Genomic DNA, 144179 nt, shown 5'->3' on the forward strand with positions numbered 1-144179 from the left:
CTCGCTACCGCAGCGCTCCGGGCAGCTCCACTGACCCGGTGCGCTGCGATACCGTCTCCAGCCGGGATGCGATTCGCGATGCGGGTAGCGCCCGCTCGCGATGCGCATCCCGGCTCCCGTACCTGACTCGCTCTCCATCTGTCCTGTCCCGGCGCGCGCGGCCCCGCTCCCTAGGGCGCGCGCGCGCCGGGTCTCTGCGATTTAAAGGGCCACTGCGCCGCTGATTGGCGCAGTGGTTCCAATTAGTGTGTTCACCTGTGCACTCCCTATTTATACCTCACTTCCCCTTCACTCCCTCGCCGGATCTTGTTGCCATTGTGCCAGTGAAAGCGTTTCCTTGTGTGTTCCTAGCCTGTGTTCCAGACCTCCTGCCGTTGCCCCTGACTACGATCCTTGCTGCCTGCCCCGACCTTCTGCTACGTCCGACCTTGCTTCTGTCTACTCCCTTGTACCGCGCCTATCTTCAGCAGTCAGAGAGGTTGAGCCGTTGCTAGTGGATACGACCTGGTCACTACCGCCGCAGCAAGACCATCCCGCTTTGCGGCGGGCTCTGGTGAAAACCAGTAGTGACTTAGAACCGATCCACTAGCACGGTCCACGCCAATCCCTCTCTGGCACAGAGGATCCACTACCTGCCAGCCGGCATCGTGACAGTAGATCCGGCCATGGATCCCGCTGAAGTTCCTCTGCCAGTTGTCGCCGACCTCACCACGGTGGTCGCCCAGCAGTCACAACAGATAGCGCAACAAGGCCAACAGCTGTCTCAACTGACCGTGATGCTACAGCAGCTACTACCACAGCTTCAGCAATCATCTCCTCCGCCAGCTCCTGCACCTCCTCCGCAGCGAGTGGCCGCTTCTGGTCTACGACTATCCTTGCCGGATAAATTTGATGGGGACTCTAAATTCTGCCGTGGCTTTCTTTCCCAATGTTCCCTGCACTTGGAGATGATGTCGGACCAGTTTCCTACTGAAAGGTCTAAGGTGGCTTTCGTAGTCAGCCTTTTGTCTGGAAAAGCTCTGTCATGGGCCACACCGCTCTGGGACCGCAATGACCCCGTCACTGCCTCTATACACTCCTTCTTCTCGGAAATTCGAAGTGTCTTTGAGGAACCTGCCCGAGCCTCTTCTGCTGAGACTGCCCTGTTGAACCTGGTCCAGGGTAATTCTTCCGTTGGCGAGTACGCCGTACAATTCCGTACTCTTGCTTCAGAATTATCCTGGAATAATGAGGCCCTCTGCGCGACCTTTAAAAAAGGCCTATCCAGCAACATTAAAGATGTTCTGGCCGCACGAGAAATCCCTGCTAACCTACATGAACTCATCCATCTTGCCACTCGCATTGACATGCGTTTTTCCGAAAGGCGTCAGGAGCTCCGCCAGGATATGGACTTTGTTCGCACAAGGCGTTTTTTCTCCCCGGCTCCTCTCTCCTCTGGTCCCCTGCAATCCGTTCCTGTGCCTCCCGCCGTGGAGGCTATGCAGGTCGACCGGTCTCGCCTGACACCTCAAGAGAGGACACGACGCCGCATGGAGAATCTCTGCCTGTACTGTGCCAGTACCGAACACTTCCTGAAGGATTGTCCTATCCGTCCTCCCCGCCTGGAAAGACGTACGCTGACTCCGCACAAAGGTGAGACAGTCCTTGATGTCTACTCTGCTTCTCCACGTCTTACTGTGCCTGTGCGGATATCTGCCTCTGCCTTCTCCTTCTCTACTATGGCCTTCTTGGATTCCGGATCTGCAGGAAATTTTATTTTGGCCTCTCTCGTCAACAGGTTCAACATCCCAGTGACCAGTCTCGCCAGACCCCTCTACATCAATTGTGTAAACAATGAAAGATTGGACTGTACCATACGTCTCCGCACGGAGCCCCTTCTAATGTGCATCGGACCTCATCACGAGAAGATTGAATTTTTGGTCCTCCCCAATTGCACTTCCGAAATCCTCCTTGGACTACCCTGGCTTCAACTCCATTCCCCAACCCTGGATTGGTCCACTGGGGAGATCAAGAGTTGGGGGCCCTCTTGTTTCAAGGACTGCCTAAAACCGGTTCCCAGTATCTCTTGCCGTGACTCTGTGGTTCCCCCTGTAACCGGTCTCCCTAAGGCCTATATGGACTTTGCGGATGTTTTTTGCAAAAAACAAGCTGAGACTCTACCTCCTCACAGGCCTTATGATTGTCCTATTGACCTCCTCCCGGGCACTACTCCACCCCGGGGCAGAATCTATCCTCTGTCCGCCCCAGAGACTCTTGCTATGTCGGAGTACATCCAGGAAAATTTAAAAAAAGGCTTTATCCGTAAATCCTCCTCTCCTGCCGGAGCCGGATTTTTCTTTGTGTCCAAAAAAGATGGCTCTCTACGTCCTTGCATTGACTACCGCGGTCTTAATAAAATCACGGTAAAGAACCGCTACCCCCTACCCCTCATCTCTGAACTCTTTGATCGCCTCCAAGGTGCCCACATCTTTACCAAACTGGACTTAAGAGGTGCTTATAATCTCATCCGCATCAGAGAGGGGGATGAATGGAAAACGGCATTTAACACTAGAGATGGACACTTTGAGTATCTGGTCATGCCCTTTGGCCTGTGCAACGCCCCTGCCGTCTTCCAAGACTTTGTTAATGAAATTTTTCGTGATCTCTTATACTCCTGTGTTGTTGTATATCTGGACGATATCCTGATTTTTTCTGCCAATCTAGAAGAACACCGCCAGCATGTCCGTATGGTTCTTCAGAGACTTCGTGACAATCAACTTTATGCCAAGATAGAGAAATGTCTGTTTGAATGCCAATCTCTTCCTTTCCTAGGATACTTGGTCTCTGGCCAAGGACTACAAATGGATCCAGACAAACTCTCTGCCGTCTTAGATTGGCCACGCCCCTCCGGACTCCGTGCTATCCAACGTTTTTTGGGGTTCGCCAATTATTACAGGCAATTTATTCCACATTTTTCTACCGTTGTGGCCCCTATCGTGGCTTTAACCAAAAAAAAATGCCAATCCCAAGTCTTGGCCTCCTCAAGCGGAAGACGCCTTTAAACGGCTCAAGTCGGCCTTTTCTTCGGCTCCTGTGCTATCCAGACCTGACCCATCTAAACCCTTCCTATTGGAGGTTGATGCCTCCTCTGTAGGAGCTGGAGCGGTCCTTCTACAAAAAAATTCTTCCGGGCATGCTGTTACTTGTGGGTTTTTTTCTAGGACCTTCTCTCCGGCGGAGAGGAACTACTCCATCGGGGATCGAGAGCTTCTAGCCATTAAATTAGCACTTGAGGAATGGAGGCATCTGCTGGAGGGATCAAGATTTCCAGTTATTATTTCCACCGATCACAAGAACCTCTCCTATCTCCAGTCTGCCCAACGGCTGAATCCTCGCCAGGCCAGGTGGTCTCTGTTCTTTGCCCGATTTAATTTTGAAATTCACTTTCGGCCTGCCGATAAGAACATTAGGGCCGATGCTCTCTCTCGTTCCTCGGATGCCTCGGAAGTTGAACTCTCTCCGCAACACATCATTCCTCCTGACTGCCTGATTTCCACTTCTCCAGCCTCCATCAGGCAAACTCCTCCAGGGAAGACCTTCGTCACTCCACGCCAACGCCTCGGAATCCTCAAATGGGGTCACTCCTCCCATCTCGCAGGCCATGCGGGCATCAAGAAATCTGTGCAACTCATCTCTCGCTTCTATTGGTGGCCGACTCTGGAGACGGATGTCGTGGACTTTGTGTGAGCCTGCACTGTCTGTGCCCGGGATAAGACTCCTCGCCAGAAGCCCGCTGGTTTTCTTCATCCTCTGCCTGTCCCCGAACAGCCTTGGTCTCTGATTGGTATGGATTTTATTACAGACCTACCCCCATCCCGTGGCAACACTGTTGTTTGGGTGGTCGTTGATCGATTCTCCAAGATGGCACATTTCATCCCTCTTCCTGGTCTTCCTTCAGCGCCTCAGTTGGCTAAACAATTTTTTGTACACATTTTTCGTCTTCACGGGTTGCCCACACAGATAGTCTCGGATAGAGGCGTCCAATTCGTGTCAAAATTCTGGAGGGCTCTCTGTAAACAACTCAAGATTAAATTAAACTTTTCTTCTGCATATCATCCTCAATCCAATGGACAAGTAGAAAGAATTAACCAGGTCTTGGGTGATTATTTACGACATTTTGTTTCCTCCCGCCAGGATGATTGGGCAGATCTTCTACCATGGGCCGAATTCTCGTATAACTTTAGAGTCTCTGAATCTTCCTCCAAATCCCCATTTTTCGTGGTGTACGGCCGTCACCCTCTTCCCCCCCTCCCTACTCCCTTGCCCTCTGGTTTGCCCGCTGTAGATGAAGTGACTCGTGATCTTTCCACCATATGGAAAGAGACCCAAGATTCTCTTTTACAGGCTTCATCTCGCATGAAAAAGTTTGCCGATAAGAAAAGAAGAGCTCCCCCCATTTTTGCTCCCGGAGACAAGGTATGGCTCTCCACTAAATATGTCCGCTTTCGTGTCCCCAGTTACAAACTGGGTCCACGCTATCTTGGTCCTTTCAAAGTCTTGTGCCAAATTAATCCTGTCTCTTACAAACTTCTTCTTCCTCCTTCTCTCCGTATTCCTAATGCCTTTCATGTCTCTCTTCTTAAACCACTCATCATCAACCGTTTCTCTCCCAAATTAGTTTCTCCCACTCCTGTCTCCGGTTCTTCTGACGTCTTCTCAGTGAAAGAGATACTGGCCTCCAAGACGGTCAGAGGAAAAAGGTTCTTTTTAGTGGATTGGGAGGGCTGTGGACCTGAAGAGAGATCCTGGGAACCTGAGGACAACATCCTAGACAAAAGTCTGCTCCTCAGGTTCTCAGGCTCTAAGAAGAGGGGGAGACCCAAGGGGGGGGGGTACTGTTACGCCGAGCGCTCCGGGTCCCCGCTCCTCCCCGGAGCGCTCGCTTCTCTCTCGCTACCGCAGCGCTCCGGGCAGCTCCACTGACCCGGTGCGCTGCGATACCGTCTCCAGCCGGGATGCGATTCGCGATGCGGGTAGCGCCCGCTCGCGATGCGCATCCCGGCTCCCGTACCTGACTCGCTCTCCGTCTGTCCTGTCCCGGCGCGCGCGGCCCCGCTCCCTAGGGCGCGCGCGCGCCGGGTCTCTGCGATTTAAAGGGCCACTGCGCCGCTGATTGGCGCAGTGGTTCCAATTAGTGTGTTCACCTGTGCACTCCCTATTTATACCTCACTTCCCCTTCACTCCCTCGCCGGATCTTGTTGCCATTGTGCCAGTGAAAGCGTTTCCTTGTGTGTTCCTAGCCTGTGTTCCAGACCTCCTGCCGTTGCCCCTGACTACGATCCTTGCTGCCTGCCCCGACCTTCTGCTACGTCCGACCTTGCTTCTGTCTACTCCCTTGTACCGCGCCTATCTTCAGCAGTCAGAGAGGTTGAGCCGTTGCTAGTGGATACGACCTGGTCACTACCGCCGCAGCAAGACCATCCCGCTTTGCGGCGGGCTCTGGTGAAAACCAGTAGTGACTTAGAACCGATCCACTAGCACGGTCCACGCCAATCCCTCTCTGGCACAGAGGATCCACTACCTGCCAGCCGGCATCGTGACAACTACAACCCCCCCAGGAGACTTCTGAGAGACAGTAGAGGTGTTAGTGAACTACAACCCCCAGGAGAATACAAAGGCAGCTGCTGGTGTTATACCACAGACTGAAGACTCCCGAATAACACATGCCGGGAGTTGTAGTCCCTGTTATGTGTGTGTATGCTAATGTTTCCCAACCAGGGTGCCTCCAGGCAACATTAGCATACACACACATAACAGGGACTACAACTCCCAGCATTTGTCATTCAGGAGTCCCCCCCTCCCCCCCTTTCACACATAGAAATCATCCCCAGTCCGAGATTTATTCCCCTGCAGTCTATACATCCCCAGCCCATGCACTTTGTCATCCTGCTGTTCAGTGAACACAGGCAGAGCTCAGTGAGGAGATGAGGGGGCATGTACGTCCTCTCTCCACTGCTCTGTGTCCTTTCTCCCATGCAGACCTGCGTGCAGGGGTAGGGGAGATGAGGAGCCCTGTATGTCCTTTCTCCCCTGCTCTTTCTTCTTTCTCCCGTGCAGACCTGTTTCCCCCGAAGGCAGAGCAGGAGGAGGGGAGATGAGTGGGATGTGTACCTGCTCTCTCCCCCTGCTCTGCCTTCGCTCTACCCTCCCCCAGCTCTAGCTTTAGAAATCTTCGGAGAGCTGAGGGGAGGAGCGGAGGCAAGTCTGCATGGGGCACAAATTTCCACCTCATACCAGGAGCACAGAGCCTTCTAAAGCCCGCCCTCACTTCCTGTATTCCGACAGGCCAGGACTGTTGCCACCGTCGGTTTTCACATAGTGACAGCCAGAGGTCAGCGTGGGCCTCTTTTTTGAGGACCCCTAGTGGTCACTTTTAAGTAGACATAGTTCCCCCCTTAAGTAGACATAATTCCCCCCTTAAGTAGATAGTACCCCCTTTAGGTAGAAATAGTACCCCACTTTAGGTAGAAATAGAAACCCCCTTCAGGTAAAAATAGTAGCATAGTAGCCCCCTTTAGGTTTAGGTAATATTAGAATCCCCCTTTACTTTTAGGTAATATTAGAATCCCCTTTTAGGTTGCCAAGATTAAAAAAAGCAAAAAACACATATGCACCTGGCTTTCACGCAGCGTATCATCTCTTCTCCTCCAGTCTGTGCTCCAGCGCATGATGATGATGCCACTCATGCACCGGTGCATAGAGCGCAGAGGAAGGATGTTCGGAACTCTTGTGGCTGCCTGCAGAATGTGTGCATCCACAAAAGTGATTGAAAGTGCGAGAAGCTAATGGCTCTTCGCTCTGTTAATCAGCCGAGCGCTGCAATTAACTATAGGCATGTCTGTAAGATGTGCCTATAGTTAAATGAGTCCTGGTTCGGCCAGCCCTGCAGATGGCCTGGCCCACCGGGCAAATGCCTAATGTGCCCAATGGTCAGTCCAGCCCTGATGTCATGTGACTAGTTAGTGTTACATGTTGACTGGAAAGAAAGCTGTAAGAACCTGAAACCTTGAAAGATTGCCAAAACCCTGTCAGCTGTAGCCCGGTGGATAAGACTAAATAGCAGTTTCATAGGACAGGTTCCACTCAGAACAGCCCTTTCCATGGTCCAATGTGAGCAAGATAGACTTATGTGGTTCAGATTGTGTCAAGCGTGTGTGGCAGCAGTCAGGTGAGTAGTACAAGGTTGTCAGATCACTGGGACCTACTTTTAGAGTGCATTTCGTACCCAGCACATCAGCTGGTTGAAACATGCCCCCACCATTTATCTCTATGGAAGAGGCGGTGACACGCATACGCTTTCTTATAGAGATAAATAGAGGGGGTGTGTTTGGACTGGCTGACGTGCTGTGTGCAAAACATCATACACAGGAGCTCAGCCAGGGCCCCGTACTGGAGATCATGGGGGTCCCAGTGTTCGAATTCCCCTTGATCAGACACCTATCCCCTATCCATGGGGTACGTTTATTACTGCTGCACATCTTTGTTATCTTCCAATAAAAGTTTTTTCACTGACAGAACAGCTACAGAACACTCTGCATTGCTGCTTTACTACAATTAGTATAAATGTGTGGTCTATTGTGAAGTACAGGTTTGGACAGAACTAGTTTGGTGGCTTTGGTCAGAACCAGAACATTTTGCCAGAGTTCAGCGGACCAGCAGAATTGAACATTTAAAAAGTTTGCTCATTTCTAGCTGATTTTCCTACCCCTTGACTTCAATAGATAAGAAAATCAGCAGCAGAAAAGCTGCAGCAAAATACACACATGTGAACATACCCTTTCGAAACGTTTGTTACGCTTATTGCCAATGTAAGTTTTTCCCGTGTTAGGAAATTGTCAGAAGATTTGCATCTGTTTTCAATGAGTAGCTGTGGGATTTTCCAGCTGTTGTTGGCTGGAGGGGGAAGGTTAGGTAAGATTAACAATTACCAGAAATAGGGAGGGCGAGATATCCAAAGTGGTGTCTGTAGGAGAAAAACCGCCGGGCATTGTCCTGCTGATGGAGCATGCCACACACTGTCCTGGCTCTGCGCAGGAAGCCGGGGCTATTTGATATGCTAATGACATATGGAGTTGTGGAATGTTACAGATGTCCCTAAAAAGAGTCACCATGTGAAGTGAAAACAAAGGATAAGGGGATATACTATGCATGCAACCTTTAACAATGGTATCCAGCACTATACAAGCTAGTCTGGTTCATATAAGGAGAGTTTGAGCTTTACTGGAAAAAGAAAATGTGTTGTCTCTGACATAATAGTGGATAATACCAGGAAACCCCAAAAGTTTGTACCTTTATAAATAAAAAAAGCAATATAGCAATAATTCACATTTTCACTGATTCTCTAAAATCAGGGCAGCATACAGGACTACTTATGTCAAAGTGACAAAAAAAAACCCAACAGATCCTACAGTATTATCAATCAATTAGGTCTGTTGGAATCTGTTGTACAATGGATCTGGCACAGCATTGTGTTCTGAATGGAAGCCACAACACATGTGAACAGAGCTTTAGTACTATGAAAACAAGCCCAAAAATTCAGGCAGCCATGTTGGCCACTGTGACGTACACTGTGGGGGGATGACAGATGGACAAGCACACCAGGGAGACATAGCGGCAGTGCCAGTGGAAGTGCCAATGCCCCAAAACAAAATACATATAGCAACGTGGCAGTATGTGTACTAATGTAGGCACCTGTAATTCTAATAAATCATGAACAATGAGAGACTGTGTGTATGTGTGTGTGGTGTCCCGGTACTGTATTGCATACCGTACCTTGGTTAGGGGTCCCTAAAGTCAGAGTTCCTAGTAACTGTGTGGGTTTCCGCTTCTTTAGTCATCCCCTAGTCACCCCTCATATAGTTAATATATTGCTAAAATAAATGTAAATACTGTATAGAAAGTGTATACTTACCTTGCATAGCGTCGCAGGGCCTGCGGGTCATGTGATTTAGTCTCTATGGTAGGTAAAAGGACCTTTGGAGGTTCTGGGTCATGTGATACCCACAATACCTTGTAAAGCTGATTGACAGATGGCCTGGACCAATCCTAAAACGGCCAGCCCCTCCCATATAAGGGAGCTGCAGCCAATAGTCGCTCTCTTGGGTTGCTGACACTTCATGAGGAAAGACCTCCACAACTTACAACGACTGCTACTAGGCCACAGCCTGTCGAATCAAACAGTGAGTTCTTACAAACTTCCCCGCTATTTCTAGCAAGGACCCTGGACCTAAACATAACCCTAAATCCAGCGGATCTGCGCATACTAAATCCTACTAAGCTAAGCTGTACATAGACTTTGTTATAAAGACTGTTCCTGTATTTGCATGTTACAGAAAATCTTCAGTAAAGTTTACGCAAGTTTTCAGCAAAGCTCTGGTTGTGGAGAATACTTTATTTTGCATCTACCTATCGCTCTTGGCGATAAGCCAAGCCATACAGCATTTAACCCTTACCCTGGCATCACAACTGACAAGAGTTAATTATAACCGTGATATACCTCACAGCAACACCCCAACTGCCATACAACCCCCCCCCCCAAGGCACCACATGTGTCTCCGTGTAGTAATGGATGTATGATAATGAAATCGGCAAGAGTTATAATGAATGTCTAAAAACGGAATATAATTATGACAATGTGAACAGTGTCTGATTTAGCATGGGGATAAAGATGATAGGGTGCCCTGTAATAGAAGTGGTATAAGTAAATATTGCATGTGGACCAGTGATGGAATAAGACCAGGGCATAGGCTGATACTACAGTGGGACGAGGGAGAAGCCATTAATAGTCAATACATAGTTGGGCCAAATAATTGCATTGCATAATGCAGTATAGTTAATGTAGATTTGGACAAAATAATAACATTAAACATACCATAAAGTACCTTGGAGTCCACTGACCAGCACCCAGTGTGTGAAACCAGCAAACATTTTGAAACATGGTCACATCTATGAAGTACCAATTAAACATTGTTTAAATGTGAAAGCCTACCTAAGTATGGCTGCTGACTATCTCCATCCCTTTATGAACACAGTGTCCACCAGTCTACACATTCTCCAAGATATGGAGGCCAAAGCCTCATCATAGACATCTAGAAATCTCTAGAAACTTCTCACTGGTCTGACTTTCACAGGACCATAATGGCTTCCAAAGCCCGTCATTCTCTTTACTAGCTCATCTCTGAGCAGTTACATAGAGGCCTAGCGGTTCAGCACTTCTCAGGCTTCCCTGCCTTTTCATCTCATAGTGGTTACACAGCACTAGTTGCACTGCTACATTCTGGCTCTCCATGTCTTCGTATCTATCTAAAGCCCATCAATGCATTTACGAGGGATGCCCTCAGGCTTAGCACATTCTTAGCAGTCCTCTTCTGTCCCACCCCAGGGCGCACAAACCGACCTAACAAAGTTCAAGAGATTGTCTCACACTGTGTAGCCTGATGTCCTCTCGGGTACTGCCCTCAATACCATAGTCTCTCAACATCTAAATTGTGTTGACTGGGTTAAAACCATGTCACTAATAGCTGGTCCTCTGAACTGGACTTGCAGCCTAAGCTACACTACTGTCACTTCCAGGTGTAACCTCATCCCTGATGGTATCTTTCATTGTGGGTACATTTTATTTTCTGGGGCCTTATGATATCCTAGGCCAGGACAAGGCTCCCATGGCACCAGCAATTATTTACATGGCCCAGCTGAACGATTGCTCAAGCCTTGTCTGCAGCTCATAAGCCATGTAAAAGGGCCTTATGGTTCCATTCACATCTGGTTTGGGCTGTACATCCCTGGTTTACTCTGGAATGTCGGCAAACAGGTATGCTGTTGTATATCCTACAACATACTCATTCACTTTAATGTACTGAAAGTAGTCTATGTGACTATGTTTGGGATATTTTCTGATTGTATTGTGGTAGCCCAGTATGGGAGGCGTTACTCTGTACTACTGCTGTCCTGCCAGGCAGCCTCCTTCTGTGTCCCCAAGGCCCCCTGCACTTGCTTCCCCATTGTAAATATGTTCCACTGTATAATGTGTGTTTATGACTTTAAGAGCTATGTCATGTGATTGTTACCCAGGAGATACCAGTGACTAGGTGATCCCAAGAGTGACCTATGGGCTCCCTGATAGTCTCCCCCATAAAAGACCTGGGTGGAGCTAGCTCTTTCTCTTTTGCACCAAATCTGCTGCGTCGTGCATAGTGTGTGAGTCCAGAGGATTGGAGGCCTCAACTCAAGTCCTGCAGCCACAGTCAAGTGCAAGTAAGCTAAACCTGCTGCTTTGTCCGTCATCAGTCAAGTCAAGTCAGTCTCTGTCAAATTGTCAAGCAACGTGGCCTGCACTAAATTGCCTAGTCCTACTACAAGTCCCAGCAAGCCCTTAAGGTCTCTGAGTCACTGGCGACCTTCTTGGGCCCTGGCTGAGCTGTATAGACTTTACCAACTGTCTACCCTCAGTAAAGCTACCGTTGTCTGTAACTTGGCATTGGAGACTTTATTGCCTCTGCCTAGCCCAGGATCCAGTGGTATACCTTTTAGTGGTTATAGGCTAAACCACGCCCTGGCATCACGAATACAAGGGGTTAATGTCATCTGAGCCTAGGGTAACAACATCTGCCCTGCACCTCACACCCCGCCACCACAACTTTTGGAATCACAAGCAGGATACGGGTGTGTGCCTTATAACACAAGTCCTTCCTAAATCTGAACTGTGTCCAGTATTGTCTTAGAATCGCATGGAAATAAAGTTTGCGTCAGAAAGTGTACGGGATTTTGTTTATGAAAAGTGTTTTATTCGCGGTGCTTGTGAAATAGAGGGGGAGGTGAAGAAAAGACTGTTATTTGCCATCGTGGATTGTAGAGTCAATATATGAAAGGGTTAATTGGGTCCAGTGTTTTCCGTGCGCGTGAGCGGTCGCAGCTCCACCCAGTCAGTCCCCAGTGGGGACGTCTCTCCAGCACAGCGAGGAGGAACCAAAGAGCCGCCCTGTGTTGCACAAGGGAAGACTTTGCCGACCGGACCAAAACAGGAAGTTCCCTTTTGCGTGATCATATTGGAGGTTCCGGCGGCTGCGGCTGGCTCCGCTGTCTTCTATCCAAGCACCCGCTGCAGCGCAGACTCTGCAAACACCAACGATCACCAGTATCAAATCTCCAGTGCCGGTGGTCATCAGCATTTACCCATTAGTGTCCGCAAGTCGGGTTGCAAGACAAATTACTGCCGGGTACCTGCAAAATAGAGGGGGAACATTCATCACAGTACTCCCACTTCAGCAATTATCTTAAAGGGGAAAGCACCTTATTCTCCTTAAAGCGACAGTGCACTCAAAATTCAGCAAAATGTCAGAACCCAGCTCTCCAGATCAACCGGGCAACAGAGCCACTCCATCTCCAGCAGCGGGATCATCACATGCCCCAGCGGCCGGAATGTTGCCAGTCCTGCCTGCAGTCCACATCAACAACCCTGGTGTTCCAGTGTCTGCGCCGGTATTCATGGGGAACCCTTTACTTCCTACAATGGAGACCCCTTCACCCTGAGGGATGTCAAAGAAAGGATCCAGAGTTTGATTGTCTTTTACTCTTTCCCTCCTAATCAACAGGGGCAATTTCTCACAGGACAACTACAGGGACCAGCGATAGAGGAAGTCCGCACCTGGCCAGCATCTGAGAAGGCGACTGTAGAGCAGATCTTTGAAGGACTATACCAGATATTTGAATTCCATTCTCCATCCGTGGTACATCTCCGGCTGTATGAAAGGCAACAGAAGCCAGGAGAGACCTTGAGAGCGTATGCTGTACCCTTACAGAATGCACTAGAGACTGTCCAAAAACTAGATGGAATAACTCCCGAGAAGGACAACAAGGTGTTAATGGAGAGATTTATTGATGGGGCTCATAATAAGTGGGACAAGGCCCAGCTGAGAATGTTAGCAGTCCAAACACCCCAACTTGTCATTCAAGAGACTGGCTATCCAAGTGATTGAGTCAAGGACTGAGTTAGGCTGCGTTCACATGGCCATCTAGAACCGTCTTCTCCCGTCAAAAATAAAAACAGACTTTAAATGAAAACGGACAATAACTGATGCAAACTGATGTTATTGTTCAGTGAATAAACCCCCCAAAAATGTTTCTGTTCTGAGCATGCTCAGAAGTAAAAAACGATCAAAAAACAGATTGAAAAAACGGATGCAAACGGATGACATTAAAGGCTCATCCGTTTTCCATAGACTTCAATGTTAAATTTACTGTATCCATTTTTTCTTCCATTTTTTTACTGCATGTACCGTTTTTTTCTGCCGGCAAAAAAACGGAAATGAGTGCAGACAGTACAAACGGATGTAAACAAATTGTTAAAAAATCCCATTGACATGAATGGGATTAAAAAAAAAAAAAAACGTTTTTAATCCGTGTACAACCTGTAAGAATGGAACCGAAATGGGGACAAAAAACAAAACAAAAACAGGAACAGACGGCCATATGAACGCAGCCTTAGAGGGAGTTTGACCACCTGTCCAAGAACCACTAGGGGCGGGGGGCAGACTTATACCACCACCATCACCAGCCCCAGTGTCACTTGCTTTGCCAGTCACCACAGCCTCAGATTTACAGAGTTTTAGACAGGACATTGAACAACAGACTAAGGTGGTGAAGGATCTTGCCACCTGGTCCGCTCCACCTGACTGTGAACCGCCCCTACCTAGAAAACCTATCCCTGCTCCTACCCCCCGCAATTTCAGCCTCCGCAACCCTCCGCCTAGTAGACCCCCAGGGACTCAAAGACCCTTTTGTACCTATTGTAATAATCCAGGACATTGGAAAACACAGTGTTGGGATTTAACCCCTTAGGGACTCAGCCCATTGTCACCTTAAGGACTCAGCCCTTTTTTGCAATTCTGACCACTATCAATTTATGCATTAATAACTCAGGGATGCTTTTACCTTATATTCTGATTCCGAGATAGTTTTTTCGTGACATATTCTACTTTAACATAGTGGTAAATTTTTGTCGTTACTTGCATCCTTTCTTGGTGAAAAATCCCCAAATTTAATGAAAATTTAGAAGATTTAGCATTTTTCGAACTTTGAAACTCTCTGCTTGTAAGAAAAATGGATATTCCAAATAAATAATATATTGATTCACAAATACAACGGCCACATTTATAATTGTCTTTAGACTGTTTTTTGTGTCTACAAGAGGTGCAAAAAGGCGCATGCAGGGTTTATTTGCGCCTTTTTTGCACCTTTTTGTTTACACATTTCTGCTGATTTTGAGTTGTGATCCACTGATTTTGGCAATACACATGATATAGAAGGAATTTATGAACTGCGCCTTTTGTAAAAAGGTGCAAAAAAGGCGCAAAGCCACTGAAAAGTGTCTAAAACTACACCATCCCAGACCTGGCGTAGCTTTTTAGTATATGTGAGAGAAATTTTAGAAAATGTGACCTGCACAAAATGTATCAAATGCTCGGTGAACATTTAATAATTTTGGTGATCCTACACATTATCAGCACACAAAAAAAGGTGTAAAAAATGTTTCACTTACACCTACAATGATAAATGTGGGCCAATATGTCTACTTTATGTAGGCATTATAAAGTTGACATGTTTTTCTTTTTGAAGACATTAGAGGGCTTCAAAGTATAGCAGCAATTTTCAAAATTTTCACCAACAATTTATAATCTAAAATTTTAAATTTAATTTCAGAAACTACACCCCTCACGGAATGTAATAAGGGGTGCTACATATTTTTTTTTTCTCCTATTACCTCTTGTGAAAATAACAAATTTGGGGTAACACCAGCATTTTTGTGAAAAAAATCTAATTTTTCATTTTCACATCCAACTTTAATGAAAATTAGTAAAACACCTGTGGGGTGTTAAGGCTCACTATACCCCTCTGTGACTAAGCGCGAAAGCGTGAAACGTGTCTGTCAGGCCCAAGGCCTGATTATTGAATCCAAGACATGGGTGAGGGGTCATTCAGACGGTGTATCCTTTGTTTTTGTGCATTGCATTTTATTGAGGGTCTGGCTGTTTGGATCTCCTTTGAAGTCATGCACTCTGGTCCCATCATATAATCAAACAAATAAGGGGTCAGGAAGAGAGATGCCCCACCTGGTGGGATCAGAGGGGAGGGGGGGAATGGAGTTTCCCTCCAAAGAAGCAGATAATACTTAAAATGCTGGACTCAGCTGTTGTTCAATGCTGTGCCAAAAGCTGACAAGAGCTGGACTCTCACTGACAAGGACGGCTATACCATCATACTGTAAGAACTTCATCTTTTGTTTTCTGAACTTGCCTTGCTAAACTCTTTTATATATTTTTATACCGGTATGTCATTTGTTTCTGTATTTTTATATAGTCAGCACTGTGATACCTTTTATCAGATTAAATGTCTAATTAATCAGCTCTGGTCTTTGATCTCTAAATATATGAACTCACCTTTCTGAAGGCAGCTCTGGTGGAAACACGTTTATCTAAGGGTTAATTTTGTGACTTGCTGGGACTAGTAGTGTATACCCAGAGGTCTGGTGGCCTTTACCCTTGCACCATCACACTCTTTCTAGCGTCTTAGCTGGACCGATATGGTGTGATCGTGACAGCGTCAGAGTGTTTTTAAACGTGTATATGCAAGTTTCTTAATAAAGATATACCCTGTTGGATTTCACATGGATGCTGGACATTTTTCTTCGTTGGAACCATACCCCTTGTTACTTTCCATGAGGGGTGTAGTTTCCAAAATGGGGTCACATGTGGGTGTTTCATTTTTTTGCGTGTATGTCAGAACCATTGCATCAGCCACCTCTGTGCAAATCACCAATTTAGGCCTCAAATGTACATGGTGCATGAGCCCTGTTGTGCGTCCGCAGATCACTTTTCACCCACAAATGGGGTATTTCTGTATTCAGGAGAAATTGTGTTACAAATTTTGGGGGTCGTTTTTTCCTTTTACCTCTTGTGAAAATGAAAAGTATGGGACAACACCAGCATGTTAGTGTAACATTTTTTATCACTAACATACTGGTGTAGACCCCAACTTTTCCATTTCATAAGGGGTAAAAAGAGATAATGTCCCCCAAAATTTGTAACACAATTTCTCCCGAGTACGGAGATACCCCATATGTGGCCCTAATCTGTTGCGTTGAAATACGACAGGGTTCTGAAGTGAGAGAGCGCCATGCGCATTTGAGGCCAAATTAGGGATTTGCACCAGGGGCGGACCCGGATGCAAGCGTTACAATTGCCTCTGCCACCACAAATACCCTACAGCAGTGTTTCCCAAACAGGGTGTCTCCAGCTGTTGCAAAACTCCCAGCATGCCTGGACAGTCAATGGGTTTTTAATTTTTAGGGGGGGGGGGGGGACGGGGGACTGTGTAGGGGTATGTGTATTTGTAGTGTTTTACCCTTTATTTTGTGTAGTGTAGTGTTTTTAGGGTACATTAACACGGGAGGGGGTTCACAGCAGGTTTCCCACTGGGAATTTGAGTTGCGTTGGAAAATTTGCCGCAGCTCAAACTTGCAGCGGAAAACTCACTGTAAACTCCCTGTACATTCACATGGGGCAGTGGGTGGGTGCACAAACCTCTCCAGCTGTTGCAAAACTAAATCTCTCAGCTTGGACTGACAAACCATGCATGCTGGGAGTTGTAGTTTTGCCACAGCTAGAGGCATACTGGTGAGGAAACACAGAGTTAGGTAACAGACAAACCCAGTGCTTCCCCCCCAGTGTGCCTCCAGCTGTTACAAAACTACAACTCCCAGCATGCACGGTCTGTCAGCCGTTGGCTCCAGTTTATACACCCGTTTCCAGAGCTTCAACTCAATCACCAGTCTCTCCAGCACCACAGTAATCGACTCCGAGTCCTGCCAGTCCTGACCCTATACCAACTCTCGAACTCGCTGAAGAAGACCCAGGCACAGTTCCAGCAGTACCAAGAGCTACAGAAAACACTGGTGTTCCAGACTAGGTACAAAGATTAATTCACACTAAAACATGTAAAAGTTATGTACCACACAAAGTCCATTCACATATAGCAAAAGTGGTTAACACATGTAAATAACTAAGATAGGACTGTAACATTTTTTGTCGTCCCAGTCCACAAGTTCTAAATATATACAGTTATGTGTCTAATGTTTTTGGTAACACTGTTGTATGGTGTAAAAAATGTGTAGAGTTCTGGGGAGAAGAGTTTTAATACCGAGAGGCCCCAGCAGCCAAGGCATTGGGCAGATAGCCTCAGGCAACCCAATCCGCAACTTGTAAATAATATTGTCTTTAGAACGTGTTGTTAAAGCAGTTACAATGTCCGTTATCCTCACATGTTGGCTACCACATCGGAGCCTGTATGGACATTTGCAAATACTACATGAACTACTCCTTTGAAGTTAACAGACCTGTAAAGGACATTTTACTAAGATGCCCCAGGCCCCAGTGGCCCCTTCAGTCCTCTGCCCTCCAGGACGACTATATTTAAGAGGGGGAGTTTGTGGTGGCCCAGTACAGGAGATGTTACCCCGTACTCCTGCTGCCCTGTCAGGCAGCCTCCTTCAGTGTTGCCAAGGCCACCTGCACTTGCCTCCCCATTGTGAATATGTTCCACTGTATAATGTGTGTTTATCACTTTGAGAGTTACGTCATGTGATTGTTACCCAGGAGGTACCAGTGACCAGGTGATCCCAAGAGTGATCTATGGACTCCCTGCTAGTCTCCCCCATATAAGCTCTGGGTGGAGCTAGCTCTTTCTCTTTTGTACCAAGTCTTTGCTGAGGTCAGTCGTGCATAGTGTGTGTGTCCATACTATTGGAGGCATCAACTGAAGTCCTGCAGCCACAGTCAAGTGCAAGTAAGCTAAACCTGCAGCTTTGTCCGTCATCATCAGTCAAGTCAGTCTCTGTCAAATTGTCAAGCAATGTGGCCTGCACTAAATTGCCTAGTCCTACTACAAGTCCCAGCAAGCCCTGAAGGTCTCTCCGTCACTGGTCACCTCCTTGGGCCCTGGCTGAGCTGTATAGACTTTACCAACTGTCTATCCTCAGTAAAGCTACCATTGTCCGTAACTTGGCGTTGGAGTCTTTATTGCCCCCATGTCTAGCCCAGGATCCAGCAGTATACCTTCGGGTGGTTTTAGGCTAAACCACGCCCTGGCGTCACAAATACATGGGGTTAATGCCATCTGCCCCTAGGGTAACAACATCTTCCCTGCACCTCACACCCTGCCACCACAGTATATTAAGTGCATAGTGTCTATCCTTGCATATACATATCCCATAAGTTTGAACCTTTTTTTTTTTTATAAAAACAGCTGTCACAAAGCAGAATGTGGAAAAAAATCTATCCATATATTGCAGACTGTAGATGCCATTATCTGTTTGTAATCTATTTTTAACTGCATATATGGAAAGTATGTTGCTGATGAGATCCCCAACCCTGTTCTAACCATGACGTAATGTCTTTATTGTAACTGCCCTGTGTAATTTGTTTTCTGACAGCAGGTAAGGTCAGTGCTTTCCTGTAATAGTCTGACCCCTGGAGATTAGTATCTTGCTGACAACTGCCTAAGGAGATAAGTAACAGGTACTATTGTGTTATAGTCTGTCCTGCTGGCAGCATTGAGTGCACCTTTATGTGTAGGGGGAAGGGTGCTGATGAGTTCACCTCCTCCAATGCAAATACCTTTTGTCTAGTGTTCCCAACTCTATTTCTGTTTTCTTTGACATTGGTGGCAGTGTGTGTGCATTGGGGCTGTGGGTCTGGCAGCCACATGCTGTGAGAGATTTCCTTCTTGGTATTCCTTTTGCTAAGTGTCAGGCATGGCAGTGACACAGTGGTTCTTCACTGAATCTCAGATTTTGGGAAAACACAACTAGGTAGAATGCGTACTGCTTGGGAATATCTAAATTCAGAGAAACCTCACCAAAGATCACCTCTTTGAGAAGACCACATCCTTATCCATTCAGATTTCATGTGACGGATTCTCAGTCCACAATACATTATCCGTAGTGGCCATTTTCTTTGAGAAGGCCAACCATAGACCACTTTTCAGTGCAATTTTAGGTGGTCTTTTTTCAAGAGGTTTTACCGTACAGATATAATAGATTTCCCTTTAGTATCATATTGACCAAGGACCCACTTCTTGAACCCCCATTAAGGCCCAACTTTTTCTATCATAGTGCTGCTTAAAGAAAGATTAGCTTTGCTCCTTGTTTCTGTTACATTGTTTCTTCCATGTCGTGACATATTGGCCCTCATTTACTAACAGGATTCTGACTCTTTTTGTCAGGTTCTGTGACTAAATTCTGTAGCACGGAACGTGTGACAGAATGTGTGACAGAAAAAACCCGACAGAATCTGAATCACTCTGAGTGAAAAAAAAAAAAACTACAAATGAGCGTTGTTTTCACGTAAAGGGGTGTGTTCCCTACATTTTATCCAAAATCACTCTTTTCTGAAAACCACTCTGAAAATGTGAATTTTCTGGGAAGAAAACCCTACATTTTAAAGCATGTTTAAAGTTTCAGAAAGCAGAGTAAATTCTCTGGCTGCTTGCTCCTTTGCCTGCTTCATCTTTTTCAAGCGATTTCTACTTGTCATTTTTCATTTTTTTTGCACAATTAAATTTCTAAGCAACGTTTTAGCTTTATTTTCGCTTTTCTTTTCAACACGTTTTTTTCCCCTATTGTTTCAGTTATAATGGTGAATCCAAATATATATATATATATATATATATATAATAACACTGATCCAAAGGATATAGGTCTCCCAAATGGTACAAAAATATCAAAAATAGAAAAGTAGGAAACCTTTTAAAATGTCAATATTTTATTTCATTATATTTTAAAAATAAAAAAATAGAAAAATCACACCACGTGAAAAAACTGTATCAAAACTGTTATATTGCCACCGCCATATGCTAATATCTTTTAGAGCGCTCACCTCTCCGCACTGTTCACTGCAGATGAGCGCCTTGACATTTAAGCCAGAGTCTTTAAATATTCACCGTTATATGTCACAGTTCACACCTTGTATTTGGCTAATCAAAGCCGCAACAAAAAAAATTTCAAACACAGCAATTTTTACCAATGTGGCTGATAATTGTTCACTGCATACGGTGCTATTGTATTGCTGTTATTTTAATTAGTAGTGCGCTACATCAGATGTTCCCTTTGGTGAAACAAGTCTGTGTGAACATACTTTAGCGTTTTTTATATATATGTGTGTCCACGTTTTTTAAGGTGCTGGATGTGCCTCATCACTTGGTATATTGCACATAATCCATAGGTATTGCACCAGGTTTAGTTATCCATATAACATCTCAGTGTAAACACGGTGAAGCATTTTATTTCTATACAGCTTTAAAGTGCCAAGAATGGCTTGTGATCTATTGTATTGTGTCCATTAGTATCGCACAAAGTCCAATAGGCCTATTGTCTGCATGTACATCAGTACCTTATTGGTTATTGCACAACTCCCATTGATATATTTCACATAATCCCAAATATGCATTAATAGGTGTTCAACATTTTTGCTTGCTCTGCCACTGAAAAGCTGCGCTCAGCCTGGGCAGCAGATTTCTCAGTCGGCAGAGGTAATGTGAATGTTGTCAGATGGTAAAATACTAACTGAATATAAACATAAACTTAATATAGTCCACATTTATTCCTTAGATGTCTAATTCTGGGAGAAAAAGATCCAGGAAATCCAGACACAGGGCTTGCACAAAGTGCCAACTTAAACTTAATATAGTCCACATTTATTCCATAGATGTCTAATTCTGGGAGAAAAAGATCCAGGAAATCCAGACACAGGGCTTGCACTAATTGGCAACAGCCCAATGGTAGCAAGGGTCCTGCGGATTTGGCTGTCAGACCTATCCAGAGATATCAATGAGGGGGTGTCTCGGAAGGATCTATTGAAGAGCCTTTCCCTTATGAAATCGGCCTCTGAATTTTTAAGTGATGCTCCTCTAGATACCATGAAGTTATCATCAAGAGCCTTAGCATTGTCAAACGCAACAAGAAGAGCCTTATGGATAAAAAATTGGAGCGGAGATATTTATTCCAAGAATCACTTTATCAACTTACCATTTCATCCCTCTTCAATGTTCGGACCTCAATTGAAAGGCATCCTGAAATCCTTACACAAGGATAAAGGTGAACATTTTCCTTATGAGTGGAAGAAACAGGGAGGAAGATACGGAGGAACTAGAAAGAGGGGAAGGTACTCCAGTCCCTTCAGAAGACGGGGAATTTTTGCCAGTCATGTCCAAGATGCCAATATTCAAAGACACAGGACTCCTCCACCTCAAAGAAAAAAACATTCACCCGCAATAAGGAGCTATGATGCCAAAACCCAGGAGCATCCGGTGGGAGGCAGGTTCCAAGCCTTTGCAGATACTTGGTCCCAAACCTCCTTGGATGCCTGGGTATTAGACACAATAAACAATGGTTATTCCCTAGAATTACGGAGGATTCCTCCAAACAGATTTATGGTCAACCGAGCCTCCACAGTAGTCGCTAATTTGGTTCAACAGTTCCTGCACAAAAGAGCGCTGGAGGAAGTACCAAGAGAAGAAAGAGGAACAGGGTTTTACTCTCCAATCCTTACAGTACCGAAGTCAGGCAGAGACTGGAGACTAGTCATAGATTTGTCTCTGCTAAACAAATATTTAGTGAAAAAGAGATTCAAGATGGAGTCCATAAAGTCAGCGGTCCTAGACATCCAGCAGGGCGATTACATGGCGTCACTGGATCTTCAGGATGCATATCTACACATACCGGTCCGACCTTCTCACCGGAAATTTCTTCGAATAGCAGTGAAGTCTCAAGGTCAAGTTCGTCATCTTCAATTCACTTGCATTCCTTTCGGCTTAACATCAGCCCCGAGAGTCTTCAACAAGGTGGCAGTGGTATTGGCTGCTCATCTCAGATTACTGGGCATCCACGTGACACTGTACTTAGATAACTGGCTCTTCAAGGCAGGATCGAGACATCTAGCAAATCACCTTCCGACGGCAATGGAAGTTCTGAGGAACCATGGATTCCACATAAACCTAAAAAAATCACATGCAGATGAAGATCTTCCTTTCAGAAGATGGACGGCCAAGATCTGTCAGAATCTTCAGTCTACGGTTGTGCACTATATACGTTTCGCCATGAAAAGCCTGGTTCTATTAACATCCTCAATAGAAGCAGTCCCATGGGCGAAATCACACATCAGTAAGCTCCAGTCTCACATCCTTTCTCTGTGGGGCAAGTCACAGAACGATCTGGAGTCAGTTGTTCCCCTTCCAAGGAACATGAAAAAGAATTTGACATGGGGGTTGGAGCCGACTCGTTTTCTTCAAGGCACGAGTCTTCTCTTTCCCCAACCGGTAATCCTCACTATGGATGCCTCAGGCCCCGGTTGGGTGCACATGTGGAGGGCTTATGGGTCCAAAAGGTCCTGGCCAAAGAGGATCACAGCCAAATCATCCAACTTCAGGGAGTTGAAGGCGATCAGCCTTGCATTGAAGCATTTCAAGAAAACTCTCCGAGGACGTCATGTTCAAGTTCAATCCGACAATCTTCCATCAGTTTACTATGTAAACAAACAGGGAAGGATGAGGAGCAAGAACCTTCAGGACTTGTGTGTCAACATAATGAGAGGGGCAGAGAAGAGCCATCTCTCAATTTCAGCGATAAATATACGGGGCTCTCTGAATACCATGGCAGATCTATTGAGCAGACAAAAAGATATGGGACCTCAACCCAAGGATCTTCAACATGATTGTGGACAGGTGGGGTCTGCCGACTCTGGATGCATTCGCAACTCAGGAGAACAAAAAGCTACCTGTGTTCTGCTCTCTGTATCGGACAGGATATCCTCTGGTAGTGGATGGGCTGTCGATTTTGTGGAAGGGGATGTTAATCTATGCCTTTCCTCCTCTTCCATTGATTCCCCGAATGCTCAGGAAGATCATGGGCGAGCGAGTTTGAGCAATAGTAGTTCTCCCATTTTGGCCACGACGGGCATGGTTTCAGCTCTTGTGGGAAATATCGAGAGGAGACTACTTCAAGCTTCCAGTGGTCAAAGATCTTCTCCTACAAAGGGGCCTCCTTCATCCAGATCCTGGCAGTCTGAGCCTGGCTGCATGGAACTTGAACGGCAACACTTAAATGATCAAGGATTTGCTGACAAAGTCATCAACACTCTTTTGGCCTCCAGGAAACCAGCAACCATGAAGGTATATGCAAGGGTCTGGCACCTTTATTCAGGTTGGGGCTCGAGAAAAAACTTGAACCCATCAGAGACTGCTATGCTCTTACTTTTACTTCAGGAGTGGTTCGACAAGGGTCTCAAACCCAACACACTGAAAGTTCAGGTGACAGCCATTAATGCCGAGCTAAAGGGCCTTTTTTCAGGTTCAGCAATTGTTTCCAGGTTCTTTAGAGCTCTGAAGAAGCTTCGTCCACCTTACTGTCATCCTTTGCCGTCATTGGACCTTCCGCTGGTATTAAGAAAATTGTGCGGAGAACCTTTTGAACCTATGGAATCAATATCATTGAAGTTGCTTTCTCTCCAAACCGTTTTTCTAATAGCTATTACATCAGCCAGGCGCATTAGTGAATTACAAGCATTGTCCTGCAGGGAACCTATCTTAGATTATTACCCAATGTTGTAATTTTCAGGACAATGCCACGGTTTCTCCCCAAGGTTCCATCGTCTCAGAACATGAATCAAGAATTGATCTTACCAGTACTTTAGGAAGGACAAGAAAGGGATCTTCATCTCTTAGATGTCAGAAGAGCCGTACTAACATATCTAGAGAGGAGGGCATCCCTCAGAATATCAGAAGCCTTCTGCTATGAAGTAGAAGTTTCAACTTCTCCGCTAGGCCTCAGAGCTCATTCTACACACACAACAACAGCTTCATGGGCAGAGAAATGCTACATGGCAATAGATCAGATTTGCCAAGCAGCAACCTGGGCCTCGCCTAAAACATTCATAAAGCATTATCGGTTAGACATCTCTGCCTCTGAGGGATCGGCCTTTGGTACGAGTATAATTAGTGGAACTGGTGACCAATAGTTCCCTCTCTTCTTCCTTCTTTTTGGAATCGCTTTGCAAATCCCATTGTGTGCCACCGTAGGACGATCAGGAAGTGGGAAATTTGTCCTTACCTGAAATTACAATTTCTTGGAGTCCGTAGGCGGCACAACTTATATCCCACCCTAATAAATTCCTTATTGCTGCATACAATACAAGTGTACTCTATTTTATGGGAATTATATATCATAGGGTACAGCTGGGGCCGATCAGTTGATTGTTTAATTATTTAATTGATAACCTTGCTCTCTGCATTATATACACTTCTAGGTGGGTTCTTCTAATTCCGGGTCAGAAGAATCTTCAACCCATTGTGTGCCGCCTATGGACTCCAGGAAATGGAAATTTCAGGTAAGGACAAATTACATATGCATACTCATTTTAATACATCTATCTATATGTATGCATGTATATCCATATACGTGTGTGTATATATTTATATATATGAATATATATGTATATATGAATATATATATATATATATATATAGACTATTTTATTAAATTTATTAACATCGAGATATTTCTCTCTATCTATCTAGTTATATATTTCTATACATATATATTTTCACAAATTATAATTTTTTTTCTTTTCCTAGTTTTTATTTTAAAAATATGTTGCATTGCGACAAAATTAAATGTAATCTCTCAACTAGTCATCCTGCAAGGATTACTCGCAAGGAGGAAATTCATGCCTCTGCGGAAAGGTCTTCAGTACCTTGACAGGACCCTAGCTACCAGGATTCAATCTTCCGTCTCACAAGTCAGTATTAATCTGTTTGGTGTAAGCACCACAAGTCCCAGCAAGGCAACAGGGCTTCCAAGGGGTTACACTGCACTCTCTTACCTAAAGCTAGCTGTATGTGTATTACAATCTGCACCCAGCTCAGTAAAGACAGTTATCCGTAACCTGACGTCGGTGTGTTCATTTATTCCCCGTGTCTGGCCCAGGAGAAGCTGTCCCCAACCTCAGACCGTGTATAGGATAACGGTGCCATGGCGTCACAAAGTGATCAGATATTCTTACTAACACATCGTGGACACCACAGTAGAAAAACTTCCAATGCAGATCCGCATTCCACACAAAATAAGCACCAATTTCCAGGGATGTGGATTTGCTGAGTAAATTTATTGAGGAAATTCCTCGCTGAATTTTTTTCAGTGTGCATGGGCCCTCAGTGTGGTGAACAAGATCGCCAATCATCATTGCAGTGTAAATGTTGAAATAATAAATTATTCAATTGTTTCAGTAAAGTGGAGAATAGCCATTTGCATTTAAATTTTAATCCCTCCAAAATTCAATAACCCATTATATGGCCTGTATAGATAGGACTGAGAATAAAATGAAATAAAAAAAAAAAAACTAAAGCATGGAGGAATTCTGTACATTGTCCTTTTATTGAAAAACATTTGGAAGATTCGTAAAGTGCATACAGCTCTTTGTACACTAGTGGCACAATATGCAGAAAAGATGAGGGCTCTTTCACATTATATTATACTTTATAAACAGGAATCTTAGCACTTTCCCAGTCCTTCATCACGACTCAAGGGTCACCATATCCCTTGAGATTTTGACCTCATAAGAGATATTTCTTGAGACAGAAAACATATTCAAAATCATATACATCATGGATTTTATATAAACTGGTACAAGTTAAAGCAGATTTTCTACCATAGAAGGTGATGCCAAATTACTAGGACATGCCATTTTAGAGCAGTATTTTAAACATTGAAGACCCACTTTCTGAGATCCCAACTTCTCCTTAGAAAGAAAGGGCCAAACCGTAAGGTAGGCACTTTGGCTTCCTTATAGATGTATCTGGCATACCATCTCTCCCAGCCACCTACTATATATGGAACTAAAACAGAGACCCAGTCACGTCAACAGGGTGTTGATGCACTTTATTGCACAGAGGGTGACGGGGAGTGGTGCCATGCAGGGGATAAGCTAAAGAGACCTAGGTCCCTTTGTACTTCAGATCCAGGGAATCCCATAAACATCTGAAGCCCACTGATCAGACAATTATGGCATATCCTAGTGATATGGTATAACAATATGTAATGAGAATTCTCTGACAATGGTGTCAATAGTATATACAGCTGCCATTTTACTAAGACACATTGAAAAAATAAAAACAGCAACAATCTTTTCCAATACATTTTCAGAGGCATGTGAATTGTACAATAAAGAGATAAAACCATATATGTAGATGTCTCATACAGCACTTGACAAAAAAGTGAGACATGTCACCACGAAGGATTATCTTTATTTATTTCCTGATATAAATGGAGATTGGGTCAGTTTGTAGATGCCGTGTAAAATGACAATGCCATTATTTGTTAGGAGAATCTGTCATTGAATATGATATTTTCATCTCTATATCTGTCTATGGACAGGTTGCTCTTGCAATGATATTAGTATTGTTTGTTAAGAGTTGTATATAGATAAAGAAAACAATGAGGAACTACCCATTATGCCGCTTCCATCCTTCCACTTCTTATTTAAGTGACCATTTCCAGTAGACAAGTATAGTCGGTACATTCTGAGAACACTGTTAGACATTCACAGTAGACAGGCAATGTCCTGTATCCAGAGCACAGTCCTATTTCTTAGTACAGTTAATATTGATTTTTAGGTGTTCATCTCTCAAAATCCAGATTCACTTGCTTTGACCATTAAGGGTAGACATTTCCATGCCACAACTTGCGTCACTTGACTGTAATATGATAAGTTGATGGTTCAATGACTGTAGTTTAACAAAATGAAGTCTTTCTATATATATATATATATATATATATATATATATATATATATATATATATATATATATATCTTTTACATTTAGGCCAGTTCTAATGTGAGAACTGATTTTATACATCCAGAGGAATTAACATGACACCGAATCCACTTCTCATCCTGCCAGCCCAGTGTTTATTATTTCCTTTATCCATCTCTGTACTGTACTTTTACTCTGATAAGACACATGCATTTGACCAATGGCTTCATGTTCACCAGAACGATTCTCCATACGGAAGATAATTGTGCTTTAGGATTTCTTCATTTCCCACTCCTGAGATAGACAAAAAAGAACATTAGGATAACACTATATAGTTCAGTGAACAGTGATTTTAGTATATTGGTCCTTTTGATCACCAGACAATGCATTCAGAAAGTCTTTAGACCCTTTAACCTTTTTCACATTTTGTTATGTTGAGGCCGTGTGCTTATATAACAAAACAAAACAAAAAAAGCTTTTGCCACCGTTCTGCAATCAATACCTCATAATTACAAAGTAAAAACAACATTTTAGACATTTAAATGTTAAAAAAGAAAAAACTTAAATTTCATGGACAAGAGTGTTAAGACCCTTTGCTATGACACTTGAAATTCATCTCTGGCTCCTCCCATTTCCGCTGATCATCTCTGATATGTTTCTTTACCTTGATTGGAGTCACTTATGGTAAATTCAGCAGACATGAGTGGACATGATTTGGAAAGACACAGCCCTGTATATATAGGGTCTCACAGCTGACAATGTATATCAGAACAAAAACCAAAGAACCGCCTAGAGAGCTTAGAGGTAATGAGAAGGGTACAAAAAATTTCTGCTGCACTGAAAGTTCCCAAGAGCACAGTGGCCTCAGTAATCCTTAAATAGAAGAAGTTTGGAACAACCAAGTGTCTACCTTGCGCTGGCTGTCCCACCAAACTAATTAAAGAAGGGAGAAGGGCCTTGGTAAATTGTGACAAATTGTGACAAAGAACCCAATGGTGACTAAACGCTCCGACTATAATTAAACTCAAGATGACTTTTCTAGCCTCAATTTTAAGTGTCAAGTCTGGAAGAAACTTGTCATCAGCTGACCAATACCATCCCTACAGTGAAGCATGGTGGTGGCAGCATCATGCTGTGGGGTAATATTCAGTGCTTGGGACAGGGAGACTGGTTAGGCTTGAGGGAAAGCTAAATGGAGCAAAGTACAGATATATTCTTAATGAAAACCTGATCCAGAGTGCTGTGACCCTCAGACTGGGCCGAAGGTTAACTTTCAGACATTGACCTAAACCAGGGGTCAAGCCCTGGGGAAAAAAAGTGAGGGAACTCGCTCAATTTCCACTCAAGGGCTAGTTCTATAGGACTCCTGCTAATGGGAATGGTGTTCCTGTTGTGTAAAAAGTGCCGGAACTCAGTTCCCATGCATTCCTGCAGGACTTGAGCCCTGACCTAAACACACAGAAAAGACAACACAGTAGTGGCTTAGGGACAACTTTGAGTGGCCTAGCCAGAGCCCAGGAGCTAGAAAATGGCTGTCAGTCTACAGTCCACATCAAACCTGACAGAACTTGAGAGGATCTGCAGATAATAATGGCCGAAAATCCTCAATTCCATATGTGTAAACCTTGTGGCATCATACCCAGGAAGACTGAAGGCTGTCAAAGGTGCTTTAACTAAGTACTGAGTAAAGGGTCTGAATACTTATGTCAATAGAATATTTTAGTTTTTCCTTTTCAATAAATTAGGCAAAATTTGGAACATTCTAAATCATTGTCATTATGTGGTATTGTGTGCAGAATGATGGGGGAAAACCTTTTTTTATTTATTTATTTTAGCACAAGGGGCAACATAAAATGTGATAAAAGGGGAAAGGGTCTGAAAACAAAATTCACTCTACATTCTATAGTAAAACAATACTATCTCAATGAGTTCAGAACGTTACAGGAAAATCAAGTCAGGTGCATTGGTTTCTTTTTTCCATGACTTATATGCTTGGCTGCACTTACGTCCATTTGGTGCTAAGGGACATTCCAGGTTTTTTAGGGAACACTTCCTTATGTACCTCATAACTACATTGAAGGTTAAACATAACTTACCTTGGCCTTTTGGAGCACCTTCCCTTTGCTGGTTGTCACTATGGATGGGGACCTATGTTTCAACTCAGCCGCACTGTTGACAGGCACAGGACGATCACTTTCTTGTTGGGTTTTTGGTGGCTGCAGAAGTAAAAAAGTAAATGTTCATCACGTTGTCAGAATTCAGAAGTTGAGGTTTAGAATAGGAATGGGTTATTTATAGCAATAGTCGAAACAACTTACACTGTGGAGAACCTCTTAAGACCTATATTTTAGTAACTTATTTCAAAATATGCTGCATTGCTTCTAAACTTTCACTGTAGTGTGCTTTAGGCACTGTGAAATAGGAGTCTGGCATATTCATGTGCTGTGTGATCCCCCCCAAACACCCTATACAAACCAATGGCTTCTCCCTATACAAACCAATGGCTTTCCAACTATAGCTCTCCAGTAATTCATCCTAAAGCATCCCCTTATGTATTTGTGACTGTCTACCATTGTGATCCATGAAATCATATTGAATACAATATAATAGACAGTAGCAAATAATTTTTATGGTGGTACCTACTGTTGCATGTATGCTACGTCTTCCCCTTTTGGTTATCCTTTATGAAGTGTAACACTAAAAATACTTACTGTATTTTCTGCTTTTCCTGTCACTGACAACCCCAGTGATGGACCTCCAGCTAGTGACTTCTTCAGATTTTCCTTCACTTCTGTAAGTTGCAGCTCCAAATCTACACGGCCCTTTTCGTTGTCCTTACACTGTTCTTCTAATAAGGTCAACCTTTTTTCTAGGTCCTGCTGCTGCTTCCCTGAACACAAAGAGTGAATGTAAGTAAAATATATGTCTTTACAGAGAAGACAAATGGTAACGCAAGGCAATTCGAGACACGAGTCAACGTACAGCATGTCTAGGGAAGGGGTACCCAGTGAGAGGATGGACCTCTCGAGGAGGGAGACACGGATACAACAGAATAGCTGAACACTGGCCAGATGTGGCAGTATTATATTTAGGGGCACAGTGTCTGAAAATATGCAGGTCATACTGGGGACTGTAGATTTATATACTCCACACTGCTCATTTTACCATTTGACATAATATAAGGGTAATAATAATGTTCTGTATCAAGCAGTGTCGTGTTCTAGTATGGAAGTGCAGCCACTAGGTGTGAACCAGGCCTTGGCATTTAACTCGGACCTTCCCCTAATGACAGATCTGGACGAGTGAATCCTTACTAAAACTAGTTGAGTACTCTTGGTCTAGACCTTTAGAATGGTTTTATAAAGGTCACTAACTGTATGGTTTTATAAAGGTCACTAATATTATCCTTCTGTAGTGTGCTTCTATTGCGAATACGACATGTTTACACTATAGCAATGCCCATGTGGAGTTTAAATAGAACCAATGGCAGAAGTGCACAGCTGAGACTATCAGGTCAGCACACCGATTAGCCTTATTCTCCTCAGCATGTGACCTGAATATAAAATAATCCATTCACGTGCACTGCCAATAGAACAATACATTTTTAGCACTAGTATGGGTTCCTTTGACTCAAGAAATAAAAGCAGAGGAAAGTTATGCATATTTTAACATACTGTGGATCTTTTGTAACAAATACAATTGGGATATATACAAATAAAGCCTCGTGTCACATTTTACTTATTTTACCTGTGCTATTTTTTAACAATTCCTTCAGCTCTCTTCTTTCTTTCCTCAGTGCTACCAGCTTGTTTCTGATCACTTCTTTCTCCTTTTCCAGACGTTCTTTCTCTTTCACGAACTTACGTGCGTCCTCCTCTGCTCTGGTTTTACCATATTTATACTGGTTGGCATCTATAAAAGAGATAACTTATATAGGGCTGCATTTACCATAGAGGCAAGCAATGACACATTGATGGTTATTCTTTTATCATGAAGTATTTTTGTTACTTGCTCTTTATGCTGCCTTTTCTCCCCATAGCAATTATGGTGGAGATGGTTGTGGGTAATGAAGCCAGGAGTGTGTTGAGTAAGGGCCTGTTCACATTGGAATCTCTGCTTTAAGTTATTTTAGCGGAATTGTGCTTGTAAAATCAACACTACCTGGAATCTGTGCATATTTTACATGGAATTTAAATGAGGATTGTCAGTTTCAAAAACTTTTTATATATTGTACATCCTGGCAAAACATTAATCTTTCTAATATACTTCATAAGAAACTTTTATTTCCCTTATATGGAAATCATGGCTTATAAAATCATGGCTTTGTCCAAGCTGAAGCACAGGCACAGACAAAGTCCAGTAAGTGAGGGTGGGCTAGCACTCCTCTGTGCTCTCTCCTGTCTGATAGTACTCCTCTGTGCTCTCTCCTGTCTGATAGCACTCCTCTGTGCTCTCTCCTTTCTGATAGTACTCCTCTCTGCTCTCTCCTGTCTGATAGGACTCCTCTGCTTTCTCCTGTCCTTATCATACAGGAGAGAGCACAGAGGAATACTATCAGACAGGAGAGAGCACAGAGAAGTCTTATCAGACAGGAGAGAGCACAGTGGAATACTATCAGACAGGAGAGGGTGCAGATGAGCACTATCAGACATAATACTAACAGTGATACATATACAATATCTCCTATCTATGCATTACCTGAAAGTTAATGTATGGTGGTCTAACTGTTTCATTAATTTATGCTTAGTTAATATTACTATTAATTATCTAATTATTATTTAATTATTTAGTTAATTCCTATATACATTTCCTGTCAGAATATATATTAATTTATATTAATTCATTATTAACTTATTGTGTGGTGATTAATTATAATTAATTTATTTCAGTTTTATTAATATTTATTAATTTATATTTCATAGATATTTATTTGACATTATTTACATATACATATATATACATATATATATATATATATATATATATATATATATATATACATATATATATATATATATATATATATATATATATATATATATATATATATATATATTTTTTAAGCAAAAACACAAAAAAAGACACAAATACCTGTTACGCCTAGCGCTCCGGGTCCCCGCTCCTCCCCGGAGCGCGTACGGCGTCTCTCTCTCCGCAGCGCCCCGGTCGGTCCCGCTGAGCGGGAGCGCTGCACTGTCATGGCAGTCGGGGATGCGATTCGCACAGCGGGACGCGCCCGCTCGCGAATCGCATCCCAGGTCACTTACCCGTTCCCGTCCCCTGCTGTCATGTGCTGGCGCGCGCGGCTCCGCTCTCTAGGGCGCGCGCGCGCCAGCTCCCTGAGACTTAAAGGGCCAGTGCACCAATGATTGGTGCCTGGCCCAATTAGCTTAATTGGCTTCCATCTGCTCCCTGCCTTTATCTGACCTCCTCCCATGCACTTCCTTGCCGGATCTTGTTGCCTTGTGCCAGTGAAAGCATTTTGTGTGTCCAAAGCCTGTGTACCAGTACTACTGCTATCCACCCTGACTACGAACCTTGCCGCCTGCCCCCGACCTTCTGCTACGTCCGACCTTGCTTCTGTCTACTCCCTTGTACCGCGCCTATCTTCAGCAGCCAGAGAGGTTGAGCCGTTGCTAGTGGATACGACCTGGTCACTACCGCCGCAGCAAGTCCATCCCGCTTTGCGGCGGGCTCTGGTGAAAACCAGTAGTGACTTAGAACCGGTCCACTAGCACGGTCCACGCCAATCCCTCTCTGGCACAGAGGATCCACCTCCTGCCAGCCGGCATCGTGACAGTAGATCCGGCCATGGATCCCGCTGAAGTTCCTCTGCCTGTTGTTGCCGACCTCCCCACACTGGTCGCCCAGCAAGCCCGACAGATTGCCCAACAAGATCACCAGCTGTCGTACTTGACCACCATGACTCAGCAACTCCAGTCGCAGCTACAGCAGATTCAGTCTCAGCTACAGCAGCAGCAACCATCTCCTCCGCCAGCTCCTGCACCTCTTCCGCAGCGAGTGGCCACTCCTAGCCTCCGCCTGTCCTTGCCGGACAAATTTAATGGGGACTCTAAGTTTTGCCGTGGCTTTCTTTCGCAATGTTCCCTGCATTTGGAGATGATGTCGGATCAGTTTCCTACTGAAAGGTCTAAGGTGGCTTTCGTAGTCAGCCTTCTGTCTGGAAAAGCCCTGTCATGGGCCACACCGCTCTGGGACCGCAATGACCCCGTCACTGCCTCTGTACACTCTTTCTTCTCGGAAATTCGAAGTGTCTTTGAGGAACCTGCCCGAGCCTCTTCTGCTGAGACTGCCCTGTTGAACCTGGTCCAGGGTAATTCTTCCGTTGGCGAGTACGCCATACAATTCCGTACTCTTGCTTCTGAACTTTCCTGGAATAATGAGGCCCTCTGCGCGACCTTTAAAAAAGGCCTATCCAGCAACATTAAAGATGTTCTGGCCGCACGAGATACTCCTACCAACCTGCATGAACTCATTCATCTAGCCACTCGCATTGACATGCGTTTTTCTGAGAGGCATCAAGAGCTCCGCCAGGAAAAAGACTTAGATCTCTGGACACCTCTCCCACAGTCTCCATTGCAATCTGCGCCTAGGCCTCCCGCCGAGGAGGCCATGCAAGTGGATCGGTCTCGCCTGACCCTGGAAGAGAGGAATCACCGTAAGGAAGAGAATCTTTGTCTGTACTGTGCCAGTACCGAGCATTTCTTGGTGGATTGCCCTATCCGTCCTCCACGCCTGGGAAACGTACGCACGCACCCAGCTCACGTGGGTGTGGCGTCTCTTGGCTCTAAGTCTGCTTCTCCACGTCTCACGGTGCCTGTACGGATTTCTTCTTCAGCCAGCTCTTCCCTCTCAGCCGTGGCCTGCCTGGACTCTGGTGCCTCTGGGAATTTTATTCGGGAGTCCTTGGTGAATAAATTCCGCATCCCGGTGACCCGTCTTGTCAAGCCACTCCACATTTCCGCGGTCAACGGAGCCAGGTTGGATTGCACCGTGCGTTTCCGCACGAAGCCCCTCCTAATGTGCATCGGACCTCATCATGAGAAAATTGAGTTTTTGGTCCTCCCCAATTGCACTTCTGAAGTTCTCCTTGGACTACCCTGGCTTCTACACCATTCCCCAACCCTGGATTGGTCCACAGGGGAGATCAAGAGCTGGGGTACCTCTTGCTTCAAGGACTGCCTTAAACCGGTTACCAGTACTCCCTGCCGTGACCCTGTGGTTCCTCCTGTATCCGGTCTCCCTAAGGTCGTTATGGACTCTGCCCGCCTTAAGAAGTGCCTCTCCCCCCCTCCCAGTCCAGTCAGGCAAGCCTCGGTGCCTCCTCATGGCCCTCGTCCTGGTGTCACACTGCCCCGTGCCAGGCCTCGCCCTCTGCCCTCCCTCCCCATTCCCACTCCTGCTGTACTGCCTGCCGTTGAGGAATCCCTCCATCCTTTCCCGGTGTCCTCATCCCAGGGGAGGCAGTTACCGGACAAAGAGAAGGGGAGACCTAAGGGGGGGGGTACTGTTACGCCTAGCGCTCCGGGTCCCCGCTCCTCCCCGGAGCGCGTACGGCGTCTCTCTCCGCAGCGCCCCGGTCGGTCCCGCTGACCGGGAGCGCTGCACTGTCATGGCCGTCGGGGATGCGATTCGCACAGCGGGACGCGCCCGCTCGCGAATCGCATCCCAGGTCACTTACCCGTTCCCGTCCCCTGCTGTCATGTGCTGGCGCGCGCGGCTCCTCTCTCTAGGGCGCGCGCGCGCCAGCTCCCTGAGACTTAAAGGGCCAGTGCACCAATGATTGGTGCCTGGCCCAATTAGCTTAATTGGCTTCCATCTGCTCCCTGCCTTTATCTGACCTCCTCCCATGCACTTCCTTGCCGGATCTTGTTGCCTTGTGCCAGTGAAAGCGTTTTGTGTGTCCAAAGCCTGTGTACCAGTACTACTGCTATCCACCCTGACTACGAACCTTGCCGCCTGCCCCCGACCTTCTGCTACGTCCGACCTTGCTTCTGTCTACTCCCTTGTACCGCGCCTATCTTCAGCAGCCAGAGAGGTTGAGCCGTTGCTAGTGGATACGACCTGGTCACTACCGCCGCAGCAAGTCCATCCCGCTTTGCGGCGGGCTCTGGTGAAAACCAGTAGTGACTTAGAACCGGTCCACTAGCACGGTCCACGCCAATCCCTCTCTGGCACAGAGGTTCCACCTCCTGCCAGCCGGCATCGTGACAATACCTAATACACGGCTGCACACTGCTGTGGCAAATACAAAGTATACAAAAAGGAAGGTTGGAGCAGCACTCTTGGTCAAAAAATGGAGGCACTTAGCGCACTTTTTGATCAAAACGTGTCCCCCATCCACCACGCAGAGGTTGTCTCTTGTCGGATGGGACCCTAACATGCTTAATCCACTCACCTCTGCTGGGCATATGGCCTCTGACTGGGTGACATGCAGGATCCACTATCAATTTAAAAACCTCCTGTCAAACAGGGAGTGGTGCGGGGCTACAGAGGGTGCCACTCCCCCTAACTTGCAAAGCAAAAGCACAAAAAAGAAAAATGGCCTGCACAACTACTTAATACACGGGTGCACACTGCTGTGGCAAATACAAAGTATACAAAAAGGAATCATGTTGGGGGGTCCCATCCGATAAGAGGCCACCTCCGCGTGGTAGATCGGGGACATGTTTTGATCAAAAAGTGCGCTAAACGCATACATTTTTTGATCACGAGTGCTGCTTCAACCTTCCTTTTTGTATGCATATTTTTACATTTATTTCATTTATCTACATTAATTTTCCTATACTATCTTCATATATATATTTTCATTATGGCTAGTGAAAAAGCCAACAAGATGGCAGATCCTCAGTCTTATGAACTTGTGGAAGAGGGTCTCCTACAGTCAATGGTTGACCAGTTTATCAGCAAGTCTGTCCAGATGGCGGTTCGGTCCGCCATGTCCTCCATACAAGACACTATCACCGAATCTATAGCTTTGGCTATGTCTCAATCTAACCCCCATGTTTCTCCTAATAAAGGTCCATCTACACCGTCTGACCTATTCTGGCCAGCCGAGGATTCAACCTCTCACATGGCGCAAGGTTTGAAGTTGTAAAAATCATCCCAAAAAAGACACTTCAATATTACCGATCCTGATAGATTAAAAATTCACAAAATTTTTTAACATATTGAGGATCATTTTGGACAGCGCAGGAACCCTTTATCTTGATTCGGGTAACATCAAACACCAGAGATTGGGTGAGTTGGTTCCTCACCCTCAAGTAGCTAAATACGAGAATCTATGGGGTCAAAAAGCCTCTTGCTAAAGTGGCCAGGAGCAAGATAAAATCCGAATGCCCTAGACCTATGCCACTCTGTGCATGGAACGTAAAAGGTTAATCTTAATGAAGCTGGACCCGCAACTTGTTCATTTAGCCTCCACTGTCTCTCCTTCTTCAATGGAAGTATTTCTCTTTGGTGACTCCTTTATCAATGAGATAAATAAATATGTAGGGCTTTTCTCCTCACCTGATAAAGCCCAAACATCACTAAAAAAGGTTTTTCATAGTCGTGTTTTTTCCAGGGCCAACAATCCCATGACTCTCAATCCTTTAGAGCCCCTCCTCCATTCAGACCAATTAGGTCCTCTCTACCCACCACCTCCAATCCATCAACCCCCTTTTTCCCCACAAGAGGACATCCATGGAAAGCCAGAGGTCACAGACCCTCTGCAGGTAAGCAATATTCTTACATTTTCTTCTCAAATACCATTTTATCCCCGTTTGGGCTACGATCACTTCAGACTCATGGATTCTGAACACTGTGATGGGATACCAAATAGAATTTCTATCCCCTCTGGTACAGATACAAAGTCCACATCCAATATTTTTTTCTCAAAAAGATCGAGGTCTCATTCAAAAAGAAATTACGGAACTATGTTCCAAAGGCGCAATAGTACAAGTCCCATTAAATTCACCAGGTTTTCAAAGCAACCTATTTTTGGTGAAAAGAAGGACGGTGGTCACAGACCAGTTATACATTTGAGAAACCTCAACAATTTTATACTCTACCGCCATTTCAAGATGGAAGGTATACACTTATTGAAAGATCTGTTGTTACAAGGCAATTGGTTAGCCAAGATAGACCTCAAAGAGGCCTACCTCACGGTGTCTATGCACCCCATGTCACAACCATACCTCCAATTTTTATGGAAGGATCAAAAATGGCAATTTACCAGCCTTCGACCTATCTTCAACCCCATGGTATTTTACAAAACTAATAAAACAAGCAGTAGCAATCTTGAGGACTTGAGGAGTGTGTCTCATAATTTATCAAGACAACATCCTTATTATGGCCCAATCTTACCATATAATACAACTCCACATACATTGGACTCTAACCCTTCTCTCGAATCTAGGGTTCCTGATCAATTATGAAAAATCTATCCTAACACCTTCAAAGGAATTAGAGTTCTTAGTCTTTCTGGTCAACACTCAGTCATCCATTCTAAGTCTACCTCCCCAAAAAGGGAGGTTAATTCGGAAGGAGATGCGTTTTGAACAAACAATTAATATCTCTAAGGACGATTGCCCACATAGTGGGCCTACTCTCAGCCTCTATTCAGGCCATTTTCCAGCTCCTCTCCACTACAGAGCTCTTCAGCGTCTAAAAGCACAAAACCTCAGGAACAGATTAACCTTCTTAGACAAGATCACTTTTACTCCGGAAACAAGAGAGGAAGTTTTATGGTGGTTACACCATATTCATGCTTGGAATGGAAAAACTATTTTTCATACCATTTCGGATCTCATAACAGAATAAGATGCCGTCTCGGTTGGGGTGCTTGTTGTGGTCCACTTTCCTCAGGCAAGAAGTGGTCCGCAGAAGAATCCACTCTCCATATCAACTGTCTGGAGCTCTTAGCATGGTCTTTCGCTCTGAAGAGTTTTGCGAAGGATAGATTTCATTGTTGTATCCTCCTTTGCATGGACAATATTTCCACGGTTCAATATGTGAATCAATTAGGAGGTACCAAATCAGAAATATTAGCCAATATAGCCAACATTTTTTGGCCTTTCTGCTTGGACAAGAACATCATTCTGAAGTTAGAATACTTACCAGGACTCTCCAACTCAGTAGCAGACTGGAACTCCCACTTCTTAGCAGATTCCAGCGATTGGAGACTAGATCCTTAGATTTTTTTCTCAAATCAATCAACTTTGGGGCCCTCTTCAATTAGATATTTTTGAATCACCTCTCAACCGCCAGCTTCCTCTTTATTTCAGCTGGTGTCCCGATCCGGAGTCTCAAAGAGTGGATGCCCTCCTACAATTTTGGCCTCCGGGACCACTTTATGCATTTCCCCCATTCGCATTGATTCTGAGAGTCTTACTCCTTACCAAGTTACAGAAATCAACCATAGTTCTGATAACCCCATTATGGCCAACTCAGACATGGTTTACTCAAGCTCTAGAGATGTCTATAGACTTCCCATGAATTCTCCAATTTCATAATTCCATTCTTCCAGATCCTTCGGGGAATCCTCATCCTCTCATAATGTCAGGTCTTCTATCTCTGATAGTCTGGCACATATAGGGCCAACAGAATTTGATATCCAAATTTCACAATCAGCTAGAGATATACTTACAGATGCATGGGCCCCAGGTACCAGATCTGCTTACAGATCAGCCTGGAAAATATGGTTTGATTGGTGCATACAACGGGCTCTGGATCCCGTACAAGCATCTATAGCTCATGTCATCAACTTTTTATCTGAATCTTTTGTCAAAGGAAAAGCTTATCGTACCATTAATGTATACCGTTCCGCCATATCCTTCTACCATACTCCAATTCAAGCATTACCCGTAGGAAAACATCCTATGATATGCAAATTAATGAAAGTTATAAAGTTTAGAAGACCTCCATTGCCCAAATACCATTCTACTTGGGATGTAACGTTGGTACTTGATCTAATTAATTCTTGGGGAGAAAATGAGCATCTCCCTCTTAAATTACTCTCTTTTAAACTTACCATGTTACTATGCCTTATTTCTCTTAAGAGAGTATCCAATGTTCGAGCTCTGGACATATCTCAAAGACAATTTACCCCGCAAGGAGTCATATTCCAAATTCACAGACACACCAAGACAAATATTCGATCAGTCTTATCCTCATCAGGAAAATCTTTGTGTAGTTTAAAAGCATACGGACTTAGAACTCAACCTCTTAGAAATGATTCATCTTCTCAACTTCTCATTTATTTTTGTAAGCCTCACCTTCTGGTTTCTTCTCCCACTTTAGCAAGATCTATTTTTGGTGCTCACTCAACTAGAAGCGCACCAAAGTTAGTCAATCAGGAGGATCTTTGGCTGATATCCTTAAAGTGGCCAATTGGTCTTCTGAATCAACTTTTAAGACGTTTTATTTTAGACCTGATCCACATGTTTGCATGACTTAATTTTAATGAATGTTATATTATAACTCTATTTAAAGAATACATTTTGAACATGCATAATGTGAAGCCTCTGGTCTTGTAATAAAATTGGGGATTTTCCAACCTTTATAGACAGAAAATATATATTTTATTAAAGACAGGAGGGGAACATTATTCCACCCTTATTTACCCATCCCCTTCACTGTATAAGAACTTTATCCTTTCCGGATCATCTTCATCTCCTACTGGATCCTAGACCAGCTTTTCAGCTGCTTACCAGCATAGAGTTTTTCTTCATATACGTTTGAAAGACATGATTCATTTTTCTTCAATGTTCTTCAATCTACTAGCTTAGTTACTGTTGTTTACCATTAGTGACTTTTTCTTCAGTTTCTCCTATTACGTATGGATACTACAGCAAAGAAAGAGGAATGGTTTTACCTGAGTGACTGTTATATCTAATTGGACGTACCATTGTGGGTTCTACGTTGGACTTATTGTATGTTTCAACTTTTTTCTTTAAGTGCCTATTAACTCTTTGTTTACTGCTACTAATTTAAGTAAAGAAAGAAATGCATAATGTTCGCCTCCTGTCTTTAATAAAATCTATATTTTCCATCACTAAAGGTAGGAAAATCACCAATTTCACTGTAGAATTTTGTCAAAAGAAAAAAATGTGTTCATTTTTTTGGCAGAATCCAGACTGCGAGATTTCTGCCATATGAACTGTGCAGTGAAATGCCATTGATATCGGTGAGAGACTGATGCAAGCAGAATCCACCCAGACTTTCCTCTTTCCATAGTGCGATTAACCACTTAGTGAATGTACACTAAAAATACATATAGAAGAACCACTTGGGATGTCCATAGTACTAAATCAGTTTACTAAGCTGTCTCTCCAAAGAACATGATCAATTCCCTAAGCTATAAACTGATTATATAACAATAATGTTTTTTAGAAAAATTCAGTGCAGTAAAAAAAACGCAGCAAAACACATTGACGCTTTATAGTACAGTGCTTACTTGAAGCATGGCGTTTGACTTTAACTTCAGGATCCAACCTGCGTGATTTCTCACTACAAGAGGAGGCATGGCGCTTCACTTGTGTTCCTCCTTGTGTGCGTTTTGGATCTTCAATCTAAAAATAGTGCATGAGATAAAGAACATTGGCTCCCACTACTGGTCACTATAGAGAATACAATCAACTAAAAAATAATTGTGCAAGGTATTCAATAGAAAACAATGTACTGTATTAAGACTCAACAACTCGGCCCAGTGTATACCTTTTCATAAGCTACATCATCATAGACTCGGGAGTCACTGCTGCCACTGTGTGAGGATTTTGCCCACCTGAAAAAAAAAGGATCAGAATATAGTTAGTTTTACAAATACAATAGTCATACACTTTTAGCATACACCTTTTTTATTTGTATTTCTCCCTTCAACTCACATGAAAGAATGACGGACGGCAGTCACTATGTTGGCTATTGTTTCCACATCTACATAATCATAGTGCAGGGCCTCGGGCCTGGTTTTGGATCCTGTTTGAGCAAGTAGTAGACCCAGCCATCGACCCATTTCTTCAGAACTGCTGGCCTGTAAAAGCATAAATAGTAAAACATAAAACACTTACAGTACATGTAACGTATAGTATAATGGTATTGTAACAAACTCTATGGTGGGGAACAGTGTATGAAATTATTACAATGCTCTAGAATTTACATAGCTGGCAATGTATGTTTTAGTGAACGTTCTCATCTGTACATTATACATTTGATGGTTTTCAGACAGCTCTCCCCTCATCCCTCCATACACATGAACATTGGCTTGGCTGAGCATTCATATGTTCTATATAGAGAAAGGAGGTGTAAGGTGCTGCCTCCAAGAACAAAAGGATTGGGGACTTTTCTCCTCCAACATCATGTGTTGAAAGTGAGACAGGAGTCCCCCATATACGTTAGATAGTTGTCCAGTCCTGCTGAAATTGGTGGTCTCATCTGACTATTGTCTAGTGAGTATAGGGGCCTTTACACTGCAACCCTAATGCAGAATGGCAAAAGGTGGCCTGAAATCCCATATGCCATTCATTCATAATACTGGTATTTTCATATGTGGCAGAGCGTTTTGGGTGCCCTCAGGTACCTAAGGCCTAGTGTGACTGTTATCTTTGCACTTGCTATAGCTTTGCCTTGCAGTGGCAAATACATCTGGGTAGGTACCAGGAAATCCCAAAAAATGTAGGACCTTACAGAGACATTGTCGCAAGGTTTAAAGGGGTCGGCACGCACCCCATGCACTGTTTATGGGAGCACCGGAGATACATTTCTTCATTTTTGAGATCGCATATGGGGGGTCTCAGTTATCCCTACCTCCACAGTCACACATTTATCGCCTATCCTGTGATCCCTATTTACATATAGAATGAGATCTATCTATTATGGCTGCTGGGGATGGGTGAAGCTGCCTGGGACCACAATGATGACTCGAAGCCCAGTTCCTGGCTGGTTTTATAACTGTAATTCCTGTCAAATGCTGCAGAGTGAATGATCCACCATTGTACTAAGGGTGCCCGTTTATGTCTCTTGCTGCACATGGTTCAGGGAGAATGAAACTGATGACAAGATCCCTTTAGGAAATATATATTCACACAATGCGGTAAAATCACTTTTTTTTTTTATTGCTGCAGTTTTCACAAAAGGCAGTGTTTTAGGTGACTATATTCAGCACTGTGCATTGTTCATAGGAGACTGGAGCTGGGGAGACCTTTATTGTAATTCAGCACTGTGTATATAAACATCTTTTGTTATGAGGTTTATAGATATTATTACATTCTTATAAATGTTGTGTTATGTTTACTACAAATATTGCAATTAAAAATATAAAAGTACAAAATAGGAGCATACCTCTAACACAGAGATTTCTTGATTTTGACGTAATATTCGGAAAGCAAACGGATTCTGAGGCCCAAATCCTGGTGATACTTCGCAACCACGCAATGCAATAGAATTAACATGAGTCCGGAGATCATTGCGGTTCTTGTGAAAATAGAGGGTCTGTCCATTTAAGCGGCACCAGCGCTCCTTCCAGCACTGATTCACATATACGTTTAGGAAGCCTAGGGCAGAAAAAAGAAAATTTAAGAACCTGGAATGACATTTACATTTATCAGTTGCATATTTCATCATTTCTATGAACCAAAAGACAATATAAAATAGCCAATTCCCTAATCGTATTAAAATCATACAGCTGGACTGTATGGGTATGGGCACACGCAATGGAAATGCTGCAGATTCTTACCAGTGGTTAAAAAGCAGCATTTCTGCACCAAAATCTACAATATTTCCACTGTGTTTCTCCAAAACACCAAAATGCTGCGTATTCTTACAGCAGGTCAATTTCTACACGAGTAAATTTGAACAATGTTTGACACACAACAATATCAGACCTCTTAAAATTGAAAGAGACAATGGGGGAGATTTATCAAAACCTGCGCAGAGAAAAAGTTGTCAACTTGCCCAAAACAACCAGCTTTCTTATTTTATTTTTTTAAAAAGGCCTTTGAAAAATTAAAGAAACAATCTGATTGGTTGCAATGGGCAACTGGTTAACTTTTCCTCTGCACAGGTTTTGATAAATCTCTTCCAATATATTTTTAGAGTTTTATTTTCTCATTAAATTTTTCAAGTATTTTATAGACAATTTGAGCTGTTTTTCACTCACAAAGGCCCTGCGGTTCAGTTTCACCTTTTGTACATCTCCCGAATCTCTAATATGGATCTGCGTATACTTGCAGTCAACATTTAATAATACATTTAATATTCTAACTAATCTAGAGGTCTGATATTGTTTCTTGTTATCTTTTTCCCTAATTTTCTCCTATGGTATAGAAGGTTTATATCACGAGACCACGGTTAGATAAAATCTAAACATTGGCATACTATGTCATTCTATGTACAGGTCCATCATACACAAGTAGACAATAGATGTCCATTACATAAGATGTGATAAAATACAAGTCTGTACTGCTTATTGGTATACTGCCACTTACCGCAGCAGGGGACGTCTTCATCTGTAGAAGAGGTATGCTGCTCCTCGGGTGACTGCTTCTTTTTAGAGAAACTTATTATCCTTGTAATTTTCTTCCCTGCAGCTCGGCTCATAGAACCTTTCAGTTCTGCCAGGCCTGTCCTGCGACACTTTGCTGCAGACAACAATGAATGTTTGTTGTTAATGTTCTCTATAGGGAACACTGGGCATTAGTGGGCTCAGTCCCTCTATAATATAATTACCTATACACTGAAACATAATAACAATTGGCAACTTTGTATTTAAAATGAGCTCACACCTTTTATATAGTATATGACCTGTAAACGAGTATATTTCATAAATGGTAATAATAATAATAGAATAATTTAATTTTATGCATCCAAAATAAAGTAAACTTTGGAAAGGTTTAATATTAAAGAAAGGAAAAGAACACTCACCATTGTCCCTGTTCTCTTTCCCACTGCTTGGGGAGCTGTTTTCACCATTGGCAGCACTGTCTGAATCAGATGTTTTGTCATGAGATAGTCTCTGCCGACAAGTAAGGGGACAGGTTATTAACCTGTAATTGTCAATGTTTGTCACTACTGTATATTAAAGTGGTTTTCTGGTGTTATATTAAAGTGTTACTCCAGGGGTCAGGAGATGGTAGGAAAAAACAAACAAAAAAAATATATTTTCACCTCTCTGTGGGCCAGAAGTAAGTGGAGGGGTGAGTGTAAATTATTTCCACTACCTTCCCTTTCCCTTAAGCAATATTTTTACTAGCTCAGAAAACCTCTTTCAGTTTATTCAATGTATGACAAAAAGATATGCATCATCGTTGCTTTAAGATTATGAATTAGAGCTTTACATAAACCTGGAAAGTACTTTAGGCCCGTGTCTTACTAATTCAACCAGCTGCAATTTATAGCTGTCTTAAATAAGGTAAATACATCCTATGGTGCATGAAGACAAAAGAAGAAGCCCAGTGCTCCAGAAATCCATAAAATTCTTCCTTTATTGAGAATTAAACCGGGAATACACCCATCTGAATCAAGAAGATACAGTTTGACGTGTTTTGGTGGGTTACTCCTTAGTCATCAGCATCATACTTATAACTAAGGGGGTAACATAACAAAACACATTAAGCTGTACCCTTCTTGACATTTTCTGGTCTTCCTATTGGATCTGAACTTGTGCGCTCCTAGCTAGATATTCAAGTGGTGAGGTGACTATACCTGTTCTGTGTGTGGATTTAACCAAAAACTTTGGAGAATATAGAACAAGTCCCTATGTGCCCAAAAGCTGTTTACAGGATCACTACCCCCGTTTGTAAAGCATAAATGAGAATAGCCAATTAAACAAGGCCAGCTGGCAGGTATGAGGCTGGAACGTGATAAAAAGGGCGTTCTCACCTTGTCCAGGTCTAGTTTATGCCTTAGTGCTGGGGATGCCAATGGCTGCACTGTGTTTGGGTTGCTGGCCTCTCGGATGACCTATATTCAGACAGAAGTATATATAAATTACTGCATTCTGATCATAGGTTACTATATAAGTGTATCATAGCATACATAGTAATTTTCTTGCAACACTTGACGTAGTAATGCAGTATTTAAAAACAAATTTATAACAAGGTAAAGAATCAACAGAAACTGTAGCAGAAGAAAGCAATAAGTGTATGAAAAATCATACTGCCTAGACAAGGCAGACACTCTATAGGTATTAAAGCAGTGTTTCTCAAGCGCGATCCTCAAGCACCCCCAATAGGTCATGTTTTCTGGATTTCCTTAGTCTTTCACAGTTGATATAATTATGGTCAGTTATATCTGATCTGTGGTGATACCTGAAATCCTGATAACATGACCTGTTGGGGGTGCTTAAGGACCGCGCTTGAGAAACACTGTATTAGATAGAGTGGCGGTTACAGAAGGTACCCTAGTGTACAACACCAAATGGTCAGTGGACCACCACTATAAAATACATTTGGAATGAAGGGTAACAACAATAAACTAAACTAGAGAAATAAATAGGGGGTAGTGGAGAGAAAAAGGTAATCCATGAAGCACTTAGTCCAGTTTGCATAGGAATGGTGAGACAAATGGTTTTGGTGAAAACGCAGGTTGCAAGATCAGGAGGTTGTATCCACTCATTGGAGCCATGTTACCTAGTTTCAAACATCTGTCATGAATACTCATTTCCCAATTAGATATTTCTTGCATCCTAAACATCTGCCAAGTCTTTTTGATCCATTCAACACCATGTATCAACACCAATATTCTACTATTTGAACCACTGATATTTTAGGTAGTAAAAAAATAAAAACCTACAACCCACTACTCCAACCATTCATGAAATCACAAGGACCAAATAAGGTATGTTCACACTGCGTAATTCCCGTGGAACAGAATTCCGCACAGTGAACATTAACATCAGTGTGAATGGGTCTTCCGCGAGACCTGTTCACATGGACAATTCCCCCGCTGAAATTCATCCGCGCAAAGAAAGAACATGTTCATTCTTTGCGCGGAAGTCTGCAGGCCCTGCATTGCTGACAATGGTGATGGCGCAGGGCCACGCGGTCCTACCCGAAAATTATTTTGGCGGCAGCCACCAGATGGAATTTCTGCTCGTGAAATTCTGTGAGCGGAGATTCTCACTGAGTTATGTGAACGGAATGTACCCATATTGTTCCATAATTTATTTACAGAATTGCACAATAGACAAGAAAAAGTTCACTCTATCCATAAAAAAACATATATCCCTGCAGGAAAAACCCACATTCAAAAGTCCTTTAATATCAATATGATATAGTTTTCCATCCCTGGTGTAAACCATACACTATACATATCATGTAGTTCCAGCCCCAAAGTTAATATTGCACTATACATATTATCTGTCCCCTGACTCTGGCTATATATACAGTCATGGCCGTAAATGTTGGTCACCTTGAAATTTTTCTAGAAAATTAAGTATTTCTCACAGAAAAGGATTGCAATAACACATGTTTTGCTATACACATGTTTATTCCCTTTGTGTGTATTGGAAATTGGACATAATGTGACACCAAACTCCAAAAAAGGGCTGGACAAAATTATTGGTCGCAAAATAATCAGTCACTTCCTATAACCATCAACAAGATTCTTACACCTCTCAGCCGGAATGTTAGACCATTCTTCCTTTGCAAACTGCTCCAGATCTATCTTATTGGAAGGGCGCCTTTTCCCAACAGCAATTTTAAGATCTCTCCACAGGTGTTCGATGGGATTTAGATCTGGACTCATTGCTGGTCACTTCAGGACTCTCCAGTGCTTTGTTACCATCCATTTCTGGGTGCTTTTTGATGTATGTTTGGGGTCATTGTCCTGTTGGAAGACCCAAGATCTCGGACGCAAACTCAGCTTTCTGAAACTGGGCTGTAAAGTGCGACCCAAAATCCGTTGGTAATCTTCAGATTTCATGAAGCCTTGCACACATTCAATGCATCCAGTGCCAGAGGCAGCAAAACAACCCCAAAACATAATTGAACCTCCACCATATTTCACAGTAGGTACTGTGTTCTTTTTTTTTTTGTAGGCCTCATTCGGTTTTCGGTAAAAAGTAGAATGATGTGCTTTACCAAGAAGCCCTATCTTGGTTTCATCTGTCCACAAGACATTTTCCCAGAAGGATTTTGGCTTACTCAAGTTCATTTGGCAAAATGTAGTCTTGCTTTTTTATGTCTTTGTGTCAGCAGTGGGGTCCTCCTGGGTCTCCTGCCATAGCATTTCATTTTATTTAAATGTTGATGGATAGTTTGCACTGACACTGATGCTCCCTGAGCCTGCAGGACAACTTGAATATCTCTGGAACTTGTTTGGGGCTGCTTATCCACCATCCAGACTATCCTGCGTTGACACCTTTCATTAAATTTTCTCTTCCATCCACGCCCAGGGAGATTAGCTACAGTGCCATGGGTTGCAAAGTTCTTGATAATGTTGCGCACTGTGGACAAAGGCAAATCTAGATCTCTAGAGATGGACTTGTAACCTTAAGATTGTTGATATTTTTCCAAATTTTGGTTCTCAAGTCCTCAGACAGTTCTCTTTTCCTCTTTCTGTTGTCCATTCTTAGTGTGGCACATACAGACACACAATGCAAAGACTAAGTGGACTTCTTACTTGCCCCAGGTGAGTTTAAAGGCGCATCACATGCTTGAAACAATCTTATTTTTCCACCATTTTGAAAGGGTGCCAATAATTTTGTCCAGCCCATTTTTGGAGTTTGGTGTGATATTATGTACAATTTGCTTTTTTTCCTCCCTTTTTTGGTTCAGCTCCAAAACGTACAAAGGGAATAAACATGTGTATAGCAAAACTTGTGTTACTGCAATCCTTTTCTGTGAGAAATACTTCATTTTCTAGAAAAATTTCAGGGGTGCCAACATTTACGGCCATGACTGTAACTGAACATCTGTAACCATGGAGCTCCAGGGATGACTATGTAATGGTTTGAAGGGAAAGTGTCTGCCTGCAGAGGGTCCCTCATATTTGGGTATATGCATGTGTGTCTTGAGGTAGAGAAATTAGGTTGTGTTCCCTGTTGAATATAGGGCCAGTGTATTCTCTGTAATCACTGTAGAATATGTTGTCACTTGGGATATTATGGGGTAATAATAAATGGGGCCTTTTTATATATGTGGCAACTAATCTATATATACCAATAGCATAGAAGAAACACGGTTACCCACACTCACCGATGGGCTCCAGTCGGCCTACTCTGCTTCAACTGCTCACACGAACATCACTGATTCCAGACCTGATACAGGGCACTCAGAGAGCACCCTGCATTTGGTCTGGAACCGGTGATGTCCGTGTAAGCTTTTGAAGTGGAGTCGGCCAACTGAAGCCTTTTGATGAGTGCAGGTATCCGTGTCTCTTCTATGCTATTGGTATTTAGTGACTAAGTTCTTTCTGGTTCCCAGCACCACCAGACCCGCATACTCAGGACTTCGGTCTCCCACTGAGATAGAGGTATCGCAGCCCAGTGATCCTGACTACTTTATAACAATAGTGCCACTATACCTAATAATCTATATATATCATTGCCCTTACCCTCATCCATTCTTCAGCTTGTTCTCGACTCTGGACCGCCAATACAAGCAGCTCAGAATTAGGTAGACAGAATCGCAGCTCATGTTTCTTACGTCTTCCATCCTTGGGAACATAAGTGACACCGCACAGGGGCAAGGGCATCTCCAAGTGAGGTTGCTGGTCTTTGGAACTCTTGTAACACTGTGAGCAGAAACATACCAGAAATCCCTAATAAGGATACGTAATAAGGATACAGATACAAAGAGTCATAAATAAACTTCTTCTTAGTCTTCTGCTTCTATTCTGACCATGGTGGTGACCTGTCATATTGTCCGGGGCCAAATTTTAACGTACTGTATATTAAATTGTTTTACTCTCAGATACCTATATGTTCCCCCACAAATGCATTGCATGTGTTATTGACACAATGTTATCGTAGAAGCATAAACTAAGAAGTAATAGCTTTTAGCCAATACAAATAGTGAGTTTGATTTATAGAGTTTCAGGCAGAAACACTGACTCCACAATTTACGGTAGATCTTCTCAGCTGTGGGCCTGTAGAGTAACCAGGGCTGTTCACTGACCTCCCCAACACAACTAGCTCACGGTTATAGTTTATTTCCATGAAAGTGGCCAGTAAAATGTGGATACAGGAAATCCTATCTGGCTGCCACAATATTTTGATACCGAGGGATGCAATAGAGAATATCCTCCTTCCTTCCTTCCTACTCTTACAATATCAGTCTATTTGTTTTATTCTTTCTTGACTCCAGGACTGTACTTTGCAAGAGTGAGTGGAAGTTTTTATTTCTCTTACCAATAACTTGTTGTCTTTTATGAGTGTAAGCTGCTTGGCCCACTGGCCAAAGCGTTTCTTTCGCAGGAGGAAAGCGCAGATTCTGCTGTCTCTAACCAGATGCAAGGAGGCCTCCTGGGACGGCCATTGGTGCATTTGACGCTGAGCTTTACCCTCCTCATCTTCTTCATCATAAGACTCATAGGAACTGCTAAGTCCATCAGATTCATTATCTAAATAAAAATAAACTGTATTATAACACACAACAGTCAAAATAATGATAATGTGATCCATCTTGTATTTTATGGATACTTTTGAGAAGATAACATTGAGCTGGGACTTTAACTAGGACCGTCACTGATCATTATACAAAGGGCTCTCAATGCCTTTCTCAGTGGCATGCACTCTACTTTTAGCTCAGCTATCACTAAGTTGCCATTAATCCTATCTTAAGACTTGTCACATCAAAAGATAGATACGTTAAAGGGGTAGTCACCTGGAAAAGAAATGTAAAAAATCAACTGGTGCCAGAAAGTGAAACAGATTTGTAAATTACTTCTATTTAAAAATCTTAATCCTTCCAATACTTATCAGCTGCTGTATGATCCACAGGAAGTTATTTTCTTTTTGAATTTCCTTTCTGTCTGACCACAGTGCTCTCTGCTGACTCCTCTGTCCATATCAGGAACTGTCTAGAGCAGGAGAGGTTTGCTATGAGGATTTGCTTCTACTCTGGACAGTTCCTAAAATAGACAAAGGTGTCAGTAGAGAGCACTTTGGTCAGACAGAAAGGAAAGTCAAAAAGAAAAGAACTTCCTGTGGAGCATACCAGCTGATAAGTACTGGAAGGATTATGTTTTTTTAAATAGAAGTAATTTACAAATCTGTTTAACTTTCTGGCACCAGTTGATTTAGAATTTTTTTTTTTCCAGTGGAGTACCCCGTTAACCAGAAGAAATTTTATATGATATATATCTCAACAGCATACACTTAGATTCACAACCAGGGAACGACAAGCTTGTTTTAAAAAAAAAAAAATCTATCTCTATGTGTAGTTGGAAATAAATAATTTTTCTTATATGGATTGTGTTTAAATAGCACAGGGACTGCAGGTGTCAACATTAGTGAGGTGACGTGTGAACAGACACTTCAAGGAGGCCGTTTGTTTGGGACACACACACATATATATATATATATATATATATTTATATTTATAACTGACCATCAGTACCCATGGGTATATGCCTTTTGAAGCTCCAGGGATGTAATGATTTGAAGGGAAAGTGCCTGCCTACAAAGGTGTTATCTTTTGGGGTCCGCAGTACTCTAGGTGACCCACAGCTCAGCTTTTCCCCAGGCACCTCATCACTCTCTAGCCTCCAGCCCACGGACACTTGGTTATTTTCTACAGCTCCACAGACAATGAATGGAATGGCAATCATAACTCTGTTCCAAGACTCGGGCCCCTGTTCCTGAGATAGTGGGAGTCCCACCAGTCAGACCCCTTGCAATCTAACAGTTAGCCTGTATCCTGTGGTTATGGGATAAGTGTTTTAACTTACCCCTTTAAATGGGATATAACATTTCAAGATTGAGCCAATGTGCCTGGGACAGAGCAGTATACAGCAAAATGCCCTGTACACAAAGGAAACACGTGTACCTTTCCTGGTCAGTACTCTGTAAACCATAGGCAGTGTGCAATAAACATTACGGATCAGGATGCTATAATATTGATTTGATAGGATGAGTATATCATTGAAGATTTTCTCCGCACTACTTATTTACTTTAACATATTTGTAATAGTGGCTCAGGCTACCGGAGACATAGGAGACAGATGGTTCAAGGTATACACATTTACTTATAAATCTAAGAAAATTATAAAATTAAGAAAAATTTTGAAAATGTTGTAAAATGCTAATGGTCTATGGTAGCATAAGATATTGTATAAGTTACTAACATTATACAAGTGTCTGTTCTCAAGTGTGCCCAACAATTAAACATGTTTGTGCTGCAGTGTCCTTGCCACTAGGGGGCATAATGAGAACAATTCTTCATCCAGGTTTTGCACCAGACCAGACCTGTAGTGTGTGCACATGCTTTGAGAAGCAGAATTTTCCCCTCTTTAGATATTGATAGGGCTGGGTTGACACTACATTGAAGGCTCCATTGCTGATTCCCTTGCTTTTGGGAACTTGTACTTTGCCTCACAGTCTTTGTCTGGGTTCACACATAGTATTTTGATCAGTATTTGGTGAGTATTTTAGTTAGTATTGTTAGCCCAAATCGACTGACAGAGTGGGACTGACACAGAGAAAAAAACGCAATAAAACATTTTCCACTTTTTTTCTGTTTTGGACCCACTACTGGTTTTGGCTAAAATATGGACCAAAATCTGTGAACCCTGCCTTACAATGAAAGACTTTTTTTTGGCTTGTTTCAGTCCACTACGCCATTATATTACTGACTAGCCTTATCATTGTGTGTAGAATAATCCATGCTGCTTACAGGAGTGTTTCTGCTCTCCATTGATCTGTGTTAGGGGATAGTTATTATCTGCTTCTTCGTAATATCCGTCTTCTATGGAATTGGGAGGACTAGAGCTATCTGTACAAAACAGGAAGAAAAAACAGAAATGATCACTAGAATCACACTGCAATGAGGAGTTAAACTTCAGCAAGTGTTTCCCCAAAATATGCAGTATCAAAAATGACTAAATTATATTTTATGATATTATCCCTTTTGTTCTCTTGGACCAAACAGATCAGGGGTTAAAGGGGTTATCCGGTGGAAATTATTATTATTATTATTATATCAACTGGTGCCAGAAAGTTAAAGAGACTTGTAAATTACTTCTATTTAAAAATCTAAATCCCTTCAATACTTAGCAGCTGCTGTATGCTCCAGAGGAAGTTATTTCTTTTTTTTATTTCTTTTCTGTATGATCACGGTGCTCTCTGCTGACACTCCTGTCCATGTCAGGAACTGTCCAGAGCAGGGTAGGTCTGCTCTGGGGGTTTGCTCCTTCTCTGGACAGTTCCTGACATGGACAGAGGTGTCAGCAGAGAGCACTGTGGTAAGACAGAAAAGAAATTCAAAAAGAAAAGAACTTCCTCTGTAGCATACAGCAGCTGATAAGTACTGGAAGGATTAATATTTTTAAATAGAAGTAATTTACAAATCTGTTTAACTTTCTGACACCAGTTGATAAAAAAAAATCCACCAGAGTACCCCTTTAAATTGCATTAACTGTTGGCTTTCAGGCAGGTATGAATTCCACCAGTAAAATATATAGGGCACATAATAATCACCAATGTGATAACAAAGTGTTCAGAGCTGTGAAATATGGTGCCATTTTATAAATAAAGGAACTATTTTTCTTACTGAAAGTAAACCTGAGTATAAAAGATAGAAACCACTTACTGCGAGAGGTAATATATTCTGTGGATTTCCCTGGTCCTAGTGGTACTGCTTCTTCATAATAATCTTCTGGTGGTGGAGTAGTGGGTAATGGTGGTGGAGGGATACAAGGTGCAGGTGGAGGTGGAGAGGATTGGCCTTCTATTTCTCTGTAGTCATCCTGCATGTCCCGTAATTCTTGCAGGTCACAGTCTATAAAAGTGTAAAAAAAAAAAAAAAGCCATCAACTACTTATCTCAGCAACATCAACATTTCCATTACAGTTCGTAACATCCAAAGCAAATACTTTCCAGTAAAGTGGTTATATGTGTCCAATTGTGAGGATCTGTGCACATTGTAAAGAAGAGTTTCCCATACACCAGTGTTTTGTATCTTTTAAATGTAGTGAAGGACAAAGTAGCGGGTTGTCATGAAGATTTAACAAGAGTGACTCACACACAATGACGGTAATGATGCTTGAGTAAGGGTGGTCTCATTGTGAACACTCTAAATGGCTTGGTTTACGGATACATTGTTTCCGCCAGTGCTGAAGTGCAGTAATAGGATGTTACAAAGGGCATTTCAGTTAACATTTTAGTATGAAAATGAAGAACAGTAAGGCAATGTACAGACGTCAGACTTTTCGTCGAGAAAAGATAGTTGCGGGACCACCGCAGGAATCAGTTTTGGCGGCAGAGTTAGTCTACTACATGTCAAGAAGCGGCAAGACTTTTTCTGCGTGAATTAACAAACCTTCAAAACGGTATTACTTTGTTTTTAGGTGGGAATCCATGCAGTAGCTTATAGAGGGAAAATTGTAAATTTGTGTGTAAAAAAACATTTTGTTATTTCTGGATGTTGATTCTGCACAGATACAGCATCTGATAACCCGGACACAACTTAGCCCCCCTAATAGAGCTAAGCCAACATCTAAAAACTGCAGCTTCTTAAAAAATCTGCTTCTGCAGGTCTGCACCGTATTTCTTTTACAGATTAAAAACCGACATTTCTGAAGGGGAAATCTGTTATCTAAACATAGCCTAAATATTGCTATGACTTAATGGTAGATGTTAAAAGGAATCTGATTGGCTTTCAGCACTGAGCTTTGTACGTCAATCATACACACCAGGAAAGGATGGAGGAGGGAGAAGGCATGCATGTGTAACTTTGTACACAGCCATCAGCTATCATTTGGTTTACCTCACTATCAGCTATCTGCCTATCTCTGCAGATCTAGGCATGATATAGAGCTGACAGATTCCCTTTAAGAATCTGAAGTTTGGAATATATGGCTTCTTCCAGAAACTTTAAAAGTACGCCAGGAAATATATAAAACCAAACTATGTATAAACTGGATTGTTATGTAATATGCAATTCTAAATACTAAATGCACCCAATGAAGCCAAACCAAATTTCCTGTTCATAGAGGCCTCATCTGGAGCTGGTTGATGTCACCATACCCCAAAACCAAATACATTTGTAGAAAAGTAAGGTGGTTTGATTTTCAGATGAGTAGAAGTGAAGGAGCACATGAAAAAGAGTAAGAAGGGCAACCTGAACTAACATTTTTTATTTCTTTAAACATCAATGTGGGCAAAACAATGTGGGTAAAAAAGTACATATTTGATCATAATTGGCCATCATTGTTTAGTTAAGTAAAAGATTGAAATAATATATTGTCTTGTATTATTTTTACTTGTATTATTTTATCTATATTTTATTACAGTTTTTATTGGTCTTTTATTAAAAACAAAATTAACAGAAAATTTGTCTTTCTGACAATCACAATGTACATGCTTAGGCTTGGATGTTTTCTTCTAAAATCAGGGCCATGCCTGTCCACTAACTGCTTGCAGTATTGTGGCGAGCCCCATTGAAGGAGACAGAGCTGAGCTGCTGACACCATCTGGTCAAATCTAGAACAGGTTTTAAAGGGGTACTCTACTCCCCATTGTTTGGAACATTTAGTTCCGAACGCTGGGTACGGGCTTTGGGGTCACCACGCCCCCTCGTGATGTCACGCCCCGCCCTCTAAATGCAAGTCTATGGAAGGGGGTGTGATGGCTGTCACACCCCCCTCCCATAGACTTGCATTGAGGGGGTGGGGCGTGATGTCACAAGGGGCGGGGCGTGACATCATGAGGTGGCGTGGTGATCCCCAAAGCCCACACCCAGCATTCAGAACTAAATGTTCCGAACGTTGGGGAGTAGAGTACCCCTTTTACTTTTATTAAAGTTTTTTTTTTTTTTTTACAACCCTTTCAACCACCTCAACCATCTTGACCTCCATAGATAAACCCCCCACCCTGCACAGTTACATCTCTTTACCAATTCACTATCACTATGACGTACCAAACTCTTCAAAGAGGGATTCCACGAAGCTGGTGCCATTGTGGTATGCTGCAGTGTTCATATACTGAAATTCATCTCCTAAAGGATATGACAGATGGAATGAAGGAATTAGTACAAAATATGAACTAAAATCCAAGTGAGGATGTTACATCTGTTTCCAACAGAGGACAGCATATCACTATCCCCCTACTTATAGTAGGACCATAACTCTATGGAAAACTGGTAATTGGTTCTAAAGCCACCGAAATGTCATCCAAAAATAGGAAAAAGTGAGGATTAAAGAAAGATAAGTAGATAACTAATATAAAGCAAATCCTTACACATAAAAGTAATAAATATCTGCTGGGAGCTGTAAATCACTGTTGATGTAGAGGACAGGAGCTTCTTCAGGGTCCTGTACGGTACACACAGTGTCCCAAAAAAGTAAAATGGAGCCTCCATCACCTGGTGTCCAAATGAGCAGCTAACTGTGGCACAGGTAAAGAGTAATACAGAACATGAACCTCCCTGTACTGTAGGGGGCGCTACCAGACACCAGTCAGTGCATACACTTCAGTAATACAGGTGTTTTACCAGTGAAATGTCCATTCTGATTGGTCAGTTCTTCCAGCCATTGACATGTTTCACAGATCTGGACTGTCTGTAGTATTGTATGTTGAGTCTGGTTTCAAGTTACAACGGTCCAGAAAAGATCATTCTATGTTGAAACTATTGTATGTTGAGGCAATTGTAAGTTGAGGGATCACTGTAATAAGCAGTGATTCTCTGCATTAGTCACATCAGTAACAAATGGTTCTTACCAGGAGATGGTTGCAGCTGGCGCAGGATATTGCATACGGTACTTTGTTTTTCTCTTGTGGTGGCGCTCAGGAATTCGTGGTCTAGAAGCTTCAGTAGCACGTTCAATTCTGGCAACAGCTGGTCTAGCACTGAAACAGATAAAAATATACATACAGATTACTATATTAGGAACAGCAGATGATACATTATTATTCCTATAGTTTAAAACATCAGTTATAGCAATGAAAACACACACATCCAATAAACTAGGGACTGGAAGCCTCTGGAATTTCTATTTTATGGAGCCAGTAACATTATTTTGTATAATATAGTATTTTACTAATATATTTCTCAAGGCTTCAAAGCTCTTTGTCTTACATTGTACAGAATACAGTTTCCTGGTTTCTATCCAGACAAAAACTATGGGGGAGATTTATCAAAACCTGTCCAGAGGAACAGTTGACTATTTGCCCATTGCAACCAATCAGATTGCTTCTTTTATGTCTCAGATGCCTTTTCAAAAATAAAAAAGGAAGCAATCTGATTGGTTGCTATGGGCAACTGGCCAACTTTTCAGGTTTTGACAAATCTACCCTATGTGTAGTCAATATTTTCAGCCTCAATTTTTTTTTAAACCACTTAGTGTACAGGTAAGCCTCCATTCCCGAGTCCTTAAAGATGCAGGGCAGTCCTGTTACCATCGTTTAAAGCATTCTCACGAGTGGAGAACGCTTTAAACCCGACAGGTCCAAACTGCTATCTGCAGCAACGATCCAGAGGTAATGCCGGGCATTACCGATCGGGCCGTTGCCCTGCATTAACCCTTTAGATGTCACGATTAAAGTTGATCGCAGTGTCTAAAATGAAACTGAAAGCATCCCAGCAGCTCAGTGGAGCTAATCTGGACTATCGCACCGAAATCGCAATGTCCCGATCAGCTGAGAGGATGGCGAGAGGGTACGAAAAAACAAGCCGTTATATGGGTCTGTAGGTACAAAATTGAAGGCATTATGATTTTTAGAAGGAGAGGAGAAAAGAACGAAAGTACAAACAAATGAAAGTTGGCCTTAAAGGTGTTAAAGTGCATCTGCCACTCCATAGCTATTGATGCATGCTCTGTCAGTAGGTATTACGTCACATGCACGGTAAGGCCGCGAGTGATTCTCAACCGCTGTCTCAATGTGCGTGTATTTTTTGCATGTTTTAAAATATCTGCAGACATTTTTAACCTTTTTGCTACAGCAAATGCTATTCCGCATTTTGAAAACTGTGTTTTTTTGGGAGGGTGCATTTATGACCCAAAAAATTGGAGCTTTTCCCATTCAGGAAAATGTTATGGCTTTTACTAGACATTTTTTTTTTTTATTGAAGTCAGTGAAGCTCAATATTAAGCAAAACCAATTTTGTCGTCTGTTTTTCTATTAAGTACAAATAGAAAAATAGACCAGAAAATGGACCAAAATACTTTAAAGAAATATGCTCCTTCACGAAATGTATAAATAACTTGCCATTTCCCTTGTCAACAGGGTGTTTCCCGATATAGGCTGACACTGTATACAATGATTGGACAGTGCCAAATGCCTTTAACAAAGAGAAATAACAGAAGATCACCACACACTGAGGTGGGTGATGCTGAATCTAACGCAGTTTAACTTGTCAAAATCAGTAGTGCCATTCCGAAGATATATTTAATAATCCAAATATGCAAATCAGACTCTTAAAGTACAATAGTTGTTTCCCATCTCCTTGGTGCACTATTCTGCCTGCCCGCTCCAGCCCTGGGATACTGCCCTTTATAAATAGTTATCTCCTATTCTTCAGCCGGAGGTGCCGTAACACAACCCTCCAATCCTGCTGTTTCTGAGGATCGTGCAACTTTACGAAAGGGGCTGTATCCTAGGGCCGGAACAGGTGGTCAGAACTTCAAGAGTAGGAATTGCGTATTTGGATTATTAGGGACCTCTACCCCACAGTGCATCTATTTACAGCAGCACAGTCTATGCTCCTTACAATTTAATTACATAGAGTTATCCGGCTATGTAATTTACCTGGTACCCATAATTCCATTTCTCATGTTATATACAGCATATGACATTTGGTGCATGGTGACTAATAGGGGTCCCGTTTTTCTTATTTTTTTTGTACAGATCGACGAGTCTTCTCTATTAACTTATTTGCACATGGACAGTCCTTTGGGATAAAACTACAACTTTGTCTACTACTGCTTTTGACTATTTGTTACTTATTAGACCAGCTCCCTGATGAACCATGGCCTGAATAGCCATGGTGAAACATGTTGGATATTAATAGGTCTGGTCATACATACATTAAATACACTAAGCATATCACTGGGACAAGCATGAGATGATTTTTAACAATTCCATGTGTAAACCAGGGTAGAGGCCATTGTAAGGACAACCCTCACCTAAACATCCCAAGACCATCAATTTTTATATTTATAAATATTGGGGATTATTGTATATGTGTATCTAAGGATACTATTAGGTTGCGTTTTAGGAATTTTAGATACATCTCTGGAATGGCGCATTGGTTTTATAAACTGTTAGATTCAGTGTCCCCTCAGATTCAGTTTCTCTTTTAATAAATGACAATAATATAATTTAAAAAAATTCTTACAATTTATATAATCTAAAATACACATTTTTGTAAGTTTAGACGTTGGACATTAAGTATGCAGACATTACTAAAAATGACCTTTATTCCTAGAAACTTGGGAAGGTTCGCTTTTGCTTCATGGTATAAAAAGAACATGAAGAGCACTTGCAAGGCCTTCGCCTATCTTTGGAGTTTAAGGAGGCAGGTGGAATGTGAACAATGGGAGTAATGGAGAAAAATACAAAGACATCCATGGATAAGAGCTTTATCTTGACTGTTTACAATGGCAGAACATCAAGGCGGCGGGCATTAATATGAGTAATAACAAGAGGCAGACAGCTCATACACAATCCAGGTACAAAGCCGGAACTGTTTCTACATCTGTCAATGTTTTCATTCTGTTCTATGTTAAAATGTTATTATCAACTACAAATGCCAGTGATGAAAATGCAGCATTGAAAGGTGACAGTGATAAATCAGTGAACTGTCAAATTTTTGTTCGCATTTAACCCTATACAGACATTCTAAAAGCAAGCACAAGTCTTCCACTAACAGCATTAGTTGGACTGGATAAAGCAGTGTAGAGAATTGTATTTTGCCTCCACGTAGAAAACTGGTTGTTCTATTAATAAATAATATGTGGAATAATATGTGGGGCACAAGACTGTAGATGAAAATTACACCTGACCGAAGGGGCACCTGTTTGGCAGATTTAAAATTGGAGAGTAAAAAGCAGCGCTCAATCTCTTGCCATAGTCCCAAATGACTAAGGCTATGTTCACATGACAGATTTTCTGTAATTCTGCATAAATTCCGCTCAGCAAAGCTTGCGGAATGATATTGCTGAATTGTGCCAGAATTGTAGCGGAATTCCATGCAGATGATTGGGATAGAAGTATCCTATACAAGAAAAAACTATGGAGTCTTAGTATAGCTGTATGCATGAGTTTTTAAGGCCATGTTCAGAGATTTTTAAAAATCTTATTCATGTTGCTACACGTTCTTTAGGGCATCTCATTCAATGGCACCTGGACTAATATAAAATATCAATGCAAACTTTGGAAACAATCATTGCGCTTAATAGCACACCACTGGTTATGAGGAGTGTGCAGTATCCTCCTATAAACAGTCCAATTCTTCCAACAATGAAATGTTTTCTGATCGTACATTCCACCTCTCTTTCCAAAGACATAACAATGTCATAGCTAATACTTTTCTTGGGGTCATATCACCCAAAAAACTTTATTGTATGTGGTCAGTAGTGTCAGCGTCGTGGAAATCATGAAGCAAGATTTATTTTCTGGAAACAATCACTTGACACCGATAAATGATGGTAGATGTCACCTTGGGATCAGACAAACAATACTGGGAAACCAGAAATTAGGACCAAGAGAACCTCAGAGTCAATAAGCAAATTGGGCATTGAGTTGGGGCCGACACCTGAAGTCAGCCCTTTCTTTCCCATACCACGCCCTCTTTCATTCCTCCTATCTCCACTTCCTTCCAAAATTCTCATGATTGTGTATCAGCCAGTCTTTCTCAAATTCCTTTATTCTTTCTGTGAATATAGGGAATATACAGTCTTGCATTCCTGCTGTGCGGGTCACGTGATTACTTCCTTACACTGTCATTCTCTAAAGTCCGGTTTCCTCCATTTGTATTCACAGTAGATTTTGTTTTAATGTTACAATATGTTTTTTTACATTTTTGAGTTGAAAATATGAGTGAAAAAGACATTATTTTGCTAGACAAGACCTGATAGAACAGTAAAGTAAAAATATTTTAGTTAAAGGGGTACTTCACTGCTCACTGGAGCCGCCATCGGGAGCTTGTGATGTTATAACCCCCTCATGGCGTCACATCCTGCCCCCTCAATGCAAGTCTATGGGAGGGGGCGTGACGGCTGTCATGCCCTCTCCCATAGACGTGCATTAAGGGGGCGGGATGTGACATCATGAGGGGCGGGGCTATGACGTCACAACCTCCCAGCGCCGGCTCCAGCGTTCGGAACAGTTTGTTCCAAATGCTGAGCAGCGGAGTACCCCTTTAAGGGGTTGTTTACTTTTTCAGATTAATGACATATTCCTAGGGTGATACTTCTATTATAACTGTAGGCTCAATAGCTGGAATCCCCTCCATATACTACAACAAAGAAGCCACAATGTGTAATGCCAGAGCCTCATCGTTTCTGTGATCATGGTGGTCAAAGCGTTCTGGAACCGGAACCAGTCACATATTGTTGGCATATCAAAAAGTATGACTTTAACATTAGTGAGACCATAAAAAGAGAAACCCAACTGCACACAATCCACTCACCTTCTGAGTCTCGAGTTTGACCACTGAAGCTGTACATACACATTAGATCATTTCCAATTTAAGCAAGAAAGCCTAGCTATCTAAGGTGTATGGTGGCCTTCAAACTCTCCAGATGTTGGGAGGAAAAAGATCAGGCAGTTGGATTTACACTGCCTGATTCTTTTGTTCTCATAATGAAAAGTTGCTGCATGAGCTGTCTGGCAAGGTCTTTTAACAGAGAGGGGTGGGGGAAAATAAATGCACACTTTGCCAACTTGAGCATGCTTGTGTATGAGACAATCAGGTGAGATAACTCTTGGTTGAACAGGCTATCTGAAATTATATATATATATATATATATATATATATATATATATATTACATATATATATATACACACACACACACACTCTATATATTTTGTAAAGAGCAGTGATCCCCAACCAAGTCCTCAAGGCTCACCAACATTTCGGGGGGAGATTTATCAAAAACTGTGCAAAGGAAGAGTGGTGCAGTTGCCCATGGCAACCAATCAGATAGCTTCTTTCATTTTTAAAGAGACCTGTGAAAAATGAAAGAATCAATCTGATTGGTTGCCATGGGCAACTGGACTTTTTCTCTAGACAGGTTTTGATAAATCTCCCCCTCCATGTTTTTTCAATTCAAATCCTCTTGATGGGCCTTGAGGGCTGACTGACTTGAGAACTAGGGGACCTTTTCTTTGTCCTTATGATATGCAGCCTCCCTCCCTTTTCATTCTTAATTTACATTCTCCCACAATGTGACCTGAAATCTCCAGTGCTGCTGTGCTGTGATGTGATTGACTACATATTGTTTAACCACCATCCACTGATCACTATATAGTGGAAACTGTAAAGAGAAGTTATTCCAGTTTACTTTAAAGGGGTACTCCAGTGAAAAACAAAATTTTTTTTTTTTAATAAACTGGTGCCAGAAAGTTAAACAGATTTGTAAATTACTTCTATTTAAAAATCTTCATCCTTCCGGTGCTTATCAACTGCTGTATACTACAAAGGAAGTTCTTTTCTTTTTCAATTTCTTTTCTGTCTGACCACAGTGCTCTCTGCTGACACCTCTGTCCATGTCAGGAACTGTTCAGAGCAGGATAGATTTGCTATTGGGATTTGCTCCTACTCTTTGACAGTTCCTGACATGGATAGAGGTGTCAGCAGAGAGCACTGTGGTCAGACAAAAAAGAAATTCAAAAAGAAAAGAGCTTCCTCTGTAGTATACAGCAGCTGAGAAGTACTGGAAGGATTAAGATTTTTTAATTAAAGTAATTTATAAATCTGTTTAACTTTCTGGCACCAGGATAGAATATGGGATAAGTGTCTGATCGCGGCGGGGGGGTCCCAGCGTTCGGACCCCCTGCGATCTCCTGTACGGGGCCCCGGTTCTGCTGTGGCTCTCCCATGCAGGAGGCGTGTCAGCCGCAGCATGACGCCACGGCCAACACTACCCCTCCATGTATCTCTATAAGAGAGGCGGACATGCAGCGTTCATGCATCCCCGTCTCTCCCATAGAGCTGTATGTGTTGTCGACCTCAGTGAGCCGCAGGATAGGGGATAAGAGTCTATGACTGCAGTATTCCTTTAAGAAGAATCATCTCAGTCTCTAACCAGTCCTCATATGGCTGCTTACAGAGAATAATAGATTGGAAATATAATAGGCACTGCCCAGAAAATGTAAATAAACTTGAGGTTTAATTTCCAAAACTCCTTTATATTTTTGTTGGTTACACATTTTAACCTCAAAATAGATTATTTTCTCTGTCACACTGCTGTTTTATTGCCCTAGCTGCAAATGTGTATTATAATGATATGTATTAGTTTCCTTTAAACAATGGGCCAACACATGCATGCACCCGCCGGGTGATGTACGTCAGACATGCTGATTGCTTGTAGCATTCCATTTGCTAATTTAACAGAATGTGAAATAACCATAGGTGACCCTATCGGGGTCACTCTCCACATTTGCTACTGTGCTGGATGTAGATTGAACATCTCACCCCCACCTTACAACCACTGCCCTTCCTGCCACCTCCCGCTGTAAACACATCAGCAGCTAATGTATATCTATCTATGCAGCCCTTCTGTTTCCTTCCAGCTCATTCCAGCCAAGTGAAACAGTGACTTTAGTCGAACTAAGCAATTTTCACTGAGAGGAGTCACCAAAATTTACTCTTGACTTGGCCTGAAAGATAGTCAGATTTATCAATGAAAAGGTTTCCTCCCACTAAAACAGGAAAAGTGGTTGCAAGAGAAACCAAGCTGCCAGCCTGTCATGGTCTGCCAAACGCATGGATTCAAATCCTGGATTTTTCTCATTGAAAGCTGTTACTTTTACGGGACTCTAAGATAACTCTATGGGCTCAAGACGTTTGCTTTATTGGCATAGTAATCATTATGGTTACTGTAATATAGGTTATTACCTGCTATAAATGTTTACATGTTAAATATGGTCTATACGTTGTTTTATCTATCACATAGTTTTTCAATGCAAATATAATTCAGTTGATGGAAAAACTAATTTTCGTTAACGATATACAAATAGAGGTAGCCTAGGCATTGCAAGATATGGCGTGCTGCTTGAATGGATATATGGTACTACCATTAAACCTTGCTGGGGGTGCTACTGGGTATGTGTATAAGTCCACCATCAGGTAACAAGCAGAGAAACTGTAGAAAAATGCAATGCACTCACCCAGTGTAAATCTTCATGCTTTATTCTTGAACAAAGTTGGCTGTCCACTGGTAATGGGTTAAAAAATCCACAGGTAGTTAAGTGGTCCGGTCTTTATCTGGTAACAGGTGATCTGTGTCTCTTATACATGACGTACAAGAGGGGTGTGTATATATGCAAATATTAAGTGACAGTTAAAATAACATAAACATAATACACCAAGAAAAGAGCAAACCTGCCCATGACCTGGGTCTACAGATAGGGGGATAGGTTGTTACGGTCATTCATTCCCAAAGGCCCGAACACATTCAGCCGACCAATCTATACTATTTCTCTTCTCAAGAGATACGTGTTGCGATCTATCCCCCTTACTCCTGATCCAATGCGTTTGATCGTGGCAAATTTCAGTGCGGAAGCATCATTATTGTGTGCTGTAGCCATGTGTTCTATAAAGCGTGGTACCCCAGATCCAGTTTTTAAAGAATATATATGTTCCCTAATTTTTTTAAACAATGGTCTCTTGGTCTTGCCCACATAAAATCGCCTGCACGTACATACCAAGCAGTAGACCACGTGTTGCCCTACAGGTGATCAACTGTTGCGTTTTGACTTGGTAGCCTCCTAATGTGTACTGTGCCTGAGCTAAATTGTGGTTACAGATGATGCACTGCCTGCAGGGGTGATTATCTTTTGGGGCTGAGATTTTTTTAGTTTTTTGGTCTTGATGAGGTCTCCTATCGTCTTAGTTTTTTGTAGTTAATGATAGGTTTATTTTTGGCCATGTTACTGATGTCTTTGTCACTCTCCAATATGAACCAATTTTTGTAGATGGCTGACTTTATCAATTCATTCAGGTGTGTTTCAAATGTGAAAACAATGTAGGAGAAAATGGCAGGTGTCCCCACGCGGGGGTATCCCCTGGAAAAAATTCCTCGGCGTTTGCTGTGAAAGCGCTTCTCCGTTGCGACAATAAATGGCTGAAACTTCTTGATTAGAAGGGGGGATTTATTATACAAATGGGTTACAAAAAAATAAAAATAAATAAAGAATAAGAAATGAAATTCAGAAGGTGGACAACGCGTTTCAAAAGGGGAATCCTTTATGAAGAAGAAAGGATTCCCCTTTTGAAACACGTTGTCCACCTTTTGAATTTCATTTGTTATTTTTTATTATTTATTTTTATTTTTGTAACCCGTTTGTATAATAAATCCCCCCTTCTAATCAAGAAGTTTCAGCCATTTTTTGTCGCAACGGAGAAGCAATTTCACAGCAAACGCCGAGGAATTTTTTTCCAGGGGATACCCCCGCGTGGGCACTCCTGCCATTTTCTCCTACATTATTGCCACCGCCTGCCAGCAGTCTCGGCAAGAAAGCTGCTCCCGGTCACCAACCGAAAAGAACTTTATCCCACCGGGGTCTCGAGGACAGCGGCACCCTTCTGCTCACCGTGACTCCAACTGTGCTCTGACCGCAAGGGACAGCAGTCATGCGGCAGAATCATCGATCACTGGTTTCCTATGAGAAACCAGTGATCAATGATAAAGATCAGTGTGTGCAGTGTTATGGGTCCCTATGGGAGCTATAACACTGCAAAAAAAAAAAGTGAAAAAAAAGTGAATGAATATCATTTAGACCCTCCCCTATTAAAAGTTTGAATCACCCCCCTTTTCCCATAAAAAAACCACAGTGTAAAAAAATAAATAAATAAACATATATGGTATCACTGCGTGCGGAAATGTCCGAATTATAAAAATATATCATTAATTAAACCGCTCGGTAAATGGCGTGCGCGCAAAAAAATTCCATCAATAAGTCCTATCAATGCAAAAATGGTACCGTTAAAAACTTCAGATCACGGCGCAAAAAATGAGCCCTCATACCGCCCCATACACGGAAAAATAAAAAAGGTATAGGGGTCAGAAGAAGACAATTTTAAACGTATTAATTTTCCTGCATGTAGTTATGATTTTTTCCAGAAGGACGACAAAATCAAACCTATATAAGTAGGGTATCATTTTAATTGTATGGACCTACAGAATAAAGATCAGGTGTCATTTTTACTGCAAAATGTACTACGTAGAAACGGAAGCCCCCAAAAGTTACAAAACAGCGTTTTTTTTTCAATTTTGTCGCACAATGATTTTTTTGCCGTTTCACCGTAGATTTTTGGGCAAAATGACTGACGTCATTACAAAGTAGAATTGGTGGCGCAAAAAATAAGTAATCATATGGATTTTTACGTGCAAAATTGAAAGAGTTATGATTTTTTAAAGGCAAGGAGCAAAAAACGAAAATGCAAAAACGGAAAAACCCCTGGTCCTTAAGGGGTTAAAGTCCCATGCAAATCAATGGGAAATGTATGTTCCCACATAACTTCCATACGGCTGGAGGTATTTCCATACCTGGTACACATGTTACGGGTTGGGATAGGAGGTCGGGATAGGAGGACGGGATAGGAGGACGGGATAGGACGACGGGATAGGAGGACGGGATAGGACGACGGGATAGGACGACGGGATAGGAGGACGGGATAGGACGACGGGATAGGACGACGGGATATTAGATCGAGATAGGAGGTCGAGATAGGAGGTCGAGATAGGAGGACGGGATAGGAGGACGGGATAGGAGGTCGGGATAGGAGGTCGGGATAGGAGGTCGGGATAGGAGGTCGGGATAGGAGGTCGGGATAGGAGGTCGGGATAGGAGGTCGGGATAGGAGGTCGGGATAGATGGACTGGATAGGAGGACGGGATAGGAGGTCGGAATAGGAGGACGGGATAGGAGGTCGGAATAGGAGGTCGAGATAGGAGGTCGAGATAGATGGACTGGATAGGAGGACGGGATATTAGGTCGAGATAGGAGAACGGGATATGAGGGCGGGATATGAGGAGATAGGAGTATGGGATAGGAGGGCAGGATAGGAGGTCGAGATAGCAGCTCGGGATAGATGGACTGGATAGGAGGACGGGATAGGAGGTCAGGATAGGAGGTCAGGATAGGAGGTCGGGATAGGAGGTCGGGATAGGAGGTCGGGATAGGAGGTCGGGATAGGAGGTCGGGATAGGAGGTCGGGATAGGAGGACGGGATAGGAGGACGGGATAGGAGGACGGGATGTGAGGACGGGATGTGAGGACGGGATGTGAGGACGGGATGTGAGGACGGGATGTGAGGACGGGATGTGAGGACGGGATGTGAGGACGGGATGTGAGGACGGGATGTGAGGACGGGAAATTAGGTGGAGATATGGGGTTGGGATATGACAACAATATATTAGGACGGGATATGAAGTCAAAAGCTTCCTCCTTTGTTTATTTTCCTCCCCAACAAGGATTAGGAAGGAAAAACCGGGCAACGCCAGGTACTCAGCTAGTCTATATATATATATATATATAAAACTCAGTGTGTGTGTGTGTGTATGTGTGTGTGTGTGTGTATATATGTGTGTATGTATGTTCCAGCATCACGTCCAAACGGCTAAAGATATTAACATGAAACTTGGCATACATGTTACTTATATGTCAGCAACAAACATAGGATAGGTGATTTAACCCTTACTCACCCCCATTTGCCAGGGTCAGGGTTTTTGTTTAAAGTCCAATACAAGTCTATGGGAAATATATGTTACTGCATAACTTCCAAACGGCTGGACATATTTCGATAATACTTGGTCACATGTTATTTTCATGTCCACTAAAAATATATGATAGTTAAATTAACCCTTACCTACACCTTTATATAAAAGATGGGTTTTTCTTTCAAGTCCTATGCAAGTATATGGGACTTCCGGTACCTTACTCCACAAGCACCGCTCTGCATCTCCTGGTGAATGTGTCAGTCCGGCTTGCAAGCCACACCCCATCTCACAAAGACACGCCCACTGTTTAAGCCACAGACCGTTAATTCTCTACCCTTTTTGTGCATCGGTCTGGCTTGCAAATCACGCCCAGTCCCACAAAGCCATGTCCCCTTCTATTTTCAGCTTACAATATCTTCATCACAAATCAGTGCCACCAGAGGACAGGATATGAGGATGGAACATAAGGACAGGATATGAGGTCGAGATATGAGGAAAGGATATGAGGTCTGGATATGAGGACGAGATGTGAGGACGAGATATGAGGTCAGGATATGAGGACAGGATATGAGGACGGGACATGAGGTCGGGACATGAGGATGGGATATAAGGTCGGGATATCGGGTCAGGATATGAGGTCGGGATATGAGGATGGGATATGAGGTCGGATATGAGGATGGGACATAAGGACAGGATATGAGGATGGGATATGAGGACGGGATATGAGGATGGCTTATGAGGTCAGGATATGAGGTCGGGATATGAGGATGGGATATGAGGATGGGATATAAGGTTGGGATAGGAGGTCGAGATATGAGGACGGGATATGGGGATGGGATATGGGAATGGGATATGAGGATCGGATATGACAAGAACATATGAGAATGGGATATGAAGTCAAAAGCTTCCTCCTTTGTTCATTTTCCTCCCAAACAAGGATTAGGAAGGAAAAACCAGGCAACGCCGGGTACTCAGCTAGTGAATTGATAAAGTCAGCCATCTACAAAAATTGGTTCATATTGGAGAGCGATAAAGACATCAGCAAAGTGGCCAAAATAAACCTATCATTAACTACAAAAAAAACTAAGACGATAGGAGACCTCATCAAGACCAAAAAACAAAAAAAAATCTCAAGAACACACCAACTGGTTAGAAAACGCAGCCCCAAAAGATAATCACCCCTGCAGGCAGTGCACCTTCTGTAACCACAATTTAGCTCAGGCACAGTACACATTAGGAGGCTACCAAGTCAAAACGCAACAGTTGATCACCTGTAGGGGCAACACGTGGTCTACTGCTTGGTATGTACGTGCAGGCGATTTTATGTGGGCGATACCAAGAGACCATTGTTTAAAAGAATTAGAGAACATACATATTCTTTAAAAACTGGATCTGGGGTACCACGCTTTATAGAACACATGGCTACAGCACACAATAATGATGCTTCCGCACTGAAATTTGCCAGAATCGAATGTATTGGATCAGGAGTCAGGGGGATAGATTGTGACACGTATCTCTTGAGAAGAGAAATAGTATGGATTAGTCGGCTGAATGCATTGGGGCCTTTGGGAATCAATGACCGTAACAATCTATCCCCCTATCTGTAGACCCAGGTCATGGGCAGGTTTGCTCTTTTCTTGGGGTATTATGTTTATGTTATTTTAACTGTCACTTAATATTTGTACACACCCCTCTTGTACGTCATGTATAAGAGACACAGAGCACCTGTTACCAGATAGAGACCGGAAGAAGCTCCTATGAAACACACTGTTGTCTCCACCCCCTGCTCACATCCCCGCCGCACCACTTACCTACCTGTGGATTTTTTTACCGGTGGACATCCAACTTTGTTAAAAAATAAAGCATGAAGATTTACACTGGGTCCGTGCATTGCGTTTTTCTACAGTTTCTCTGCTTGTTACCTAATTTTTGTTAACCTTTTGTGGCATTCTCAGGAGTCCAATGTATGAAGGGTTAATATCATGTTAAACATTCATAGCCTAATAAATTCATGTGTGGCAAATAAGCTGCAGAATATTTTATGAATTTGGTTTACTTAGTAGGATCTGAGGTGGTGCAAGGTGGTGTAGAGTGCGGCTTGCCAACAGTGTGCTGTAAGGGTTTCCGGACCCTTACTTCCTATACTGTTATTCACTGGCTCCTGTAGCCAGTCAACGCTCTCTGCACAGAAGAAGAAGCTAAAGCCCACCATACTTTGCATGAGATGGGACAAAATAATAGAAACTCTTAGGATGGCAGTTTGAATAGAATAGAGACCCCTAATGGCAGAATAAACTACACAATTTTTTCATACACAAAGCAGATTTTTTATTAAATTGAAAAATTGTCATGATAGATTTAAAGGGGTACTCCGCACCTAGACATCTTATCCACTATACAAAGAATAAGGGATAAGATGTCTGATTGCGGGGGTCACGTCACGACCACGCCCCTCGTGATGTCACACCACGCCCCCTCAATGCAAGCCTATGGGAGGGGACGCGGTGGCCGCCACAACCCTCCCATAGACTTGCATTGAGGGGGCGTGGCATCACGAGGGGCATGGTCGTGATGTCACGACCCTGCCATATGCACTCGAGCGTTTGGAACAAAATGTTACGAGCACTGGGGCAGCAGAGTACCCCTTTATATTAAAAAAATGAAGTGACAGTAGCACTTTTAGTCTTTTATCCATTAGCCAGGTCTAAGAGTGGCTACAGAGAGAGCTGTGTGGATCACATAGATATATGCAGTCAACATAGTCATGAAATCAGCTGTATATAAGTCACACCTAGCCATGTGTCCACTGAGTACACTTTATCTGGAAAAGGAATTGAATTTTACATGTCCTCAGAGATGGGGGAAACAGTTCCACCTTCTCCTTTTATATTTGCATGTGCAGTTTATGAGTGAGCAGTTCAGGCAGAACTGAGAACTGAACTGAACAGATTTCTTAAAGAAAAAAAATATGTAAAAAATTGGATATCTTATTGTTCAGAAACAGAACTGTTGATGTCCATGGCTTCTCTGTGAAATGTAAAACAGGCCATTTACATGAATTTGCTATACCAGGCACATCCATCGAGCAAGGTTGGCGCTGTCTCTGCCAAACACTTACTGGTGATCTTTTCACACTGTATCAGCAGTGCACTTTGCTGTATGCACCGGAAAAGCATCTGGTAAATACATTAAATATAATTATAGACACTCAATTATCTTAATGGAGCCCAAAAGTGATTCCTTTTAGTCTTCATTGGGCCAATGTCAAGTGTTTGTTTCTGTATGGTAGAATGCAGTCTGCTGTGCTACTACATACAGAGGCACGTGGTTTAGGTTTTCTTTTAAAAACCTTTGGATAATAGAAGCCACTGTATGCCAATTGTCAGACATGTACCTCTAATGGAGGAGCCTAATCTCATACACTCATTTCAAGATTAGTGGTTCCAGTTGTTGCGCCAATCCTTTGGACCCTAAAATGCAGCCATCTATGCAAAGCAGCCGTATACTGAGGTTTATCTTTTAGAAGGTATAAAAAACACAGATACCTTATGAATACACTGGCTGGTCAACCAACCAACCATGCTATCAGGGCAGAACGGTCTGTCTAATAGCATGGTCTATCTAATCTATACACTTTTTGGCCAACTGGTCATTAGATGACAGTTATCTCTCCCAATATCTCTCCTGACTTCCCCATACACATGAACACTTGACATGTTTCCACTATGGAAGATAATTCTGGCACCGGCTTATCTCTTCCAGAACAATAGGGTCGGGCAGAAGAAGACCAACATGCTCGACGCTATTCTCCATCACACGACATCACTTGTTAGTCGAGCATCAGGAGGCCATGATACACTTGAAGGAAAAGGAAAATAGCTCCATAGCATAAAACAAACCGGGTAGGACGATAATGGATCAAAGCCGCTTACCCTGTATGGTTGTGTAAGTCATACACAACAATGGTATACATATGTCAAGAGCAAAACAGGATACTGTCTGCAGCCCTCCAGCTCTCGGATCAACAATTAAGAAGTGCTTCAAAACAACTAATGTGACACTGACGGAACCAGATCAAACATGGCAGGAACCATAATAGAGGATTTATTCACCAAGATGCAACGTGTTTCGCATACAGGCTTCAAAACAACAAGCAGCAAGATTAATGTGGCGCTGATGGAACCAGATCAAACATGGCAGGAACCATAATAGAGGATTTATTCACCAAGATGCAATGCGTTTCGCATACAGGCTTCAAAACAACAAGCAGTGGAATTAATGTGGCGCTGATGCAACCAAAACCACAAGCAGCAGGATTAATGTGGCGCTGATGGAACCAGATCAAACATGGCAGGAACCATAATAGAGGATTTATTCACCAAGATGCAACGCGTTTCGCATACAGGCTTCAAAACAACAAGCAGTGGAATTAATGTGGCGCTGATGCAACCAAAACAACAAGCAGCAGGATTAATGTGGCGCTGATGGAACCAGATCAAACATGGCAGGAACCATAATAGAGGATTTATTCACCATGATGCAATGCATTTTGCTGCGCATGCGCAGCGAAACGCATTGCATCTTGGTGAATAAATCCTCTTTTATGGTTCCTGCCTTGTTTGATCTGGTTCCGCCAGCGCCACATTAATCCCGCTGCTAGTTGTTTTGAAGCCTGCACTAATTGTTTGATGAAACACTTGAGACAGTCGACTAACCTGCCATAGTTAAAGGGGTATTCCAGTGGAAAAAAAAATTTCATATCAACTGGCTCCAGAAAGTTAAACAGATTTGTAAATTACTTTTTTTTTTTTTTTTTTTTTATCTTAATCCTACCAGTACTTATCAGCTGCTGAAGTTGAGTAGTTCTTTTCTGTCTGACAACAGTGCTCTCTGCGGACACCTCTGTCTGTCTCAGGAACTGTCCAGAGCGGGATAGGTGTGCTATGGTTATCTGCTATTACTCTGGACAGTTCCTGAGACAGACAGAGTTGTCAGCAGAGAGCACTGTGGTCAGACAGAAAAGAACTACTCAACTTCAGCAGCTGATAAGTACTGGTAGGATGAATATTTTTAATAGAAGTCATTTACAAATCTGGTTAACTTTCTAGAACCAGTTGATATGAAAAAAAAAACTGTTTTTAACTGGAATACCCCTTTAACAGGCTCAGCCGGCTGTACTCTAAGGTGTATGGGCATCTGTATTCTTCTGTCTACATTTCTTAGGTCTTTCTTTCTCACTATCTTGTTCTCTTGCAACCTGCATATATTAGCGGAACAAGAACACCTGCAAATACCCAAATTGTTACCACCATAGAATCACAGATAAAACACATAACTCAAATTAGGTTCACAATAAATTGGTTTATTGTTCTCAGTAAAAGTTTATGACGTTGTGTCATGTGACACCTCACTGCAGGCTGTCAAGCAGATCTATACATTACCCGAGTTTACATTTCATAGTCAAAGGGAAGGGTGTGTGAACCGCCACCATATGCAAAAGAGATTACTTAGATTTTCCAGTCATCACCCGTGCTGCAAATAAAACGTGTGAAATGACACAATGGGGGAGATTCCCTAAAACTGCTGTAACTTCTGTTCCAGCGATATTATTTTCACTTTTTTTTTTCTCCTCACATTTTCAAAGGTCTCTTGTGCTGCTTTGAAAATATGTGAAAAATCATTTTTGCGCCACTTTTTTTTCGCGCCCCCAATTTTTTTTTCGTTGCAGCCATATTGGATTTTTTTGCGACAAAATTGCAGATTTTTGTGCCAAATTTTACATCCTAGAAAATTCTGGCGGAAATATCTCCATGGTTGCTAGTGCCCAAACAAGCAATAACTGTATAAATAAAACATTTCTGAGCTTAAATGTGAGTGCAGGGGCAGTGACTAGGGATGAGCGAACTTACAGTAAATTCGATTCGTCACGAACTTCTCAGCTCGGAGGTTGCTGACTTTTCCTGCATAAATTAGTTCAGCTTTCAGGTGCTCCTGTGGGCTGGAAAAGGTGGATACAGTCCTAGGAAAGAGTCTCCTAGGACTGTATCCACCTTTTCCAGCCCACGGGAGCACCTGAAAGCTGAACTAATTTATGCAGGAAAAGTCATCAACTGCCGAGCCGAGAAGTTCGTGACAAATCGAATTTACTGTAAGTTCGCTCATCTCTAGCAGTGACCAAGAAAAAAGTAAAATTAAAAAAAATATATATTTTTTTTAATAACATTTTTCAATAATAATAATTTTTTTTTAAAATAATTACTTAAATAACACCTTTTCCCAAAAAAACTAAGAAGAAAAAACAAACAAAACAATAAAACTACAACCATTTCTGTGATTTCTTCACTATCAAAAAGCTGGTGTGACATTTTTTATGTAAATTGGACTTTCACCCCTTTTGAAAATATCATGTAAAGCAGACAATATACGTGGACACGCCCACTTTTACAAAACTGACGTGAACAGTGTAAACCGCAGCACAAAGCTCTTTGAAAATGTGGTCGATACAAAATTTGGGCGCAAAATTGATTTTTTTTTGGGGCGCAAAATTCTTTGAGAATCTCCCCCAATGTATCAGGAAGGATTGAAGTGCCGAGCAGCGAAGTGCAGTTTAAGCAACAGCGTGGTGCCACAGCAGTCACTGGACGGATTCAATGTTTCCTGCTGGAGTGGAGTTCACTTGCTTTACTGCAAGATCGGATTACTCTGCGGGGAAAACTGGCTGTCTTTGAAGTCTTTTGTTTGCAGAGAAGCAGATAAATAGGCAGAGATAGCCAGGCCCATGAGTATAAGATAAAACAGCTCACAGGTTTATATTCTGCAGTGCTATAGAGCAGAACATACTATCCTGGCTACATACTAACAGCTGACATAAAATACATGTACTGATCATATACTTTCTAGTGTATTTATCAAGTACAGTGACCCCCCGACCTACGATGGCCCCGACATACGATCATTTCAACATACGATGGCCTCTCAGAGGCAGCATCAACATACAATGCTTTTGTATATCGGGGCCATCGCATAAACGGCTATCCGGCAGCGCAGACTGATTCAGCTGCCACCGGATAGCCGTTTACGGTGCCCAGTGGGGTCCGCTGACGATCACTTACCTGTCCTTGGGGCTCCGGCGTGTCCTCTTCGGGATCCCCTGCATCGTCGGCGCTCTCCATCGACGTCATCACGTTGCTGCGCACGCCGTCTTGTCATCCAATAGGAGTGGTGTGCGTAGCGACGTGATGACGGCGACGGAGAGCGAGGATGCCGGGGAAGCAGAGGCCTTGCCGGAGCGTCGGGGACATCATGGGGACGCTGCGACAGCGATGGAAGGTGACATTCAGGGCAGCGGTGACGGTCTGGAGCAGCGAGGACACGGGAGTATAACCTCCAATACCAGTGGTCTTCAACCTGAGGAACTCCAGATGTTGCAAAACTACAACTCCCAGCATGCCCGGACAGCCGTTGGCTGTCCGGGCATGCTGGGTGTTGTAGTTTTGCAACATCTGGAGGTCCCCAGGTTGTAGACCACTGTCCTATACTTTACATTGCACGGATCCCTCAACATGCGATGGTTTCAACAAACGATGGTCCATTTGGAATGGATTACCATCGTATGTTGAGGGACCACTGTACAAAGTTTAAAGGGTTCGGATTAGACATGTGCAATTCGTTTTGGCACAAATGCTAATTTTTACGAATTTTAGCGTTTCCAGAAGTTCGGATTGATCCAAATGCACGAAAACATATTTGGAACATTTCCGAATAACCACCATAATGCGAACATCAGATTAATGAATACCGTATATACTCGAGTATAAGCCGAGTTTTTCAGCACGATTTTTCGTGCTGAAAACACCCCCCTCGGCTTATACTCGAGTGAACTCTCCGCCCTCAGTAGTCTTCAACCTCTGGACCTCCAGATGTTTCAAAACTACAACTCCCAGCAAGCCCGGGCAGCCATCGGCTGTCCGGGCTTGCTGGGAGTTGTAGTTTTGAAACCTCTGGAGGTCCGCAGGTTGAAGACCACTGTGGCCTTCGACATCATCCAGCCCCCCCTCTCACCCCCTTTAGTTCTGTACTCACCTCCGTTCGGCGGGACGTTAGGGTGCGCTGGTCCGGTGCTGCGGGACTGTCCAGTGGGGAGGTCGTCCGGTGGGATAGTGGTTCCGGGCTGCCATCTTCACCGGGGGCCTCTTCTCCGCGCTTCGGGTCCGGCCCCAAATAGTCACGTTGCCTTGACGACGATGCAGAGAGACGTTCATTATGTCAAGGCAGCGCCTCTATTCCGGGCCCGAAGAGCGGAGAAGAGCCCCCCCGGTAGAGATGGCAGCCCGGAACCACTATCCCACCGGACGACCTCCCCACCGAACAGTCCTACAGCACCGGACCAGCGCACCCTAACGTCCCGCCGAGCGGAGGCGAGTACAAAACTAAAGGGGGTGAGAGGGGGGGGGGGGGGGCTGGATGATGTCGAAGGCCACAGTGGTCTTCAACCTGCGGACCTCCAGAGGTTTCAAAACTACAACTCCCAGCAAGCCCGGGCAGCCGATGGCTGCCCGGGCTTGCTGGGAGTTGTAGTTTTGAAACATCTGGAGGTCTACAGGTTGAAGATCCCTGTATCAGACATTGACAAGCGGTGATGATGAAGGTGGGGGGGGGGGGGGGGCTGATGACATGTGGTGGTGATGACAAGGGAATGATGAAGGGGGGGGGGTGGGATTATGACAAGGGGATGATGAAGGGGGGGGGGTGTGGGATGATGACAAGGGGATGATGAAGAGGGGGAGGGGATGATGGCAAGGGGATGATGAAGAGGGGGTGTGGGATGATGACAAGGGGATGATGAAGGGGGGGTGTGGGATGATGACAAGGGGATGATGAAGGGGGGGTGTGGGATGATGACAAGGGGATGATGAAGAGGGGGAGGGGATGATGACAAGGGGATGATGAAGGGGGGTGTGGGAGGATGACAAAGGGATGATGAAGGGGGTGTGTGGGATGATGACAAAGGGATGATGACAGGCGGTGATGATGAAGGGGGGGATGGATGATGACAGGCGGTGATGATGAAGGGGGGATGATGACAGGGTGATGATGATGAGGGTGTTAATGACGGGGGTCTGGATGATGATAGGGGGGATGATGTATTTCCCACCCTAGGCTTATACTCGAGTCAATAACATTTCCTGGGATTTTGGGGTGAAATTAGGGGCCTCGGCTTATATTCGGGTCGGCTTATACTCGAGTATATACGGTACATTTGTAAAATAAAGAATGCATTCGTTAACCGTAAAACGAAAGTAAATGATTAATTAGATTTTTTTCAATTGGTCCTTGGGAGGTTGCATGATCGGAGTTGATTTTCACATGATAGCTTTTAGCATATTAGCTTATTCCAGTCGATCCCTACTGTATCACAGACAGTGAGGCTAATGTAATTAGTTGTGAGGTAGTACTGTGAGAGTTTGCCTGGTGTTACTGGAGTGTGGAGTGACTGGATTTGCCGAAATGGACAGTTTACCTGAGGAAAACTTGTCTTCTGGCACAGAGATAACTCCAAAACAAGCTAAGGTAACACCTGCTATTTTTAACAAGAGAGGATCAGCAAGGCCTGCGTTAGAAATAAGCGTTAGATATAAGCATTAAAACGAATAACAAAATCGTCAGAAAACTAAAGTGAAACGAATGATATATATAACGAATAGATCCGAAATAACGAATGCAACCGGCAGCCAAAGAGTTTCCGAATAGAACCGAAAAAAATATATATACGAATGTGTCCGAAAACAGAATAAAACAAATTAATGTATCCCAAAGGTTTAACAGAACCGAAAATTTTTTTTTGCAGAAAAAACCCCCCGAAACAAAACGAAAATTTTGAACGTGCACAAGTCTAGCTCAGATTCTCATATCTTACCACAAACCCTTCAAGTGTTAAAGGGGTATTCCAGGATTTTTTTCTTCAGCCTTTGAGCTCATGATGCCAAGTTATACAACTGTGTAAGGCTGGGTTCACACCACGTTTTCTGAAATACGGTTCCCATATACGTTTCGGCCGTATGCGGTTTCCCGACCGCAGGCAAAAATGTGGTCGACCATGTTTTTGCCTGCGGTCAGGAAACCGCATGCGGCCGAAAACGAAGCCGACCGGAGGCGGCGGTTCACTCCGGTTGGCTCATAGACTTGCATTAAATACGGTTCCCGAATACGGCTGAGTGCGGGCGCCGCGATTAAGCCCCGCCCCCCTCCTCCAAACCGTATACGGGAACCGTATTTCAGAAAACGTGGTGTGAACCCAGCCTAATACACTTCTATTATCTCTGTACACGACTTTGTTTCGTTTTCATGGACAGACCCCCTTACCGGAGGTGCTAAGATAAAAGTAATTCTAGTGTACAGTCTTTTATTATGTCAAAAGTTACATGGTCTCCAGGGGTGTGTGGCTATGCTACAGAGGGTGGGTGAATAGAATTAGTTCAATAAATCCCTACCACCCTGCTATCCACCCACTCACTGCTGCATAGCCACACTCCCCTTGAGACCATGTGACTTATGACATGTTGTCTCATGGCCACATGGAATGCTGGGAAAGGTCAGAGACAACACCCACTGTGAGGGTTCTGTGAATGGAAAGAGGACAAAGCTCCCATGGAGGTAATAGAAGAATATTATACAGTATTATAACTTGGCATCAGTTCCTAAAATGGACAGCAGAGGTCATCAGAGAGCACTGTGGTCATGACATCAGAGGAAATGCATTTCTTTTTTGGATTTCTCTTTAGTATACAGCCCCTAAAAAGTACTGGAAGGATTAAGATTTTTTAATAGAAGTGATTTACAAATCTGTTTAACTTTCTGGAACTTGTTGATTTGAAAAAAATAGTTTTCCACAGGAGTACTTCTTTAACCTGTTCAGGACGCAAGGCGTATGGGTACGCCCTTGCGTCCTGGTTCTTAAGGACATAGGGCATACCTGTACGCTCTGGTCCCTTTACCAGGGTTTGAAGCATTTACAAATCTGTTTAACTTTCTGGCAGCAGTTGATTTTTTAAAAAAAATAGTTTTCCACGGGAGTACCCCTATAAGACCTGGAAACCTGCCTCATGAAAAAGCTAGTAATGTCAATGAGACATCACTAGTTTTATGGGCCACTGGGAAATATATGCACCATATGGGTACTAAATAAGCCCTTGATGCTCCATTTATCTGGACAACATATATTATTGTCCATGCATTGTATGGCACAGCTTGGCTGTGAGTGGACACAGTGTAGTAGAATATGGAAATGTTATTGATATTGCTCTGTATAGATTAAGTATGACACTCTAGATCAAAGGTCTCCAACCTGCGGACCTCCAGATGTTGCAAAACTACAACTCCCAGCATGCCCGGACAGCCAACGGCTGTCCGGGCATGCTGGGAGTTGTAGTTTTGCAACATCTGGAGGTCCACAGGTTGGAGACCACTGCTCTAGATATTTCTTGGCACTATCTGGGAAAAGTGGCACCAGCTTGTCAAAATATTGAAGTCTTAGTAATGGGTATACACAAAGTATACACAAAGGCCCAGATTTATCAAAATGTGTGAGAGAAAGAATGGAGAGATTTTCCCACAGCAACCAATCACAGTTCAGCTTTCACTTTACCTCAGCTCGTTAGCTGAGCTGTGATTGGTTGCTGTGGGAAAATCCCTCCACTTTTTCTCTCACACATTTTGATAAATCTTGGCCAAAGTTTCCATTGGTTTCTATAGCATAGCAAACATTTATTTTCATAACAAACTCACCTCTTTCTATATTTCAATATTTTTTTTCTTCCATTAGCCTATAGCATCAAATATATATGGATAAGGAATATAGCATAACACATATAAGTGGGTTTTGTTTGCAGCTAAATGCTACAGATTGTTACAAACAATCTTGTTTTCACAATAGTTTTCCTTTGTCAAGAGAGGAAATCCGGCCTATATTTGTATCATCTTATTTTTAGATACAGGGTGTCCCCTTTCCTGAATAGTAGGCCATCCTAGAGCCCCCAGTCCTTCCTGCACACGTTAATTGTTGCAGTTGCAGAAATTGGCATTGAGAAGATGCATCCCAAGCCAATGGTGGTTATACGCCGCCAGAGCAGCCCAGATTGGCAGTGCTGCCCTTATTGGCAGTGACTTGTAAAAGATAAAGCGCTATTAGATACTAAAACTGGACAGGATGGAAGGGATTTTGATTGACTTTTTTCCAAAATATCTGAAATTAGATTTTTTTTTTCTATGTTCAAAGCCTCGGAAAGGTCATATTACATCAGCGGCTAGTTTATTTCTATTTTAACTGACTGACATCTATTAATGATCAGATTTTCCCTAATTTTATTAGGGGGCGATGAATTTGAAAACAATGCTTCAAGCAATGGCAAATATTCTAGATTTTACATTATTAAAATGAGTATAGTGCATTCTATGGATGTGTTTAATGTGCTAAATGCACTGTATGCACTGGATACTGTATACAATGTATGCTCCTGTGCTACTACTGTATACAATGTATGCTCCTGTGCTACTACTGTATACAATGTATGCTCCTGTGCTACTACTGTATACAATGTATGCTCCTGTGCTACTACTGTATACAATGTATGCTACTGTGCTACTACTGTATACAATGCATGCTACTGTGCTGTTGTACAGTGTATGCTACTATGCTACTACTGTATACAATGTATGCTACTGTGCTGTTGTACAGTGTATGCTACTATGCTACTACTGTATACAATGTATGCTACTGTGCTGTTGTACAGTGTATGCTACTACGCTACTACTGTATACAATGTATGCTACTGTGCTGTTGTACAGTGTATGCTACTATGCTACTACTGTATACAATGTATGCTACTGTGCTGTTGTACAGTGTATGCTACTATGCTACTACTGTACAGTATATGCTACTATGCTACTACTGTATACAATGCATGCTACTGTGCTACTACTATGTGCACTGTTTGCTACTGTCATCTACTTTGCAATAAATGCTACTGTCTACAACTGTGCTGTGCATGCTACTGTCTACTGCTTGTGTACGGTCTATGCTACTTTGCTACTACTGTATACAGTGTATTCTTCTGTCTACTTCTGTACAGTGTATGTTACTGTCTACTACTGTATGAGTGTGTGCTACTGTCTACTACTGTGTCCAGTGTATGCTACTTTTCTACTACTGTATACAGTGTATGCTACTGACTACTACTGTACATGTATGTTACAGTTTACTACAGCGCAGTGTATACTACCAGTGTATGCAGTGTATGCTACTCTCTACAGTATATGCTACTGTGCTGGGCCAGTACGGGATGGTGTTTCCCCGTACTCTTTTCCTGCCCTTTTAGGCAGAGTCCCCAGGCCCCCCTGCAGTGTTATCCCCTATGTACATATGTTATAAGTTAAAAGTGTAATGTTTCTTTAATTACTTTAACCATGTGCTTGTTACCCAGGAGGCACTAGTGACCAGGTGACCCCTCAAGTGACCTATGGGCTCCTTGCACAGCTCCCTATAAAACCACGGGAGGGGCTACAAGCTCTCTCTTCCAGCATTCTTGCTCCTGCTGAGGTCCAGTGCATTCGTCTCAGACTGTGTCCAGAGTATTGGAGGCCTCAAGCCTAAAGTCTGCGGCCACAAAGTCAGCTCAAGTAAGCTCAAAGTCATCTTCATGTCAAGTCAGTCAAGTCAAGTCTTCTACATAGTCACCGTGGCCTGCGCTAAAGTGTCTCTACATACTGCAAGTCCCAGCAAGCCTGCAAGGTCCCCCTGTGTCACTAGTCACCTCCTTGGGATATTGGCTGTACTGCATATACTGTATCATCTGTCTAACCTCAGTAAAGCTACCGCTGTCCGTAACTTGGTGTTGGTGTCTTCATTGCCCCCGTGCTTAGCCCAGGATCCAGCGGTATACCTTCGGGTGGTTAAGGTTAAACCATGCCCTGGCATCACGACAACAAGGGGTTAATAACATCTGCCCCCAGGGTTACAACATCTGCCCTACATTGCACCCCCGCCCACTACTGTGCTACTATTTTGTTCAGTGTATGCTATTGTGCAACTACTGTATAAAGTGTATTGCCTCTTTTTGCCTTTGGGAATTTTAGATCAGGATTGCGTAAAGTCTAGGTTGTGGTCAAGTACCATCACTTAGGTTTGACTCCTAAGAAACAAGTGGCAGCACATAGTAAAACTATGTCAGAGTTGAAAAGGACTAGATCAGAACAAAAGTACCACTCTTCCTGAAGAGGATGTGCATTCTTCTCCCTCATAGACACATACATTGTAGACCTCTGAGCTCATACCAGAGTATGTAAGTGCCTCTTAAAGCAGTACTAAAATTAGCCAAGCAGCCATTCCGCAAGCCCATTGTGACCCTGTCGCCTCTAAGAGAGTGCAAAGGCAGGGTAAATGAGAGCAATAAGACTAGAGTAAATATTTACAATCTTTTATTACTAGTTTTTACACTTACCTTTACATTCCTAAATGTACAGTACCACAGTTACAAGTGCTGTTGATATTTTGCCTTAAAAATGCCCTTCTGTAATAAATTATCTGCAAAGTGTTACACAGTCCAAAGTAATATCCCAAGGGAGAAATTCACTCGCACTCACCGGCCCTGTGGGAATTGTTCTATCGGAGATTTCCGTTGTGCTGGGAGATCGCTGGATGAGGGTGCTCAGAGGCTAACAGCCGTTTTCGCACACAGCCGTGCGCTTCTTCCGGCCTCACTAAGTGAGGCCGGAAGAAGCGCACGGCTGTGTGCGAAAATGGCTGTTAGCTTCTGAGCACCCTCATCCAGCGATCTCCCAGCGCAAGGGAAATCTCCAATCGGTGAGTGCAAGTGAATTTCTCCCTTGGGATATTACTGTACTACTGCTCTACATCACTTAGCACCCCGGCAGGGAATGTTACTACAGCAGCTACGGCTACTGACACCACAGCCTCCTATATTAAACAGCATACTATTAGTGGGAGAATTAAGCAGTGCCCTCCAGAACCTTCTACCAATATTTACAGTCCAAAGTAAGTCATACATGCCAGTAGTGAAAATATGATAAATTCCCCAAATGATTGCCTTTGTGAACTTTTAATCCAAGTTAACCTTACCATACCAGTGAATAACATTAGCCATATAACCCAATCATTCTACATTGCTGTGAAAGGGCCATATCAGTTCAGCTGTCCGGCGGAACTAAAGAGATTAATCAATGAATTGTGCCAGGAAGTAAAGGGTGAGCAATTTGCTTAGCGCATAGTATGGGGGGAGTTAATTGAGAGTGAGTAGGGGGATTAATGGAGCACTCAGCCCCCACTCATTTCCCTCAGGCGCTGATAAGTGATATCTCGCTTTAAGAAAAGGAGAATTGTACTAGGTTGGGGAGGTCAAACTTTTATGTTGCACTAGTAGGAAGATTTATTCCATGTTTGTGGCTCAGAGAAGTGCATACAAAACATAAAAATCCTCCCCTTCAAAGCCGCACAAGATTCTTATCATCCTGGGACTAAGTTCACCTGCCTCCACATAGACTCATTTCCCGGGCATGCTTCCCACTCATGTTACCCAATAATCTCTGTGTCTATACAGAAACTTCATTACAGTCACGTAAGGCTGCTCATTGTCATAATACCTTTAATGATGCAAACTAATGATTATTTTATATAGTTTTATTATATACCATCACCAACAGTAGCCATGTCTAGATTGGGGTTCATCAATTTAGGTTCAGCTTATACCCCCATGAACAATAGCATGGGGCATTTGAAATTTGAAATTGAAATTCAGCATGCCTAACCGCTCTTTTCTCCTTTGCCATCAGAGTCAAGACTAAAACAGACAAAAGGGGGTACAGCGCTCCATGGTGCATTAAAAGATAAACCTGTGAGGTGTATAGAATATGAATTCAACGCTCACCTATAAGGGTTGTGTTTCCACATACACAACAATGGTGAGCGCGTATATTGGTAGTGTCCGCAGCCGGCCGGTCAGGTATAGAGATCAAACGGATACCATCTGTGTCTCAATGTGGCGCTGGACACAGATGGTATACACAAGTGGATAAAAGCAAGGTAGTTTATTCTCCCTTCATGCAACGCGTTTCACTGCAGCAGCAGCTTCATCAGGCATCCTGATGAAGCTGCTGCTGCAGTGAAACGCGTTGCATGATGGGAGAATAAACTACCTTGCTTTTATCCACTTGTGTATACCATCAGTGTCCAGCGCCACATGGAGACCGGTGTTCCTCTTCGAAGCTATCCGTTTGATCAGAGTCAAGAGGCCTACCTTGGCCAATGCCACCGAAATCGACTTTAATCTAATTTGTATGGCCGGCTTTGGACCAGGGTACCTATGGTCCATCCTACAGCTATATAAAACATGTGCCTTGAAGTAGAATAGCATTATGATATATTGTGTTGTGACTGGATACATATATGAATATATTTTAAAAGATTTGGTTAGGGTTGTCTCAGCTACAAGGAGGCCCCTATACTGACCCTATTATTCTGTCAATAGCAGGACCCACCAGAGGACATCTGGTTACCTCTTTGGCCAGTCCAACCATTCCATCCTGGACCTTTTCAATCACGTTAAAACATGGGCTCACTAAAGGATCTTCTGGCTCTTTGTTGGAATTGTCCAACCTAACACTGTATTTAGGTGAAAAGCATTGTTTTACATCAATACAGTACGACTGTATGGTTGGTTTATAAAAAATACAATACTGAACACTGTAAAAGTTAAAAAATGCATAAGACGGATACTTTCTCTTCAGGTCTGTATATGTTATGGAAATTATGCAGACGCATTTCAGGGACAACAGGAATGACCCAAGCAATGTAAAATTTGTTGGTTTGAAGAGGAACCCGAGGGAATGCAAGGAGCAAAGTAAAGTTTATTTTTATCTATAAACACTGGGATTGTCAGGTTTCCTCTCTGATGGCACAGACACTTGAGTGGAGACAAGCTGCTGAACACAAAAACATCACAAGAAATGGAAATGATAAATAAACCAAGAATAAGGTCACAGCCAAAAGTGAGCCAGCTGACTGTAAAGGGAATTAAAAAAGGTTTTCAAGTTCTACTTATAGTTATCAAAAAAGAGAAAAAAAAAAACAAAACAAAAAAAAAAAAACGGTGTAACTAGGTGTACCCAGCTACTTTACTGCATCTTTCTACTATGTGTTCAAACTGCCTGATAATGTTATTTTCCCATGGATTATTGACCATATACAAGGACAGCTGTCAGCTGAATGCTTAACAGTTTTTTCTTCTGATCCCACCTTAAACTGGGCTGAGCATTTATGTGTTATGAAAAGTGTGTGTGGGGGGGTCAGCTTCTACCAGAAGTGGTGAATTATCTATCAGAGAACATAAGGATAGGGCAGTTGAAATCTTGGTGGTGAGGCCCCCCCATGGCACATGATGGCTGGTGTCACCTTGTTCTGACTGGTAGTGCCCCCTTATAAAAGTTCACAGCAAGATGGTCTGACATCATTGTGGCTTTAGGCTAAGGCATTATTCACAATGTATAGCTTTAATGCAGTTATTTTTAATAATTTTATATTTTCCTCTCTTTCATATGCAAGTAACCTGTAGTGTATATACACATTATTAGGGTGCTTAGTCTAGCTTCAGTTGGGTGCAGCGAGTTGCAGAGCACTCCCACATCCCCCCACACAGGCTCTCACGTCATGGAAGGGGGCCGGGGAGTGAATATTGATAAGGCAGGAGAGCTGGGCAAGCCGATTTCCAACCTCCATTGCATGATGGAGCACAATGTAAACAAAATATTTGTAACTTAAATATGTAAATAACCCCTCTTTATACATCTATTCACCCTCACTATAACCCAGTCAGTTGCTCATTAAAATAGCTTGAGACCATTATAGATATAGAATGCTGGATACACCAAGTTGTCTATCTACAAGAACAAAAACTGCAACCAGATGACACCCACATACACATGGTGTGCCAGGTCCTTTTTCTGAGTTTGATTTGAGTTTTCCTCTAGGGCTTTATCCCTACTACTAAAGTACCAATATTAACCTTTGATGAACACATCTAGTGATAATACATACAAATATAACATTGTTAAAGGGTAGCTCCCACCGTGCATTTTTTTCTGTCCCTGCCTATTGCCCATCTATCCCTAACCCCCTCCCTGCCTTTACATTTTTTTTTTACTATATTAAAGGAGTGCTCCGGCGCGCACTTTTTTCCTTTTGTCCCGTCCGGGCTGCAAAATAAAAGAAAAAACACTTTCTCTTACCTGCCAACGAGCCCTCGGAGCTCCGGTACACTCCGGTACAGGTGTTCGGTCCCCGGGCTGTATTCTTCTTACTTCCTGTTAGCCCGTGCCGGAGCTTTAGCCTATCACCGGCCGAGGCGGGACATTGCTGCGGCCGGTGATAGGCTGAAGCTCCGTGTGACGTGTCGGGCTAACAGGAAGTAAGAAGAATACAACCCGGGGACCGAACATCTGTACAGGAGCTCCGGGGGCTCGTTGGCAGGTAAGAAAAAGTGTTTTTTCTTTTATTTTGCAGCCCGGAAGGTATAAAAGGAAAAAAGTGCGTGCCGGAGTACTCCTTTAAAAATGCTTTTTTGTCTGCCTGGTAGTGTGCTCACTACCAGGCAGACTTCCCCAGCAGGCACAACGTCACTGATGCCTGCTGGGGCCGACACTTCCACCCTTAGTTCACTATACAGGGTGCCTCTATCTGTTTCACCACTACAACTCCCAGCTTGCCCTGACATCTACTGGCTGTCAGGGCATGCTGGGAGTTGTAATGGTGAAATAACTGGAGGCAACCTGTGGTGAAAACAAAAACTTTTTTAGCGCTGCGGCGGTACCCCGAACCCTGCTCCCGCCCCCCTGTTGAAATCAATAGTTGTCGCATGCTCAAGAATGCATGCTGCAGCGCTACCCCGCTATCCCCCATACGTTGAAATCAAAAGTTACCCCGCTCTCCCCCAACCATACCTGAATGCAAAGCAGCAGCGGCGGCGGCGAGTAGATGCCGGGAGGGCGGGCCGGTGTGTGAAGCCAGGGAGTCAATGCGCTCTCAGCACTCGCTCCCCCCTGTCTGATTTACAGGCAGGGAGCGAGCGCAGGCTAAATGAATAAGGACCGATGCCCAGCCGGCATCTGTCCGAAATTATGCGTGACGGCACGCCAGCATGCAGCCGGCCACTAGGAGGGAGACCCCTAGTGGCCGGCTTTCAACATTAAAATAAACTATTATAATGAGTTTTTTTTATAGATTTATATTAGAGATATGTTGTAGTACATAAGTACTACAACATATAAAAAAAAAAAAAAAGTTTGGTGACAGTGCCCATTTAAACATGCTTATTTCAATATAAAACATTTAGCAACAAAATCCATGAAAACCCATACAGGGCACTTTATATGCTGCTTCTCATGGCATGGGGGACAGATTGCTCATTTGGAAATGGATGTAGAACTCAATGCAACATTATAGGATGCTTTTATAAGGTACATAACACTTCTGGCAGTGCACAGCTATTCTCGGTTTGTTCCAAACAAAAGGAGTTAGTTAACATTGGTATTTTGGGCTTTAAAACAGCAGATAAAAGGTCAAAAACAAAACAACAACAATCTAATAGACTTAATGCTTAGATTTGAGTCCGGCCTGATGTGCCCTGTAGGGCATGTTCACACAGATGTTTTTCATGTGAAAAATAAGACATTAAATTTGCATCTGAAATCTGTGCTGATGTACGAAACAATTCAAAATCAGATGCACATTTTGCAGATTTTGGCTCCGACTTTTTAAGCTTCCGTTTTTTCCATTGGAAAAGTCTTGTGGAAACATGGGCAGCGTGTCATGAAATATCATCATCGCTGTTTTAAAAACGGTTCATGGAAGAATCTGCACTGTGTACACTGTCAAGCCACTTCCTATGGGAATCAATGTGAGGCCGTTTACAGGCAGAAAAAGGCTCTGACTTGGATGTGGAATAGTCATGAATTTCACTTCCAAATCAGCATTTGCCGTGTGAATGGAGCCTTAGGGTGCCAAGTAAGGTGAATTATTAACTATTTGTTAATGCCATCAGTAGCCAATATTGTTAGTGTATTTTTTTTTACAAATAAAATGTAATTAAAATTTTTGTATTGGATTAATCTTGTAAAAAAAGTGCACTGAATAAAGAGTTATTTCAATCTTAAATTGGTCTAACACCTTCAATAAATGTTTCCCTCAACTGTTACCCCACTCCGGCTCCCACCGTCCTGGACCAACGCAAGTGATGACCTGCTTAGCCAATCACTGGCTGAGACAGGACATCGTTGTGGCCAGTGATTGGCTGAGCAAATCATCACTTGCGTTGGTCCAGAAAGGTATGGGCCGCTCTGCTCTGTGGACATGGAACTAGCTAAGGCCCCATACAGGAGATCGCAACACTTATCTTCTATCTGTGGATAGGGAATAAGTGCCTAAAAAGTTCAGTTTCCTGGACTACCCCGAAAGCTCTATTACCATGAAGGGTTGCACTTGGTTTAGGTTGGTGGTTGGTGGTATACATCAAAGTGGTGTTAGCATCAAAACCTGTGTAGAGGAAGAGGTTCAGTTGCCCAATGCAACCAATCAGATGGCTTCTTTCATTTTTAAAAAGGCCTTTTAAATATGAAAAAAGCCATCTGATTGGTTGCTATGGGCAACTGGACCTCTTCCTTTACACAGGTTTGGCTATATCTCCCCTAATTCACTTCACCTTTGAGTGCATTTAATGTTATAACTGGTGTGTATGCACGTATGCATGCTTTTCTCACTATCTGACATGAAATCAGAATAAACCTTACCCGTTTTAGGTCAATTAGGATTACCAAAATTATTTATATTTGCCAAATAGTGAGAGAGAGAGAGAGAGAATTTTTAAGGCATTTTATTACTTTCTGCAAAGTCAAAAGTTTACATATACTAGGATTACTATGCCTTTAACCCCTTAAGGACGCAGGACGTAAATGTACGTCCTGGTGAGGTGGTACTTAACGCACCAGGACGTACATTTACGTCCTATGCATAACCGCGGGCATCGGAGCGATGCCCGTGTCATGCGCGGCTGATCCCGGCTGCTGATCGCAGCCAGGGACCCGCCGGCAATGGCCGACGCCCGCGATCTCGCGGGCGTCCGCCATTAACCCCTCAGGTGCCGGGATCAATACAGATCCCGGCATCTGCGGGAGTTCGCGATTTAAATGAACGATCGGATCGCCCGCAGCGCTGCTGCGGGGATCCGATCATTCATAACGCCGCACGGAGGTCCCCTCTCCTTCCTCCGTGCGGCTCCCGGCGTCTCCTGCTCTGGTCTGTGATCGAGCAGACCAGAGCAGAAGATGACCGATAATACTGATCTGTTCTATGTCCTATACATAGAACAGATCAGTATTAGCAATCATGGTATTGCTATGAATAATCCCCTCCCCCAATAAAAAAGTAAAACGTCCGTTTTTTCCTATTTTACCCCCAAAAAGCGTAAACATTTTTTATAGACATATTTGGTATCGCCGCGTGCGTAAATGTCCGAACTATTAAAATAAAATGTTAATGATCCCGTACGGTGAACGGCGTGAACGAAAAAAAATAAAAAAAGTCCAAAATTCCTACTTTTTTAATACATTTTATTAAAAAAAAAATTATAAAAAGTGTATTAAAAGTTTTTTATATGCAAATGTGGTATCAAAAAAAAGTACAGATCATGGCGCAAAAAATGAGCCCCCATACCGCCACTTATACGGAAAAATAAAAAAGTTAGAGGTCATCAAAATAAAGGGATTATAAACATACTAATTTGGTTAAAAAGTTTGTGATTTTTTTTAAGCGCAACAATAATATAAAAGTATATAATAATGGGTATCATTTTAATCGTATTGACCCTCAGAATAAAGAACACACGTCATTTTTACCATAAATTGTACGGCGTGAAAACAAAACCTTCCAAAATTAGCAAAATTGCGTTTTTCGTTTTAATTTCCCCACAAAAATAGTGTTTTTTGGTTGCGCCATACATTTTATGATATAATGAGTGATGTCATTACAAAGGAAAACTGGTCGCGCAAAAAACAAGCCCTCATACTAGTCTGTGGATGAAAATATAAAAGAGTTATGATTTTTAGAAGGCGAGGAGGAAAAAATGAAAACGTAAAAATTAAATTGTCTGAGTCCTTAAGGCCAAAATGGGCTGAGTCCTTAAGGGGTTAAACAATTTGGGGCAGCCCATATGATGATGTCTCTGATATGATGATGTCCTCTATTGCCAATGGTTTATTGGCAATAGAGATGAGCAAACTTACAGTTAATTCGATTCGTCAAGAACTTCTCAGCTCGGCAGTTGATGACTTATCCTGCATAAATTAGATCAGCTTTCAGGTGCTCCGGTGGGCTGGAATAGGTGGATACAGTCCTAGGAGAGAGTCTCCAGCCCACCGGAGCACCTGAAAGCTGATCTAATTTATGCAGGATAAGTCATCAACTGCCGAGCTGAGAAGTTCGTGACGAATCAAATTTACTGTAAGTTCGCTCATCTCTAATTGGCAATATCTAAGTTGGCTCAGTTACACCAATACTAGCAGGAGGAATGGGCCAAAATTCCTACCAACTATTGTGAGAAGCTTGTAGAAGGATATCCAAAAGGATTGACCCAAGTCATACAGTTAAAGGGCAATGCTACCAAATACTAAGGACATGTATGTAAATGTATGTACATACAAACACATATATATATATATATATATTTTTTTTTTTTGTTTTCTTTCTTTTTCTTTTTGTGTTTATTTTTTTTTTCTATGTACATATTGAGCACATACTAGTCATGTCCCTGTATTCCCATCATGCTTGATAATCCAGTGCACACCCTGACCCTTCTATCACAGTATAGCCGCACATCCTTTTGTTTAGGTATATTTTGTTTCCAGGAGGCAACATATATGAATAAAGAGGAAGCAAGCTGTTTTTACACAGACCAGACTCAAAATAGTTGCAAAAGATAGGTGTGATGTGTGTTCTTCCTTGCATTTTGACAGACGACACAAAAAAGAATAAACTTTGGACTGACAAACATAGGAACAGATAAACACAACCAGAGATATGAATAAACATGGGGGAATGTGTATGACTGAAAAGACTGGATCAGAGTCTCTTCACCTGTAAGGAGGAAATGCTATTTCAAAGGAAGGAAAAGCTCTGAGGTCATCCATTGTCGGTCAATGTTGATGCAACCCAGGGGAGAGACAGAGGGAGAATGGGGGATATGACCATCAGTATAACCGGGAAAACAGAACATGACCATTCACAGCTGTAAAGGCCTGTAACACATGAGCGGTCAGTATTGACAGTTGTGTAGTTATATTAGACCAGTGGTCTTAAAATATAGCCCTCCAGATGTAGCAAAACGTAATCTCCCAGCATGCTGGGAGTTGAAAGTTGAATTATGCAACATCTGGAAGCCTATAGTATCGTATTAACTTAGTGTGCTGTCACAGCACCAAAAGCTCTCCTGTGGGCTGCAGATCTCCTCGGGTATGCCTGCTGCTCCTGTTATGGGCCCACTGTTCTATTGTTTAACCCCTTAAGGACCGGGGTTTTTTCCGTTTTTGCATTTAGTTTTTTGCTCCTTGCCTTTAAAAAATCATAACTCTCAATTTTGCACCTAAAAATCCATATGATGGCTTATTTTTTGCGCCACCAATTCTACTTTGTAATGACGTCAGTCATTTTGCCCAAAAATCTACGGTGAAATGGAAAAAAAAAATCATTGTGCGACAAAATTGAAAAAAAAAAAACCTTTTTGTAAATTTTGGGGGCTTCCGTTTCTACGTAGTACATTTTTCGGTAAAAATGACACCTTATCTTTATTTTGTAGGTCCATACGATTAAAATGATACCCTACTTATATAGGTTTGATTTTGTCAGACTTCTGGAAAAAATCATAACTACATGCAGGAAAATTAATACGTTTAAAATTGTCATCTTCTGACCCCTATAACTTTTTTATTTTTCCGTGTATGGGGCGGTATGAGGGCTCATTTTTTGCGCCGTGATCTGAAGTTTTTAACGGTACCATTTTTGCATTGATAGGACTTATTGATCGCTTTTTATTCATTTTTAAATTATATAAAAAGTGACCAAAAATGCACTATTTTGGACTTTGGAATTTTTTTGCGCGCACGCCATTGACCGAGCGGTTTAATTAATGATATATTTTTATAATTCGGACATTTCCGCACGCAGTGATACCATATATGTTTATTTTAATTTTTACTGTGTTTTTTTTTTTTATTGGAAAAGGGGTGTGATTCAAACTTTTAATAGGGGAGGAGTTAAATGATCTTTATTCACTTTTTTCCCCCCACTTTTTTTAAGCAGTGTTCTAGCTCCCATAGGGACCTATAACACTACACACACTGATCTTCATCATTGATCACTGGTTTCTCATAAGAAACCAGTGATCAACGATTCTGCCGCATGACTGCTCATGCCTGGATCTCAGGCACTGAGCAGTCATTCGGCGATCGGACAGCGAGGAGGCAGGTAGGGGCCCTCCCGCTGTCCTGTAAGCTGTTCGGGATGCTGCGATTAGCCCGACTGAGCTAGCCGGCAACTTTCACTTTTAGCCGCGCGGCTCAACTTTTAGCCGCGCCCTATTAGAGGCGGATCCCAGCTTCACTATACTTACTGTGTAACCCCGTGTTATATCAGGAGAGCAGGACCAAGGACGTACCGGTACGTCCTTGGTCCTTAAGGGGTTAATGTGTTTATGCAATTTGCTGTATTTACTGTATTCTTGTATTATATATGTACTGTACCCTTAAGAAGGAGATGCAGAGTAACCAGGTGACCCTGTCCACCCAATGGGTACCCCCATATTGCCCTGTAAATATTGTAGGGGGGGGGGGGGGGGGGAGTTGTCCCAGTTGGAGTTTAGTTTCAATTTAGAGTTGGCTAAGCTCCTAAGCAGAGCTCCATGTGACCTACAGTGTGGAAAGGAATTGGAAGAAGTGTGAGGTAATTCCACGGTAATTCCAAGCCCCGCCATTCTGAAAGTGTTCCCTGTACAGGAGTTAGTAATTCATAAGCTGGCAGTGTTGGTAATTGGATCTTAGCAAAACCCTAGTCAGTATGGGATATCTCTTAATCTCCAAGTCTCAAGTCTAACTAATTCAAGTGGGTGAAGCACCATAAGTCCCAGCAAGGCAACAGGGCTCCCAAGTTACACTGCATCTCTTCTACTCTTCTCCGTACTGTGAGTGTTGTACCATCTACACCTGTCTAAGTAAAAGACAGGTATCCGTAACCCGGCATCTGTGTGTTTATTGACCGGTGCCTGGCCCAGGAGAAGCTGTCTCCACTGCAGACTGTGTATAGGTTAACGGTGCCCTGGCATCACAAATTGACAAGTATACCTTGCACCCCTTTTGTCACCACATTAGTACAAGTTAGTTGGCTGAATCTAGCAATTCTCATTCACAAAAGTAAAACATGAAGTATGAAGTTCCTACAATTGCAAGACAAAACACTGTAGGTATACTTAAAAAAACTGTAAAAATACTGTGTGGATACTGGAAAAAAAACCAATAGAAAAACTCTGTAGGGATACTAGGTTCTTGCAATGTATTCTATAGATAAAGCCAAAGATGAGCCTGCTGATATCTGACCTGATGTGGATAAACACAAATACATTCTTCATATAATTCAATGTAATTTTGCTGGTGGTCACCAAAGACAATAACTTGTCAGACACATCCCTTACAACTTAGTTTACCTTCTATAAGGCATTGAGGCAGTTCTTTTTGCATCAGATTGCCATACAGCAGGGAAATAGTAACATAGAGTCCATCAAGTTCAACCTTTAACCCTAATGAGTCCCTACTGAGTTGATCCAGAGGAAGGCAAAAAACCCTCATACTAGGAGTAAAAATTCCTTCCCGACTCCAAATATGGCAGTTGGAATAAATCTCTGGATCAACGTTCTGTCCCTATAAATCTAGTATACATAACCGGCGATGTTATTATTCTCCAAGAATGCATCCAGACCCCTTTTGAACTCTTTTACAGAGTTAACCATGACCACCTCCTCTGGCAGAGAGTTCCATAGTCTCACTGCTCTTACAGTAAAGAACCCCTGTCTGTGCTAGTGTAGAAACCTTCTTTCCTCTAAATATAAATATAATTCTATTGCAAAGTGAGTTCCTACTTTAGTTCCAGTGTCGCACTGGTTTAGTCTCTTGATTCCTGTTTTCAGGATCACATGTTTGTTGTATTTTTAAAGCTGTTTAATTGCCGCTCAATAAAGTTTATATATTGATTATCTCATAAACGTTTTGTCCTGTTGCTGTTTTTCAATAACAGGACCAGAAAAGCTCAAAAGGCCATACCAGACACACCAGAGAAACTCACAAAAACAAATACTAAAGCATACAGACAGGCTGACTGAAAACGGCAGTGGAGACTATATAATCAATGGGGGAGATTTATCAAAATCTGGGCAGAGGAAAAGTTTACCAGTTGCCCATGGCAACCAATCAGATTGCTTCTTTTATTTTTTAGAGGCCTTGTTTAAAATAAAAAGAAGAGATCTGATCTGATTCTTCTACACAGGTTTTGTTGTATCTCCGCCAATATTTCCAGCACCCAAGTCCTCAGATCAGCAGCTAGGCCCTTAAATAGACTCAATACATGACCAAAAGCAGGCTCTGCAAGAACAGCATGGACCAAGACTCATGTAGAACCTAACCTTGTAAGTGTCTGAAGAAATAAAAGATGGGAAGGAAGATGTGGCTAAACTGGACCTGTAATGCATAGTAAGCCTGGAGGCCATTTAACGCTCTCACTGCTGGAATGTCCTGCTTCACAATCTTGTTAATACAGTGTTCACATTCTACTGACATAAAAGTAAGTTTAGACAAAAAAAATAAAACAAAGAAAGAGTTTTCAATGTTTTATTGTAATAATTTGTTGGACAAGGGTTAGTTTAGTCTACAGCTGAGAAAGGCCACCCACAGGAGAGGCCAAATCTCATGCTGATCCTGTTTCTTAGCACTATGTTAAGCATCTGCTTTTGCCATTGTGGTGCTAAGCTAGGCGCGACTGTAAATTTACCTTACTTTTAAACGTTAAAAGATCTAAAAAATACAATAAGTTCTAATGTAACTGGAGTCCATTTTGCCTTTAGCACGCTCCAGTTTTTCAAGTGTAGAAACCCTGAATCTGTATATTTATTATTGTCTTTGTAGCAGAAGACACTGATATGCAGCAATAGGTTGTAACCATGTAATGATCACCTTCTCACGGGTCTAGATGAAGTCAGTATAGTCACCATTAGGTTATTCTATCTACCTATATAACCTACATAAACACGAAGGTCAACATAGAGGTCGTCAGATGAGCAATGATAATTACTGTGACATTGTACCAGCAGGGACCTATCAAGATTAGATACCCATGAAATTGGACTAAGACCTCGTACTAAAGGCTCAATGATACACTTCTAGTTTTACAAATCAGCAAAATGGCCAAGTATTTCCAACACTGCTAGTCTTAAGAAATGGTGAGTGGCAAAAAATGTTTTTTGAAGTTTGGTAAGTATAAGAAAAAAACAATATAGCATCTGGGAGAGACATGACGTAGAGTATTAATATAGGTGTCCATATTCAATTGGGTTGTAATGGCTGGAAGATAGACTTGAGTTACTGCTGGAGACTAGATAGGCAAGATTACTCCTCCATTAAAAGCAGAGGGATAGAGTATATACATATGCACTGTTTTGTGTGGCTGGGACAGACTTGTATCATAAGTAACTACTCTTCTCTGGATCTGTATAAACCTATAGAATTTACAGTTGCATTATTGCATGTGCACAGAATATGTAAAGGACATGAATGTCTGTAATGTTAAAAAGTGCTTAAAATGACACAATATAGTAAAAAACTTCCATCTACGTGAACACAGTAATCCTGTTCTTTACACTTTATTTAATATAACTAAATTTCGTTTTGGATATATTTTTGGATACTATTTCTTTGAAGCAGATCATATATTCACTACGAAGATGGTATGACAGTTACTTAATCCATTGATACCGTATATTTAGTTCCAAAATAAACTTATATGTATTAATATAGAGAACACACTTGTGGATATCTCTAAATGTTATAATGGAGGTTGCCCGCCCCATATAAGTTACATCAAAGAGCTGTAGGCAGTGGAAATGCCACATTGTAATTAAACAAGATGAAGACTAAAATAGAATCTTGTTAAAAAATCTTTTATTACTAATAATAATAAAAAAAATTTTATAGTGGTGGATAGCTGCATAGGAGCTGACAAGGGCAAATGAGGCATGTACAGTGGCCCTGAGTATTCAACCAACTTATAGTGTAATTTGACTGAAACGCCACTTATTCCTAACAAATGTTAAATACTGCTCCTTCTATTAAGTTTCCCCAAACATAATTTTGGAAAGCTTCCTTGGGGGGTCACTTTGGAATATAAAGGCTACTTCTTCTGGGAAATGATTCATAACAAGAATATACTTTGGTGCACATTGTTGATACATCCCTTTCAAATGCAAGGCTTTGTGTACAATGACAATAGTACCTTTTGAGGTAACATAAGATGTGGCTCTATTGAAAAACCAAGGGTCACATGTGATACCTCTAACTAATATCTAGTTACATATTTGGAATCTATATAACAGTGGCAATTTCTAAATTGTGTGCTTGAGAACAGTGTTAGGTTTCTTGCAGTTTTGACCCCTGAAAGTGTTAGATTTTGTGTTAGTGTTAGGCTGTGTTCCCATCACGTATGTGATTTAGCCCCAGTATTTAGCAAAGCCATACTTGGATGGACATTGCAATATTATGTACTGCAGATAGAGATCTCAGATACTTTTACATCAGTAGTTTTGCTGAATGATTGAAATCAGAGGGTGGTGCCCCCAGTAGTCACAAATTGATAATCTATACTATACTAAGTAAAGGCAATCAAATTAATATACTTGAAAACCACTGTAGGCTTGGCTAATAATGCTCACAGTAATATTAAGCTAGTAACCACCACTTAATAGCTATGGACACCTTTCATTGATTTTTCTTTCTTGTTTATTTGTTTTCTAGATGCAAACTGAATCACCGAAACAGTCTTTATTACAGATTTCCTACCATTTAGCTTCTACTCATATGAAATAAATCCATCCGTTATATGGACTCTGCTTTCTCATTGTTGAAGATAACGCCAGGGAAGATGAAGTACGGTAAGTTACACACCAAATTAGATTGTGGTCAGAGAGGAAAGAAACCATGGAGGACAGATCACACAGGCTGTAAATAAACATGAGAGCAGATACAAGGCAGTCTTGTGGATAGAATCGTATAAGTTGTGTACAACTGTATAAGGACAAGGGCTGTAGAAGCAAAAGTAAGCAACATTTTTAATAAACACCTATGGAGAAAATATCTTTCTTTTTGTCTTTAAATAGCTTTTCACATCCTAAAAACAGCAAAATTAGTCAAATTAACTAAATTATATCTTAGTAGAATATATAGATAGTATTTTGTGACCAAGAATCTAGAGGGCAGTAGAACTAGATGTAGCATGAGAACCTAGAATCTAGTAAGTGAAGTTCTGAATAAACTATTTTTATATTTAAAAAAAAGTTTTATAGACACGTGGGAAAAGAAAAAGCTAGTCTAGCCCTTTCCTTACACATGCAGTGTTCATGCTTACTAAAAGATTTGGACACTTAGCCAGGCCATGCACAGGCCACCTGGGAAATGATAGTGGGTGAATAAATGTGCCATTGTAAATATAACCACTTGAAGGCTCACAGAATGAGGAAAAGTAGTAAACACTACCAACTGGAATGTGGAGTTTATTCATATACTGTAGCAGTGTGATGTCATATTGATACCTATCATATGTACCATATGTGCCATAGAGCGGACTTTGTTTGGAAATGCTGATCTGACTGGTTGACAGTATAACACAAAAGTCATCTGTGATACACGATGTGTCTCTGCTGTGGTCTCCAACATTTTATTAATCTAGAGCAACGTAGAGGGGGACAGCCTCTGTATGCTGATGTACATGCTCCATTGGGTGTGTTATGGGGATATTCAGTCAAGTAAGAAATGCTTTAAATGGAGAAAACCACCATAGGCATAGAATACAATAGAGCATAGATACGTTTTTTTCTTCATGCAAAACCTAACACATTATACTTCTTCTTACAGAGGCATATTGAAGATTTTAAGATCCAGTACACCTAAACAGTTCAGTGGTTGTGCGGAGCTTTAATGTGAACCCTCAGAGTATGCAAAAACTAATCTACAAAAACTTTCACTCTTATAAAACGAATAACTTTAGATAATAAATACAGTGAAACATCTCTAAAAACCCACTTCTTTGAGAAGACCATCTTCATATCAGATTTCTATGATGGATTTTCAGTCCACCAAAATCTGTTTTCCCATGAGAAGACCCCCCTATAGGAAACCACTTTTCAATGCAATTTTGGGTAGTCTCTTAAAAGAAGATCCACTTGTATACAGGTTAAAGGGATTTTCAGGGCAAAATTTGTTCATGACTTAACATAAGTCACAATACTCAGATCAGTGGAGTGCCGACACCTGGCACCACGCACATCAGCTGTTTGCCAGAGACACAGCACCTCCGTACACAGGGAATCAAAGCAAGATAGAGACAAGATACAGACATTGTGCAGTGGCCAAGCTGGGTTACAAGAGCTCAGTTTCCGTTAAAGTGAATGAGAGCTTTGGCTGCAGTAACTCAAATGCCTGTAGACAATGCATGGAGCTGTCTGCTTTCTGCTATGTTTTACTGTGCATGGTGATGCCGTAGCACTGGCAAAGAGCTGATTGGCCGAGGTGCCTTTATAAGTACCCCACCAATCTGGTATTCATGACCCATCTTGAGGATAGTTCATCAATAAATGTTATCTGGATAATCTATTTAATACCCAAGGTATTCTAGGAAGCAGAAATATATATATATTATATATATATATATATATATAGTGATCCCTCAACTTACAATGGCCTCAACATACAATAGTTTCAACATACAATGGTCTTTTCTGGACCATTATAAGTTGAAACCAGACTCAACATACAATGACAATCTGGACAAAAGACAGTCCAAATCTGTGAAACTTGTCAATGGCCAAGAGAACTGACCAATCAGAATGGGCAATTTACTGGTAAAACCCCTGTATTACTGAAGTCTATGCACTGACTGATGTCTGGTAGCGCCCCCTACAGTACAGGGAGGTATTACATGTTCTGTACACTTTACCTGTGCCAGGGTTACCTGCTCCTTTGGACACCAGGTGAGGGCGGCTCCATGTTACTTTTTTAGGACATTGCATGTACTGTACAGGACCCCGAAGAAGCTCCTGTCCTCTACATAGACCAGTGTTTCCCAAGCAGGGTGCCCCCATCTGTTGCAAAACTACAATTCCCAGCATGCCCGGACAGCCTTTGGCTGTCCGGGCATGCTGGGAGTTGTAGTTTTGCAACAGCTAGAGGCTCCCTGCTTGGAAAACACTGACACAGACAGTAATTTACAGCTCCCAGCAGATCTTTCTTACTTTTATATGTAAGGATTTGCTTTATCTCTATTAGTTATCTACTTATTTTTCTTTAATCCTCACTTTTTCCTATTTTTGGACATTTTGGGGCTTTAGAACCAATTACCAGGTTTCCATAGAGTTCTGGTCTTAACATACAATGGTTTCGACATACAATGGCCGTCCTGGAAGCAATTAATATTGTAACTTGAGGGACCACTATACTGCCTTATACATGACACAAGGTATGCCAATATTTCTGCCAGACACCCTCATTTTGCAGGCAATGTCCTGTCTGGATTTAGGAGGACAACATACAATGGTCGTCCTGGAACCAATTAATATTGTAACTTGAGGGACCACTGTATATATATATATATATATATATATATATATATATATATATATATATAAAAATAATAATAATCATAATATATATATATATATATATATATATATATATATATATTTATTTTAACACAAATCTACTAGTCAATTCCTATACGCAAAACAAATATATCAGAGAGGCAGAGGGATTTGGGGTTTTGCATTTTTTTCTCAGAGAAATGTGTATTATATTTTCTGATGAGACATTGTTCTGAGTTATTCATATTCTAAGAATTTTGGAGGTGTAGCTTTAGTAGGTTTACACTATACCATTTGAGCCTGCTGTTCCTGTGGCTAGTCAGCCCTTCCCTTCCCTTGCTATGCAAGAAGGGGATAGATCAGGTGCAGCTCCAAGGTCAGAGATTCCAAGTCAGAAGTTTCCTGTGCAAGCAGCATCCTGTGTCAGAGTCAGGCCTTGCTTGTAGAGGGGGGGGAGACAGGGCCGGAAAACAAGGAAATGCTCCTATCCTGTAAAATCAAAAACCAGGGTGGAGGTGGAGGTGCTAGGGTGGGAATATTCCATCTCAGTGTTCACTCCATGAATTGTATATGAGCAACACTCAATGATAGAAGTCGATGGCAGATAATAACCAGACTACATCTGTCTCGTCACCTTATAGTGTTAACTAGGATGGTGTCACAAGAGAATTTCAAGTGGTCTACATACAGGTTGCTTGGTAGTTTGGTATTGCATGAATTTATATTTGGAAAGACAAGCAGTGGTTGCAATGCATATAGGACTGAGGGGTCACGAAAAAAATAAATAAAAAAAAGAAAATCTCCCAACCCTATTGAGGAACAACTGGTGTATTTAAATTTCCTGAAAGTAAGCTTTAGAGAAGGATTACTATGTGCCAGCAGGGTAGTTGAAGGTGGTCAGGCTCCTGCTGTGACCTCTCATCAATTGCCTTTTTTCTTCCTTTTTACATGGCCTCAGAGATGTGCCCTTAGGTGAGGCCTTCAAAGTGGAAGCTATTCACAGCTGTAAAATAGAAATGGTCTAGAACTTCTAGAATCAATCACTGAATGTAAAAAGTTCCAAAAAATGTTTTAAAAACAGAAAAAAAAACACCACTGTAATAAGCAGATTGTCAACTTAGCACGACAAGATTGCTATGGTCCTGGCTCCTAAAGGTAGCTACATATATATATATATATATATATATATATATATAGACAAAAAAAGCGGTTGCAGCACTCAATTTAGATGAAAAAAATTGTGGTAGCTTTAATCCATTAAAAATACAAATGCAACGTTTCAGCTGCCATTCTCTCTCTCTCTTATATATATATATATATATATATATATATATATATATATATATATTTTTTTTTTTTTATATACGATAACTGTTGGCTGGATAATGGTAAGCTGCTGTCAAACTCCACTGGTGGTGACTTATCTTTTCAGGAACAAAAAAATTGGGCAGTTGAAAACAAACATGGCTGATTATTCCCTCTTTTAACACAATCTCTTGGGGAGTGTGGGGAGACCCCCATACCCAATAGATAGTTAGCTGTTCCAGTTTACTTTTACTAATTGTGTAAATTAGGTCCTTAAAGGAGTACTCCAGTACAGTAAACCATATCCCCTATCCAAAGGATTGGGGATAAGTTTTAGATTGCAGGGGGTCCCATGAAGTGGCGGCCAACACCCCCCCCCCCCCCCCTCTATGTACTGGAATGCTGTATCTCCGCCTTTCCCATAGAGATACATGGAGGGAGCATGCCGGCCGCAGCTTTCGACACACCCCCTTCCTGGGGACTGCCGGAGCGCCTGCAGGAGATTACGGGATGTCCCATGTAATGCATGTACTAGCAAGGTTTGTTAGGTAGCTGCCCATATAGTTTAGATAGTTGTCAGCTATTCCTCCTGACCCCATGGGAATAGGGGAATAAACTGCTACCAGACTTTTCTGGCAATGGCCAATCTTGTTCAGGAACAAAGAACCGGGCATGTTGAAATAAAATCTACATGAACCTTCTTTCCCCTTTCATCTGCTATCAGTAGAGGGTCGGGAGACTCCTCAAAACAATTGTTGGCCAGTCCATTCAGTTAACTTTCATCTAATGTGTATTGGCAGCTTTACTTAGTAATTCTCTACTGTAATAAAGGGAGGTGTGTATTATAGTTTATATGGACAGAGGTTGTCACTAGAGATGAGCGAACTTACAGTAAATTCGATTCGTCACGAACTTCTCGGCTCGGCAGGTGATGACTTATCCTGCATAAATGAGTTCAGCTTTCAGGTGCTCCGGTGGGCTGGAAAAGGTGGATACATTCCTAGGAAAGAGTCTCCTAGGACTGTATCCACCTTTTCCAGCCCACGGGAGCACCTGAAAGCTGAACTAATTTATGCAGGATAAGTCATTAACTGCCGAGCCGAGAAGTTGGTGACAAATCGAATTTACTGTAAGTTTGCTCATCTCTAGTTGTCACCATGAGACAACTACTTTAAGGTTTCCCCTGTATTCTATTTATTTCCCCTCTCCTGCAAATGACTGATGCTCAAGGGCAAAAATAACTAATAACTGAGGAGGCACAACCCTTTTCCAAGCATGCTTGCATTATTCGAACAAGTTCTTTGAAGATACCATTCCCTAGGCTGCTAGCATGGCAAAACTATATATTTACTATAAACAGTATAAAATCAATAAAACCTTCCAAATCTTCACTCTCCTTGTTGCTACCAACAAAGAAAGGGTTGCTTCTTTGTATCCCATTCATCAGCTGTCTGTGTGTGGTTAGTGGCTGCTACAACGCAACAAGCTTCAACAAAGCTCCATATTTGTTATGTTCGGAGCCCTGTTGACTATGTGGATTCCAACAATGATCCTTTGTATCACTAAAAACTGAGATCAGCCTCACATCAACTGCATCAGATAGAGGGGCATTTAAAGAAACACTATGTCTATTCTCAGCTGTGAGTTCTAAGATTTCCCAGACAAATTCACCAATGGGATAACACTGATCTTCTCTGGAAGGATTACAGCCCCCTAAAAACTAAGCCCGCAGCTCTGTCCAGAAGCAGCCGCACTTTGCCTGTGACTTTTGGATAAGACAAGTAAACTCTTTAGTCTCATCACAGAAAGAGAAGAGAATTAAGATAGTCTCCGTTTATTTTAGGGGAATACCAGTATTAGACACTTATGCCTGAATTCAATCTATGTGTCCCTGTCTGCTAACCACCACATAACTGTGGATATAGGCCACCCACAGCTGGTGATGGTATTAATAACCTGCTCGGCTCTGACATGTCACAACTGGCCAGCGGAGGAGACAAGTGTTTGGATTAGAGCTCAGAAACACATGGGATTGTCAATTCTATATGTCAACTTGAGCCACCATAAAACAATAGGAATGGAGTCTAAGCCGACACACAAATGATTTTACTCTATCATGATTTTTTTAAAGGTCTAAAGGACTAGAAAAAAGATTATATTGCATTTTCACTAATAACAAACTACTTTTAACTGGTGATTTAAAGGGGTTATCCAGGAAAAAAAACTTATATATATATATATATATATATATATATATATATATATATATATATCAACTGGCTCCAGAAAGTTAAACAGATTTGTAAATTACTTCTATTAAAAAATCTTAATCCTTTCAGTACTTATGAGCTTCTGAAGTTAAGGTTGTTCTTTTCTGTCTAAATCCTCTCTGATGACACCTGTCTCGGGAACCGCCCAGTTTAGAAGAGGTTTGCTATGGGGATTTGCTTCTAAACTGGGCGTTTCCCGAGACAGGTGTCATCAGAGAGGATTTAGACAGAAAAGAACAACCTTAAAGGAGTAGTCCAGTGGTGAACCCAGTGGAGAAAAACTTATCCCCCATCCTAAGGATAGGGGATAAGTTTGAGATCGCGGGGGGCCGACCGCTGGGGCCCCCTGCGAACTCCTGTACGGAGCCCCGACAGCCTGCAGGAAGGGGGCGTGTCGACCTCCGCACGAAGCGGTGGCCGACACGCCCCCTCAATACAACTCTATGGCAGAGTCAAAGCGCTGCCTTCAGCAATCTCCGGCTCTGCCATAGAGATGTATTGAGGGTGTGTGTCAGCCGCCGCTTCGTGCGGAGGTCGACACCCGCTATCTGGCCGGAGAGCCTGGCCCCCATACAGAGAGATCGCAGGGGGCCCCAGCGGTCGGATCCCCGCAATCTCAAACTTATCCCCTATCCTTAGGATAGGGGATAAGTTTTTCACCACTGGACTACCCCTTTAACTTCAGAAGCTCATAAGTACTGAAAGGATTAAGATTTTTTTAATAGAAGTAATTTACAAATCTGTTTAACTTTCTGGAGCCAGTTGATATATATAAAAAAGTTTTTTCCTGGATAACCCCTTTAAATAGGTAGGCAAATATTTACATAAGCGTGACTGCATGGGTAGTAAAGCTATATAGTGCCAATGGTCCCCCAAAGTGATAGCTATTGTTTGCATTGACTGTAGAGGGTAAGGAGAAGTGCTTGTTCACAGAACATTCACTACTGCATCCTTATGTCTTAAGGCATATGGAATGGGCTTGTCTAAATCCACAATCACTATAAGCCATCTACAGCGAATTCATCAGGGTGACACAACTGCCTAGTACTTCAGTCAAGAGATTCTGGTTCACAGCAAAGTCAAGTTGACTGACGAAGGAGTAGAAAGGGTGGATTGTATCCCTCATGTTCTGTTCATTGATGGTGATATGCACAGCAAGTGCTAGCCTGCCGAGCTCTACCTGGCCCTGAATTATCAAAGAATGGTAACCAAAATCTCGTCTGTAGGAATCTTGATAGAAATCTGTTTAGCTTTAGCAATGTGTACAGATAGAAACATTTCCAGCTTTTTGCATAAAATGTTGTAGCATTCTTGTCTCTGTCAGTTATATAAGGGCCTACAACTATATGAGGGCACAAAGAGGGCACTATTACTGTGTGGGGCAATACACGGGGCGTTTGTAAAGAGGTGGTATTGTGCTGGAGAAATAAGTATAAAATGTTTGTATGTCTGCTCTGGCAGGTTTTATGGAGACAAAGCTTTACCAGGAGAAGTCTTTTAGTCAATCTGAGCCGAATAGTGAAAAAAGGGAAAGTGAATGACCGTGATCAGAGCGGCCATCACATGTAAGTCACTCAATAACTGTAATTCCTTTACACAGGCTGCGGAGTGCTTGCGTACAGCTGTTATCTACCTCTATAAGGTCAGTATGTGGGAATAGTGGCAAATTTTTTAGGGCAATTTTAGGTTGGTTTCATAGAAACCAGAATGGGTTATATGAGGTTATAGCAGAGTGCAATGCAGCAATCTTCTGTGCAGCACCATGTTTTACCATATAATCTATTCAGAAATATATCATTAAAAAAGAAAATAAGATTCCAGTCCTTGAGCTGTTTAAGGATCCCCAAAATTTCAGGTGGCAACCCTGTAAGTCACATGATGAGTTGAGTTTGAAACCATTTCCCAGAATACCTTATAACCGGTGTTTTTTTATATATCAACTGGCTCCAGAAAGTTAAACAGATTTGTAGATTACTTCTATTAACAAATCTTAATCCTTTCAGTACTTATGAGCTTCTGAAGTTAAGGTTGTTCTTTTCTGTCTATGTCCTCTCTGATGACACCTGTCTCGGGAAACGCCCAGTTTAGAAGCAAATCCCCATAGCAATCCTCTTCTAAACTGTGCGTTTCCCGAGACAGGTGTCATGAGAGAGGACTTACACAGAAAAGAACAACCTTAACTTCAGAAGCTCATAAGTACTGAAAGGATTAAGATTTTTTAATAGAAGTAATTTATAAATCTGTTTATATTTCTGGAGCCGGTTGATATATATTGAGATATATATATATATATATATATATATATATATATATATATATATATAAGTTTTTTCCTGGAATACCCCTTTTATGTTTTTTGTGACAGATTTTCAACCAACACATGAAAAACTATTCCATAGAACTGCTTCTTTAAAGGACAATTATCATGAAAAAACAATACGTATCCTCTATCCAAAGGATTTAGGATAAGTTTTAGATCGCGGGGGGTCTGAGAGCTGGGACCCCCGCGATCTCCTGTTTAGAGCCCCGGCTCTCCTTCACAACGGCGCATCAAGCCCTCCACCCCAAGGCGGAGGAAGCCCCCCCCCCCCCATATAGCTCTGTGGGAGAGCTGTTCGGCAATCTTCGACTCTCCCATAGAACAATATAGAGGGGACGTGGCGGACCCCGCTTTGGGTGGGGGGCGTGACGTTCCGCTGTGAAGGAGAGGCGGGGCTCTAACCAGGAGATCGCGGGGGGCCTGGGCGCTCGGATCCCCCGCAATCCTTCGGATAGGGTTTTTTTTTTTCATGATACTTGTCCACATGGCCACATGTTCATGTGATGCCAAATTGTCCTGTAGGGCAGTGGGATTTCTATAACACTATGTATCCTTGCTCTGTACCTTTACTGTACAGCCTGGATATTATATAAGTCCTAGCAGCACAAATTGCAATGTTATTAGTGCTACAAAGAAAACTGGGAACAGTGTCAGCGCCGGATCACAGGGACTCTTCAGACTACTAACATCAATATATGTTACTTCAATGTGTCATTACTTCTGACAGTAATAGCCCCTGCGGTTATAGGTTCAAAGGATGTGACACACAGTGACCTGCTGAGTATTTTCCTGTCTATGACACAGTGACTGGGACACCGCAGGAGTTCGGCTTACCTCTCCTGCACTCTTTAATCAGCTTAGCAGTTAACTATGTCATATGGTTCATTTCACATTACTACAGTGAGGGAGGTCGGTGTACAGGTAAAGGACACATTTAGTCCTGAATTCAATACCCACTTTTTTTTTAAAGGGGTATTCCTAGATTAAAAGTTAGGGGATAATAAGATGATCTTAGCAATAAAAGTCAAATGCTTGGTCACTGCTCCATTTGCTCTCTATTGGACTTGTGGACATAGCTGAGCACTGAACTTGCTGATAGACAGTGAATGGAAAGGTGTGCTCTGCCTCTACCTTTACTTGGAAAAAACATTTGACCTCCATTTATATATTCAGTGGGGGTTCCTGTGGTCGGACCCCCCACTATCAGCTTATCCCCTATCCCATTGTTTTACATCCAATTTACCTTCAGCTATTGCAAAACTACAACTACCACCATGCCCGGACAGCCTTCGGCTGTCCGGGCATGCTGGTAGTTGTAGTTTTGCAACAGCTGAAGGCACCCTGGTTGGGACACACTGTTCTATCCTGTGGATAGGGGATCATTTTTAAACCTGAGATGACTGGTGCAGTATAAGGGTAAGAGAACAGCAAGACTTGGTGCAGGTCATAGTTAGGGAGATTTATCAAAACCTGTGCAAAGGAAAAATTGCCCAGTTGCCCATAGCAACCAATCAGCTCGCTTCTTTCATTTTTAACAAGGCCTCTGCAAAATGAAAGAAGAAATCTTATTGGTTGCTATGGGCAACTGGGCAACTTTTCCTCTGAACAAGTTTTGATAAATCTCCCCCAGTATGAATTCATTGGGGGAGATTTATCAAAACCTGTGCAGAGGAAAATTTGCCCAGTTGCCCATAGCAACCAGTCAGATTTCTTCTTTCATTTCATTCGTTCACAGTCCTTCATAAAAATGAAAGCAGCAAGCTGATTGGTTGCTATGGGCAACTGGGCAAGTTTTCCTCTGCACAGGTTTTGATAAATCTCCCCCATTGTCCACAAAACTTATAGTGAAGTAAACTATATAGTACATCAATCACTCAGTACACCCCAAAACTAATGCTCTGCATACACTATGGCAGGGTTCCCCAACCTGTGGTGACAGGTTGAGAAACCCTTCACTATAGTGTTCCCAGTATAGGGCTTTGCATGACACCAACATTTTTGCTTAAAGGGGTATTCCAGTAAATTAAAGGGGTTTTACAGTAAATCTTAAAGGGGTATTCCAGTAAAAAATTTTCACATCAACTGGCACCAGAAAGTTAAACAGATTTGTAATTTTTTTCCAGTACTTATCAGCTGCTGAAGTTGAGTTGTGCTTTTCTGCCTGACAACAGTGTTCTCTGCTGACACCTCTGTCCATGTCGGGAACTGTCCAGGGCAGGAGAGGTTTGCTATGGGGATTTACTCCTACTCTGGACAGTTCTTGAGACAGACAGAGGTGTCAGCAGAGAGAACTGTGGTCAGACAGAAAAGAACAACTCAACTTCAGCAGCTGATAAGTACTGGAACGATTAAGAATGTTTAATAGAAGTAATTTACAAATCTGTCTGACTTTTTGGAGCCGGAATACCCTTTTAAGTGTTCTTTGAATCTTCTTTGTCCCCCTACTGGTTTATTTAGAGTTTAACCATCTTTTCAACAAACTTATTGATGTATCATAGCAGCACATGCTGTGCCCCTTCATTTCTGCTCTGCGCAGCTAAAGAGTGTGGTATATTAAATGAACGTAGGTAAGACAGACTTACATTGTAATTCCATATACTGCTTGCTTTGTCTACCTGAAATGTGCGGAGCCAAGATGAAGGGGCGCAGCATGTGCAGCGGAGTGCTTGTGGCAATGAATTGTAGTGATCAGTGGTGGTTTCAGCCCTTGGTCCAGTACATAAAGGGAGTACTCTGGCAAAAAAATGTTTTCTCTAACACCATGACCATGATATCTGCATAAAAAACTAAACAAAACAAAAAACCCTATACTTACCCCTGTAGCATCCGATACTGCTGCTCCCAGTTTCCGCTGTGCTCCACTTCCTGGAGCTGGGGCCCGATACCTCAGAGTGCCGTTCATCCAATCACTGGCTGAGATGAGCTCTGAAGTATCATGCCCAAGCACCAGGAAATATAGCACGGCGGAAACTGGGAGCAGCGATATTGGAGGGTACAGGGACTGAGGGAGAGGTAAGTATAGGGTTTCCCTGAAAAACATTTTTTTTATCAACTTGTGCCAGAAAGTTAAACAGATTTGTAAATTACTTCTGTTAATAAATCTCAATCCTTCCAGTACTTATCAGCTACTGTATGCGCCACAGGAAGTTCTTTTCTGTTTAAATTTCCATTTTGTCTGACCACAGTGCTCTCTGCTGACACCTGTTTCCATGTCAGGAACTGTCCAGAGCAGGATAGGTTTGCTATGGGGCTTTGCTCCTACTCTGGACAGTTCCTAAAATGGACAGAGGTGTCAGCAGAGAGCACTGTGGTCAGACAGAAAGGACATTCAAAAAGAAAAAAACTTCCTGTGGAGCATACAACAGCTGATAAGTACAGGAAGGATTAAGATTTTTTAATAGAAGTAATTTACAAATCTGTTTAACATTCTGGCACCAGTTGAATTTAAAAATGTTTTTTTTTTTCCAGCGGAGTAACCCTTTAAGCCTAACCATTGTTTTTGGAAAAACCCTTATGCCATAGTACCCTTATAAGCTCCCTATGTATTGTCTGTCTGCTTTCACAATAGTTTACATATCCAGTATGGGAAATGGTATCAGGTTGCTGTTTTCATTGTTTAGTTTGACTGGTCAGTTTCCTTGGTCCAGGTCTTAATATACCACGTCTGCCTCCCAAATGTTGTTTAGAGTGCTTATGTGCCAACACATGCCATATACAGTACAGGTATGCATATGCTGGGCATGTATTGTTACATATACATTACATTCATTGCACTGAAATTTTAATTTCACCTTTTATGCAAGTAGAAGTTATTGTACTATATAGATCAGTGGTCTCCAACCTGCGGACCTCCAGATGTTGCAAAACTACAACTCCCAGCATGCCCGGACAGCCAACGGCTGTCCGGGCATGCTGGGAGTTGTAGTTTTGCAACATCTGGAGGTCCGCAGGTTGGAGACCACTGATATAGATGATGGAATCCATCTCATCATAAATATCAGCATACTGTTTTAGCAACCTATTTGTATTGGTTCCTTCCTCAGGGTATCCTGTACTGATCTTTTTATTTGCAGAATTAAAGGGGTACTTCCGGTGGAAAACTGGTGCCAGAAAGTTAAACAGATTTGTAAATGACTTCTATTAAAAAATCTTAATCCTTCCAGTACTTATTAGCTGCTGAATACTACAGAGGAAATTCTTTTATTTTTGCTCTCTGTTGACATCATGACCACAGTACTCTCTGCTGATATCTCTGTCCAATTTAGGAACTGTCCAGAGCAGCATATGTTTCCTATGGAGATTTTCTCCTACTCTGGACAGTTCTTAAAATGAGATGTCAGCAGAAAGCACTGTGGTCATGATGTCAGCAGAGAGCTCTGTGTTCCCAAAGAAAAGAATTTCCTCTGTAGTATTCAGCAGCTAATAAGTACTGGAAGGATTAAGATTTTTTAATAGAAGTCATTTACAAATCTGTTTAACTTTCTGGCACCAGTTGATTAAAATAAATAAATAAATAAAAAAAATTTAAAAGTTTTCCACCGGAGTACCCCTTTAACTGTTTAAAGGTCTTCTAGACAATAGACAAAGGTATGCATAAAGTGAGTTAGAATAAGCATGGGGTATGTTAGTGGTAGAAACAACAAGCTGTCAAGCATACTCTGCTCTCCTACAGATGTTTACAAGGTAATAGTTTGTCCATAACCGCAGCCCTTTCTTTGTGTATGTATGGGGGGCACCTGAACAGACTCAACTGACTCAGTGTAATGAGATCAAAGGATTACAGAGGGGTTACAGGGGTTGTCTGGCAAGAGGGATAGTTAGAAGTTGCAGCGTATGTCTCAGAGGATAGCTGCCCCTATGACAAGCTCAGGTGCTCTGTTCACATCTGCAAAGAAATTTCAAGTTTTCTGTTCTATCATAGGAATAGAAGACCGAAAAGGACAAAGTGCCAGACCTATGATACATTGGATCCTAGCTACTGACTCCATTGTAGTGTATCTCATAGTTCTGCAGGCTGCACTATTCTAACTTAAAAAAATGGAATCTGCAGTGGAGCCTCCAATGCAGATGTGGACAGAGCCTTACAGTGATCCCTCAACTTACAATAGCCTCAACATACAATAATTTCAAGATACAATGATCTTTTCTGGACCATTGTAACTTGAAACCAGACTCAACATACAATGTACAGACAAGTCCAGATCTGTAAAACGTGTCAATGGCTGGAAGAACTGACCAATCAGAATGGACATTTACACCTGTACTACTAAAGTGCATGCACTGACTGTCTGGTAGCGCCTCCCTACAATACAGGGAGATATAACATGTTCTGTACTCTTTACTTGTGCCAGGGTTACCTGCTCCTTTGGATACCAAGTAAGGGCGGCTACATTTTGTGTGTACTGTACAGGACCCTGAAGAAGCTCCTCTCCTCTATATAGACTAGTCTTTCCCAACCAGGGCACCTCCAGCTGTTGCAAAACTACAACTCCCAGCATGCCTGGACAGCCTTTGGCTGTCCAGGCATGCTGGAAGTTGTAGTTTTGCAACAGCTAGAAGCACCCTGGATGGGAAACACTGACATAGACAGTGATTTACAGCTTTTTCCTATTTTTGGATGACATTTTCGGGCTTCAGAACCAATTACCTGGTTTCCATAGAGTTATGGTCTCAACATACAATGGTTTCAACATACAATGGCCGTCCTGGAACCAATTAATATTGTAACTTAAGGGACCACTGTACTGCCTTATACATGACACAAGGTATGCCAATATTGCTGCCAGACACCCTCATTTTGCAGGCAATGTCCTGTCTGGATTTAGGAGAATTTGGCATGGTTTATTGGGCCAGTCACTATATTATCTGCCCTATCTTGATGTAAAATATATTTTTTTTAAGGATTTGGGGAAATTAGGGTTGTACCAGCAAACCATTGCTAATTTTAGGTGCAGAGTTTGCGGACATACTATTGTTGCATGTATATATCTATGTACAATTCATTTATCAGGTTTGAGATTTCAAACAAGTTAGGTGGATCTGCAAATTGCGCAAACACTGAAAAAATTTAAAATCTAAAAATAATTAAAAAAATAAATAAATCAATTAAGTTCATAAATTTCCCTTCTCTGTTGCAAGAAATACATGAAGTTCTATGCATGATGGAAAATGAATGTACTTACCTTTAATTCGTTCCATGCCGTCGCTCAGTGCTGCATTCCCAGGTGCGATCTAGGTCGCTGGTCAGTCCCAGTATGGTTGCTCTGAATGCTCCTCTCTGCTCTTGTCCAACACTGAGATGTTCTCTTGTACTTATTCTGATGTAAACTGATGCCTCTCCTATCTGCCTTTGAGCAATGTCAAAGAGATCCCCTGTATTAGGTCCTTATCTGATCATTTGGGATCCTCCTCCAGGTCCTGCATTTAAACATTTCCCCCTTCCTAATTGTTTCCCTATGAGATTGATGTGAGCAGTGCTATCTGCCAGAAGTCTCCCTGCATGTGAGCTGCTGAGCTGAGGTGACTGCTTCCACTGTGCTTTCACCCCCCTCCTCTGCTCACTTGACAGGCAAGCGAAAAAGTTTGAAGCACCATGTAATGTTTTTCCTGTGTCCTGTCCAGTGTCTCCTCCTCTGCCCCTTGATCAGAGGGTCTTAGTACTTCCCCACCCCCTCTACTCTATAACCCACACATTGCTGACAAGCTTTTCCAGGGAGGGTCTGCAACTGAGGAGTGCCCTGCCTCACCCTTCACTAGGAGAGGGAAAACGTTCCACTCCAAGAGTTTCTCACATACTGTCCCATTGGGAGCGTTCCAAAAATATACCCCCCCCCCCCCCCTGTAACAGTGAATGTGTAAGAGACAGGTGTGCTGCTCCCAACAGAGGCCTGAAAAGGAATAATTTACTACTCTACATGGACCGCTCTTAACCCATGATATAAGGATTGATGGCTTGCACAGCTACGCTTTGTTACTTTGTTGCAGATGGGGATGAGCGAATCAAATCTGACGAATCCGAATTCGTTCCGAATTTCAGGAAAAATTCAATTAGTAAGAATGCGAATATCGTCGCAATTCGATCGCGCAAATTGCTTCATTAAACTCCATTTAGTGCGGTTCAGGAACTGCTAAAATCATTGGTCAAGAAATCGAATCATGGTTTACTCCTCAAAAACTGGAAATGGGAACCATGGTGACCGACAACGGGAAGAACATCTTGTCTGTGCTGCGACAAGAAAGCCTGAGGCATGCGCCCTGCGTGGCACACGTGTTCAATCTGGTTGTAAATAGTGTTGCTCGCGAATATTCGAAATGCAAATTTTATTTGCGAATATCGCATATTCGCAGATATTCGCGAATATAGCACTATATATTCATAATTATGAATATTCGTTTTTTTTTTTCACAGTACACATCACAGTGATCATGCCTCTCTGCTTCCAGCTTGTGTGGTGTAAAGAAGGCTCTAATACTACTGTGTGAGACTGGCGTGCAAATTTTCCCATATGCGAACATTTGCATATGCAAATTTTTGTTTATGCTAATTTTGTGTATGCTAGTTTTCGCATATGTCAGTTTTCGCATACGCGAAAATAAAACGAGAATATTACGAATATGCTAATTTAGCGAATATATGACGAATATTCGTCCATATATTCGCGAATATTCGCGAATTCGAATATGGCCTATGCCGCTCAACACTAGTTGTAAAGCGATTCCTGAAGTATTCCCCCCATCTGCAAGATATCCTACCAATGGGAAGGAAACTTTGCATTTACTTCAGTCACTCGTACACCGCAAAGCACACCCTCCTTGAGCTGCAGCGTCAGAACGGTGTCCCCCAACATAGTCTGATATGCAACATTTCCACCCGTTGGAATTCCACCCTCCATATGTTGGACAGACTGTACGAACAGAGAAAAGCCATCACTGATTTCTTGATGATCCAAGCGGATAGGGGTACTCCCCTGTGTAACTTCAATGTCAACCAGTGGCAGCTCATACGTGACACCTGCCATTTGCTCAGACCCTTTGAGGAAGCCACATTATTAGTCAGTCGCCAGGATTGCGGGATGAACAACGTCATTCCACTTCTTCATTTCTTATAACAAGTGTTGGAAACGATGGCTGGTAAGGGCACTGGAGATGTTGTCTCACGGCCACATGATCCATGTGGGGGCTGAACTGGAGGAGGAGGAGTAGGAGGGGGAGGGGCACAGTGGAGCACAGTTTAGGTTTCAGGAGATGGGTGTTTTTTCTAGTCATCTGACAGGAGAGGAGGAGCAGGAGCAGCCAGAGGAGCTGGAGGGTTATGAAGAAGGCGAGACAGAGGACCCAGACACATCATGGCAGTATGCTGTGAAGATGGAGGCAGGGAGTCCCTCCGAGTCACTTGCACAAATGGCACGATGCATGCTCACTTGCTTGCGTAGTAACCGCTGAATTGTCACTATTTGGCAGCAGGATGACTTCTGGATTCCATCTTATTGGACCCTCGCTACCGCCACAAAATGGGGGCCTTTTTCACACCCACTGAGAGGGAGGACAAACTGACCTACTACAGAGACGTCCTAGTACTCAGTTGGCCGATGCCTATCTACGCCATCATCCATCCTCTCGCAGGTCTGACTCAGGTCTGACTCTGACCTCTGCGCTCACCTTCCACTGCCATTGCTGCTGGGGAGGGGTGGGGTGACAGGAGCAGTACCAGCTCTATCAGCAGCAGCCTGTGTCTACAGTCGCTAATGAGTAGCTTTCTTCACTCGAATAGTGAAGCAACTCATCAGCAGCAGGTAGACATGGAGCAGGACCTGAACCAGCAGGTGGTGGCATACCTTGACATGCCCATGCCAACAAACCTTGAAGATCCGCTGCCCTTCTGGGCAGCCAAACTTGATTTGTGGCTGCAACTAGCAGAGTTTGCCCTGGAAAAGCTGTCCTGCCAGGCCAGTAGTGTGCCATCAGAGCGGGGGCCATAGTAACCCCAAGGAGAACCCATCTGTCCACGAAAAATGTGGAGCAACTGACCTTTGTGAATGGCAGTGTATGTAGGTGGAAATAGGGAGTGGTTCCTGTGTGGGGCCACCCTTTTTAGGGCGAGTAACACTTGCCAAGAGGGGAATTAATAATGAGAGAGTAGGGCATTACAGAGGAAGTTTTTACCCCCACCCGTTACAATGAACCATACATTGTTCCCTTCCAACTTTTAGAGGTCTTTGCATCACATCAATACTTGGTGGTGTAGGTGGCACATGGTGTTTCTTGCACAACTTTCCTTTTGTTTGATTTAAAAAAAATAATATTGGGTATATATATTTTATCCTAAGAATATTATTAAAAGTTACATTTTACGTAATGAATATCCTCAATGCTTACTTGTGCACACTAACACTTTTACAAAAGAGACTGTTTTCTTCTGCCTACCTGCCTCAGCTATTATTCTGATCCTGCCACCTGCCTGATGCCACACATCTGATGCCAAGTTCTCCTTTTTTCATGCACTTTCGTCACGGGTACTGGTATTGCCACCCACCGCCTTTCAATGTCACCGGGTCACTTTCAGGACCCCTGATGCTGCTGATGCCACCTCCAGGCTGTCTCACACTGCTACCATATGTTCTCCACATGCTGCTGCCAACTCCAGGCTGTCTCATTCAACCACTATATGGTCTCCTCATGCTGCCGCCACCTCCAGGCTGTGTCACTGTACCGCCATGTGGTCTCCTCATGCTGCTGGCACATTAAATAAAACATTTTAGGTTCATCTATTTGAAATCTTCAATTTAAATGTTAAAAAATATCTTTAATCTTTTCAATTGTGAGGCCCTATGGTCTCGTCAGGCTGTTGCCACCTCCATGCTGTGTCATTCAGCCACTATATGGTCTCCTCATGCTGCCACCACCTCCATGCTGTGTCATTCAGCCACTATATGGTCTCCTCATACTGATGCCACCTCCAGGCTCTGTCATTATGCCGCTCTGCGGCAGTGATTCTAATAGCGACGCCTCTAATCTGCATGTCATACTGAATAACAGTATTATTTCACTACCCCAGCACACTTTATATGCGTGTTACAGCATTTAAAAGTGTTGAACACCCCTATTGAGGCTCTCAGTAGGACAGAAATAGCTGTTTTTTATACAAATTAGCCACGAATAAATTCGAACCGAACCAAATTTTTGTCGGATAATTTGACGATTCGGCCGAATCAAATTTTTTAAAAAGTTGCTTATCTCTAGTTGCAGAATAACACAAACAAGGATAAGTTGGCCAGCACATACTGAAACCAAACTACTGCATGGACCTGGCATACAGGTGCACGCTGCTAGGCTGAATATACATAAACAGGGGTGTTATCGCGGTGGGATGGTCCAAACTATTTGGCCGCCAAATGGTGAGCAAAGCACCTACATTTTTTGCATTGTAGCAATATAGCATTTCATGTTTTATCTGTATCTTTGTGCTAGCAGTGTGCTACTGTGTTCTCCTGTTTATTTGCAGAATAAGATATTTTTTTCCATATCCTTCCAAGTACAAAAGTTTGACAAAAGCTATCGAACCTCTACACATTGTGATTCTGAGCTCATATGGACCTTCTTCTGTTGATATATTGTTGGCTTGTTGGCCAATATGGGTATTACTGGTAATATAGATATTTTCCAAGGACGGTAACAGGTACAAATGATTTAAAAAAAAAGAACACACACAGTTCAAGAATGCAGTCGGCACTGCCTGATATGGTAAACCTGCGGGGGCACTGGATAAACGTCCTGGTCACAGCAGCGTTTTCTCTGGATAACTGCGTGGTGCTCTGTACATCAAAGGCAAGGTGACAACACACAGTCACTGAAGAAAGAAGGATGACGGCACTCACATATCTCCAATGCAAAAAGTTTCTTTATTCCAGGTCTAAAAACAACTTGCAGGAAGGAGCAGGATGACAGAACGACGTGCGTTTCACTGCTATTGCTGCTTCTACTGGTCCCTCGAGGAGAGAAGGATTATGCACGTTGTATTTCAATTGCCTGGTCCTTTTGTTTTCTGAGAGCAAAGCCACTGCCAGACTTGTCTTGGGACTTACCTCCCAACTCCCTATGCAGAACACATGAATGTTCAGTCACTCTGCAGAGTTCAGAAGAAGACATCCTATTGTTCTGGGCAAGACAGAGGTGAAAGGAAGCGAGAATATCTACTATCATATCTACAATGTGTCACCGGTGAGTAACTGGATTTATAGGGGATCTGTCACCTCTCTAACATGTCTGTTATAGTAAATCCTCGTATTCCACAAAACAAACACAGAAAGTCTATGGCCCTCATTTACTAAGAGTGGAGTGTAGGTTTCTTTGTGGGTTTTAATTCCCTACAATTTATTTTCCACGGTATTTACTAAGGTTTCCCTACATTTTCCACTTTCCCTATTTTGCTTTTTTTTTACACATGCTCTGATCTGTCGGGTTTTCTCAGCTCAAATCTACAACATTTTATGTGGAAACCTTAGTAAATATGTTGGGTTTTTGTGAAAATGTCGGGAACACGCCCCTTTTCGGAGACCATGCCCCTTTCACAGCGGCCACACCCCTTTTTCATGTTTTCTTAGCAAAATGGAGAGTTAGTCGGGGTTTCTTCAATTCTGGCGCAAATTCTGGCACAGACAGAATTTGTGGCGCAGATTCTGGCGCAGACAGAATTTCTGGCGCAATGCGACAGAATCTGGCGCACAACCCGACAAAACATGTCGGGTTTGCAATAGTAAATGAGGGCCTATGTGTATTCCAGACAAGTTGTGAATGTCTTAGCACAGAAAGGCATTGTTGCATATACAGACAGTATGGCAGAGGGGCAGTAGAGAAAGACCTGGGGGACCAAATAAGATGTACTGTACAGGAATTATGGTCTACATAGTCCACCTCTGAAGGCACTTTATCTTTTAGGTCAATGGCCTCCAAACTGTGGACCTCCAGATGCTGCAAACCTGCAACTCTCAGAAGGCCCGACAGCCATTGGCTCCTTGGCATGCTGGGAGTTGTATGTTTGCTACAGCTGGAGGTCTACAGTTTGGAGACCACTGATGTCCTGGGTCCAGGTATGTGTGCTGCGCTGTGGCTTCCAGTACAGTATATACAATATGGGCTCTTGTCACAACAGTTGTCCTGATTGTCATTTATAATGGAAACCAATATATAGTGTGTGACATGCAAAAACTATTTAAGAAAGAAAAAGTTATATTACATTACTTGGTGATGGTGCATATTGAGTTTCAGATGAGGGTGAAGGAAAGCCTAGCTGCACCTCTATCTGTTTGGAATCTTATCAGAAAACATTGTGAACTTACATACGACTGTAATGTAAATCCAGTGTTGCTTAGTCTTCAGTTTTGTCATCTAAGCACATAGGAAAGTGATGTTGCCAAAGTGTAAAGACTTGGAAACCTTCAGGCTAGAATTGTAGTAAAGTAATTTTCCTTAGTGCAAGCAAATACATCCATAAACAAAAAGCTCAGCAGACTTCTTTCTAAGGCTTGGTTCACATCACGATTTTATCGTCCGATTAACAGACAGTAAAATTGGAAAAAGCTGATTCCCTGCAATCGTATACAATCGTATTCTAAATAATTGTTTGGCATCTGATTTAAAATCGTATGGTAGAAAATTTTAAGCTTTTTCGTCCGATTTTTCCACTACTTCTGATTCAACGATTTTAATCTGATTTTGAATCTGTGCAAACCACAGTTTTACCCCCAACATAAAATTGTGCAAAATTGAATGCGGATCAAAACTGATGCATGTTGGATATGATTACTCAATGGAAGTCAATGGATACGACCTGGCATACAGTTTTGTACGATTTGAAGGTAAAAAATCGTGATAAAAAGTAGGATGGTAAAATCGGGATAGGAACTCAACCTGAGAGTTTTATTTTGTTTTGTTTTCTTGCAACTTTCACAAAGTTACTGCAGAAATGGAGCAATAGTATAACTCAACACATGTATGTATGTTGGTGACTACACCTAGTCTTCAGGTAGAATGATGTATGGCTCTATGTTCACACAATGTAATTTCTGTGCAGAATTCCTCATGAACATTCACCTGCAGCAGAATCCCTTTGATTTCAGTGGGATGCTGCTGCACTGTGTACACAATGGAAATCCGGATTCTGGAGTCTGCAGAAAGAATAGACTTGTCTATTCTTTCTGCAGAGTCTGCATGAAAATGCATAGTCAAATAAAAAAAAATCCTGGAATACCCCTTTAAGGAATCATGCAAGAGAATACACTCCCTGGGGTACATGTATCATTATTTGTGTATGGTAGAAGCAGTTTACCCCTTTTGCCGAATTCTAAATTATGAGCAGAAGAGCTAAATTTATCAGTCAAGCGCAATGAGTTTCATAAATTGCAGGCAAATATAGTAATCTCCTCAATCCACTCTTTGGAAAATAGAATGAATGATTTAGAGCATCTTGCTACGTCAAGTCCAAGATGGCTTATATTTGCATTAAAAAAAGGTACTTGCAGCAAATTTTTGGGTGTAAAGGAAAAGTACGCAGTTAATAAATCTGTGTGTACTATAGATATCACTCCAAGGTACCCCGTATCGCGACATCAGGAGGAAATGCTCTATCAGAATGTACGCAAAAAAAAAACGCAAAAAAAACAGCTTGCGCAAAATTTTGCGCAAACAATTTACACACAAAAACAGTGTAAATTATTTGATACATGTCCCCCCTGTATGTATAATGTGCGTGTAAGTAGGCACACATTTCTTACATAATCTGATGCTGAATAAACTCGAAACGTGCCTGGTAAGAATGGGTTAATAGTTTATGTAAATGGTGAAGGATGTGGTGTAGGATTAATGTAAATCAATGAGAAAAGCTGCATATAGTTGAGAAATACAAGGGAATATAGCTGACACGTAGATTGTAGGCGTTAGAATGTGTCATGTGATCTCGCTGTGCACTACTGACATGGCCCCTGTTTAATAATGCAGATGGTCACCCCCAGACATAGGAATGTATATTTATTCATACAATATTGGAGAGTACTTTTACCACTGGTCCTGACTAGCAGAAGTACAGATTACAGCTAAATGTGTTTTCGTTTTCTTGGGCCACATACAGACCATGCCCATTTTTACTCATAACATGTTGCATAAAATAAAAACAATGTTGAACATAATTTAATGGGTGAGAGTTTCCGTATTGGCGTATGGGAATTCGTACAGGATGGATAATGTGTTCAGAAGTTGTGAAAGCTCCAGTCCAGTTATATGTTGTGATTCCAAGTATGTTCGGTCGGCACTTGGATCGGTGCGGGTGCCAGGGATAAGAGATCCAGTAAGAGTACAAAAGAATCCCGGCACACCAGTCTTTGATGCAAATAATTTTCCTTTTATTAAGGCATAAGTTTAACGCAGCACGCGTTCCGGCCTATACAGCCTTTTTCAACTGTATGCAGATGCAGTTGAAAAAGGCTGTATAGGCCGGAACGCGTGCTGCGTTAAACTTATGCCTTAATAAAAGGAAAATTATTTGCATCAAAGACTGGAGTGCCGGGATTCTTTTGTACTCTTACAGTTATATGTTGTGACCTACTGAACACATGAATAATATCAGGGCTAGATGGTTAATCATTGAATGCCCGTGAGATCGCAATGGTTGATGAACCCGCATACTGTTAACCTTCTGCAAATTTATTGGGAACTTCATACTTATGGTTATCCAGCAAAACAAAATTATCTGTAGAATACAATTAACTGTCTATTAACATTTATAACATCACTTTTCCTCCCGGATCTTAGGCCCCTTTCACATTACCATTATGACCCGGTAGTGTGATGGCCCTCAGGACTGCCGGGGAGAATAGCGGAAGAAAAAATAGTGCTTGCCCCGTCTTTTTCTCCCGCTATTCTCTCTGAAAATAGCGGCTCCCGGCGGACCCCATCGACAATAATGGGGTCCATTGGGACCCATTATTGCCTGTTGCACCCCGTCAAAATGACGGCCATCACACTCCCTCCCCCCCCCCCCAAAAAAAAAGAGTTTGATGGCCGTGATTGACGGGGCATAACAGTAGTGTGAATGAAGCCTTATTTACCTGATATCACAGACTTCAAATATTACCAAGCATTTATAATGCACACTCACCCCCAATATTCCTACAGTGCCCCCTTTTTCTTCTAATTTCAGCTGCATTTATACATTTCATTATTGCAGATGGATCATGTGACCACCAGTCTGACAACCAGAAAATGACATGCACTAATGTGTAGACAAGATGTCTCTCCTGTGAACTAAAGTATTACATCTGTGATAACGGGGTGTGATGAGGGCCGATGTTGTTACCCTAGGGGCAGATGGCATTAACCCCTGGTATTCGTGACGCCAGGGCGTGGTTTATCCTCCATACCCCACGAAGGTGTACCGCTAGATCCTGGGCTAGGCACAGGGGCAATAATGACTATGATGCCAAATAACAGACAACTGTAGCTTTACTGAGGGAAGATAGATGGTAAAGTCTATACAGTTCAGCCAGGGCCCACGGAGGTGACCAGTGACTCAGAGACCTTAAGGGCTTGCTGGGACTTGTAGTAGGACTGGACAATTTAATGCAGGCCATACTGACTTGACAGTTGCTGACAGGGACTGACTTGACTGATGACTGACAAAGCTATGACTGCAGCTTACTTGCAATTTACTGTAGCTGCAGACTGGACTTGAGGCCTCCAATGACTCTGGACACACACAATAAGACTCGACTCGGCCTCAGCAAAGACTCAGGAACTAAGAGAGCGAGCTACCTCCATCCAGGGCTTATATGGTGGAGACTTGCAGGGAGCCCATAGGTCACCCCTGGGATCACCTGATCACTGATGCCTCCTGGGTAATAATCACATGGTAAATTTCTTAAAGCAACAACACATTATATATTATAATACATAGCAAAACATATATACAGGGGGAAACTAGTACAAGGGGCCCAGGGGACACTGAATGGGGGCTGTCAGACAGCAAGGGTACGGGGTAACACCTACCATACTGGGCCACCACACATCATCACCTGTCAGCTCCTTCTAGAGTGATCCCCACCCTCCTTGTTCCTCAGCATGTCCCCATGCAATAACTGCTGCTGAAGATGTCTGCCCTCTCAAGGGACCAGGAGATCAGTGATAAAAGGTCCATGCAATGATCAGCTTCAAAAATGATTCAAACAGCCTGTCTCTATCTGTTGTGTGCCGATTCTGTAGTGTGTCCTATGTGATGCAGTTACAAGGAGAAAAGGGAAGAGGTATACCTTTTTGCCTTTATTCAGACATACCCTGGCAACACACACCAAAAATGAGGTGTGAATGGGACCTATGTGTCTTTGCAGTCACTGATATACTACATGGTCAAATGATCTATCAGTTTTACTTATTTTTTCTTCCGGACCATGCTTTGTGCAAAAAGGCATTGTCCATTTTATGGGCATTAGGATCTGACAGCGTTACAATGAGGGTAATTTACGTAAATTCATGAAGTATTGCAGGATTTTTATGTCTACATGCTTCTAGTTCTATTGAGCAGCTCTGTACAATGGACACCGGAAGCCGGCTTGCACTCTACCTTGCCTCCTTATTATTCCCGCCCCCTTCACTCTGCCCGCCCCTCTTATGAATATGCAAAACTATTCACTCTCATGTAGCTAAGACGTGAGAGCCTGCTGGTGTCTGCGCTTTGCTCTCTTGCACTCTGCCCAGAGCAGAGTGTAAGCTCTCACGTCCTAGTGACGTGAGAGTGAAAAGATTTGCATATTTATAAGAGGGCGGACAGAGTTACAGGGGAGTGCGGCAAGCCGGCTCCCCACCTCCATTGCAAAAAGCTGTGTAATAGAAATAAAGTATGAAGATGTATAACTCCTGCAATACTTCATCAATTCAGGTAAGTAACCTCTCATTGTAAATCTGTTCGCCTGCACTATAACCCAGCCTGTCAGTTTTGCTTTAAAAAATTGAAGGGGTTTAAACACAGTTTTTTGTGACAGTTCTTAATTCGTTTTTTTGAGCCAGTCTTGAAGTGGCTCTAGCACTTTCAGCCATGCAGTGTACAGTATATTTTTAGTTCCTTTAGGTAACAATTGTAAATTGCCTGTTTGATATAATATTTTTTATTGATAAGCTGTAATTTGTCTTGCATTCTTTTGTTGTTATATGAGCACTTAGTATGGTGCTGGTTAGAGATGAGCAAATCGAAGCTGCCGAACCCGAATTCGTTACGAATTTCAGGAAATATTAGATTCACAACGAATGCGAATATCGCCGCGATTCTATCGCACAAATCGCTTCATTAAACTCCATTTTACAGCGTTCCAGGCTCCAGGGAATCTAAAATGACGGATCCACATGCCAGTACCTGGGGCAAGGGACGCTGGGAAGGTGGGAAGGCAAGGCGGGAAGGGAAGTAGGCGGGATGACCCTGAATCACATGCAGGATGCAGCCTATCAGTAGCCAGTCACCCCTGTGATGTCACCGCCCTATATAATCGGCAGCCATATTGCGGCCAACCACTTCATTCATGACACTGCAAAGAGATAGGACGGACAGCCTGTGTGTGTGTTACAGCAGAGAAAAGCGCATTCCAGCAGCGTTTAACATCCTCCTAGTCACATCAGTGTTCTCGTGGACTGAGAGAATTGTTTTTTTTCACTGAAAATAATTTTTACTGCAGCTGCAGGCATTAACCTCCCAGTCACTTTCTTCGACATAGTATTACAGAGAGGGGCAGATAGCTGTGTGTTGCCTCATACATTTCAACAAGCTGCATCAACTTCATAAACCTTAGCAGAGGAGGCAGGAGTAATTTTTCAGTGCAATTCAGTGTCATTGTTCCACAAAAAATCATCTACTGGTTATATTAGTCTGTAGACGGTATAATACACAGCAGTCCATTTCTAATAGTCTGTGACAGAGTGTAATTTTTTGTTTAGTACACAGCTTTTTTTGGCTGCAGCACTGTTGCGTACTGCTGGTATTTTACTAATATATTTTTTAAGGGTACTGTAGCGCATTTTTCTGCCCTCATCAGTGCATACCGCATATGTACATATAAGTAGTGTACTATTTTGTACCTGTTAATCTGTCAAGAGCTTACATACTGTGAAAGAACAGCCAAAAGTAATCTCCTGCTGGTGTTTTACAAAAATAATGAGTTTTCAGGCGTATTGTACCGCATTTTTCTGCCCTCATCAGTGCTTACCGCATACGTACATCTAAGTAGTGTATTATTTTGTACCTGTTAATCTGTCAAGGGCCTATATACTGTGAAAGGACTGTCAAAACTAATCACTGGCTGGTGTTTTACAAAAATACTGAGTTTTTAGGCATATTGTAGCACATTTTTCTGCCCTCATCACTGCATACCACATACGTACATCAAAGTAGTGTACTATTTTGTACCTGTTAATCTGTCAAGGGCCTACATACTGTGAAAGTCCAGACAAAAGTACTCATCAGCTGGTGTTGTACTCAGATACTTTTTTAAGTGTACTGTAGAGCATTTTTCTGCCCTCATCAGTGCATACCACATACCTACATCTAAGTAGTGTAGTTTTTTGTTCCTGTTAATCTAATCAAGGGCCTAGATACTGTGAAAGGCCAGCCAAAAGTGCACACCTGTTGTTGTCGAAAAATACTGTTTTAAGCGTAGTGAAGCGTATTGTACTTCCTTCATATACGCACTAAGTACGTGAGGCAGAGAAGTGCCAGGACGTGCACAGAGGAGTGACAGAGGCCTAAATCCATCAGGCAGAGGTCGCAGCAGACTAGGGGTGAAGGCAGCAGGAGTCGCAGCAAGAAGCCTGAGCTCCCGTTATCAGCTAGCGGTCATGTCTCGACCAGCAACCCATCTGCCATCGTCGATTGGTTAACACAGTCATCCACTTCATCACAAGTGACAGCTGATACCCCCAGTCAACAGTCGGTGGGTTCCTCAGACACAACCCTCAGTTGGCATGGCCCGAGAGCAGTTACTGTTCTCCCATTGCCTCTGTCCTATGCTGTTCCCTCTCCTACAGAAGTATCTTATGCTGTGGGTTCAGCTCCACTATTCACTTAGGATGATCTAATAGAGGACAGTCAGCAGCTACTGCCTGGCCAAGAAGTGGAGGAGACATCTGCTGCTTACTCTGCTAGGCGGGCAAGTAGTGATGAGGAGAGTGACGTGGGAGGCAGTGTTGCCATGGTTCAGGGACCTGAAGCAGACACTGTTGAGGAACCTGAGGAGGACATCAGTGATGTGCAGACACTTGTTGATGATGATGAAGCCGATCGCAATTGGGAGCCGGGTGCAGAAGGGGCTTCATCATCATCAGGAGAAGAGAGTTGCAGGTTGCCCGTGAGGCAGGAGCTGAGCCAGCAAGGCGGTAGCATGGTTGGCAGTCAGCGTGGTGGCAGAAATGGAAATTCTGGAGCCAAACATGCCCGGGGGAGACCACCTGCTTCGCAGCAGCCTACCTTCCCGGGAGGTAGGGGAAATGGAGTTCCTGGAGACGGCGGCAGTAGCAGTCAATTAGTACGGACTGTTGGTGGGAAAATCAGCTACTCAGTGGTTTGGCAGTTTTTCATCAAGCATCCGGAGGAGGTTCACATAGCCTCATGCAAGATATGTTGGCAGAAGGTGAAGCGTGGGCAGGGTCCCAATGTTGTCACCACGGCCCTGCATCAACATATGTGGCCTGGGAGAACAGTGGCTCCGATGTAGTGGTCCAGCCTGCTGCATCACCCAGTGGCACGCCGCTCCCTCTTTCAGCCAGCCAAGGCTCCACCACCTCAGCAGAAGGGAGCTGTGTGTCATACACTCCTTCTGTCGCTCCAGATGCTCCTGATCCTCCCACTTTTAGTCAGCCATTCCACCAACAATCCGTCCGTGAAGCTATGTCCAAGAGACAACAGTATGCACCCACTCATCCGATGGCGCAGAAGCTGAATGTGCTCCTGTCTAAGTTGCTGGTGCTGCAGATCCTCCCCTTTCGAGTGGTGGACTCTGCACCTTTCAGAGAATTAATAGCTTGTGCCGACCCAAGGTGGAGAGTGCCAAGACGTCATTTCTTAGCGAAGAAGGCAGTACCAGCCCTGCACAATTTTGTGGAAGAGAAGGTAATCCAGTTCTTGAGCCTGTCAGTGTGTACCAAAGAGCACGGCAGCACCGACGTCTGGAGCTGTAACTACAGTCAGGGACAATACATGTCCTTTATGGCTCACTGGGTGAATGTGGTTCCTGCACAGCCACAACCCCAACGCGGACAGGTCACGCCAATTCCTCCTCCACGCTCTCCGCCCTTTGGTCCTGTGACAGTGTGCGACTCCGCCTCCTCATCCTCCACTGTGTCCTCAGCCTCCACCGCCAAGACAAGTCTCAGTGGCCCTTCAGCATACCATGTGTGCAGGGCACGGTTTGCCTTGGCGAAAAGAGTCACACAGTAACACACTGCTAAAAGTAATTCGTAAAGAAATCGGAGCATGGCTTACTCCATGAAAACTGGAAATGGGAACCATGGTGACCGACAACGGGAAGAACATCTTGGCCGTGCTGCGACAAGGAAGGGGGAGCCATGCGCCCTGCATGGCACACGTGTTAAATCTGGTTGTCAAGCAGTTCCTGAAGTGTTCCCCCCATTTGCAAGACATCCTAAGAATGGGAAGGAAACTTTGCATGCGCTTTAGCCACTTGTACACCGCAAAGCACACCCTCCTTGAGCTGCAGCGTCAGAATGGTATCCCCCAACATAGTCTGATTTGTGACCTTGCCACACGTTGGAATTCCACCCTCCATATGTTGGACCGACTGTACGAACAGAGAAAAGCCATCACCGATTTCTTGATGATCCAAGCGGATAGGGGTAGTCTCCTATGTAACTTCAATGTGAAACAGTGGCAGCTCATACGTGACACCTGCCGTTTGCTCAGGCCCTTTGAGGAAGCCACATTATTAGTAAGTCGCCAGGATTACGGGAGGAACGTCGTCATTCCACTGCTTCATTTCCTACAAGTGTTGGAACCGATGGCTGGTCAGGGCAAAGGAGACGTTGCACCTACATCTCACAGCCACATGAGCCCTGTGGGAGCTGAACTGGAGGAGGATGAGGGGCACATTGGAGCACAGTTTAGGTTTCATGAGATGGGCGGTGTTTCTATACATCTGACAGGAGAGGAGGAGCATGATCAACTAGAGGGGCTAGAGGGTTATGAGGAAGGCGAGACAGAGGAACCAGACACACTGTAGCAGTATGCAGTGGAGATGGAAGCAGGGAGTCCCTCCGAGTGACTTGCACAAGTGGCACAATGCATGCTCAGTTGCTTGCGTAGTGACAGCTGAATTGTCAACGTTTGGCAGCAGGAGAACTTCTGGATCTCCACCTTATTGGACCCTCGCTGCCGTCACAGAATGAGGACCTTTTTTACACCCACTGAGAGGGAGGACAAACTGACCTACTACAGAGACATCCTACGTAGTCAGTTGGCCGATGCCTATCGGCGCCATCGTCCATCCACTCGCAGGTCTTGCATGGGGGCCCCTCTGCGCTCATCTTCCACTGCAATGGCTACTGGGGAGGGGTGGGGCGGCAGGAGCACTACCAGCTCCATCAGCAGCAGCCTGAGTCTACAGTCGCTGATGAGTAGCTTTCTTCACCCGCATAGTGAAGCAACTCATCAGCAGCAGGTACACATGGAGCCGGACTTGAACCAGCAGGTGGTGGCATATACCTTGACATGGCCATGCCAACAAACCTTGAAGAACCGCTGGACTTCTGGGCAGCCAAACTTTATTTATGGCCGCAACTAGCAGAGTTTGCCCTGGAAAAGCTGTCCTATCCAGCCAGTAGTGTGCCATCCGAGCAGGTGTTTAGTGCGGCAGGGGCCATAGTCACCCAAGGAGAACTCATCTGTCCACGAAAAATGTGGAGAGACTGACCTTTGTGGAGATGAATCAGGCATGGATCAGCCAGGATTACCCACCAATGCCTGATGCATCAGAGTAGATTGACCATGGTGCTACACCAACACTTTACAAATAAGGATAGTGCCAAACAGATTTAAAGGGGTTATGAAACCATAAGGTTATTTTAGTACGTACCTGGCAGGCAGTAATGGACATGCTTAGGAAGGATCTGCGCTTGTCTTGGGGCTAAATGGCTATGTCATGAGATTACCAAAATACTGTGGCTAGCTTTTTGTGAACTGGTGTTTCCTGTTTGACTTTTTTTTTTTCACTACAAATCCCACAATTCCATTTTCTTCCCTCCCACACATCAGCCACCCCACCCATTGAAACATAAATGAGCTGCATCCATTCAAAGACCTGTGGTTTTCAATCAGGGTGCCTACAGCTGTTGCATTAGTTGCAGATTGATCCCTCTCCCACCCAGACGTTTTGATCACTTTTTATTCACTTTTTTGTGGTATAAAAAGTAATCAAAAATGCGCTATTTTGGACTTTGGAATTTTTATGCGCGTACGCCATTGAACGTGCGGTTTTTATAATTTGGACATTTCCGCATGCAGCGATACCACATATGTTTATTTTTATTTTTATTTACACAGTTTTTTTTTTTATTCTTGGAAATGCCGGGTGATTCAAACTTTTATTAGGGGAAGGGATAATTGAAAGGATTAATGATTTTTTTTACACTTTTCTTATGCAATATTATAGCTCCCATAAGGGGCTATAACATTGCATTAACTGATCTTTAACACTGATTGATGCATCCCCATAGGAATGGATCAATCAGTGTTTTCGGCGATTGATTGCTCAAGCCTGGATCTCAGGCTTGAAGCATTCATTCGGCGATCGGACTGCAGGAAGGAAGGTAAGAGACCTTCCTCCTGTGCTACAACTGTGCAATTATACCGCGGCGATCCCGAACAGCTCCCTGAGCTAGCCGGGCACTTTTACTTTCGATTTTAGCCTCTCGGCTCAGCTTTGAGCGCGCAGCTAAACGGTTAATAGCACGCGCCACCGTATTCAGTGCCACGCGCTATTAGCGGCGGGTCCCAGCTTCACTATGACGCTGGGCCCGCTGCGATATGATGCGGGGTCACCGTGTGACCCTGCGTTATATCGCAGGACCGGTACTCAGGGCGTAAGTTTACACCCATGGTCCTTAACAGGTTAAGATTTCAACATTGATCTTTCAATGTAAGGGGTTATGAAACCCTTTTGTGTACTGCTAATGCCTGCTCCTGACTGTGTGTTTCAGGAACTACTTGGCTAATTGATTCTGCTGGGCTTGTGCCCTAAATTTTTGGATGTTATCACTAGCTTACATACATGCTTAATTGAGATTTCAACATTGATCTTTCAATCTTAGGGGTTATGAAATCATCTTATGTACTCCTGCTGCTGCCTGCTCCTGCCTGTGTCATTCAGCAACTACATGGTTTAGTGATGCTGCATGGCTTGGGCCTTACATTTTTGGATGGTAGCACTAGCTAACATGCATCTTCAATAGAGATTTTAACATTCACCTTTTAATGTTAGGAGTTGTGAACTCCTCCTGTGTACTCATGCTGCTGCCTGCTCCTGTCTGTGTCATTCAGCAACTACATTGTTTAGTGATGCTGCTGGGTCTATGACATTACCTATATATGTTTATGGTAGCACTAGGTACCATACATCTTCAATTAAAATGTCAAAATTCATCTTTTATTCTTAGAGATTGTGAAGCCCTATTGTCTCCTCATCTGCCGCCAACTCCAGGCTATTCCATTCAGACACTATATGGTCTCCTCATGCTTCAGCCACCTTCAGGCTGTGTTATTCAGGCAATATATGGTTTTCTGATGCTGCTGGGCCTGGGTCTGGGAATAAAAACTTTTTTTATGGTAGCACTAGCTAACCAAAATCTTCAGTTTAAATTTAAAACTTTGTCTTTTTTTCTTAGAAATTGTGAAGCCCTGGGTTCTCCTCATGCTTCAGCCAACTCCAGGCTGAGCCATTCAAACACTATATGGTCTACTCCTACAGATGCCACCTCCAGGCTCTGTCATTGTGCTGCCATGTGATATGTGACTCCTTGTTAGATTAGGTCCTTTGTACCCATATGCCGGGGCCCGCCGGGTCACTAAAACTTGGGAGTTAAAAGTTCCAATTTAAAATCCTCAATTTCAATTTCAAAATCTTAGATTTCTATTTAAAATTCTTATATTTCAATGGTCTCCAAATGATTTTGCCAACTCCAGGCTGTGTCATTCAGGCAATATATGGTTTACTGATACTGCTGGGCATGGGTCTGGGAATAAAAACTTTTGCTTTGGTAGCACTAGCTACCCAAAATCTTCAGTTTAAATTTCAAACGTCATCTTTTTTTCTTAGGGATTGTGAAGCCCTGGGGTCTCCTCATGCTTCAGCCAACTCCAGGCTGTGTCATTCAGGCAATATAATGTTTAATGATGCTGCTGGGCATGGGTCTGGGAATAAAAATGTTGTTATGGTAGCACTAGCTACCCAAAATCTTCGGTTTAAATTTCAGAATTCATCTTTTAATCTTAGGGATTGTGAAGGCCTAGTGTCTACTCATGCTGCTGCCAACTCCTGGCTGTGCCATTCAGACACGATATGGTCTCCTCATGCTTCAGCCAACTCCAGGCTATGTCATTAATACAATATATGGTTTACTGATGCTGCTGGGCCTGGGTCTGGGAATAAAAAAATTGTTATGGTAGCACTAGCTGCCCAAAATCTTCTGTTTAAATTTAAAGCTTCGTCTTTTTTTCTTAGGGATTGTGAAGTCCTGGTGTCTACTCATGCTGCTGCCAACTCCAGGCTGTGCCATTCAGACACTATATGGTCTCATCATGCTTCAGCCAACTCCAGGCTGTGTCATTCAGGCAATATATGGTTTACTGATGTTGCTGGGCCTGGGTCTGGGAAGGAACATTTTGTTATGGTAGCACTAGCTACCCAAAATCTTCAGTTTTAATTTTAGAATTCATCTTATAATGTTAGGGATTGTGAAGGCCTAGTGTCTACTCATGCTGCTGCCAAATCCTGGCTGTGCCATTCAGCCACTATATGGTCTCCTCATGCTTCAGCCAACTCCAGGCTGTGTCATTTAGGCAATATATGGTTTACTGATGCTTCTGGGAATAAAAACTTTGTTATGGTAGCACTAGCTACCCAAAATCTTCGGTTTAAATTTCAGAATTCATCTTAGAATCTTAGGGATTGTGAAGGCCTAGTGTCTACTCATGCTGCTGCCAACTCCTGGCTATGTCATTCAGCCACTATATGGTCTCCTCATGCTGCCAACACCTCCACGCTGTGTCATTCAGCCACTAAATGGTCTCCTCATGCTGCCAACACCTCCACGCTATGTCATTCAGTCACTATATGGTCTCCTCAAAATGATTCCACCTACAGGCTCTGTCGTTGTGCCACTTTGCGGCAGTGATTCTAAAAGCAATGCCGGTAATCTGCATGTTATTCTGAATAACAGTATTATTTCACTACCCCAGCACACTCAATATGTGTGTTATTACACAGAAAAGTGTTCTAGACGCCTACTGAGGATCTCTGTAAGCCAGAAATAGCTATTTTTAATATAGATTAAAATAAATTTGGATCAAAATAAATTTTTTCGAAAAATTTGGCAAATCTACCAAATCAAATTTTTCAAAATTTCGCTCATCTCTAGTGCTGATTCTGACACATACTGGTATATGCGGATACAGAGTACTTACATACAGTATGATCTCTGGTCTTGAAAGTAAGAGGAGTAAAAAAAAAAAAAAATGGATCTCTCAAAATACCAATGATATCAGACCACTCCCCCCCCCCCTTACAATTTAGTAATACAGTCAAGGAATGCTGCATGGGGAATTTTACATTCCAAGTGACCCCCCTGCCATCTTGCCTTGAACAGGAGTCTATTGTCTGCTGAACTGGTCATGTCATATCTGTAAACTGTCAGCAGCACTGCTGTATTGACACTAAGCTTTTGGAATTACTCCACCATTTAGGGTAGGTTGCATAAGAAAATGTCATTGTGAATTCCGCTGCAGAAATCAGAGATGTACCCTTAGATTTCGGCCATAGATTTGCAGCTTGTATGCAGTAGATTAGCCCCATTCAGTGGTACTAGTCCACATTCAGGCTATGTGTGTGGAATCCATGCCAAAAAGTGTAATATCTTTATTTTCTATGATGCAGAATAGAAATCGATAGTAGGATAAATCCAAGCTGTATGAATCTCAGCACGGATTCCAGTGGAAATCAATGGGATATGAATATAACACAGATATAATGTAGATTTTAATGAAGAATCAATATGAAACTTTTGCAGTGTGAAGATACCTTAAATGGGCACTGTCATGAAGTAAAAAAAACTGATATGTTGTAGTACTTAAGCACTACAACATATCTCTAATATACTTTAATAAAAAAAAAGTGATCTTAAACAAGTTTAAAATCACTTTTAAATTCGGCCACTAGGGGTCGCCCTCCTAGTGGCCGAATGCATTCGGCAGTGACGTCACTACTGAATTTCGACCCATTTAAGCCTGGCAATGAGTCGAAATTCAGGCACTGCGGTGCTCGCTCCCGCCTGTCAATCAGACAGGCGAGAGCGAGCACGTTGATAGCTGGGGCTGCACGCATTGACCAGCTCCACTGGCCTCGCGCACGGCCCCGCCCGCCCCCGTTACCCTGTGCCCACTAGTGTCATATGTGCCCCCGCGAGCGCGAGCGCTACCATCACCGCTAGCGGGGTCCCTGTGCCCACTAGCGGTGTCACAAGAATGCCGAGCACGGCTCTGTTCCCCGTCCCTGTTAGCTCTCAGGGTACGGGAACAGATTTAAAAGCCTCGCGCTCAGCTAACGTAGTACTGCGCATGCGCAGTACTACGCAAATAGCATAGGGCTAATGCCAGGCTCCTAGTGCTGCCTACGTTAGCCCTACGCTATTTTCGTATATTCGTTAGCTGCGCTCGAGGCTTTTAAATCTGTTCCCGTACCCTGAGAGCTGACAGGGACGGGGAACAGAGCCACGCTCGTCATTCTTGTGACACCGCTAGTAGGCACAGGGACCCTGCTAGCAGTGATGGTAGCGCTCGCGGGGGGCACATTTGACACCGCTAGTGGGCACAGGGACCCCGCTAGCGGTGATTGTAGCGATCACGCTCGCGGGGGCACATTTGACACCGCTAGTGGGCACAGGGACCCCGCTAGCGGTGATGGTAGCGATCGCACTCGTGGGAGGCATTCTTGTGACACTATGACACTAGACAATAGGGTGCCTCCAGCTGTTTCACAACTACAATTCTCAGCATGGCCTGACAGCTAATAGCAATCATGGCATACTGAGAGTTGTAGTTGGGAAACAGCTGGAGGCACCCTATTAGATAAATAAAACACTCATGCATAGACGATGTGAGGGCGGAAGCAAGCGCCCAGCAAGGCATCAGTGACGTCGCACCTGCTGGGAAGTGCTGCTTCCTGCCCTGCTTTATAGAGCAGATTTAGAAGCACTAAATCTGCTCTATTAAAGCAATTAAAACATTTTTTGAAGCCAGGTAGGGGGTTAGGGCTAGTGTTGCTCGCGAATATTCGCAATGCGAATTTTATTCGCGAATATCGCATATTCGCGAATTCGCGAATATTCGCGAATATAGCGCTATATATTTGTAATTACGAATATTGTTTTTTATTTTTATTTTTTTTCACAGTACACATCACAGTGATCACCCCTCTCAGCTTCCAGCTTGTGTGATGTAAAGAAGGCTCTAATACTACTGTTTGAGACTGACGTACAAAGTTTCGCACATGCGAAAATTAGCATATGCTAATTTTCGCATATGCGAATTTTCGCGTATGCAAATTTTTGTTTGTGCTAATTTTCACATATGCTAATTTTCGCATGCACGCATTTTCGCATATGCGAAAATAAAACGCGACTATTACGAATATGCGAATCTGGCGAATATATGACGAATATTTGTCCATATATTTGCAAAATATCGCAAATTCGAATATGGCCTATGCTGCTCAACACTAGTTAGGGCTAGATTACTACTAGGTAGGTACATATTAGATTATATAGTACTTGGTGGGAGCTACCCTTTAAGGGGAATTTGTTCTACACATGGTATTTCAAGTATGCATAAAGCATGTTTTTTCCCACATTCACCTATTCTCTGTGATATCTATTTAATATTCTCAATAAGCTAACAGCTCTCAATAATTCTCAGGCCCTGAGTAAGCAGAGTAAGCATTTAGATCCCTTAATAAGTGTCTGGACTCAGTAGTCTCCATACACCAGAAGAGATGCATACAATAAAGTGCTTTACTTGCCCCCCTCTATCCATGTCACCGTCCCTTGGGGAAGAAAAGGGCAGACATTTGCCAGGACTGTTGCCATTTATTTATTTTTATTCTGGAAAATATTTGTCCCTAGCAATTGGTAGTTAGTGAAGCAGTACTAAGTGTAGTACAGATTGCTCAAAAACGTAGAAGTTACAGTCAGGGAACCAATCGCAGGATGATGTTGTGATTACAGTCACCTGTTCTGATCACACAAAAGAGATACTGTAGCATAAATTGCTGAAAAGTTATTCCTGACTACGAAAGAAAGGTACTAGAACGCAAAGTGCACTCAGACTGGTCAGAGAGCCCATGCTGACCCTGGCCACTGCTGAAAGAATCTAGAACCGGCACATAGATGTCAAAACTGGACCAGGGAGCAATGACAGAAGGTGGCATGGTCTGATTAAACCCATCGTGTCAATAGCCAATATGTGTTTCACTTACCCAGAGGGCACTATGGGTAGAAGGTGAACTGGTGGAGACAGAGTGATGCTATAAGCAATATTCTGCTGGGATACCTTTGGTCCTGCCATCCATGTCCATGTTGCTTTGACAAATACCATCTACCTAAAACATTGTTACAGACCAAGTACACCCCTCCATGCAAATGCTATTCCTGTCGTGGAAATATTAAGTTGTCACATTGCCTTCATATTGTGCGATATGGCATAGATTCATGTGTTGTCGACTGACCACCATAGCTGCAGATGTGGGGTTTTTTGTTGATGGCACATGGAGGTGTGTCATATGTTCTGTAGGCTGAATCACCTTGTAACCTAATGCTGACTGTATGTATGGGCGTGGCTCTGTACTGTATGTATGGGCGTGGCTCTGTACTGTATGTATGGGCGTGGCTCTGTACTGTATGTATGGGCGTGGCTCTGTACTGTATGTATGGGTGTGGCTCTGTACTGTATGTATGGGCGTGGCTCTGTACTGTATGTATGGGCGTGGCTCTGTACTGTATGTATGGGCGTGGCTCTGTACTGTATGTATGGGTGTGGCTCTGTACTATATGTATGGGCGTGGCTCTGTACTGTATGTATGGGCGTGGCTCTGTACTGTATGTATGGGTGTGGCTCTGTACTATATGTATGGGCGTGGCTCTGTACTGTATGTATGGGCGTGGCTCTGTACTGTATGTATGGGTGTGGCTCTGTACTGTATGTATGGGTGTGGCTCTGTACTGTATGTATGGGCGTGGCTCTGTACTGTATGTATGGGCGTGGCTCTGTACTGTATGTATGGGCGTGGCTCTGTACTGTATGTATGGGCGTGGCTCTGTACTGTATGTATGGGTGTGGCTCTGTACTGAATGTATGGGCGTGGCTCTGTACTGTATGTATGGGCGTGGCTCTGTACTATATGTATGGGCGTGGCTTTGTACTGTATGTATGGGTGTGGCTCTGTACTATATGTATGGGTGTGGCTTTGTACTGTATGCATGGGCGTGGCTCTGTACTGTATGTATGGGTGTGGCTCTGTACTATATGTATGGGCGTGGCTCTGTACTGTATGTATGGGTGTGGCTCTGTACTGTATGTATGGGCGTGGCTCTGTACTGTATGTATGGGCGTGGCTCTGTACTGTATGTATGGGTGTGGCTCTGTACTATGGGAGTGGCTATTGAAAACCCTCCTTTTGTTGTCTACATAAATAAACTGAACACTGACCTCCTCCAGGGATTTCTTGCTATGCTGGAGGAGAAATCAGTTGCTGGATCACTGACTCTGTCTGTCTGTGTTTTTTCAACTATTGCGAATTCGCTATCCCTTCAGACCACTGAGCCCGAATTATTACGAGTCTGGATATTCTACAACATTCCCTAATGGAAGTAGCCTCTTTCAACAGAATAGTCACTTTATCACACTGCATGAAATAGTCCAGGAATAGTTTGAGGAACATAACAAAGACTTCACGGTGTTGACTTGATCCTCGAGTTCTGCAGATCACAAACTAACTGAGTATCTGTGGAAGGTGCTAAATAATTGATCTAATGTGCATCTGTCACTAAGTCTGAATGTGTAAAATTGTCATCACAATGTAATAGCTATCAGTGTCAGGAGTCATGTCATACCTTTATAAAAGTTCCAGGTGGTTTTATTCCCCTAAAAACAACTTGTATGCAGTCCCAGAGTGTCAAAAAGGTTTGGCCAGAGTCACAACGCTTCTACTCTGTAACATCACGCCTGCTGTGTTTGATTGACACACAGGGTACACCAGTCATGACTCCTGACACTAATAGCCATTACATTGTCAGTGACAGATGCATTAGAGTGAGAAGGGCTTACTCTACTTTTGAGATAGACTCGTCTTTTCAGTGACTGCCCTCTAAGCCAATGACTGGGACAGCAGTGTCCTGCGCCTTAACCATTGATTGGCTGAGCGGGCCACTGCTGAAGAGAGATAAGTGGGAGCTGCAGGGGACCAGGTAGGTGAGTATACATTTTTTTTTTTTTAAATCCTGTGAGGCTTCACTATACAATTTACAGGAGTGAAGAGGTCTGCTGCTATTGTCTTGCCAGATACTAGAGGACACCTTCAGAGGTGTCAAAGCTGTTCTTCCAGCACATAAGGATCTTTACAATATTAGGCTGTTTTAAAGTTATGGCTGATCAGTGTATGTCATTTATAATACAAAAAATTAGAATCCAAAATGAAAAGATTCTGTGCCTACTGAGACACCATCTAACATTGATCCTTCCATGCTATCATGTCTTTAAACACATCTCCCTATGATACTCTGTAATGATAATTTCTGACATTCTGCAGAAAGCCGACATAACATCCCCAGCAGGACAAAAGTAAATGACATCAGAGCTGCTCTGCTATGAAATCCAATATTTCTCTGAAATGCTGTTCTTTCATAATCTCTCCAGGAGGGATTTTAGTCATTTTAAACATTGTTGATGTTGGCTGCTTGTTGTTTTTGGACCACAGATAAAACAAAGAAAACTTAGTCTCATGGTTGGACATATATGTCAAAAACATGTATGTGAATATATATACATATATATATATATATATATATATATATATATATATCACTTCAATTTATGTACAAAAAAGACAAAGAAGCAGCTTCATAGAGGCAACTGTTTTTTTTTAATAGTTAACAAATCTGGAATCCAAATCCAAGGCAAACAGAGATAAGAAATGTTTTAGAAAGAAAAACTTCTGCTGCACTGGCAGTTGTGTCCAAGTGTTTTCCTTGCCTTAGGTGTTTCTCAAGAAAACATGAGAAGAGGCTGAAGGGACGTGCTGTTTTAGGGGCTCACTAAGGCGTGTATGCTGTACGGTCAGGATGTCACTGCAGGTTGTTACTGACTTACTCATTTCACAGTGAATCATTCAGCAACCATAATAGTAGGACCGATTATTTTAATAAACGTCTACTATTCTTATAGGAATGTCATATAGATACTAGGCCTTATATATATATATATATATACACATGATTATTAAATAATATCAGAAACCAGGAAAAGACAACCAGGAAAAGACAACGCGTTTCGGCACCAGAATGTGCATTCTTCAGGTCCACAAAACACGCCACGCCATCACAGCACAACACAGGCTACAGGACGTCTGAAATTATTTGTTTTGTGGACCTGAAGAAGGCACATTCTGGTGCCGAAACGCGTTGTCCTATTGCTCTAAGCCATAATAAACTGTCCTGTGCTACATTGGCGTTCCGAATCCTTTTATTCAAGCAGTAGCGCTCGTTTAGAACCCCCTTTTTTCCTCTCCTTTTCCTGGTTTCATTATTACGGTACCCTTTTGTGGATACGGACAGGGGTTTTCGAGCAGTACAACTGCTGCTACAATCTTCCACTTCACACGCCCCCAGGTGAGGTGCTGTCACCGTTGACAACCTCAGCGAGACATCACATTACCTTGAGTGCAGTGGTTTCTACCATCCTACCACGCCCCCGTCACACATGAGAGAGCGCCCCAACCTTTTTTTTACTGCTTCCTCATAAATAATATCAGGGAGATTCTAGCCTTTCTGGAAGGGCTAAAGGCCATGGTACATGGGCCAATAAGGAGTGTTCCCAGGAACGTGCAAAAAGCGGCCATCACAGAGATTGGCATTCATCATCTGCAGCCCATTGGGTGGTGTAAAAGGGCACTAAGTCACTGAGCTACAAGTGAGCAGACAAGACAGGAGCTATTGCTTTTAACATCTTGTACACTGAGAGCACTTGATTTCTGAATTCCCTCTCTGGTGCACTACAGGGGCAAATATTGGGATGCATGATAAATCTGATAAAACACTCCTCCATGGTGTAAGGGTTGAGCGATATCACTATGTATGCCTGACAGTGGACTGTATATAAGGTGAAAAAATGATAACTGAAAACCCAGTTTTCCACCGGTCACTATATAACAGGTGGATTTTAACATGTCCTATCCTTTTGTTTTGAAAGCAGATAACTTGCCACCAGAGGGGTCGGCAGCAGCCTTCTCCCTTTATTTTACAATAGCCAAAAGGAGCATGCATCTGTATGGAAGGTTAAGAGAGATAGAGAGACCTGTCGAACAAGCAAGTGTTTGTGCAACAGCTAGCTTATGTATGGCCAGCCTTAGTGACACTGGTTTAGGCCCCTTTCACACTGCCGCTGTGCCCCGTCGGCAAACGTCTGCCAGGCACTTTTTTTTTGTGCCTTAACGGATGTTATTTTTGACGGGGCACAACGGGAAACAACAGGTCCCGACAGATCCCATTTACTATTATAGGGGCCGTCGGGCGACGTTGTTTTCTGACTGGAGTAGCGGGAGGAAAAAACGATGCATGATGTATTTTTCCTCCCGCTATTCTCCCCAGGTTCCCTGACGGACGTCACAACGGCAGTGTGAAAGAAGCCTAACATAGACATGTACCCACTATTAACTTTTTAATATGGCATCTTCTATGTATATAGATACTTGCCTGACAACGCAGGGTTGAGGTGTATGACGATAATAATACAAAAATTACATTTGGGCTAACATTTTATACTAATATGCATATTTAATATACTGCCATATCCTTTTTCTACTTTATTTGTAGACATGATTACATCACTACCTCATAGTTGTCAGCAGCCAATGCATTTGTGACCACAACATGGTAGACTCCAAATGCTCCAGCTGACTCTAGACATAGGTTAACCCGGCAGACAAGAATTTCTTCTGATCCTCTCATATGCATACATGCTCGGCTCAGCGGAGAGTACATATGTTCTGAATGGAGAGAGGGTAGGAAGCACTAGAAGTGATTTAACTCCCCAAAGCATAAGGCAGTTAATGTCCAACATGTCTGACCCCTGTCATCCCCAATATCTGCTGGTGGGGATGGACTAGTGGCTCTATACAAATAATGCTAGGTTCATCTCACAATTTTAGCCTCTGAGGCACAATTTTGTTGTAAAACTGTCAAAATGACATGTCTATGTTGCCCTGCTCAGAGAGGAATGTCCCCATTTATTTCAATGGCTTGAGCGTACTCAGCTACTGACTACATTCGGGTCATTTTCTGAACGCATTCACATTCTGGCTTGGACTGAGAAGCGTGGTTTCAAGACTTTCAGTGACTAGCTGACCATATCCGGGTCACTGAACTGAATGGGGTTTGTGCCTGTCTGAGTATAAATACATCAGCATGTCATTTTGACAGTTTCGTGATCGTGATGTGTACCTAGCCTTACATAGTTCACTAGTCCCACCAAAATAAGCAGGGTTCGGTTGGCACTTGTCCAGCTTAACTCTTGCATGACAAGGTGTTCGCTCAAACCTGCCAACGAAGACATGGATCATTTTGGGTTTTGCTGTGGACGACATAAGGCAGAAGTTGACTTACAATATAAGCTATACAGTGCTATTATAAAATTCATACCAATAACTGAAAACAGCTTGAGAGGAATGTCGTGAGCAGGTAAAGGCGGCTTCTGTTTTGCAAGTCACTTCTAGAAGCAACATCCTGTTTTTACACATTAGTCAGTGCTTGGCTTTGTACTGGAGCAACCTGCAGTGACACCGCTGGGTCCTGGCTAACAAGACTCATGTACATTTGGCATACCTGCCTGTTAGTTACTGTGGGGGAATTTCAATAGATCTAAACAAGTGAGCTTTGAAGATGCATTGTAACAATGTTAAGGTTGCAGGTTCATTGAAGTCTTTAAACTCTCCAAAACAGCGGCGCATAAAAAACAGCATTTAAAAAATATAACCAAGAGTTGAAAATATCTCTCTCCACAGAATAACATTGGCAGCAGTGAGAGGGACTACAACACATTGCATAGAAATAAGCTGTAGTCCCTCTCACTCCTGGAAAGTATAAAGCCAGTTCTTGTGGAGATCTTCCTATAATACAATATATATATATTATGTGTAGTAGTTATACATAAGTTCTATATATATATATATATATATATATATATTTATAAATATATTTATAGAGGTGTACATATTGAGGCACATGGTGGAGCAAGTTAGAAAAGCCTGGCTTGTTTCTTCAGCTCATTTCTTTTCCACAGTGCCAGGCGGTCAAACTCTGATATGGTCATTCCGAACACTTGATAGAACTCTTCAGGCGATAGGTGGCGCTGTAGAGACAAGGATTGGAGACACGATCATAAAACTTCTGGGTGAAATATTATGAAAAAAGAGGAATAAAAGAAAGTAGTGCTTGTATAATATATACAAATGGATTGTGTTATCAGATATACAACTTTGGATTGAGCGGCAGTTGTGTGGATGAAAATGCTTGGTTGATGTCAGAGGAAAATGGGCAGACTGGTTTGAGTTCACAGAAAGTTGACAGTAACTTAAAGGAAATCTGTCACCAGCGTCACCTGCACTAACCTGTTGGTACTGACAGGTAGTGGAGGTGACACTGATGACAACGGTACTTACCTTGTCCCGGTCAGTGCAGTCGTTCTTGGGTAACCTTCTCTGGTTTCTTCAGCTATGGGCCCGGCTTGGAGCATGGGCAGAGCTTAGTGACGTCACCACTGCTGTTCTCTGCTGGGTTCCGCTGCTAGAGAACAGCAGCGGTGACATCACTAAGCTCCGCCCATGCCGAGCCCGGAGCTGAAGAAATCAGAGAAGATTACCAAAGAACGACTGCACGGATTGGGACAAGGTAAGTAATGTTGTCATCAGTGTCACCTGCACTACCTGTCGGTACCGACAGGTTAGTGCAGGTGACACTAATGACAGATTTCCTTTAAATAACCACTCTAAGGTATACAGAATACCATCTTTGAATTCACAACATATTGAACCATGAATCAGATGGGCTACAGCAGCAAAACACCATACCGGATGCCACTTCTGTCAGCTAAGAACAGGGAACTGAGGCTACAATGTGCACAGGTTCATCAAAATAGGACAATGGAAGATTGGAAGAACATTGCCTGGTCTAATGAGTCTTGATTCCAGCTGCGACATTGAGGGTCAGAATTTGGTGCAAACAACATAAAAGCATGGATCCACCTGGTTCAGGCTGGTGGTGTAATGGTTTGGGGGACATTTTTTGAGGGGGACAATTTGGGCCCTTTGTACCAATTAGGCATTATTTAAATGCAACAGCCTATCTGTGTATTGTTGCTGACCATGTCCATCCCTTCATGACTACAGTGTACCCATCTTTTGATGGCTCCTTCCAGCAGGATAATGCACCATGTCACTGTACTCCAATGGCCTCCACAGATCTCATCCAATAGAGGTGCCTTTAGGATGTGATGGAACGGGAGATTTGCATCATGGATGAGCACCAGACAAATCTGCAGCAACTGCGGGATTCCATCATGTCCATATGGACCAAAATCTCTGAGGAATATTTCCAGCACCTTATAGAAAGTATGCCATAAAGAATTAAGGCAGTTCTGAAGGCAAAAGGGTGTACCTAATAAAGTGGCCAATACACGTAGCTATAAACTGCTATGTAGGCAGAAATACAAACTTCACATTGATGAATGTATCTACAATATGGATTCCTTTTGTAAACTACACTAAGAAGTGAAATTAGTGGGGAAGCTGTGAAGAACCTGTCACAAGGGGTAAAGGGTAAAGTACCATCCAGGTAGTATCATATTATGTAATATGATAAAAAAAAAAAAAAAGCCTTCTTTTTTTCTAGTTTCAGTATTGTACAAGAAATCCAAATTCTTACAAAACTGTCACAATTTGTCTCTTTTAAAGGGATCTTAAGGTGGAGGAGACATTTGTTATGACCTTCGCATCACCCACCTCCAGTCGAGTTCGGTCTGCATCTTTGGGTAGTCTACTCCTCCCTCTAGTGGTCACCATGAGTAATTCATATGGATAGATCTGTAGAGAAGAGACCGTTTTAACACAGAGGTAGAAGAATTTGTTTCCAGCAGGTGGTCTGCAGTACTAGATTAGTCATATATACTCTCAGAAATATAACTTTATAAAACATACTGGTATACGAAAAAAGGCATTTTATATGCAAAATAAATATAGCAATGAAGTGAAAAACTGTGTGGAGCAGACTAAAGAAGAATCCTGAGCACTTGGCATGTTGGCGACCGGCAGGGAAAAATGTTAAGAAGGTAAATATGGTTTATGGGGTTGACCACAAAGTTTATTTTTTTTGTTAAATCTTGCATTGTGGTCATGCCCCCTATACAACCTTGCGTGAAGGGGGCATGGCGCAAAATTCATTACAATTTAAGTGTGCAAACATATGTAAATTGTAGTTGAAATCTATGCCATCCCCAAGCCGGTGTATATTTCTAAGGCCTTAGCATGGGCAGCCCTGGATGCTACACAGTGGGCGCAGTATGCATATGCCGTTCTTAGTAAATCCCCCCCCCAATGAGTTAACTCCCCTAAGGCATACATGTCGTTGTAAAATGTCATGTTTTGTAGCATTTTACAGTGTTTATTTGGTAAAATACTATATTGATTGTTAATGCTGCAGATGCTATCTGGAAGCCAGGAAGGAAATATAAAACGCTCTACACACATTGTGACATATTAGATTAGATAGATAGATAAATAGATAGAAGAGTTCAGAGAGTAACAACACATTCAGGGTAAAGCAAGTTGCATGGGGCAGGCTGAACCAAGGTCCAAGTCCTGGGACTTAATAGTATCCATAGCAGAAAATGCAGCAGCACTCATGGACAGCATTCAAGTGTGGGCTTTTATTCACCAAAATGCAATATACCGTTGTGTCTTTCTATGTGTGTAACATGTCACATCTATCCATGAGTGCTGCTGCATTTTCTGCTGTAGATAGATATAGTCCAAATAAAAGCACACTAGGTGGGTGCAAGCACACTAGAACCTCGGTCCTCTGGCTCCCATACAATAATAACAAAATAAGTGCAGCACACCGTTGTATATCCAAATAAGTAGGTGATTTATTCCATGATGTAGCAGACAACGTTTCGGTGACCTCACACTGAAACGTTGTCTGCTACATAATGGAATAAATCCCCTACTTATTTGGATATACAACGGTGTGCTGGACTTATTTTGTTATTATTAGATAGATAGATGATAGAAAGATATAGACAGATGAATATATATATATATATATATATATATATATACACAGTGGGGATCAAAAGTTTGGGCACCCCAGGTAAAAATGTGTATTAATGTGCATAAAGAAGCCAAGGAAAGATGGAAAAATCTCCAAAAGGCATCAAATTACAGATTAGACATTCTTATAATATGTCAACAAAAGTTAGATTTTTTAGAAAGTAAAGAGTGTAGATAAAGCACTCACCACAGTCAGAGGTTCAGCAACAGGATAGAACTTTTATTCCAGACTTAAGCTGGCAAAACAGAGCAGACAGACACAAATGGAGCATGGATGGAACAGGTGAGGCGGGGGCGTGACGAAGGGGTGGCAACCGGTTTCACGCACTGAGGCGCTTCCTCAGCGCCTCAGTGCGTGAAACCGGTTGCCACCCCTTCGTCACGCCCCCGCCTCACCTGTTCCATCCATGCTCCCTTTGTGTCTGTCTGCTCTGTTTTACCGGCTTAAGTCTGGAATAAAAGTTCTATCCTGTTGCTGAACCTCTGACTGCGGTGAGTGCTTTATCTACACTCTTTACTTGCTAAAGTTTCTTTTACTGGACTTCTTTGATTTGAGCACCGCCATCACCCGTAGTAACCATTTAGCAGACACAGGCGGTCACTAGCTGTATTACACAGTGCCTAATTTAGCTCTCTAGATGCATTTACAGTAGTGCCAGACTTATCTCCTTGTAAGAAAAACGTTAGATTTTATTTCCATCATTTACACTTTCAAAATAACAGAAAACAAAAAAATGGCATCTGCAAAAATGTGGGCACCCTGCAGAGTTAACATCTTGTACTGCCCCCTTTGGCAAGTATCACAGCTAAACGCTTTTTGTAGCCAGCCAAGAGTCTTTCAATTCTTGTTTGAGGTATCTTTGCCCATTCTTCCTTACAAAAGTCTTCCAGTTCTTTGAGTTTTCTAGGCTGTCTGTCACGCACTGCTCTTTTAAGGTCTATCCATAGATTTTCAATTATGTTGAGGTCAGGAAATTTCGAGGTGTGTTTAGGATCATTATCCATTTGTAGAAGCCATCCTCTCTTTAACTTCAGCTTTTTCACAGATGGCATCAAGTTAGTATCCAAAGTTTGCTGACATTTTATTGAATCCATTTTTCCTTCTACTCGTGAGATGTTTCCTGTGCCACTGGCTGCAATACAACCCCAAAGCATGATTGATCCACCCCCATTCTTAACAGTTGGACAGAGGTTCTTTTCATTAAATTCTGTTCCCCTTCTTCTCCAAACGTACCTTTGCTCATTCCGGCCAAAAAGTTCAATTTTAACCTCATCGGTCCACAGAACTTGTTTCCAAAATGCATCAGGCTTGTCTACATGTTCATTTGCAAAGTTCAAATGCTGATTTTTGTGGTGAGGATGTAGAAGAGGTTTTCTTCTGATGACTCTTCAATGAAGACCATATTTGTACAAGTATCTCTTTATAGTGGAATAGTATACCACATCTC

General features: G+C 42.6%; 2 protein-coding genes across 2 annotated transcripts in view; both read right to left on the reverse strand.

Moving 5' to 3' along the window:
- Positions 1-25497: 25497 nt before the first annotated feature.
- Positions 25498-111474, reverse strand: AFAP1L1 (actin filament associated protein 1 like 1). Its single transcript, XM_056574779.1, has 18 exons — positions 111016-111474; positions 55772-55900; positions 54972-55049; positions 52644-52832; positions 51729-51827; positions 49244-49455; positions 48448-48627; positions 44773-44853; positions 43816-43906; positions 43380-43532; positions 42235-42446; positions 40782-40927; positions 40615-40681; positions 40355-40469; positions 30643-30807; positions 29607-29785; positions 28992-29111; positions 25498-27189 (listed from the first exon to the last, which is right to left on the reverse strand). Exons 1-18 carry the CDS (start codon positions 111029-111031, stop codon positions 27166-27168), a joined length of 2256 nt encoding a protein of 751 aa, XP_056430754.1. The 5' UTR covers positions 111032-111474; the 3' UTR covers positions 25498-27165.
- A 24788-nt stretch (positions 111475-136262) lies between these two features.
- Positions 136263-144179, reverse strand: part of ABLIM3 (actin binding LIM protein family member 3) — a 246405-nt gene continuing 238488 nt past the window's right edge. The window contains exons 21-22 of the mRNA XM_056574789.1: positions 141406-141486; positions 136263-139757 (exon numbers count right to left, since the gene is read on the reverse strand). Of these exons, the coding sequence (XP_056430764.1) occupies positions 139644-139757; positions 141406-141486 (195 nt within the window). The 3' untranslated portion in view covers positions 136263-139643. The remainder of the gene's footprint in view (positions 139758-141405; positions 141487-144179) is intronic.

The sequence above is a fragment of the Hyla sarda genome, chromosome 4, assembly GCF_029499605.1.
Source record: "Hyla sarda isolate aHylSar1 chromosome 4, aHylSar1.hap1, whole genome shotgun sequence".
NCBI classification, from domain to species: domain Eukaryota; kingdom Metazoa; phylum Chordata; class Amphibia; order Anura; family Hylidae; genus Hyla; species Hyla sarda.

Coding starts and splice junctions, on each gene's coding strand:
- AFAP1L1 (XM_056574779.1), bottom strand. Junction 55,050..55,771: donor CCAGCTGCAACCATCTCCTG/GTAAGAACCATT, acceptor CATATCCTTTAG/GAGATGAATTTCAGTATATG. Junction 44,854..48,447: donor AAGCTGAAGAATGGATGAGG/GTAAGGGCAATG, acceptor GTCTGAATATAG/GTCATCCGAGAGGCCAGCAA.